Source organism: Crocodylus siamensis, chromosome 2, assembly GCF_052110815.1.
Source record: "Crocodylus siamensis isolate JL-2025a chromosome 2, ASM5211081v1, whole genome shotgun sequence".
Classification (NCBI taxonomy): domain Eukaryota; kingdom Metazoa; phylum Chordata; order Crocodylia; family Crocodylidae; genus Crocodylus; species Crocodylus siamensis.
The window spans coordinates 96,299,191-96,443,369 of NC_143396.1; the positions used below are offsets into that span (position 1 = coordinate 96,299,191).

Below are 144,179 nucleotides of genomic sequence, written 5' to 3' on the forward strand. Positions count from 1 at the left end.
GTGTATGTTTGTGTGTATATATACACACATCCATATATCTATAGTATACATACTCATATATATCTATATACACATCCATATACATATCTCCCTATATATATGTAGAAGCCGTCTATATATATGTCCATATATATTTGATGGATGTGCGTCTACATACATATAAGGAGATATCTATATAGCTATAGATATGTATATGCAGGGTTCAAATTACACTTTGACTCTTGGGGTCTGCAGCAGTGGCAGCCTGGAGGAGCCGCTGCCTGCGCTGCTTAGAACAGTGTGGGGCCAGCGGGGGTCTGACAGGCCTTCAAGGGGGTTCTCATCTCTTACCGGGGAGCTCAGCCTCCCCGAGCTCCCTATAATTTGAACCCTGTATATATGGATACATGTGTACTATATGTAGGGATATATTTATAAAAAGGAGGGATGGATAGATGTAGATGTAGATGTCTAGATGCAGGGGTGTCTGGTACCTCCTCCTGAGTCTGGGGGTGGCACAATTTGTGGGTGGGTCAAAAGCCCCATATCCAGTCCTATACTTCTGTGCTGCGGCTTAGTGTCCCCCCCTCCCCAAACAGGTCTCCAGCCTGTGCAGCAAAAAACCTGCCCTGTCCTGAGTGGTGCTGAGTGGGGGGCCAATGGGGGGGAGAGGGGGCACGTGCCCCCTGTACCAGTTGCCTGTGTCTACATATATCTAGATGTCTAGATATGGGTAGCTATGTATCTAGATATCTAGAGAATATACACATCCGATATCTAGATAAGGATATCCATCTGCATGTATACACACACTGGTTAGTCTGTGGTGCAAACGCACATTATACACACACAATTTGCACCACTCAGACTAAGTGTGTATCACGCGTGTGTATGAACACACACGCCCGTTTGTACCGCAGACTAAGCAGAGCGCGCGCGTGTGTGCGCACACGGGCGTGTACATGGCCGTGCGCAGGGCCGGCGTGCTGCGGGAGGCGCCCAGGCCGCGCTCGGGCGGGGGGAGCGGGGTGATCATTCATTCCCTCGGCCGCGGACAATGCCCGGCGCTGGCGGGGCCGCGGGCGGGCGCCCCGGGCCATGTGCAGCGCGGCGGGCGGAGCCGGGGGCGGCTGCTGCGTGCTCATTGTCGGCGCTCGCCACCCGCCCCGGCCCTGCCTCGCTTCGCCTCGCCCCGCTGTGCCGCACAGGCGCGCAGAGCGTCGCCCGCCCCAGCCCAGCCCAGCCGCCGCCGCCGCAGCAGCAGCATGGCGGGGCTGCGCTACCCGCAGGCAGCCAGCTACTGCCGCGCGGCTGCGGCCATGAACCTCCTGCTCGGCGTCTTCCAGGTCCTGCTCCCCTGCTTTCGGCCGGGGGAAGCGCAGGGCCAAGGTAAGCGCTGAGGCGGTCCCGCCCGCACAGCGGGCGCAGGCAGCGCTGCCCCAGCCCCGGGGCCCGCTCCCCCGGGCGGCGCGGCGGGTTGGCGATGGACGGCTCCCCGCTGCCGCCCCAGCTACGCGTCGCCTGTAATGGTTGCCCGCCGCCCGAGCCCGAGCAGGAGCGCGGCTTCCTGCAGCGGCAGCATTGTTCCTCCTACTCCAGCCCCCTCCTCCAGCAGCCAGAAGACCCCCACCCCCGCCTGGGCCATGCTGCCACTGCAGTGCCAGGGACCCCCGCGGGGCAGGCATTGGCCTCCCAGCCCTTTCTGAGCCAGAGCTTTCGCCACTGCTGGAAATTGGCTCCTGAAGGCACCTTCGCCTGCCAGGTTTACATGCCCGCTTTCAGATGTCACCCGCTTCCGCCGCTGCGTTTTTCCTATGGAAACTTTATGATCCGTCTGTTTTATTTTTGCCGTTGGGAGCACAGCGGCGGTGAAAAGGAAAGCCTCTTTATGTCAGGCCTCTTAAATCCTCAGGCTAATGCAGCCCCCCCCCCCCCCCCCCCCCCCCCCCCCCCCCCCCCCCCCCCCGTGATTCTCTGTAGAGCCGTTCCCCCCCCCTCCCCTGCCCGTTTCAATGTGCTTTGTTACTCCAGCCTGTGTGGTTTTTGTTTGTTTTTTGTAGCTATCGACCCCATCCCCAACGTGGTGGAGCTGTGGCAAGCTGAGGAAGGGGAACTTCTGCTGCCCACTCAGGTGAGGAGACAGGGTGACAGCACTGGTGGGGATGGTGGAGGTGGAGCACAGCCTCCTGGCCGGCTGGCAGTAGCACTCATGTCAGTTTGCCAAGCAAACAAACTGTGTCCACTGCACCTGGCAACAGTGCCCTTATTCTAAGTCCACCACGTGATACCTTGAGTCATGGTGGCTTCAAGTTCGTTGGGGGGGTGGGAAGGTTGTGTGTGTGTGACAGTGACTGGGACTGCACCTACACAAGGTTGCTGCAGATAGCAGTGTGCGCAGGCAAGATTAGGCTGCAACTCAGCAAGAAGCTGGAAGTGATATCGAGTGACATGTTGGGAAGGGGGCTCTTGGTGTTGCTCTACCTGATTTTCTCAACAAGGATCCAGCTAAGATTCTGCAGTGTGCGTGGAAGATTTAAGTGGGGGAGCTTGGTTTTACTGCTTTAAAAAAAAATCATGTGGCTTGATCTAGATTGATCTATCCAGCCACACACACAAGTATCTATCTATATCTATATAGATAGATATCTGTATATATAGGTCTATATGGATCTGTAGAGATATATAGATGTGTGTGTGTGTGTGTGTGTATTTTGCTAAATTGCCATTGCTGTTGCCATTTATTTGTATGTGGCTGACAATTACAGTTTTGCTGGTCTGTTTATTGTACTTGTTGTACCCTATGCAGTCTTTCTTGATGATGGTAAAACTTTAGGTTGATGTTCTACCCTTGAGATGATGGTAGAACAAAACTTGATGTTTTTGTAAGTGTTTCTATGTATGTACGTGTGTGTATGTATTGTGTGTTGTGCATGTATATGTATGTATGTTAAATATATATATGTATAGTTAAGCCTGTTCTCCTGAGAACAACCTTTTCTTTGTGATGCTGCCATTCACAATGCCATCCTTTTGGCACATTTTAGCTGGGTTAAGTGTTAACATGTAGCTGCTTTGAAGAGCAGCGCATTTTTTGTTAGATTTTGCAGGAGGAAGGAAAGAAGTGTCATATTGTAAAATATATGGCCGTTCTTACAAGTGCAGAAGAATGCTAGGAGCTGCACCATAGAATTTATGACATTTGAGGTAGTCTAGTGCCATAAAATTTGTTTTAATGGGTTATGCCCAGAGTGTAGAATTGTTGTGTTCTTCTAGACTTCAAGGCACCAGGCTTACAACTGGGAAGGATCAGTCCTTGGGGACATTGCTCTCTTCTGTAAGAGGCTAATAGAACAGCGTTCCTCTTGCAAGTCATATCATTATCATATCTATGTTATTGGATATTGATTCTGGAGTGGTAGTATAAGGAAGCTGATGAAACCAGTGCTGGGCTCAGAGACTTGACAATAGATGCTGTGGCTAGGCTACTTCTTAGGTTCTGGGTTGACAGCGTTTTGTGTTTGTATTAGAGTCTTACCTGTGCCTGCAAATATTTTTGTTTGTTCGTTATTTTCTTTAGAATTTGCTTGGTTTCATTTGGAAGATTAGGTAGGGAAGGTTTATGATCAAAGATGCATAGGCCAAAAAGAGCTTTATGGGTTTTTTTCCTGATCCTAGGCTAAGTTTGCTGGGCTGACTATTAAGGGGAAAAAAATCTCAATTGTAAAGTGAGCAATCTTAATGTCAAAACACATTACACATGAAACCACACAATGACAGTACCTGGTTACTTTTTACAGTAAAGCAGCAATTCAGATATGGTAAATGTAATGTTTACTTGTTGGGAAGAGTAAGACCACTTGGGAAGGACTCTATTTGGATGGAGCTTCCTTGTAAAAGAATGACTTAAAATTAGTCTTGAACTTCACCTGACATTTATTTATTTTGCTTACTTCTGTGGAAGCAATAGGTAAAGATCAGGAGAATTTCTCACAGATTCTGCATTGGATGTAGAAAAAGAAAGTGGCCTTCTAATTTCAACTGTGTCACAGTGACTAATATGTAAAACAGTTTTGCACTGGCTTTCTTTTCTCAGCTTGAAACACTTAATAGGCTTTTACTAGTCAGATGGTAATATAATGGAGTGTCCTGGACCCATCAGCCAAGTAACAGGACACAGTCCTCTTAAGAGCCATAACCTTCCTATGTAGCTGCTGGAATTCCTCCATCATGCAACTGCTGGTCTCAGCACCTTTTTTTTTTGAGCTTTTGGCTTGTAAATATGATCATTTATAAACCTGCTTCTCTAACTAGCAGGAAGGGGGAATGAGATTGTTGTGTTTTAACCATCTTAGTCACAGACCCTCTTGGAAGGATCAGAGAGGGGAAGGGAGAGTTATTCTTTTCTGCTCACTTCCCTAGTCTCTATTGCAGTTCTCCTTCATTGTGAACAGCCTTAGTGCCATGGTTGTTTTTCATATAGATTTTTCTAAGAAGTAGCAGAGAGAAATGACATAACATTGGCAGTTTTGCTATTTGCTACACAGTTCTGAAATTACAGTAGTAAAAGTAACCAGACTCCTGGCAGTCTATATTGTTATATATTGGGTGAACTAGGGGCAGGAGTAGGTAATGAACCAACTATTTGTAGGTACAGAAGAGCAGTGCCACCTCACTTTGCATCTTGGTATTGCTTTTTTTTTTTTATTTTTGGTAAATGGGAATGTAAACTCCACAGAAATCTGTTGTTCAGTGATCCCCACTCAGGGGAAATTATCTTTGCTTGCCAGTAGCGAAGCAGGTTTTTCATGGTTTTGTTATGTTTACGAGAACCCCATTTCGTAGGTCACAAAACTGAACAATACTGAGTAGGCAGAATCTAGTAAGATGAACATTTTCCTTATTTTCAAGTGCTATGGAATTCTTATTTGGAAGAAAATATTCAAATAGTGACCTTATTATGGGATGAAAAAAAATTACATTTTTCTAAAAATAAGTGCTAATGAAGACTTTAAAGACTGGAAACATCCTTGCTGCAATATGTAGTTCTTTCTGTCCTGAATACAGATACTCATCAAATGATAGCTTAAACATCTGCTACTGTGGATAGGGTTTGAGTTGGAGAGTTAGAGGTTAATATGATTAGTGTCCTTCTCAGCCATTAAAATCCTCCATTCATATCTTTGTTTTCAGAATTGAGAAACTGTAGGGTGGAGAAAAGAATTTGAATTGAAAAGAAACGAACTTTTGAGTAAAATTTCTATTTGCTTTATGGTCCCTCTCATAGCTCTTGTCTACTTGAGCTGTATCAAGTTCATGCTTTTTGCCTAACCTTCAAGGACCTGCCCACCTCCACCCCTCACATCTTTGCTTTCATTTCCCTTTACATTCTTCTTGTTTACGCACTTCAAAAGCCCCCTCCCAACTTCCCCCTTTATATGTAAAGTATGCTTTGGAAGTCATACTTTTTTTTCTGTCCTGCTCCCTTTTCTTAGAATCCCCCTTTTTTAGTTTCTGATTCCTCTGAAAATACCCACCAATCCAAAAACCATTCAGTGATGACTACCCTTTCTGGTCTATGTACATGCAGTCAGTAGAGTAACTAAGGGCAGGCAAGCAGGACACCAAAAAAAAAAAATCAGCCCTGGCTGCTGATTTAGAAGGGGTGCCAAAATGGTGGCAACAGCAGTAGTCTATGTGTGTGTGTGGGGGGCCCATGCTGCTACACCTGTAGCTGGGAGCTTTGAGTCTTTGGGGTCAGGTAAAACTCTCTTGTAGCTGGCACAATCCCACACCACTCTTTGACCTCCTTGTCCAGGGTGCCAAAATTTCTATTTACACCTCTGCACACAGTACGTTAGTTTAGATCAACAGTAGACTCAACAGTGCTTGATCTTTTTTTTCATGGCCTGGCTGGGTGGTGCTGGTCTGTCCATGGGTTGTATCTGGTGCGGGGGGAGGGGGGTGGGGGAAGGCCCCAGCTGCATGGGGGAGTAGGGAGCATGCCTGACCCTGATTTGACCTCCATTGGAAGGGGAACGGCCCAGCTATGATCTGGTCTTGTGGGGAAGTAGAAGTAGGCTGGCCGTAATCTGGCCTCATGCTGGGGAGGGGATGTGACCAGGCTCTTACCCAGCTGCACGAGGCTTGGGAATTTTGACTGTGGGGGAAGGGTAGTAGTATTAATTGCCATGGCTTGCCTGGTGCTAAATTTCCTGACTCATGGGGAGCCCTGCAGGCCAGATGACATGGCTCCGTAAGCTGGATTTGGCCCATGGGCCTGGGGTTGAGCACCCCGGTCTAGATCACAACCTGAGTACAGCATATGTTCATGTGCGAGCTTGTTAACATTTACTCCCATTTGTAGTTCGGTATTTAGCGCATCACTAGCATTCCATCTTCCGTCAATAATGATTTACAACCATCTCCATACCAATGTCTCTTTTTGCAGTTTATTTTGGTTTTTGGTTTTTGTAATTGCTCCCTTTCTGAATCTGACTTGGACTATGGCGTTATCATGATTCCTTTTGTTCCCTGCTGCTTCTTGAAGGTCGCTTGTAGAGAATGGAAGTAGGTGGGCTCGTACCTTGTTTTCAGGCCTCTCTTGCATACTAGAAGGAAGCAATTTTTAAAATCCTCTTTATTTATAACATTGAGAATTTAGGTTATCTTGAACAATTGCAAAAGAGTGGAAAACTGATGGGATTTTGATATCAAGGGGGGTGGCTTGATTACAGTTCTGTCGTTTTTATTCACACTCTTTATAAATCTGTGGTTTTGTTTTTAATTTTCTGACAGGTATTAACTAAAACACTAGGGAGGAAAAAATCTTTAAAGGACTCACCACCTAAAATCTCTGAGTCCTCCAACATGGAAAGAAACACTGTTACAATTTTTCTAAACACAGTTAAACAAGCAAAAGGATTGGGGAAAGGATAAGACTTTATATACTGCATTTACTCGAATAGACGATGACCCCGATTATAAGGTGACCCCTCAATATTTAGATTCCATATATGGAAAATTTATAAGTTTACTATCATTTTCCAGGCATAGAATCTAATTATTGGACATTTGCCTTGAATTTGTCCCCTTCCCACTGCTACAGCAGGGAAAATTAAATCTGAGGGATCAGGTAGCCTTGTGTCTGCTTCCCCCCAATGTTTTCCCTTGGGAGCCCCTTCCCCCTCCCATTACTGTCAGACCCTGCTGTCCTTGAGCATGTAGAAGTGAAAAGCAAAAAAACCCCCAGAACCATAGCCTTGAAATTAAACATGGTTGTAGCAATTTGCATATAGTACCCATAGATGTAACTCATTCGGAATTGATGCATGTTACTGTTTTTGAAACTGCTGCAAGTTTTAGCACTGGTGTTTCATAAATACAATTTTGAGTAGCACTAGTGTCGGGAGAATAATGGGACTATTCTGGCCTGACAAAATAACAGAAGAGTTATGGAAGAAATCTGAGGCATTACCAACCATTTTCAATTATTTTTAAAGTGAGTGGGCTTTTTATATGTGGTCACATTTGTACTAGCTGATTTGGCTAATTAGCCCCCACTCATGACTGGAACTGGGTGTTTTTGTCACGAATTCTGGGATCCTCCAAAAGTTTGTGCATATGAGGTGCAGGGCAACCTGGTTCAACTTCACTTTGTACAGGATGGGACCACACTAATCATATGTGCCAGGCTGAGAGAGGGCATGCAGTTTGCTCACTGTGGGCCATGTGTTTTACAGTCATGCTCAGTGTTGACTCCATTTAATCAATTTCATAGTTGGTTTTGATTGCAGTACTGAGCACATGCTGCTTTTGGCAGCAGTTTAATGACAGACAGTGGGTGCATCTACGTGTTCATTAATGCGCTGTAATTGGTGTTAACTGCGTAGTAGCGCAGGAACATTTTTTTTTTGTGATGCTAATACACAGCAGGCTAATTCTTCTGCACATTAGCACGTTTTTTTTCATGCTGTGCCAATGCACAGTAGAATCAGTCTACTGCTCATTAAGTGTCACATGTAGATGTGCCCGGTGTATTTAATCAGATTTCCTTGTATGCTATTATAAGATGAAGGGCTTTTTTCCTCATGCCTGGGGAGGGGGTTGGGTGGGAAGGGGAGGGGAAACCTCATCTTGTATTCAAGTAAATATGGTATGAGCACAAAAACCTGGAAGGGAGACACAAACATGACTTGTTTTCCTTGTCAGGTACCTTCTGAAAACAATGTTAGCAGATTATTAATGTAGTGCCTCCTTAAAGCTGTAGTATAGTCTGGTAATTACTTCCAGAATTCAAAAAATCAGTGGCATGCTAATTAACAGTTTGCAAGGAAATCCTAAGGAGGGAAATAATTCCTCTTTGCTACCTCAGATTTATAGGGGGAATGTGTTCTTTTCTAAAATGCTTTCAATTACAAGTAAATCCTGGGTATGGATATAAATATTGAAGGCCATGAATAAATTATCAAAGCTACCTTACACTGTGCTTTTTCTTTGGAATCTGAGACATTGCCAACCATCTGAAGTTATTTTGAGGTGAGTGGATTTTTAAAAATATTTTGTCACATTTGTACCTATGGGTATTAGAGCCCATTGAGATTATCTGTCAGATGTTACAAGTATGAATTTGACTTGATTTACAGGTGTTAGGAGATTTCTATAACTAGTGATTTCTCATTACACTTGGCATTTTCAGGCTTCTAGAATAAAAATGGAGGAAAATGGAAATGCAGTATTATTCATCCAATGTGATCATCAGCAGCTGGAATTCCAGCTATAACTCTGCCTATTTATTTCTTGTTCTGTTGTCCCTTTTCATGTGTCCTGAGTTTTTCTTTTCCTCTTTTTCCTTGGTGGGTTCTACTTTGGAACTGTATTTGGTAAGGCATCATTCTTCATTCCCTAATATTTTTCATCTTTTCTCTTTTCTTATTTTATCCATAGATCATATACTGGATTTCTTCTGTACCTCTTCTGTGACTTTTTCAGGCCAAAATAGTCTTATTATTCTCCTCAAACAGTTCGGACATGCTTCTAATTTATGCACACTTTTAGACAACAGCATTTGGGCCTGTAGAGTAACACATTTTTTATGTTTGTTTTTGTAATTTAACTTCCTTTGTTTTTTGGTTTTATGTGGAAGATGAAACAGATGTTTCAAAATGATTCAGAGACTTGGTTTGGTTTACTGATTCTGATGTCTTTTCTCACTGTCTCAGTTTGCTATTACTCTACTGTCCAAATCTGTAAACTCTTCAATGTCCTTTTTTCCATTGTTATTGAATAATGATTGGGGCTCTTATTTTCAGTGTTGAGACTCATTAATTCTATTTTATGTTACCTGTCTCTTAGGTCTGACTTTTATACCAGTTTCTATGAGGAACTGATTTTTGGCATGTTTTCCTTGTTCCTAGATATTTATTTTTATAATCAATTAGAATAAGCCATGAACCAAGGGTGAAAACCTGTCTTGGATACAGAGGAGTATTGGCCATTTGTTATTAATGCCCTGATTATTCTCAGATCTTTTCTTCAGTCTACAGAATGCCAGATGGTAAGGACCTGATTTGAGTTCACGTTGTTTAATGAAATGTCAGGAGTTAATAAAGTTAATCACCATCCCTGAAATTACATGTGTAACTGAAACGTGGCTCGATAGTACTGAAATTTATCTTTAGCTCAAACATATCCTGTTATTTAAATACAAGGAGTATATAAGGTTTTCCACTTTAAATCAGGATTCATCTGAGTGTATTTAGTTTTCATCAGAGTCTGAGACTGACTTAAGGAAGATACAACTTTGTGTTTCTCTCTGCAGGCTGCTCTACTGCATCTTAAAGTCCTTGTCTGAGCTTCAGGAGGTGTGTGTACATGAGACAAGTACTAGGAGTAGACTGATTAGCTCTTCAGTAAAGTCTTGCGTCTCCATGTGCAGGGCTATTAGGCTGGAGTAAACTAATAAACTTGTAAATACAAGTACTAGCCTAGTGTGGAGTTTTTTATTCTGCAGCACCTTATATAGACACTGATGTGGCTGACTAGGGCATGAGGGTGCTTCAGTACAGGTGCTGCCTGCTGGCTAGACCCACATTGGAGCACCCTCAAGCCCCAGCCAGCCACTCCACAGCACATTGAGCCAGGTCAGAGTGGTCCTGGGCTGGCAGGCTGACCTCCTGGGCCCCCTGCTAGCCAGGGCTACTCCGACCTGGCTCAACATGCTGCGCTTTTGGGTACCTGTGTAATCACAGCACCCGGGAGCAATAATATGCACATGTAGATGTTCCTAGGGAGTGTGTTAGGGTGATTGAGACTGGCTTGTGCAGGGAATACAGAGGCTGTGCTCTCTTAGCTAAAACCTGATAGCTACCATATGCCTGTGTGACTCTCCCAGGTGCTTTCTAGCTTAGCACACAACTATTTATGTACAGGATGCTGTTTGGGATCCTGTTAATGGGCACGCCAAATGCTGGTAACTAGTTATGCTGATGCTGAGGAGGTATCAGCTTAAATAAAGAATCCTGACAACTATCACAGCGTTTTCTGTTTTCCTTTCCAAGCAAAGTTTAGGGAAAGATTGTAGAATCCTCACACTATAACTGTTGTCAGTCTTGTTCTAGGCCTAGGTATGGAGTGAAGACTGCCCTGGATTCATTGCCTAATGGTTTGCTTCTGATCGTGGACAAAGATTGGATGTGCATCTTCTGCTTTTTAAAAATGACTAAAAGATGCTTTAAGTAATATTACCCGTGATTGACTTATCTACTGATGCTAGTAAAGATAGGTGGCATTGCTCTACAGTGGTTGTCTTTCCCTCTTTTTTGAAGATCTGGTTAACTGTTCTAAGCAACTGTTCCCATCACCTGAGGTTCTTTCCTGTCCTCTCAGCTTTCCTTGCTCAATGGTCTTGTGTGGTTGGGCAGACACGGGGTGCCTTCGAGTATGTATGTAGGTCATACACATCTAGTAAGCTCCCATTTCAGTGAGCCTGGATACTGTAGGTGATTGCCTTTTCTGTTGCCTAACCAAAATTGAAATGTGATTCAGAGGTAATTTTTTGGGATGACTTTTTAATAAAGGTAGCATGGGACAACAAAGGGAGGACATGATAGAAATAACCTTTTCTGTTGATTTTGGTGAGTTTTCCTACTTTTTGCCATTCAGGTTTACAACGTTTGTGTCTTTTGGAGCCTGCATCTACCTCTGTAATAGCTAAGGAAAACTAATCACTTGGCAGGATGATTGTGACCTTTTCTGAAAACAGTCTCATTAAAATTGTTCTTTTCTTTCATCAGTGCAAACTGAGTTGCTGTAATGCATTCTGTTTTGAATTGCACATTAAAGCCACTTGAACACTTCAGCTGGTAAAACAAGTAGGCAGCTATAGTCTAAAAAGGGTTTTCTTCAGGGACCTTACTCGCTTCTAGTCATGGTTCAAAGTGTCTGGGTTTGAACTGCAAACTGTCTCAGTTTGTTTCCTGTGTATCTCTTCATTCTGCTTCTCTTCTTGCATCTTATTCCAGCAGTTGAGAGCAGCTTTGGTGTTTGAACTTACAGTCCCTAAAAATATTTGTGTACTTCAGGGCCTGGTGGAAGGCCCTGTTATTAGGAAGCTGTTTCCTTGCCTTTAGTCTGTAAATGCGAGTTTGGTGAATTTCAAGGCATTCCACAGTTTGCTTCCTTATATGTTGGCCCGTGAATACATCGAGGGATGGCAAATAATTTGAGTAGCAATGATTTCAGTCTTTTTGTGTTTTGGGAATTTCTAATGTTAGTGTTGGCCTATCTTTAATTTTTTTAATGCTTTTAATAGATTGAATTTTGCGTGCTCTAGAGCTCCTGATAAGTTCATGTGTTTAAACTAAAATAAGTAAATTAGAACCAAACTTGGGAAAAAAAATAATAGTGGAATGGCAGAAAATCTGAAATCTTGGATACAGTTTGTTTATTTACTTAAGCGTGGAGGTTTTTTTAATGCCTAATGGAACCACTTAAATATCTTTATAATTTGTAACCTTTTAAAATAAGTTCTTAATATATTCACTTCAGTAAGATTAGGCACAAGGGCTCGGTATACACATTCAGAAGTCCCGAGGTAGAGTCAGAGTTATGCGGTTTCTGCAAGCAGCATAATTTAGATCGGTAGGGAACAGAACACACACTCACTCCTTGGTGAGGGTGGGGGTGCAAATCTTAGGCTGGGTTCCACCATTTTTAACTCGGTCTGTGTGCTGAACTTCTGTTCTGTTACAGATTTTGTGTGTTGAACCTCTGTTCTGTTTGGGTATAGACCAGTTTTCGATCACTTATACCAGTAAAAACGTAGTATCTGTACCTGGCCAAGATGTGCACAGTATTATAATTCTGATCACCTCTCTTGGTATTTTTTTCTGTTCATTAGGTTGACTCTGAGGAGGATGTGGAGGAATATCCACAAGAGCAAAGGTAAGCAAAGTCCAAACATGAACGTTATAGCTCATTCCGGTGTATAAAACCACTTTACAAAATATTGAAATGTTATTGAACAAAAATGTTCTGATTCATTGTTTAGATTTATTAATATACTTTTCCTGGTTCTTAGCATGGCAGTTACAGAAGGGGTTCTCAACTTTTTTCTTCCTGAGGCCCCCCCCTAGCAAAAAATGTCATGGCCCACCAGTGTCACAGCAACTGTTCTTCATATCCAGTATGCAGGGCAGGGTATAGGTGAGGTGTGGGGGTGGAATGGGGTATAGGTGATGTGTCTCTCCAAATTTGTGGGGTCCCACAGTGGGCACATAACTTCAGCCTGGCTGAAACAGCACAGATAGGAGCCATCTTTGCAGCCCATCAGGTAAGACCTGGCACAGGAGGGTAGAGTGGGGAGACGAGACTTGCTGCCGCTGCTACTGGGACCCCTGCACCAGCTGCACTGCTAGCAATGCAAGGAATAACAGACTGGGGGGTTCCAGGGGCATTCTGCTCTCGCATTCTCTTGCCTTCGGTCGCTTGCATGCCAGGCCGTGGCTCTGCCTTGCTGCCCTGGCCCAGCTGCTGCCACTCTTCTCCTCAGGCTGTGGCTCTATCCTCGAGGGGAAGTGAGGTGAGGGGTAATGCAGACCCCCTGAAACCTGCTCATGGTCCCCCCCACTGCTGGGGTTGCAGATCCCCAGCTGAGATCTGCTGAGTTACAGCATTAGGAGTTCAATACTAATATAAACTTAACTGTTATTATTGAAACTAGAAAATAAGATACAACCTGCATAAGACAGAGGTAAAAGTTTCTTTTCCTGCTTTCTTTTTTACCTTTTTTCTCTCAAACATATTTAATTATTTTTTTGCAAAAAATAGTAAAGATTTAGACATTTGTGAACTGGCTTTGTGTACTTTTCATGGGACTGGTTGAATTAGGAATCAGCCTTAAATCCCAATAGCAAATTATAATATTCTCAGTGTTAACATTATCCAAATGCTAACACGCAGATATTAGTGTTGGACAGAGTGAAAGAGTTATTATAGGGAGAAACCTTGTTGCTTTCTTACCATAGTATCATGAACTTCCAGTTTTTGAAAACAGATAAATGATAAAGTAATTAGAAAGTGCAGTCATCTGTAAGGGTATGGGATCCCTTATTCTGAAGGATTATATAATATCTGTAGTATTTATAGATTGACTAAAAAAATTGTTTCCTCTACTACTTGCATATCTACCAATAAAACAGTTCCTTCCTTTCATATAAGTGTGGGTTCAACTTCCTGTGACATCTAAGTCCTACAAATAATGCAGCTTAAAATAAACCTACTTTTTAAAACTTATTGTAACAGTGATACGATAGCTGTGGTTGACAAGAAACTTGCTTCCTCTAGCCCATTGCTAGTGAAACACAGAACTTGTTAATTATTTGTGGGGTGGCTTCACAAGACAATCTCTGTCTCGTAATTGAAAAGAGTGTCGTTTTTCTCTAATGTCTTACAGAATGACAAGAATGGTATTAGTAATATTATAACAGAAATATAGAGCACTACTTGCAGTTTCTACTGGTGTGCTGTGTGTTTCATAGTCTCAATGTGTAGCTGCTGTGCAAACTGCTTCATTTGGTAGGCAGAATTTCAGTCATGTTTCCTGGTAGAGAAGTAGGAGTCAAGTCTTCCCTTGTTATTCAGGCAAGTCTTTTATTGATGATAGTGTGTGTTTTGCCTGAAAATGACTAAAGTTGTTTTTCCGCCTATGGTTATACCTGAAGCTTACTAAGTTTTTTTTTCTGCACAAAGTTTTGAATGTATATCTAATCAAGTTGTCCTTGCTGAGATGTAATTGGGAGCAACAGTGCCAAATGACATAAAGAAGATGTTTTCTGTGCTTCTCATTAGTGGCCAGAAACATAAGCCTTAAAGGGAAAAAATTATTTCCTGTTTGTTTTCTTTTGAGGACAAGAGTGACTCTGGTCAGAGTGCAGTACTGGTTTTCCTTGCCAACCACGGTTTTGAGTATCTGCGCTTCAGAGAAGGGGGTGGTTCAGTTGGAAAATATACTCCCCACATCTCCCCTGGCCCTGCTCATGCCTCTCACTTGTCCCCACAGCCCCTGCTCCCCCAGCCCTGCCAGTTTTCCCAACCACAGGAACCTCTAACCCCTGTGGTTGGTGAGGGAAACCTGTAGTAATACAAACATTGTTGAAACTGCAAATCATTTGAGATTTGTGATACAATGCAAGGACTTCAGCCAGTTTAACCATTCATGTTGTTTAAAATATCTCAATGACCAGTCCATTTCACATATGGACTCCTGTTATGAAAATATAATTTGTCAACTTTACTGATACCTGATTGAAAACGGATGTCAGCGACTGTTGTGCTTTGGTGCTGCAGGAGGCTTATCTAAGTAGTTCTTGATTGGCTCTTGATGAGTCATTTAAACTTTTTTTTTGTATGTGCTACTGCATGTGAAAGTTATTTGGACATTATAAAGAAGGGCTAGAAAAGAGTTTGGAAAAATACTAATCAAGTAGAAGTCCCCATTTTACTTGTTTACTTTGTTTCCAGACAGACTTTCATTCGTTTGGATTATCCTGTTGTATGCTGAACTTCTGGGAACTTATTTGCTTTTCCTATAGCAGAGTGGACAAGAGCCTGAAAGCTGCAGTATGTCTTATTGATTTGCTGGTAGCATACTTTATCGTGCAGTCAGCAATATACTGTAATAAAGATACAGCAGGCAGTCATGAGGAAACTCCCAGAGCACTAGAAGCAAAATTAACTTCGTTCTAAAAGTAGCATGTAGAACAGAAATTAATGCTGAAGGTGAATATATAGCAGTCCCCATGGTTGAAGCAAGCAGAAGGGTTCAGCATCTTGGGACATATGCAAAAAAAAAAAAAAGCCTTATGTTATCTGTAATTTTGAATTCTACTTTAATGGGCTCTTTTGGGAGCTTGTTAATCTAATTTTAGAAAGAATGTCACTAAAGCATTAACAGTTTGTTAACTGACTTCCTGTACATGTTCATCTTGGTATCATCCATTTCAGATGTTGGTGTTTTTTTGTTTTGTTTTTGGGTGTTTTTTTCAAATGTCAGGAGCACAGAGGAATGGATTTATTATCCTTGTAATTAAGTTCCCACATTGGCTGAAGCGGAGACCATTGGGAAAACAAGAATATGGAGATGGTTGCCAAAAAACACTGTTTTGTCATAAATTTTGGAAAGAACCTTTAATGGATAAGTCAGAAATGGATTGTTTGTAACTCTGTAGGCTGGCAGTAGCTTCAGTGAGATGAGAAAGGAGATGGTGCTAGTTGCCTAGGTTACAACCTCAGATTGGAGACTTTGGTAACTTTCCTCTTTTTTGGCTACCTCAGTGGGAGTCAAGGGTAGGTAATGATGCCAGCAAGGAGTTAAATAGTTGGATATATTATTTTGGACCACACTTTTCAAAATGAAAAGCTTTGCTTCTTTGGAAAGGACCTGACATGCGATTTTGAGTTTCTTTAAAAAAAAAAAAAATCCTGCCTTTGGGGAGAGGGAGTGAAAGATGCTTTATAAAAGGAAGTTGTCGTAGGTTGTTATCAGCATATGAAAGTTGATGGCAAGAGTTGACAGGAAGCTGCTATTTCTGCAGTTTGGTGAGTCTTCAGTATAAACAGCTGAAAGTGGACATGCAAATACTACTTGTTTTAATTAAGCCAAGATAATGCCTGTAGCACATCTCAGCTTGCTAAACTAAACAGAGATGAATATAGTAAAATATGCTGAATCTTCCAGCCAGATGCAATTTATGCAAGATCAAAAAGTTAAGTTCAGACAACTGAAAGAGGTCAGAGGATGAGGCAAGCTTTGATGAAGGCTTTTCTTGATATATAGAAAACACTAACTCTTAGGGGCAGGAGCTTTCTAGAACTGGCGACTTTGGAGGATTTAGCTATATTTGTTTTTGTCATCCAGCTTTTTCACACTAGGGGATGCATATATCCAGAGAGATATGGTATAGGCAAGTGATAAACAGAGACCAAAACTATTGAAATAACCACATTTTGACTTTAAATAACTAGTCTTTGGAATAGACGGGAGAAAAGGACATTTTTATTGAGACTTGTTTTTAAACTTGTTTACAGTTTTAACACTTTCACAGAGAAAAGTCCTCTGACTCAGTTGGTGTTTTTAGGGAGAGAATTTGCACTAGAATTAGATTAACTTGTATAAAATGAGTGTTGCTATGTCTGTGCACCCTTATGTGATAGAAAGATGCAACAGTACTTAATGAGAGAAGGAAACTCTGAATAGATCTGTCTTGCTCTTCAGCTGTTTCATATATGTTACTAATGAATTGCCTGTCAAGAATGATGGGGAGGGCAGGGAATGGGGGGGTGGGGAGAGAACTTGATCACCTTAACCCTAGCCCCCACCTCCCTGCAACGCCACCACCCAGGGAAGGGGTGGGGATGGGGCGGGAAGCTTGCTTCACCATCCCCTCTTTCCCCCTCTACCAGCACCACATGCGGCTGCTGCCTTCAAGGAGCAGGGCCAAGGGGAGGGGGAACGAGGTCAGTGGTGCTGGCCTCACACTCCCTGCTCTGTCCCCACTGTTATGGCGGCACACCACCACCACCACTGCCTCCTGTCTAACGCTTTTGGAGCACTCTGTTTTTTTCAGTAACTAATCAGAGTGCTCCAAGAGTGTTACAGACAGACAGACAAACTCTTTTATTATATTAGAATATTACTAATAAATAGAATAGAAGATACTTTGCCCAGTAACTGAAACATATTAGCTCTGCTTTGTCTTGTGTAAATTAAAAAAAAAAAATCAGGTAACAGAAAAGTTATGAATGTGACTCCTCAGGTGGTTTTATTGTGATGAACTTGCTTCCTTTGTTTTATTTAAGAGGGCATTTGATCCAGTGGAGTGAAGATGTTTGCTGAACTGGAAGATATACATTTTATTCAAAACACCCAAAGAATTCAGTGGCTAAAATAAGCAGTGATGGAATTCCATTCTTCTTTTAGCTGTTAGGAAATTCCCTTTGATCTCTCTGGTCTTTGTTTCCTTTCCTTTTCCCGTTTTTTTTCTTCCCCTGTGAAATTCTAGGCAAGAAGTTTGAAGATGGATTGATTTATTTATTAGATTTATGGCCCATCCTATCCGGAAGGCTCACAGCCGCTTACAGTAAATAAAACATAATAGTGTTGTATGCTGTTGACATGGTATTTTTCATGAAGCTGGCCAGTGAAAGGGAGTTGACATTACCATAGTGTGATGTGAGCTGTGCTTGAAGCATTTATAATAAATTTTGAAAAGCACACAATTTACCAGGTGCCTGAAGGACAATAAAAAGAGTTTAAGTTCTCCGTAATTCACAAAAAGCAATTAAATGTTTGGCTCTTAATGTTCCAGAATGTACTAGTGCTCCTTGGTGGCAATTACTAATCATAAAATTAAAAATTGACCTGAAAGAATTGACACACTTCACATTGGACAGTGGAACTGCTGTAAATGAATTTGTTGTTAATGCCAAATTATTTGTTTTATAATTAGTTTGAGTGCCAGAAACCCATTTGTGCCTGTTGGTAAATATATCTTTAGAGTAACATGAATCTATGCAGTTTTTAAATAACAAAATAAAAAAGGCTGGCACACATCACCTTTATGTAGTAATTCCTCGCTGCTTGGTTATGGAGAGGCAGTAGTGTGGCAGACTTAAGTTTAAGGGAGTATACTTAATTTTTTTTTTGGTTTGTTTGCTTGGTGTCCCACCAAAAAATTGGTGGGAGATTCATTTGTGTCAACCTGAAATGAATTTTTCAAGTTTTCTTCTGGGAATTAAATATTGACAAAAATCATCGTGGGTCTTATGAAACATTCATCCAAAAATGTATTTATGTTGTGTTCCAGCTTATGCTTTCTCTTTAAAATCGAGTCAGATTGAAGTTTCCATTGAAGATTAATTTAAAATGAAAAATTGAAATAGAATGCTCTACTTTTAGAATATCAAAATAAAATATTGATACTTTTTTCTGAAATCTCCCTCCTATTGTTTTGAATAAAGCTATTTTTGAACTTTACAAATTGTCTACATCACACTGAAACTCCATTTTTATATAGATAGACTATTAGGAAAATTTTATGCAGCTTTATATAGGAGGTACCTTTTAATCACAGGTTAGAAATTGAGCAAGTATTTTTCATAATTGTCTAATAGAACTAGCACTCTCTCTATCTCCTTTTCTAAAAGAGTGTCTTTTTGTTAAAGGCTCTTTAGTCTTCCTTAATTGGAGTGTATATGCAGAGGCAACTGGGATGTTACATAGAATCAGTCCATATTTTGAGATATACGTATATATTCTCTTATCAGGTTCTTTTCCCTTTTTAAAATACTGTATCTTTACCACCGCACATTTCTTACAGCCCCAACACATTGTCAAGGAATGCTTAGTTCCAGTTTTACCACCATTTGAAAAAATGGGCTTTCTTTAAATTTACGTTTTGTTTTTCATGGTTGCTAAAGTAAGGCACTAAAAAAATGCATTTGCATATTTTATTCAGGCAAAAATAATGTAAGTAGATGCATGCAGGTAATGTGCAGGAAAACAGAATGATTAGAAAGGGGTTAGAAAAAAGTAAAAGTGTTCTGTGGGTGGGTGAAAAACTGGCTTTTGTTCCTTGCTATTCTCATAGTAGCTCCCAAAAGGATAGGATACCGTAGTTATGGAGAAACGGGTGATGTGAAGGGAAGTTTGGTTATGACAGCCACAACATTTTCCTAGAGTTTGCAAAGGGATGGTGAGCAAGCTGGCAGCTTTCAGCCTTTGTTTCTTTTAGAGAGGGATGCGAAAGATCTGGCCCTTTGAGGTAGTCCTGAGGGGCTTTTCTGGCCAGACAGCGCACTTTCAGATCTATTTTACAGCCAGCAGGCACAAAATTAATGCCACCCCCTCCCCCTCCTTACCCACTGCCAGATTTCTGGTTTTGGATTACCATTTGGCATGCAAATTGACAGCAGCATTAATCTCCACGTATTGGCTGCGCCAACACAGCAGCTCTGGCAGCTACAACAAAAAGCCTGGCGGGCTGCAGCTGGGTGTGAGTCATAAGACTCATGAGAAGCCCCTCAGGCTGGATCTAGCCTGCCAGTTCATTTGACACCCCTGTTTTAAAGCACCCTTTTCTTTCTCATGTACTGTAATTCATTCACTGTTTAATTCTGTCTTGGACTGCATGGTGTAGCAAGCACTACCCTTTATTTCGGTGATTCCCAAAGGTGTGCTGCGGCACACTAGTGTACTGCAAGAGCAGTAGAAGTGTTCTGCAAAAAATGATTCTTTGTCAGTATAGGATCTGACCAATAGAGCCACGTTATCCAGTCTGTGGAGCTCCTGGTGGGGAGGGGGGGTCCAGAGATTTGGTAGTTGGGCAGCAGTGGCAATTAACATGACGACTGTTCCCGTACCCCAAATTTCTAACCCTTCTGTGGTGGGTTATGGCCCATGGACTGTCGTGGCAACGCTCATCTGGCCCGTGAGGCCAAAAGGTTGAGCACTACTGTGTATGTCTTACTTTTACATGCGCATGCACACACACACTTCTTGGTTGTAAAACTTTGCTGTCACTTTTAATTCAGAAAAAAATGTGCCCCCCCAGAATTATTACTGTTTTTACAGTCCTTATTCCAGAATGTTTATTCTTTTACAACTGTATTGCAAGTCTGCTGACGCAGGGAGGAGAAGACTTGGTTAATCTGAAAATGCTGTATGAAAGCATGCCTGTGCTACATGCTAGCAAATGAATCATCTGGCAAGCCTACCTTTTAATCAAAATCTGAAATTACAACATTGGTTTAGACCAATTGATTATATTCTTTGCCATATCTTAGAGCTATATTCCATGCCTTTCGAAGAAATAACGTTGATGGAAGAAAATGAGTCCAGCCGCCCTCCTCTAAAAAGAGTTCTCAAATATTCTCTCCTTGCCTTAGATCCTACTTGACATGAGTTGAAACATTGTACAGGTGATAAGTCACCTAATTTAAGCCTTTTAATCCACATTATTTTTTGTCAGAGTGTGGGAAAATGCAGAATTGTTATTTGATTAGAAAACAAATAACTGTTGGTATGTACCTCTCTTGCCACTCTCTTCTGAATTTAATTACCAGGAAGATGCACATGTTTGCCCCAGGCGCATTTGGTCTGTAGAGTTTCTGTGTCATGCAGGCTTACAATGGACTGCCCACCTTATTTTAAGTCTGGAAGAGTGAGCACAGGATTTGGATTCACACTGCTAAATTTGAATCTTACTGTTGTCATTGGCTCAAGAAGTGGCCTCAAGCCACCCCACCTGTACAGTTCGGTTGGATTTTCTCTACCTGTACAATTGTGGGCAATAATGCTCATCTACCTGATAGCCACGTGGAGTGAATTCAGTATTTGTTATTGTTTGTCATGAGTGTAACATGTTAAGAGCTTTCTCTTGATGTGTACAATAAAATGTTTTAAATATATAAACAAATAACAGCTGTCGACTTTTTTTTTTTTTAAAATCTGGTGTTCTGTATTTCTCCGTTTTCTTCTTCTATTTTCTTTTCTTTCCTACTCTCTTTTCTTTCTTCCTTTTGTTGTCAGATCTTCCTTCCTTTTTGAGTCCACTTATCTTTCCAGTCCTTTACTTCCCAGTCCTGTTTCTCAGTCTGTCTGTCTGGGTCCATGCCAGTAGGTTGGCATCACTTCTCTCCTCTGGATATGGGTTCTTCTGGTAAGGGCTAGACTTCATAGTTTATGTTGTATTCTGGGGCCATACTTGAGCTTAATGTTTTTCATGGCCTAGGAACCTGTGAAACTCTAGTGCTGTGCCTTACATTTTATTAAATGGTGAAGCTTTCAGGAGGTAAAATGATGAGTCCTGTATCTTCACCTGTGTAATGATTTATCAGTCTGTGTGCACATCTGTATGCATGATCACATATTTGTCTTGCAAATGTGCTGAGAGTATGTCTCCAGTCAGAGTGGAACCCACCAGTGAAACCGATCCCTCTGTTGGAAAGTATGTCCTGCCAGTGGTTTGTAATTAAGCTTGAGTTGAGCACCCTGGGTTTATGTACTCACATACCTCATTGAGGAGCACAGTATATTGCTCTCTAGCTAACCCTATGGCTTTCTGTTTCTCCTGTGTCCTTTTTGGCCAACTGCCATGGAGGGTGGATTGGTGGTGTCTGAATTCACCTCTTGTCTTGTCCCAGGGCTCAGTCCCTGCTGTCTTATCTAGTGAGATGCAGAGGCAGTTGAGGTGGGGCCCTGACAGCAGCAGGGGAGGGCTTGGGGAGTAATAGTTGAATTATTAGCTCAGAGAAAAGTAGCTCAGAGGAGAGGCACCTATGTGTAAAGTTTGGGGGTGAGAAGGATAGAGAAAAGAATTCTGGGAAGAGAGCTTAAGGGGTCAGCAGGGACAAGAGGATGGAGGAGTGAATGAATGCTTTGATAGATTGTTGATTTGGGGAAGAGAGGTAATTGATGGATTTGGGGGAGGAGATGAGGGGAGATGAGTATTGAGCCAAAAAGTTGTCAGTAGGAATATATTCATATAGACTAATCTGTACACAGTTTTGCTCAAGCTTTGTTGCTGAGTCCTTGCAGGCTCATCTGGTTGTGTTCCAGGACCCCAGCTTTCCAGTGCATAGCTTCAGAGTGTGGAATGCACCTGGGACAGAGACATTCATCCTCTATTCCTGACTGCATTCCCTCTAATTTACACTCCAAGAGAGGCAAGAGCAATCCTTGAGGATTTACAGTTATCATTCTTAAGGCAAGAATAAGACAAACTGACAATGGACCAGCTCAGTATGCCGTGTAAGTGCATACTGTCTGAATTTGAGTGCTGTCTTGAGACGCATGTCAATGTCTGTGCTCCCAGGAGGAGCAAAATACATATCTTGTTAAACTAGACCCATCTTGTTTGGAACAATCCAGACAAAACTTTCCTTTTTTTTTTTTTTAAGTCATGGGGGAGCAGGAGCAGTGGGATACGTTGCATTTTAAAGAGAACATGCAGTGGGGAAAATGCCTCTCTAGGGCTTGTCTGTCATCATCAGGGATCCATGCTTTCTGCTTGCTGTGGAAAAACATAGATTTTTGTTATTTTAAGGAGAAAAACCCGGATTTTCTCCTTTAAAAGAGAAAAATGCAGTCCCTTTAGTAATTAGACATTTGCTTTGGTAATTTGGGTAGCAAATATAGGCAAGACAGCAAAGTAAAGTGCTTGTTTATTTACCACTTTCAATTTAGTTATTAATTCACACCTAAGTTTTTAAACAGCTAATTAAACTGAGATAAACATTAATTTATATCCACTTTGCTCAGTAGCAACTTAGGAAAGATTAATTTCTTAATGTCTTTTGGGTGATGACAGGTTACTTTTGAATGCCCATCCTTTCATTATTATGGCCAAAGTCAGCAGTAAAATGCTGTCAAGTACCATACTCTTTTAGTATTTTCCTTTCTTATTCAGTTAAATCTTTTTATTACCCCAGAAGTTCTTGAAGTGTGTCTTGACTTAGTTTTTACACTTTGACTATAGGTAGAATGGCTGCATTTTGTTGTGATTATTTTTAAGAAATGCCAGGAAAATATAATTAAAAAGAAAAAGATAAAAAGCCAGAACATTTCTTTATGTATAACATAACCTTTTAAAAATGTATTTATTTATTTATTTATTTTTGCAACAGTAAGAGTGAATATACTTTGGGGGGGGGGGTGCACAAACCAGAAATTTCCAGAGTATAAATAACACTGTCAGTATAACCTAGCTCTCAAAACTTAAAGGGGGAGAGAAACCCCATGTGGAGAAACTGAATGTTTGTTTTCTAGGAGGAAATGAGCATAGCCTCCTCTCTGGTCTTTTGTTTTGTAGAATTCCCTCCCATGGCCCAAGGATGCAGGGATTATCCTTCCTGATGAATCTTGTCCAGTCAATAGCAGTTTCATCCACCTGCATGCAGAAGTCCCCAAGTGTCAAAGTTTAAGAAATTTGGAAAACATACAAAGCAAAAAAATCACAATTTATGGCTGCCATGATGAAATCCATTCAGAGCTATGGAACATCTCACACATCAAGGATTTCTAATGACATAGAAACCATAAGAAGGTCAGAACAGGGAACTGGTTGTTTGTTTTTAGCAGACCCCTGAAATGGACTGGTTTTTATGTGGCTAGATTCATGGTTTTACTTTTTATTGGGAAACACGAGCCTTTTAACAGGACAAAAATTACTAAAACCTTACTAGTTTATTCATAACAACATGCTGCTTAAGGGAATGTAAGAAATCCAGAAAATTTCTTCAAGTCTAGATTGATTTAGCAATGTGACATTTGTGGAAACTTACCTAAATCTCATTTAAATGACCTAAGTTCATTTAGTCCTAAAATATAGAAGTGATATGGTCTTTTCGGAGCTAATATGTCACTATAATGGTAATTTGACATATTTTGAAATATCTAGAAAACTTTTGGAAACCTTTATTTTTTTCTTCTATGTGTACATCATTAAGTTAGTGCCCCCTCTCTCCAACCCCTTCCAAATAAAAGACTCTGACATATTCCTGGTATTTCTGTTATGCTTAGTTTTTCATTTTCTGTCATTCATCATCCTCTTTCATTTCCTCTGAGGCCTCATTTGAGTTGGTTGAAAGCCTGATGCACCCTCCCCCTCCTGCCGTCTTTTCCCCTCCCCTCTCCCTCCAAAGAAAATCTCATGCTAACTCTGAATTAAAATCAATAGGCAACCATTCTATAAACAATGCAAACTCTAGCAAGCAAGGAAAGAAATAAGCAGTTAAATCACTTAGCATACCACTGATAGTCTATTTATCAGTTCTTTTTCTCGGCTTTACTTGCTTTCTACCTGCAGAAGAATTCTTGAGAACTATGCAATGTGAATTTGTTAGCCTTTTTATTTTTATAACTGAATGAATTTTGGTAGTTGATCAAATTGATGATGAGCAACTTGGGTGTCTGCTTTTGTGTCTACTTTACTATATTGTCCTCTCCATGTTCCTTTGTAGAGCAACTTTTGCTCCAGTGTCTCCCTTGCCCCTGTAACCCTATTTTCCTCTCCTAGCTTCTTATGGAACTTCTTTCCTCTTGCATGTGTGCTTGAGTAGTCTTTGGTATGAGCCAGGAGAAGGTAATTTTATTTGCTGTAGGAAATTTTTTTTATGTATGGATCACCATACTTTTCAAACTAATAGGTATTGATCTTGAATAATTATGTCAGGCATTCTGACTTTGGCAGATCAGAGTATGCAATGTTGTTGAACACCTTCCACTTTCACAAATGTTGTTGGGAATTGAGGGTATACACCAGATTGCAGGACTCTTATATTATCCCTGTGTATTCAAGTCTTGACATTTGAGAGTGGGCCTATCATACTTGTCTTCAGAAATGTAATTGTAACAGCAAGCCTGCAACTGCCACCTGAAATTCTGTTTCTTATGGGCAGGTTTTGCTTCTTCTGTTGACATCAGTGAAGACTTCTTATTTAGGTTGCTTGCTCATATGGAAAGATGAGGTTGACTGAGTATTTTACTTTCCTACTTCCTGTGTGAGGTTCAGCGTGCTTGTTAATGGGAACTAGTTCTAGCTTCATGTCAAACTGAAACTAAACCCCATATTATGCTGAGTCGGACACCTACTCTAGCACTTGGGACTTTGGCTTGGCAGGAGTAGGATGTTTCATTTCCACTGGGAGTAAGCCTGGAGTCGAGGGATTCTGAGACTCCTGTGACCTTGAGTCAGCAGTTGTAATGTTGTGTGTTCAGCTCTGCATATGAATGTATTATGAGTTTGAGATTTGTTCCTTGTAAGTAGAATCCTTCAAATCCCTTCCAAAATCTTGAGGGTTCCTTAAAAGCTTTGCATTTGCTCACTGATGTTTGTACTGGCAATTATTACTAGCAATGGACTGCTTTGAAAATGAAAGCATCATAAACAAAATTTAAGGTACATATTGTATAACAATGTTTCATGCTGTTTTAAAAGTATCAAACTTGCCTGTGGCCCTGATCCAGATTGAGACTGTGGGACTCCTTGTGGGCTAGATCCAGCTCAGGCATAGAGGCTGCCTTAGTGGCCATTGTGATGGTGGTAAGGGGTCTGGTGGTGGCGGCAGGACCAGGGATGGGGGCCTGCCAGCCGCTGGAGGTGTCCACCAGTGGTAGGGAGTCTGGGGGAGGGAGTGGCCCCAGATTCTGCGGCAGGCCACAGCCTCCAATTTTGGGTGGTCTGCTAGTAGCCCGTTGGGCAAGATAGGTTCTGTAGACCATGTGTTTGACATCCCTGGGCTAACTTAACCAGAATTTATAGGTATGATGCAGGAATTACTAGGTGAAATTGTGTGGCCTGTGTTATACAATAGATCAGATTAGAAACCAGTGGCCTCTAATACCTTTTGAGGGGCAGGCAAAACAGGGGGCAGACAAAACACGGCCTGAATTTATTCAGCCTCCACAAGAGAAGACATGGGGGATCTGGTGGCCATCTATAAACCCATGGGGGGCGGAGGGGACCAGCGGAAAATAGGTGAGGCTCTGTTCCCCCGGGCATCACCTGGGATAATAAGGAATAACGACCACAAATTGATTGAGAGCAGGTTCAGGCTTGATATCAGGAGGCATTACTTTACAGTTAGGGCTGCCAGGCTCTGGAATGGGCTCCCAAGGGAGGTGCTGCTCTTCCCTACCTTGGGGGTCTTCAAGACGAGGTTTTATAGATATCTGGCTGGGGTGTTATAATCCCAGCATTTGTTCCTGCCCAGGGCAAGGGGTCAGACTTGATGATCTATTCAGGTCCCTTCCAACCCTAGAAACTATGAACAGGTGTGTGTAGCATGCTGTGATTCTGGGAGGTCAGATGTAGCTGCTGTGTCCTTGCTTGAACAGCTGGGTTCCGAGATGGCAACCCCCCACTCTCTCCCTCCCCCACAAAAGGAGTACTTCTAGAGGCAAGTGCTGGGGGGTGACTCCAGTGGCAAAGGTCAAGGATTAGAGGTGGGACTTTGAGTCCTAAGATGGCTATCACCTGTAAAGGGGTGGGACTACCTTTGCGGCCCTCAATAGCTCACCAAAAGTCATGAAGCGACCTTCCAGCCGAAATAATATCAAGCTTGTCTGGGCCCACAGGCCAGTGGGGTGCATTGCATCCAGTGCATAGGGCCAGTCCAGTATGGACGCTGCATGCAGTGCATACCCTGCACCAGCCTGTGCTGCAGACATCATTTGCATTATCTCCAGTGCTACATGCAGTGCCTGCCAGATGGGCTCCATGTGCTGCCTTCAGTGTGTGGATCCAGGGCCAGCACATGCTGCATGCAGTGTGTAGGGCTGTTTTGAGAGCCCATAGATAGTGGTGTGGCCCAGAACATACAGCTCTGTGGGCTGGATCTGGCCTGTGGGCCTTATCTTTGACACCTCTGACATCTGTCTTTGGGCTGTTCATAGATTCAAAATTCTTTGGAAAAAATCCTGGTTCTGCAGAAGTCTGTAGCAGAATTCCCAATGACTTTGAGTAAGGTTAGGTGTCTACCCCTTAAGCCCAGTCCAAGCTTCATTTATTAGGCTGGACAGATCTTACAATACTTTCAGGCCGAAATGCAAGCCACCATCTTGCTTAGTTATTGTGTGGTTTGAAGGTGCAGAACAACGTAGTGTGTGCATTGATTGTGAAAACATTATACTAAAATAAATCAGTAAAAGCTTTATATAACTGACATGTAAGATGTGTATAAGCTTGAGAAATTATGTTACCTTGTTAATAACATTTTTCTTTCCTGTCCCAGTTTCAACTGTTTCATCCATTTAAGACCTCCTTTACTGCTATTGTACCTGAATTTTAAGTCCTAAAAATTTGTTTAAGGCAGATTCTTGTACCCAGCTGAACAAGTTGTAGGAATGGGGCCTAGTATTGGATGTAAAGCTCTACAGAATAGGGAATGCTTTGTTGTTTTCTTCCAACAAGAGGTTAATGGACTTTGGAGTACTCCTACATAATAAATGAGCTTATGTAGCAACAGATAAATGTTTTGAGCTCCATATGTTAAACCACATAGTGACTAATAATGCAAAATCAAATCAAATTTAGTATCTTTTTGAAGATGAATTTATCCCATGCATGAATCTAAGATCTGTTAAAGGATAACATATATATTTATTTTCATCTTACTTTGTAGATTTAATCTTAGAGAAAAATGTTGCCAGGATCACTAATGAACATTTCCAGGGCTATGAATGAACTTGTATGATGACATTAAAAAATATATATATATAGTTAACAGCAGAGAAAATGCATAATAAAATCTGATTTTGTTTTCATGAACTTAAAAAGAGTATGTTACATAAAAATCAAGAGTGGACTTGTATATCAATTACAGAGGGGGGGTGTTGTGGATTGAAAGTTTACAAGCTCTACTGCATGTTTCAAACTCATTTGGTCCTGCAGGCCAGGTGAATGGGGTGGGGCTGGTTAGTAGACTAGATTGGACCAACAGACTGGTCCCACATGTCAGATCTAGCCAGCCCAGGGCGGGTACTACATGCAGTACATGCCCTGAACTGGCTCTGCATGATGCTTGCAGTTCACATGCTGGCTCCAGCCCTCCTTATTGTATGCAGCACATGCTAGCCCTGTCTGGTGTATGCAGTGGGTCTGGGGTTTCATAGTTTCATAGTAGCTAGAGTCGGAAGGGACCTAGGTAGATCATCTAGTCCGACCCCCTGCCTTGGCAGGAAAGAGCACCGGGGTCAGATGACCCCGGCAAGGTGCTCATCTAACTTCCTTTTAAAACTCCCCAGGCTAGGAGCCTGCACCACTTCCCCTGGAAGCTGGTTCCAGGCCCTAGCCGCCCTGACTGTGAAGTAGCGCCTCCTAATATCTAATCTAAACTTACCCTCCGCCAGCTTGTGACCGTTATTCCTGGTCACTCCTGGCAGCGCACGGGGGAACAGGGACTCCCCCAATACCTGCTGATCCCCCCTGACCAGTTTGTAGCAGGCCACAAGGTCCCCCCTTAACCTTCTCTTGTGGAGGCTAAACAGGTTCAGGTCCCGTAGCCTCTCCTCATAAGGCCTGCCCTGCTGACCCTTGATCATACGAGTGGCCCTCTTCTGAACTCTTTCCATATCGTCCACGTCCCTCTTGAAGTGTGGCGCCCAGAACTGGACGCAGTACTCCAGCTGCGGCCTGACCAGTGCCACATAGAGGGGGAGGATCACCTCCCTGGACCTGCTCGAGATGCATCTGTGGATGCATGACAGGGTACGGTTGGCCTTCTTGACTGCCTCCCCACACTGCCGGCCCATGTTCATCGTGGAGTCAATGACGACTCCAAGATCCTTTTCCGTCTCCGTGCTGGCAAGAGGGGAGTTCCCCAACCTGTAAGTGTGGTGCCGGTTCTTCCTCCCCATGTGCAACACCTTGCACTTATCAGTGTTAAACCCCATCCTATTCTCATCCGCCCACCGTTGCAACCTGTCAAGGTCAGCTTGTAGCCTATTGCACCCTTCTAGTGCACCCACATCCCCCCACATCTTAGTGTCATCAGCAAACTTGAACAGGGTACATGCTTACGTGCTGTGTGCTGGACTGGTCCAGAGCATGTGCTGCATGTGGCACCTAGGCTGGACCAACCTAGTGCAGTAGATCTGGCATGTGGGGCTAGTCAGTGGGCTCAGTCTGCATCAGCCCTGGATCCAGTGTGTAGGGTTCTCCTGGTGCTCTGAGCTAGGCCTCTGCTCTGAGCACAGCCTGTGCCAGACCAGCCCTGCTCTGTCACACATGTCTACTGTATAAGCCCAGTCTGGACTGGCCTTGGATCCAGTGTGCAGGGTCAGTCCGTTGTGGGTGTCGCATTGAGTGTGCAACCTGAATTAATGTTGTGTGCTGTGTAGCACATGTCTGGTCTGGTCCTGCATATTGCCTGTAGCACACATGCTGGCTCCAGTCCCTACACTCTGTACAGTCCACACCAGATGACTTCCGGGCACCTCTTGCAGTGCATGGGGCTGAAGCCAGTGCAGACTGTATGCGGTGTGCAAGGCCAGTCCAGGGCACACAGGAAGCACTGCGGGCTGGATGATAGGGCTTTGCAGGCTGGATCTGCCCAATGAGCTATATCTTTGACATCCCTGCTCTATTGTAAATATTGGGAGTGGAAGATTTGTCGCCCCTTCCCCAGCCTCTTTTTAACTCTGCCCCCCGCCTTCAGATGAGCCACTGACTCTGTCCTGCACCCTGCCCCACTCTGGCTGGCCAGCACCTGCCCTTGTCTCAGCCCCACTCTCTCCCTCGCTGCTGGGGCCTCAACCTTCCCCCTGCCATGCTCCTTCCCTCTCCTATGCCCCTTCCCCCCAACAGACTTACCAGCTGTCAGACTGCATACCATCAATTAGATCAGTATTGCCCAATATGGCTAGTCAATAATTGGCTCAAAAAATCTTTATCGGTGCACTCCTACTTGTTATAGACACATAATAGCGTCTTATTCTCTTTTCTATCATAAATAACACCTCTCCACCCCCCCCCACCCCCAAATATTCCATCCAAGAAGTTTGAAAAGGAGGGTGGTGAGAAAGGAAGGAATATTACTGTATTATATACAAGGTTAAACCAAGCTACTCTGAGGCTTTAGTTTAAAGCTTTTAAGGCCTTAAGATCTTTTTTTGCCAGTAGGCTGGATAGATAGTATCTGGTCCATCTGTGGGCCAGATCCAGCTGGTGACCCTGATTCAGCTCCCAGGGCAGACGCAGGGGGGCCCTGTGTGGATGGGGGTGCAGGGCAGCCTGGCTCTGATTCAGCCATGTGGAAAGGGGGAGGTGTGGCCTGGCCACAACTTGGCCCCAACTCAGCTGCTTTGGGGGGAAGGGAGCATGGTCTGGCCCCCAGCTTAGCTCCATGGGGGAGAGAAAGTATGGCCCAGCTATTGGAAGAGTTTGCAATGGCAGTGCAGTATCCTTTCATTGCAGGTGCACGTTCTCAGTCGGTTAGTTCAGGAGTGCTGCTGGATTTCTCATTTGACACTATCTTCTTATGTAGTGTAGGATGAGTAATGCATTCTACTTTCTCCAGTTGTCTATGGGACTCTGTCCATTTTTTGTGAGCAACTTCTTAGCCTTGGTAATGCATGTCTTTTCACATTCCTTTGGACTGGAACTATGCACTGTACCTTGTGCATGAGGCTTGCAGGCCTAAGAAGGAAATTCCATCCAGTAAAGGACATTGCAGGGTACCTCCTCCGCACCGTAAGCTTGTGTATTAAATGTGTCCTCCATTCTGGTATAGAGTATTAAATCACCAGTGGAAGGACTCAACTTTAATCATCAAAACTTTCAGTAGCTTGGGCCCAGCATGTCTGTGGGGCAAAGATTGTGCTTAATAATTTCCAGTCTTTAGGTATAACAGGACTTTCTACTATCAGTGTAAAAGTGTATCTATGTAGAAGACAGATCTTTCTCAGAGACTGGTCTGAGTCTGTAGGGCACTGGCACATGTTCATTTAAAGGCACTATGGGTTTTGATCTGACCATGAGTTGGGAAATTTGGTGGTGGGGGAGTAGTGGCAATTAATATTGCCACTCCTCCCTCCCCTGCTGCCGAAGTCCCAAGCCCTGTGGCTGGATCAGAGCATTCCCTCTGTGCAGCTCAGTGGGGACCAAGCCACACAGCCCTTCTCCTCGTGGGGCCAGACCATGCTTCCTCTGCCCTCCCCCTGCAGAGCTGCATTGGGGCCAGGCCATGCTGCCCCCATGAGGCTTGTTTGGGGTTTGGTCATGCCCCCATTTCCCCATAACAGAACCAGGTTGCAGCCTGGCAAAGTTCCCTTTCCAGCACAGCTGGATCGCCTCTCATTCCTGTCTGCCTGGCTGGATAGGGCCCTGTTGCATCCCCTGGGTGCTGGATCAGGATCACCAACTGGATCCATTTTATGGACAGAACAGATGCTGCCCATCCAGTCGGCTAGCCAAAGAAGTTGAACACCCCCTGTACTAGACAATTGAAGGAAAGAGGCACAAAAGTAAAAATAGAGTCAAGTCGGAAGAAAAGTCTGAACTGCCTATACTGTGTGATGTATCCTCTTAAATCTAGGCAAATTGAATGTGAAATGCTACAGAAGTGGAAATGTTTTACACCTACTTTATTCTCTTGTGTTGCATCAGCACTGCCTGAAGTATCAACCAGTCAGTGAAAAAACGAGGCTGATAGATTTGGTTCTGATTAGAGTATCCCTTATATGTTTACTGACATTAAAAATATTTATCTACTTATATATTTTATAACCTTGTGTCTGTACTGAATAACAGCACAAGTTATATTTTGGCACTGTATTTTGCAGTCATTTAACATTAAACTCACCTTAAAAAACAGAAAGTTATGTTTGACTATAGTACAGCCAGAAATCTGACTAAATTGTAAAGTTAAAGTTGTTGTCTTTTATTTGGCACTATTATCAACATTGTATGGTGCTTGGACAGAGACTGATTATGTGATGTTTCGATGTGATGTGATGTTTCAATGTTTTTTGGTCCCCTGCATCAAATTTGCAGAATGCACCTCTGTGTTTTGTGCAGCTTGGTTTGGTACTGGTAAGTCCAAGTTCTTGGCAATTAGAGAAGGAACAGGGGGAGTTGAAGGGCCTACTTGACCACCATTAACTGCTTTTCTTCAACAACTATTGTTTGGTTTCTGTCTTGGTGTGTTTTTCTTTTAAGTCCCTTGCCTCTGAGCCTGTTGTGCAAAATTCATGCTTAGGTATTTCTGTAGCCTGTTGATGATATCTCAGTTTCTGTAGCATTGAAGCTTTCTTTAAAATAAAAGTTAAAAACAGAAGAGAAAAGATATTTTTAGCTTTTTAAAACTGTGAACTTTTCTAATGTGATATAGACTATATGACGAGTTTTGCAAATGCAGTTAACATTAGCAAAGAAAAGGAAAAAAATAGCTTCTCAGATGACCTTTTGTCTGGATATGATCAGAGCTCCTTAATTTCCTGAGCAAAATAAAATTGATAGTAATAGAAAGCCAATATAACACTTGGGAAGTGAAATTGCTTCCTGCGTCATCAGTGGAACCGTAACTAAGTATTGGTGACAAAACACCGGCCAGAAAAGAGAGCATATGTTTCCAATTTTATGATGAGTTTGCAAGGGAATTTAAGGGGAAAAAGATCCCTTATTTTACTAAACTGAGCACATTTGTTAAGAAAATTGCTGTGAGAAAATAAACCTGCTGCTTCATGGTATAGAAGACAAACCACAATTTTCAGTCTGCAGTCATGTTCTGTGCATCTAAGAGGTGTATCGCATCTCTCGGGCCAGGGAGAGTGCATATGGTGGAACAGTGCTAACGTAATATTAAGCCACTGTTATGTCTTTCAGACTCTGAGCTATGCCAGGGATTGGTTGTGATTATAGTGGAAGTTTAATAACTCTCGGGGCCTGTGTAAATTATGGCAGACACTGCACTGCCCAGAACATCAGCATTAATTTGGGCTGCAGCCCCCATCCCTGGTGTTTCCGCAACATTAGGGTTCATTCTGAGATTTTTGAGTGCTGCTGCACTGGTGTTATTGACTGACTTCTGTTTTGAAAACTCTCTTGTCTAGATTTTGCAAACAGTGAAAAGTTATGACTTGATCCATTTTTTTTTGCTGCTGTTGTGAGAAATGGCTCTTGCTTGGAAACAGAAGGGGATGTAAAAGTAGTTTCACTATAATTATAATACTGAAAGGGATTGTTCAGTGCTAGTGGCACTGAAAAACTTCGAAAGTAAAAGTAAACTTGCTCTTTTTAATTTAATTTTTAAAAATGTGAACTGGAAGGATGTGCACTTGCCACAAGTGAATCTGCTTGAATGGCTAGTTGCACTGGTTAAATATACCCCATCGTTTCCCCAGGAATGCCATTGTCCAATAGCTGTGGTTATCATTCTAAACTTCGGATAGAAAACTATTGTGATACTGAAGCTACTGTGAAGTAACAGTTGGAGGTGCACCGATACATCAGTCCACACTGTAGCAGCAGCAATAAAAGGAAAATTGACATTATTGGCAATTCACCTCTTTTTGGCTGATGTGGCCAATAATGTCTTGGATAAATGCCACATGCATGGGTGCAGCTGCAGCATGCACACAACCAGGTGTGCAGCCCAGCAGCTTGGAGAGCAGCGTCCAGCTGCTGGGGGCTGAGGAGCATGGTAGGGGGGTAGGTTGAGGCCCCCATAGTGCGGCGCTGCCCAGCTGGGTTGGGGGGTGGGGCATTGAATGGAGTTGCTCATGGGAGGCCAGCTCCCACCACTGCGCACACCCACAGGGGAGGCATGTACCCCCCAGATTTGTACACGGGGCGAGGGCAGGCTGGGGCCAGGGGCGGTGCTGGGTTCTTCCCAGTGGGGGGTTGAGCTGGGGCTGTGTTACAGGCAGGTGGAGGGGGGCTATGGGGTGGGCTACAGACACCCCAGAATTTGCTGTAGCCCCCCACAACCTCCCTCCTCCAGCACTGCCATGCCTGCCCCAAGCGCAGTCCTGGCCTAACACCACGCCCCCCCCCCCCCCCAGGACAAGGGGCTTATGGCTCTGTCCCTCTCCCTGCCCCTCCCCACCCCAGCTGGGCAGCCCCGGCCCTCTCACCGCAGGGGCCTGAATTGGCTCTCCCTTCGCCCCCTGCCCCCAACAGACTTACCAGCTGGGTGCTGCTCTCCAAGCTGCATATCAGCAGGCAGATGGGTATTGGCTGATATGGCTTGTTAATAATCGGCCATTGGTATAAGCCCAAAAAATGTTTATTGGTGCGCCCCTAGTAACAGTCTTTACCTTGCATATGTTTGGAATCTCTCTAATCTTCAACACTGTTCTGTCAACTTGCAACTAAGGGTTTATTGTCCTTAAGTAATTTAGAAGGAAGGCAGCAACTCTCAAAACGAGGAAGGCAAAATTCAGAATTCTTGATGTTTCTCATAAAAAATAAAATGACAAAAACTGAGGTGAGGTGGGGGGAAGCAGCATATTTTCAAACATCCTAGAGAGGCACAGAGACTATTCCAGGGTGGCTGCAAGTTCATGAATTCTGGTGCTGATCATTGCTGGAGACAGGATCACAGTTCAGGTTGACACCTGTGTTTCTGTGTTCCCTGTTGCCTCTTGCAACAGTCCTCTACTTTGTGCTAAATCCTGATTAATCTCACCGTCCTACCACACTGAACCACCATTCTTCTATTTCAAGGTAACTAATGAAGCTTCCTTAATAATGCTGCCCCAGTGTTGTCTTAATTGGCTCTAAGATTGCTTTTAGATGGCATAAGCATATCCCTTTATAGGTTGAATAAATTGCCAGCTCTTGTCAAAATAATTTACAAGGATTAGAGGTCATACCCATGGCTGTGTACCAGAAACGTTTTTATGTCCTTCATAATAATTGTTAATACTTTAAGCTTCAGTTCTGAATTGTGATTCATCAGCATGAACTCCTTTATTCATGAAGAATCATTTTGACTTCAGGAAGAATTTGTTGAAAAGTAAATGCTAGTCTATTCTGATTGCTGCTCCTGTTTGGATGTTGATGTTGCACAGAAGAGCATCCATCTATTATGTAGAAAGTTTTTTCTAATAGGACCAGTTGAATTTTCTGGAACAGTGGTAATTTAAAAGCACAAATCTGCAATGGATAAATTTTTATCCATTTGCATTTTATCCATTTCATCCATTGTGCAAAAGTGAAATGCAACTTTTCTTATTCCAGAAATAAGCTACTAGTTTAAGAGCACACAAAGAAACAAGAGTTTTACCACCTGTAGGATATTAGTTTCAGTAGTGAAGGCAGTTTTGTACTTGCTTGAGGTACTTTCCCTTTTTTTGGTAATGTTTATAGTAGTCAGAGGATTTACTATATCCCAATCTTGTGAGATGTCGAGAATATGTTGGGAACTATCCTTTTCCTAGGATTTTCTGAGCGTGTAGTAGCCAAGTGGCAAGTCTTCCCTTATGGCATGTTGTAGGTCAGGTGTTCTTGGGTGTCAGGTATTGTGTGTTTTTTTGGGGATTGCTTGGGTTGTCTGCAGCTGCAGATGACAGAAGGCCCCTTTCAATCCTATGTTCCTATACTCAACTTTCACAGAAGTCTGTCAATATCCTTTTCTATTGGCGGGACCATACTGAAGGCAATGAAATTGAAAATTTTAAAATAGCTAACTATGATTAGCTTCTTATTTTGAAATAAATTATTTAAAATTAAAATCAAAGGAGCTAAGGACATTTAAATCCAGTACCTTCATTGTGGTATTATAAAAACAAAACAAAAACCCACTTAAAAAGTTTCCAGAACTTATGGGGGAAAGTTTAAAAAAAAAAAATAGCCGGAAGCTGTTCTGTTTAGGGAAACAAATGTGAGGGCATCTGTAGCCGGAAGATAAACTCTAGGGGGTTAACATGCCAGCCATAAAATCCTTGAGTTTTTCAATGGTAGGCATTTTTGTTAATAAACCTATGAAACTGTGTTTTACATATGGTTCTGTTTTATTTAATAGTAAAAGATTGCAATATTCTGCTGCTTAGAAGATTTGGCTCTGTGGGCTGTTACCCAAAAAGCATTGATTTCAACAGATACCAGATGTTTTGCAAAGGTTCAGCACTATGTATGCTTGTGTGTCATTTTATTTTTTGCTCTGATCATTATTACTTTATCTGGCAATCATCATGTATTTTTTTGCAAGCTTTTCAGATTTGCTCTCTTTTTCATACTTGACATTTTTATTCCTTACCAGTAGAATTTCATGAAGTGTATAACTTGTTCCTTACTATTGAATTGGTCACAAATCTGAAAAGGTTTGGTCTTTTATTAATAACATTAAACATTGTATTTTCATTTTACATACCATGACCATGAGTGCTGAGTGATAAGAAACAGGCTTGCATGCTACGTCTTTCAAAAGACACAATTAGATAAATTCTCCTGGGCCTTATCTGTTGTGTCCTGGTATATTAAAGTGGTTACTTGCATTGGGTCAGGATGTGGAAATGTAGCCTTCAGGATTTCCTCTTTTTGTGGACAGAAAAAGAAAGGGTTGTATTTGAGAAGGGTATTTGGAGTGTAACTTAGTTATATGTGTAGTGGTAAGAATAAAACCTAAAGTTCGTAGGTAGATTTATGTGATTTACATTAGCAAGTTATTTGAACCAACAGTAGATGGTAGACTACAGCTGTTAAGACCAGAGTTAATAAAGATCTAATAAGGACGTAATCCTGTGTTTTGCAGAGACTCAAGGCAACATAGTATGACTAATATAATTGGTTCTTAGCATTATGGTTAATACTATAATACTTTTTGAAAGGGTACTCAAGAAAGCTTTTTGTATTTCTAGAGAAAATCACACTTGTGGCATAATTTACTACTCTTATAATTTTGATAGGATAGTAGTCCACTCCTAAATTTTGAGCGAGTGTAGAGCGGTTAGAAGTCCAAATGAAAAAAACTAAGGCAGCAAAGGGGGAGGAAGGAGTTGATTTGAACCATAGCTACTTTTTGACATTTTTTGGCTTTATTTCCCTTGGTTTGTGTCTTTAAGATTTCATACTGACAGTTGCAGAGGAAAAGTACCATTGTCCTCATGCATACTAGTTCTTATCCCATGACTCCTACTGCAGTTGAAATTTAGTAGGATTATGTGATTGTAATCAATTTCATTCTGCAGCACCATGCTACAGGTAAAGTACATTTAGACAAAAGTATAGCGCACCTTTTTTTTCCTACAGGTTTTTGTGCTACTTGAAGTTGTGCGGAATTGTTTTTTCTTTCATATAGTATAACCAAATCTATTGCAACTGTGAAAATGCAATTTAATTATATGAAAGATTGAGGGATGTTAGACAGCTAATTTATGTAATTTAAATTCTGATTAGTCTGTTCATGCTTTACAGATGTATTGCATGTAGTTTCCTTTATTCCTTTACCAAATGTTTTATGAAATGATTTTGAAGAAGAATCATATTTTCTGTTTAAGTTTTCAAGAGAATCTGTGCTTCCACACTTCTAGACCTGTGAAATGTTTCACTGCGTTGTTTTCTTATATAGGTTTCATAGCATTGGGTCCTATTTGTAGTAAGTAGTATAGTGTAGAACTGTAGGTAGTTTTCCAGACATGGGTACCTATGTTATTATTTTAGTTTTATGTTGCTGTTTAAATAAAGCATTATTAGTACATTAATAATCAGTTAACAGATAAACATAATTTGTGGTTGTTGGTGGTAGCCGTGTTGGTCTAAGGACATAGGCAGGCAAGGTTCTTTGGGTAGATGTGATATCTTTTATTAGACCAACGAAATAGTTGGAAAAAAGTTCTTTGCAAGCTTTCAGGCATAAACATAATTTAAATACTGATTTTTAAAGATCTGACAGAAAGGCACAACAGCTATAACATGCAACATCCAGGCTGGATCTCACTACTTCTGTGTCAACATAAAACCACAGATGGGTATTGCAGTTTCCGTGGTATGTGAAATACTCACTGCTCTGGAGCCCTGGCCGGGCAAGTGATGTCAAATGCATGCAATGCCTAGGCCCAAGGGAATAAATTAAGATGAGAGTTTTCTTTTCTGTCATTTGTTTAGCTTCCTTTTTAGTTAGCATTCCTTTTTTCTTTGGTTTCAGAGGGAAGGAGGTGGGGGGGAGGGGACTTCTCATGAAAGTTTTAGTATTTACCAGATGCATCAAAAAGACTTTTTATGAGCCATTAAGGTCGACAGTGCAAATCTGTTTTTAGGTGGGTCTGTACTCTTACATTTTAAAAAAGAAACTGAAAGCCATAGATTATTGAAGCAAGATGAAAAAGCAACACATGCAGGAAGATTAAAGTGTTAATAATTAAACAGGCCAGGATTATGATTAGTTACAGAATTTTTTAATTCTGTTTGCTAAACTGTCCTGGTACAACTAAAAATGGTTTCTGTGCAGATGGAAATTTTTTGGTTGTAGATGTAGACAGAAAAAGGAAATGGCTAGGTGCAATGATATTTAAAAAGAATGTAACTTCCTATTACCCTTGAGTATTGCAGCCTTAATTAGGTTTCCTGTCAATAACCTCCCCCATTCTGTCAAGACTGGAGGTAGCTCTTATGGGCAAAATGAGTATTAAAATGCACTTACTTACACATGAAAGTAAAAAATTTAAAGGAGGGCTGCTATTGGAATTGGCAGAAATGGACTGCTCTGGACTCACCCTGAGGAATGATTTAAGCAAACCGTGGTGTTGATACATTTAAGGTTAGCTCTTCTTTCCTACCCCTTTCTCCCCAATATATTTGTATAAAACCCTATTGTAAGTAACACATAAGGATGAGATGAATTTCAGCATATCTGCCATCTCTTCCCATATGTCACTATTTACTCTAACTTTTGCTACCTTTCTTGCAGATGTGTGTTCATTGAATGTTTAAGGGGATTGTAACAAAGCAGCCAAGATTAAATCAGTGATCTGTTGTTACCCTCTGGCTTCTTCACTGGAGTTCAAATCATGTTATCCAGATGCATATTTAATACGAGCTCTTGCTTCAGATTTGCTCTGTGAGAGCTTGCATGGGTAGTGCCAAGAGGCTGAACAGTGTTAAATTGTGTTAGAATCTGGTTTGCCAAAATACGTGTAGATATAGTTTAGGTCAGGGCTTCTATCTTTTTAGTCTTTTCCTGCCTGTTTCAGAAACCTATTAATCACTGTTGTCAAGTTGGAGTGTATAGCACTTTAAGAACTTTGGATAAAGCATTGTTGTAGAAGGGTACAGTATTACGAAGACCAACAAGCAGGGTTCCTTTTTAAAGAATTTTTATCCTAAGTACGTAAAGTGGATGCTGACCTTGTTGAAACCAGTTTTACCATGGACAATAAAAATCTCACAATTCAATAACTGTCTTTCTCTAAGAAACATATTAATAGTGATTCATTCTGCAGCACTAACCCAGCATTTTCAAAGCTCACTGACTAAAGTTGCGAATTTAAGTAGTCTTATTGCCAGAAGTATGGAGCTTGGTAGCTCCGATGAGATCAATAGGAATTGTGAGTGCTCAACTGTTTTTCTGAAATCGTTCCACTTTGGCATATACAAACACATTTAGGTGCATCTAGGGTTGTATGCTTCCTCAGGAAGTCTTGAGTGTTCAATCACAGGTGTCAGAAATCACAAATTGATGCTCCCCCTCCGACCAGAATAATGGGATTAAGTATAAGATATATACACACACCACATTTTATCACCTACAGCAGGCCCCAGAATCTAATGAACACCTTGTTTTTGAAAAGCCATATGAACAAAAAAAAGCCAAGTCTGTCCATTGTTCTGCTCCCTGTGGATCAGGGAGATGCTGAGCTGCGCACAGGCATGGTAAGGTGCCACACAAGACCTTCTGCTGTGCCGGGCACCTGGTGCTTTTGCAGAAGTGGCTTCTCTCCAACGGCCGTGGGAACTCAGCTGTACTGGGCCCACTGGCGCTGAGGCAGTGGTGTGCTCTGGGGCCAAATGTGCCTGGTGCTGCTGTCTGCATGAGGGTCCACCCAGCCTGCCTGGGACAACAGCATGGGCTGTGTGGGGAGCAGGGCTGTGGGTAGGAGCTGTGGGTGAGGGGGCAACATGCAAGGGAATAAGGTGGTTACTGCGTTCCTCATCGAGGGCCAGAGCAGGCAGGAGGAATGTGCATGCATTATAAATGCAAAACAAAATAAGGTTTATTTATGTCAGTAGTTTAAAATGCCTTGCACTTTACCAGCTCGGCATGGGTCAATATGGTTGGTTAATTTCATAGATTTCATAGACATTAGGGCTGGAAGGGACCTCGGGAGATCATCAAGTCCAGCCCCCTGCCCAAAGGGCAGGAAGTCAGCTGGGGTCATAGGATCCCATCCCCTATGAGTATTGGCCAAGAGTGTCTTTATTGGTGCACCTGTAGTAATTGCCTTCTGGATTTTGGGCCTTTAAGATTCACAGTTTTTAGCACATATGTGGTATAGATACAATTAAAGTAAAAAAGAAAGTAAGTTGAGGTTTTCAGGTAATCAGCAGCAGTGTCTGGGGTTGTAGACAAGGTGCTGTATGTGGCAAAACCCCTGATAAAATTGCAAATGTTTGCTACATGGACTTAGTGAGAATAGATTTATGTTAAGGTTATTAGAATATAGTAAACAATGACAGAATATGTGCTTTTTCCTTGGCAGGATTTGAAAATTATCAGACAACTGATTTATTAGAAACAATATAAAAATAAACAAACAGGAAATACGTGCAAAACAAAACAAAAAACCCCAAACCTGTGACCTTAGAATACTTCAACCTTAATAGGCACTTGTCATAAAAGTCTTTTCTTCTTCCTCTCCCCCCTCCCCACCATCTCTTCCTCATATTATGGAATGTGTAAACAAGCTGTGTAATTAATACAAAAATGACCATAGACCACCAGCATTAAGATTTGTTGGCAGTAGAAGTGAGAAGTCCCAAATTAAATTATGTTGTATGCGTGTTGTAGACTAATGGTTGACGATCCTGTATCCAAAATAAATAAATTTGGTGTTTCTCAGCCTCAGCTTAGCAAGAGATTTCATTGTGGTCATAAACCATTGCAGGTTCCATTTGGCCACATGGTACCTGGTTTGCAAGCATAATTACCTGGTTAGGTATCTAAAATGGTCTACATTGTGTTCATGGTAATTTGTGACCCATAAATTGTCTAGATGTTGAAGATCTGTTGAAATAATCTGAATAGGGTAATTGGACCCTTCTGGAAGTTCAAGTACTAACTTCTTTACCCCAGCCAGCCTGTCAATCCAGATACCTAAAATTACACATTTCCATGGTATTGGTTATGCATTGAGGGAGAGAGAGCTGTTAGGAACCTGTGTGGCAAAGTATTGTTATAAATAGATTTCCGAATGCCACACATTTCAGTTATTTCAAGTGGTGAAAGATGATTTATGTAATCCCATTACTTTAATTAAGCCCATTTTATTGCAGATGAATATATACACTAAACAGAGAGATTTCTTGTAGCAGGTGATATTCGTTACAGACATTCACACCTAACGCTTGGTCTTAGATTTTTTTTTTTGTAAATGTTGTTTTTTTTAATCAAACCAGCTTTCAAATAAAAATGTAATATTTAAAGATACATTCCACTCTCCTAAAATATACATAAAGACAGATGTCTGCCTTCTATCAACAGTGTTCCCTTTATGCAAGTTAGCGTCCACAGAGGAGTATTATGTTATTTTCTTCCCTTCTTTAATTCTGACAGTTCCTTTAAGCTTTGGTCACTGTTAAAGCTTTTGTGTTTCTTCATCTCTGTATGTAACCTGTTCAATAATTCACCCTCTCTTTTTTTTTTTTCCTCAGTACTCTGCATAATGTAAAGATCCCTGTCTTCTATTCCTCTCTACTTTTAGATTTTGATTTTTTCCCCAAATTTGTTCTTAACCATTAGCTGTTAAAACTTGCACTTCCATTCAGTAGTTAGAAAAGCTTCCCAAACTTTCTAGTTTGGAGACATAAGATGATTATTTTTCAGCAGATTCCAAGAATTACCACCCTGGTCTTTGAGTCTAATTGTCTTCATTTTTGTTAGGCTTAGCATTTAATAGTTTTGGCCATTTTCCCTAGAGTCTCTTTTTTTTCAGTGTGCAAGAGGGAAGAGTATCCATCTCATTTTTAACCTTGTCCTGTACTGACTGAGAAACCATGTTGCTTTTTTTTAAATCATAGTTTCTACTACAATAACTGCAGTTTTGATTATTACAAAACTGGTTTAATTAGAAACAGCATCAGTGGCTGCCTTTTAATGGCTTAGGCACCAAATTTGCAAAACACTTGTATCAGTGGTATTGCAAGGTTGAATGCAAGCTGAAGTATGTTTGTTAACATCCAAGCCTAAGTCGTCAAAAGAAAGCAGTGTTTTCTCTCCTTACCGAATACAGATTTTTTTACAGAGAGTTTGACACACCAGCATAAATTTTTACATCTTTTGGTGGAAGGGGAAATTAAAGAACAGAGGTGACAGGAAGTCTTACGGGAAGTTAGTAGTAGAACTGAGGTTAAAAGCTTGATAGGCCTGTTTTTGTGAACAAAATTGGACATGTGCTGAAGAGCTGAGATGGGTTTCTTTATACAAAACTCCCTCCTTTCTGTTAGTCTCCTTACTTAAAAATCATGAGACTGGAAATCAGTATCTAGAGTTGATGACACAGGTGCCATGGAAATGGCTGTTTGTGATGTTGGTCAGCCTCTGGAGAGAGAGAGAGAGAGAACCTACTTTGTGAGTTATGCAGCTGTTAGACAACAGTGCCATGTAGGCCATCAGGATTCCTAGGGCCTTTGGGAATAGAGTGGACTAGTGGTTACAGGAATTATAGCCAAATGTAAAAATGCCTCGCCATCCTTGGGCCTGTGGATGTAAAAGCCTCTGTCACTTGAGCCAAGGAACTAGTTCTGCTAGCATGTAAATAATAGGGCGTGTTCCAATAAGCACATACCTGCGGCTTGCGGCATCTCAAACCAGTTTGAGGCACCGCAAGCCACGTGCAGTGCTTGTGCTCCCGTTTGCCATGCTGCTAAGTTGCAGTCTAGCAGGGTTTTTTTGACACCTGGATCTTCCTACAAAAGCTGCTGCTAAAAATCACAGTATGGTATAAGCAGCGTGCACCACCAGAAAGGGACCCTGGCTGGTCTGAGCCACACTGGCTGCTGGCCAGGCTCTGAGCAGCTGGCTTGGCACCACTACTACCCCGGGAGGTCCCCAGGATCCCAGGTAGGCTCCCTTACCACATCCAGGTCATTTTGCCATGTGCTGGAGTACGCGTGCAGGGAAGTGCCTGGGGGCAAATAGGAGCGGGACAAATATGTGCTGCTGCTACTTGTCCCATGGGGAAATGTGTATCCCTGCACTTGCATGCTCATCTGGATGCGTCCATAATGTTTATAAACTTCTATATGTGCATAATCACTAGAGGGTGTATTGGGCCACATTATTGGGGTGGGCTACCTGCATGGTGTGCATTTTTTTCCAGAAGGCAGGGCAGGTGAGAGTTGGGTCATTTTCTGAGCTCTGTTCAGTTATCTTATTTGCATAAAAAATGAATTTTAGTTGGCTCCCTTTAGTTGGAAGTATGAGGTTATGGTCAACACAGTAATGATTGTAAAGGGCAGAGAAATATTTACAGCAGTCAACAAATGACCTGGTTTGTACTTTAGTGTATTTTTTTTCCCAAACTACAGAAATAATTCTGCCTCTTTCATTGTCCCTTTAAAATTGATGGCTGTTAGGGACTTACTCAGGAGAACTCTCATACTGTAAATAAAAACCATGTCTGTGATAAATTTGGAAGTTTTTTATACTGCACAAGTTACAGTTAACCAGTTTTAATACAAAATATGCCAAATGCAACACCCATTATTGAATAACAGTCTGAATGGATTAGCCTTAAATTGATATGTTCCTGTCAAATAAACCTTAGAATTAAAAATCTCTCAACGGTCATCTTTTCAGTCATTAAATAAGTTATTCAGGGTTTATATCAGAGGGTTTCGGTGTTATGGAAAGCTTCCTTGTAGCACACCTTCTTGTATGTAATAGAGTTAACTAGGATTCTGATGATTAAGTGACTGTAGAAGATAAGATCAGTTTAGAGCTGGCTGGGATAGGCTGCAGAATAAGAACTACAAAATTGAAATGCCCAGTGTTGCTTCAGACTTTTAAGTTGCATTTTCAAACCTCTGTACATTAAACTTCTCAACAACCCTGAAGTGGTTTATTAGGTTTATTACTACCATACAGATGAAGGAACTGAGGAATAGAGATAGATATTAAAGGACTTGCCCAAAATCTTTCATAAAATTTGTAGCAGACACAGAAATAGATTTCAGTGATTCCTGCCTGTTCTTAAGTTCATTCCACTTGAGCATCAGTTTTCTGATTTCATTTATCAGAATAACCTGTTTGTATTTAAGTATAATAAAGAGCAAATAAAATATTCAGACTCCAGTATCTGCTTTATCCAACATTGCTTTTATTCATCCAATTTAGTATAGAGCAAGACTGCTCAGCCTCTGGCCTGTGGGCCAAATGCAACCCATGAAGTCATGGTATTCAGCCCATGGGGCTTCACAAGGATTGTGAAATATGGCAGGGGGGGTGGAGTGGTGGCTATTAATAGGGCCACCCACCCCCACTATAACATTCCCACACACCAAGCCCATGGTGGGTTGGAGCAGGCCAAGCCCCCTCCCCTTCACAGGACCTGGTTGGTGCTGTCAAACCACCTCCCCCCCTCCCCCCATGGGGCTGGGTTGGGGCCATTTGAAGCCCCCTTCCCCTCATGGGGCCAGGCTGCTCCCCACCCTCCTCTGCACAGCTGAATGGGGCCCTGCTGTGCCCACCCCAGGTGCTGAATTGGGAGACCCAGCTAGATCCAGCCCACAGACAGGGCAGTGCCCATTTGGTCCGCTGGGCAAAAAGGTTGAGTACCACTGGTGGATAGGAATGAGCTTAAATTCTACCAGTACCATTTCACTGGGTAAATTTCGTTTCACTGCTTCCATTTCCCAGCTTCTGAAATGATGCAGAAGGAAGAGTGGTATGGCACTTTTCAAACTAACTTGTTCAGAGAGGCATGTGCTTGGGGTAGGCTACAGGTTACTGTGCTAGCATTTGGTAGAGTAGCCTGTAGCCTAATTAAAGCTCATGCCTCTCTAAACGAGGTAATCTGTCAGGGGTCCCACTGCCCTACTTTCTGCCTAACTTAAGACTAACGTGGCTAATGATCTCTTTCTAAAATGATGGTAATAGTAAGAGAATTAACAGGCTCATGTTTGTACAGACTTTGAATGTGCCACTGTAGTTATTAAATTCTTATTTCCGTTGCAGTGCCAGCATATTGAAAAAAAGAAAAGAAAAAGAAAAGAAAAGATCCTTTTCATATGAAGCAGGTCCAAAGAAATGAAACAAATCTTCCCTCCCACCCCTCCCCCTTGTTCTGGTACAAGTAAAGTGCAGTAAAAAGGAGGATGAGGATAGGTCCCCAAATAGCAAGTGAACTTCCTTTAAAGGAACTGATAATTTAATTGATACTCATATGATGATCCACTAAAAGATACTTTATCAATAAATGGATGTGGATTTAACGTTGTTTGGCTGTTTAGAAAAAAGCTTTTATTGTTCTGGTTTAACTGCTCTGTTTATGATGAGTGAAATATGAAAATTTTTCTTTTAAGATATTGTTGGTTTTTCAGTGAAAGGGGAACATCTTTGTTCACTTAGAACAATAGCTTGTGTACAGTATGCACAGAAGTATGTTGTTACAGATAGCACCTGTGAGCCTAATACAAGTGGAAACAGGGAGATGTAGTTAGTCGTGTTAGTCTGAAGTTGTGCAGAAGGTAGGGTAGATTTGCACCTTCAAGATTAACCAAAGTGTGTGTATATACGTGCATACCACAAGCTTTCATGGGCTGAAGCTCACTTCCTCAGATACTGTGACCTTTGTATACTTAGGTTAGTCTATGAAGTATAAATCTTCTTCAAGTGAAAGAAGGCAGGGCAGGTTGGCATCTCAAAAACTAACTCATTCAGAAAGGAATAAGATTTCATAGCCTCTGGCATATTGGCTGTCACCTACAAAAGCTTATGTTTTTTTGAAATAAGTTAGTCTTTTAGGTGTCACCCTGCCCTACTTTCTTCCTGACTTCAGGCTACCATGGCTAACTACCTCTCACTGAAAGAAGAAAAGAGAAATCTTTCCCTGGGTGTTTAGTTTGTGCATTTGATAGTACCTTGCATGTGCAGTCAGTTTCACAATAATAACTCTTTTATTTGGCCTACTGCAGCAGTGGTCATCACAAAACACCGAGTAAAAAACAGAAATGCCACTGTAAATCCACAGAACCGAATGGGTGTTTTTTATGCCATTTTTCTTTTCCCAAAGATGCAGCACATGATAAGGTTAGCCAGTTTCCAGGTCAAGCCGTTTTTATTTTTAAAAAAATGTTACTCTTAGTTCCTTCTGGAGGCCAAGCTTGTTGGATGCTCCAGGGACTGCTTGTAGCCCTTTTTCTGTCCCATGAGTTGCCTGTGTGCCACCTTCCCATTTCCCTCAATTTCAGAAAATATCCCTTTCCCTGGACCTCTCCTTCTGTGTCAGGTCTTTATGTACTCCCCATTCACTGCTTGTCCCCAGGGGGCATGCCAGAGGTTCTCCCTCATCATTTCAAGCCTTCTACATGCCAAGGGCTGTATCTTTCTTACCCTCTTCTTCTAATATTGTTCTTTCTTTCTCCTTTTCCATGCTGGCTACCTGTTGTGTACTTCCCCTCACAATTATCATTTCTTTTCTTTCTGTCTGGAAATAGTCACGTAGGGGGTATCAGCATATTAAAATGTATGGAGGTGATGGCACAGCTGAAATGGAGGGTGCTGGGTCTCCTAACTTAGTGGCGGTGGGGGCAACCTTTTTGGCAGGCATGCCACAAATTAGCTCTGTGCCTTCCCCAAGTGTCACTCCAGTCTCCTTCCCCTGCCTGATGTGTTGCTCTGCTTTCTGCTCCCTGCCCTGTACCCCCTGCATGATATGCTGCTTTGCTTTCTGCTCCCTAGCTTATTTGCCCCTGTGCTGCTTTTTCCCTTTCCGGTCTGCTACATGCCACGTAGAGGCTGCCTGTGCCACTTGTGCCATCCATGCCCTAGGTTGACCACCTCTGTGCTAACAGTTCCCAGGGGTTCTGCATGTCTTCTGATTGCCCCCGTTTCCACTTTTTTGCTTCCCCTCTTACCCCCCCCAGAACAGTAGGATTCTCTTGGCTAATACCTAGAATGTGCTCTAACACTTTAGAATTAAGTTTAAAGTTGCTTCCAAATTAACTGATAGCACTTCCCTATCATCTGTTAAGTATAGGGCCTTGTCTGTTCAGCCCGTTATTTAATGAAGTAATATTCATTAGTTCTAAAAATGAAATAACTGGGATTAGGTGAAACCCAATCTGTTTTTAGTGGAAGAAGACTGTTTATTCTAGTTGGTTTTTCAACACTGCCATTATTAGGCTGCTGTTTGTGCATTTGTTTTAACCCTGCAACATTCTTATGAAAGGTCTTGTGAGCTTTTTTGAGTATGTTCTGTAGAAGCTCTTTAAAAGAAAGAGAGAAAATCTGTAATTCTGAATGTCAAATTTAATTTTTTAAAATTGCATCTCAAAATGGATTGAGACGACATGTACTTCCATGTCAAAGCCCTTGCTGAGATCAGAAGGTATGTATTGGCATATATTTGAAGACCTGGGATACATATGCCATCTCAAAAATAGACATGAGAAGAGGCTTTGCTAGCTTCCAACAGACTTTGAAAAAGAAAATGGACTGAATAGTAGTGGAGAATAACATTTCAAACACTTTCATAGATTTCATAGACATTAGGGCTGGAAGGGACCTCGGGAGATCATCGAGTCCAGCCCCCTGCCCAAAGGGCAGGAAGTCAGCTGGGGTCATAGGATCCCAGCAAGATAAGCATCCAATTTACTGTTGAAGGTGTTCAATGTAGGTGCTTGAACCACCTCCGCTGGCAGACTGTTCCAGACCTTGGGGGCTCGGACAGTAAAGAAATTCTTCCTTATGTCCAGCCTGAAATGGTCTTGCAGGAGTTTGTGACCGTTCCACCTCGTCATCCCTTAGAAATACTCTTTCCCTTTTCATTGTAGGTAGGCCTCATAGTATTGCTAGAATAGTTTTGTCATGATAATTCCCTTTCAAAAAACAAAAACAAAACAAAAGCCCCAATGAATTTTCTTCCCCCTCCTTCAGTCTTTCTCAGGTGCTATACTCTTGGCCGTTGCCTTCTTTAGATAACTGACTAAGTGATAGCTTAGCATATCTGTATGAATTAATAGTTCAGTGTGATGCAAATTGTATTCTTTCAGTTACAGTTTGCCCTGTGTCCATCTTTCAGCAGCTGCATGGTGGTGCTTTGCATCCAGGTATCCCACAAGGAAAATTTTCTCCCAAGGAATTCTCCCCAGAATTCTTTAGGTGAAAATCAGGAAGTTACCTAAACCTGGTGCTATCTTCTAGTCCATTCCCTTAGAAAATAGGGGCCAAGAATGCCTAGCGCCTTTTCCTTGTTTATCAAAAAAAATCTGCTGGAGCTTTTAAACATCCACGAGGGAGGGGATGGTGACTCTACAACAGCTGCAGAAATGTAGGAACTGAATAGAGCCATGTATGGGGTTCAAGATATGACAGCCGTACACCCACCACTGCCTGAGTGGATAAGATGCAGACTTTTGTTTTGCTGTATTTGTATGATAATCAAAAATGGACTTAAAAAAGTAAGGGGTGGGAAGGGTTATAGTACAAAGCTATCTTTCATTGAAGTGTGTTGTATATGTTGTGAGTTCTCATAACAGTTTTGTTGGTAGTCCTCCATATAGGTATGGAGTCTTGTTTGTTGCCGAAAGGAATAACAGCATTTTAAGACATACAAGGTATTGAATAACATTATAAAAATGCATTATTATTAAATAGGGAGCCAGTGTTTTTTCAGCTATGCACCATGGAATCCCACCTCAGAGCTGATTTAGGACAATATCTTTGCTTCAAGGGCACTCTGCCTGAACAGCACCTGAGCAGAGCTGTGTTTCTTTTAAAACAAATATCAAACTTTGCAAACCATGAAAGTGTAGACCTAACACACCTATACAACACTATCATCTTATTACCAGGAAACTCTTCCTTCCATCTGCTTGTTTGACCCCAGTTGTAAGTGTTTTGCATCTAACCAGTCTGGTGGTAAAAAATAAGATTTGGACTTCAGAGCTGTGTTTGTAATCTGTATAGACCCAGTGCTATGTTTTTTAAAACAGCCTTGATGTAGATATAGCTTTTATATCACACAGTTAGAGAACCAGCTCTGAGATGCAAAGCACAGGGGAGATGCTTGTTGCTGTGAAAACAGTTAATACAGTGAGTTCCTGATTCTGAATGGTAACTTTGTGTTTACTGGGGCACGCAAAATAAATATTGATGGTGGTGACAAAGATATCACCTCCACATTCCTGTCTTTAATTCTATTCTCTTTCAAAACTTCCACAAGTGGAAATGCATGTTTCCCAGTGCCTGTTCAGGTTTTTTTTTCCTTAGCTTTCATCAAAGGTTTTGCTTCTACACTTCTTCAAGAGCGTTCTGTGGCAAGCATCGCTTGCCTTGTACCTCTAGAACTGGTCTTCAGTTACCTGAGACAAAGGTTGTGTCTACACAGAAGATGTTTTCAAAAGTCATAGTTAGCACTGGACGTATACAGGACTATGGAGTCCATACCTTATTTTGCCACCATATTTGTAAGATGAAAAGCAGTTTTAATTAATAGAATAGTAGCAGTGGGATTTTTGTCTGCCATGGAATTCCAGCTTGCATAGAGACAAGTTAGATCTGCTTTAAAAGGGCAAGATCCCATAAGAATATTTTTGTAAGTTTTTTGGGGGACCAAGAAAGGCAAAATGACAACTGAAACATGTTACACCTTTATTTTGCGGCCATCTGTTGGAAAAGGGCTAATACAGCAATATCTGTAAGCCTAGGATTTACTACTGGAAATAACTGGACAATACAAAAGATGTGGTGCAGTTTCTGTGATGACATTGTCTAAATTCTCTTGTGCGTGTAAGGACATTTTAGCTTGAATAATAATTGCACTTTTAATGATTTCTGGCATAGTCTACCATATTTTATTCTTATGAAATGATGGGGAGCATGGCTGAATAGAAATATCGGATGACAGCATGATTGGGATGCACAATTGGGAGACCCCAGAAACAAGGCAGGCTCATGTAAGCTAGACAGCTGACTTAGCTTCATCATATCCTATTTGCAAAGTATTCATCATGTCTGTTCTCTTTTTCAGCTTCTCAGCAAAGATGCCACCTAATGGGAAGGCCTTGCATTTCCACCCATCAGTTTTGCATTTTGGAATGCAGTGAGTATCTTGTTCTTTTAATAAATAATTAATGTTGGGTTGCCGTACTGAGGCACATTTTGGGATAAAAGAATATGGCTCAGATCATTCATTTCCAGGGAAAACCTATAAGAGGGGTCTAAAGGAAGAAAACCATCATAATGACTCCCCCCTCCTTCTGCCCCCACACACATCCATTTGGGATCATCTGTGTCCAGTCTCTGACTTCTGTGTAGTCACCATCCTCATCCACCATCCTTGAGCCACAGCTCCCTAGCAGGATGACTCTGAGTAAGTCTGCATAACATGGTGGCCAATTCCAATAACATTAGTATTCCCATGATTGCCATTGCACCCACATGCCGATGCTGTTGCTAACAAAGGTAAACCTTCTCAGAAAAGAGCTTGGTATAGACAAGGATGTGTTGGTATTTTGCTTGTACAGCTTCTAAATCTTTGTCACCAGAAATATGACTTACCATTGGGACTGCAGCAAGTTTCCTGGTTTAAAGAAATATTGATTGGTGGGAGTCAAGTGAAAATGCTTAGAAGTCAGTATGGGGGAAATATATTACAAAGGATTGGGTGACCATATGTGGGAAACAGATGATCATGGGTTAACAGCGAGTAAACATCTTTTATGGATGACCCTGTAGCTATACCAAATTGGTTCCTACCACTCAATGGTTGCTTTATGGTAAATTGCCTCTGTATATCTAGGAGTGGGATTTTTATGAGAATAGACTGAATACTTTAAAAAAATCACTGTCAGAAATAATGTTTATCTACTTCTGGACCCCATAGTTAAGGGTTTCTGTGCTTCTCAAGTTTTGTCTTGGGGAAAGCCTTTTAAAAATGAGTAGCTCCCTTTATCCCATCAGTTAAAAAACAAAACAAAACAAAACCCAAAAAACATAAACCTCTTATGAATTAAAGGAATGTTCCAAAAGAGGCACAGAAAGTCTGCATAGTAAGCAGTTTTTAAAACTTATTGTAAAAAATAAAGCCACAGGAGAATTGTTTCATATGACCAACCAAAGTTTTGCGTATTTAAATTTAATTTATAATTTATACAAAAATACATACCCTGTATTTTTTTTAAAGTTACCAAGTTCTGTGTGTTTTTTACAAACTTTTATTAATCTAAGCAGTTTTGAAATGTGTAATATGTATATATATATATATCAATGATGTCTATTTTACTTAATATTTTAAAGCAGAAAAATTAATGGGCTGGATTAGCTTTAGTGGTAATTGTTGCATCAAAGTGGTTTTAACAGCATGTAGTTTCTTTGTTTTTTGCAAGCTACCAGTGTTTATAAAATCAATAATGCTTTCTCTGTCCTTTTTTAATTTTTTTCCATAGGTTACTGGGGCTGCCCAGAGCTAAAATGCTATACGCTTACAACCCTAGTAGGGATAGAGAAATTGTAGTGAATTCAGTGTTTACAGCTACTAGACAGTTTCACGTGTCTCCTGTTCATAGCAGGGTGAGTGTTGATGTACTTTTGGAAACTATGTAGTGGCAGAGCGCCAAAGTTTCATGCTTTTCTTGGGCTCAAGTTTTCATTTTGTGCTTCTTCATGCTTTTACTTGCTACCCGTAACTCATTTTTTTCTGTTTGCTAGCCTGTGTTTTTGTTTCATTCATACCAAGAAAGGGAAGGGGAAAAGTTTAAACCTTACATTGAGAGACTAATTTTATGGTGGCTCGGGAGGGTAAGAATTCTGTAATGTAAAGTTGGATTATTAAATCCCACTACACTGTGTTTGCCACAGAATTCAAAGATTTGTTAGTGTTTATAGTCTCTTTAATTCTTGGCCTCCTGAGTATAGTTTTGCATATTCCTCATGAAGGAAAATTACAGTAAAATATTTTTATATTATCTAAATTCTTTTTTGTTAAATTTAACTGCATCTAAAGTGTATTAAACATGCACCACATTACACAGTATTTGACAAGACTCAGATGCAATCCTATTCTAATGGAGTTTTTTTCAATTGCTTTTAAGACTTTTTGAGTAGGCATGAAAAAGTGCTTCAACAAGCAAATTTGAGTTTGGCCCCTAGCAAAATGGAAGAATTAGTATTTTCCAGCCATTAACATGTATTTTCAGCTTAGGCTCATACTTGGTTGTAGAAATGTTTGCCCAATCTTAATATTTGATTATCTCATATATTGGTTCACTTCATAGTATGTACGTAAATGTAGATAATTTATTGCTAGGCCAGAGACATACTAAGTGTGTGGACAAGCTTTTAGAATATTCTGTGAACAGGTTTATTTGGTTCTAGCCTAGTCTGGAAACTTCAGGCTTAATACTGAAAGGTTCATATTTAGAAATGCCTAATAATAGATGGTAAGAGAAAGAAAGGGTTACAGTTGGCTCCATTGAGCAGTGGGCTTCTTTGTTGTCTCTTTAGGTGATTCCAGCAATGGGAAAAATTTCTTTCAAAGTCCTCTTTCTGCCAACAGAAGAAGGCAGTATTGAAAGTTCATTATTTATTAATACCTCGTCTCATGGAGTACTTTCATATCAGGTACATTTTTTAGATTGACTGCATTTACTGTTGGACCACAATTGAAACATAATCTAAAACCAGGTTCGATAGAGGCATAGTGAGCTCATGGATCTCCTGAGGCAGAAGGAGGTGATGCATGGGGGTCTGCCAACCACTTTGGCTTTAGAGAGGGCATAAGTAAGTGCAAGGGTAGGCTTACCTTTCCGGGCTGCTGCTGCCTCTGCATCAGTTCTGCTTAGGTGGCAGCAGCCCTGTAGCTGAGCTCTCTGGGAGCTGACCCTGGTGCCACTATTTTCTCCCCCCTCTTCCCTCCCGATTTATATACATACAGGTTTCCCTCCCTTTATTCGCCCCATGGAACACTTACCTAAATAAAAAAGCATTGCAGCACACCAGAAGCGGAGCGAGGGGGAGGGTGAGCGTGCAGCCAGCCAGACACCAACAGGGAGGGGTGGTGTGTGGCCAGCTGGATGGTATTTGGGGCTGGAGCCATGCTCCCTGTATGTCTGTGTCCCCAGCAGCAGCAGCAGTGGGGGGGGAGGCGTGGCTCCAGCTGAAAATGCTATGGCACACCTGGATGTGCCTGACAGCACACGAGTGTGCTGTGGCAAACTGGCTGGGAAACGCTGCTGTACATGCATTCCTGGAAAATGACGCATAATTTGAATTTTCATAAAGGGGAACCCACTTTACAACATAACAAATAGGGATGTTCCAAGACCTTGACTATACCCATGCCCAGGCCCATTTCTACCACTTTTACAGGACAATTTTGGTACTCACCAACAGCTGACAGTACACGTAAGCACAGGGCACTATCATAATGGGGATGGCAATTACAGAAGCACATGTCGCAGACAATGAGCAAGGAGTACAGATCCATACAGGAGAGTATAGTTTGGCGTGTGTCACTCCCACAGTGGACCACACAAAGCAACTGACTGCGGGCTTTCACCACACCAAGTGCATAAGGGTGAATTTACCTCACATATAATGAATTGTTGGTATAAAAAGGGTCCTCACATAAATTGAATTTGCACATACAGAACCTGCATAAAGCAAGGGAAACCTGTACTGGTTGCAGGGCTTTGCCTACTCTAGAAAAGACTCCCAGGTCATGGGGCACCATTCAGTTTGCTCCACTCAACCCTCTTCTTGCCCTGCCATGCCCCAGATGCACTGCTTGGCGCAGCACTGTCCTAACTGGCTCCTGTGACCAAGCAGGGCTGCTACGGGGTTGGGGGGGGGAGGGAGAAGGAGGATTCTGGGACCCCCTCCTAGTTGGTGCCTGGGGCTAGTGCCCCACTGCTCTTCCTGATTACACCACTGAGCTTAGATAATGTGTTTAATTCCTGATGTACATCAGGTAAGGGATAAAACTGTCCTGTTTTCCATTTATGAGACCCCCTAAGGCCTTGGCCTTGCAAATACACATATACTTAATGAAACCACTCATGACAGTAAAATTACGCAGGAGCATAAGTGTTTACAGGATTGTGGTCTGTATTCTTGGCCTACCACTAATAGTTGGTTCCATGCTATGGGATGCAACCACAGTTGAGTTGGGGGGGACATGTATGAAAAGTATTTAGGAAACAGCCTTCTGGAACAAGATGAATATATTTCAAGTTGCACTGAGGTTTTTGATGTATAAGTTCTGTGGTGTCACACAGGATGGGAGATGGTAAGACTTGGCAATTTTGGGGTTCTTTTAAAGCTAAAGAGAAAGTCGTAGTTCATGAACTGAAGCCTCTTGATACTCTGGTTACTTGGGGAACTCCCCACATCTTTAGTAAGGTGTTTTATTTTAAACAGGTTACATGCCTGAAGTTTTTTCCTTTACATCTATTAATTTGTATCATTTTAAAATTAAGTTTCTTCCTGATTTAAAAATAACCCCAGTTTAAATCTTGTCTTTGCTATGCCACTTCCTTACTATGACACTGCTTTAGGGGGAGAAAATAGTTTAAAAATTAGATGTAGGTCAATTACAACCTTGTCACATATGAAGCTAGTGTTCTGGCAGCTATTGGAGCCTGATCCCATGTATGGTGAAGACCAATATCGTAGGGAAGCAAGGAGCAAGCTGTTCTCTAAGGTGACTTATTTTCCTGCTTTTTGGGTCAGGTCCTTCTCATTTATTCATTGCTAGCACCTTTTGTGGACACGTGGAAAGAAAAATGTTCTGTATAATCACTACCTATTTGAATTGCCAGTGCAGCCAAACTTATTAAACCATCTGTGGTTGCATCTCCACCGAAGTTAGTACCTTTACTAGTATCAGGAGGAGTTCATCAGTTCGAATCTTTTTTTTATGACCTCCATCTTGAAATCAAATAAAGTAAGTACTTTATTTTTACCATCAGAGTCAGTTTCTAGACTAGGCTTAACCCCTGTGTATCAAGAGGAATTATGAAGCTCTGAGACAACATAAAAGACATTAAACGTACAATAATTTTGTCTTGCATATGCATACATTTCAATGCGTATATACAGTTAATTTGGCTTGTCTCGGAGAGGGGGTGTAGTGTAGATTTGTGGTAGCTAAATTTAACTTTTAAGAAAGAGAGAGAAAATATGTCCCTTTCGAACTGAAACTTCTTCTTTAATATCAGCTATGAGGAGAACACAGAACTTTTTGTAAAATCCATTGTGGTTTTCCATTTACAGGAGAGTAAGTACATTTTTTTTAACTTAAAAAATAATTAAGATTTCTCAGTGCATCAGTTAACCCAAATAAAACAGAAAACAAAATAGTGGAAGGAAAGAAATATAAGCCACTCAAAATTCTTTTCTGAACTTGATTTTACAAGAGACTAATGACCCTCCTGACTTTGCTGAAAGGTGTAGATATTTTTGTTTCTCCACTTGCTTAGGTAGTGTTGGAGTTACTGTCCTTTTCTGTCTCTGCCAATGTAAAAGTTGAATGAATGCAGGGGACTAAAATATCTCATGCAGGTCCAAACAGTAAAATCATCTTTAAAAAACCCCCCTGCCTTAATGGTAGTGGATTTTCATTAAGCGTGGAAAAAATTCAGATCTTACCATTGTAACATCTCTTCATGTTTTAGTTTCATCCTGCAGTTATCTGAGGTTAAAAAAAATGCATTTTACTGTACTGTGAAGCTACAACCATCACATCCAGCGCGCTTCTCCTTACTAACTTAACGTTACAGAAAACTGTGCTCAACATAAAGTGGTGGTAAAAGCATGACATTGCTCATTCTCCACCCCAAGCTTTTTAATGACCTGGGAACAGCGAAGCTTACAAAAATGTATTTAAGTCGCTTGCTTTTTTAAAAGTTTTATTTTCATGTTATGCTGCTTAATTGTAAAGGATGTCTGAAATGTGTTGTCTTCCCAAGCCTTCTTTTTGACAGAAAAGTTGGGTAGAGATGTCTGATAGTGTGATTACATTTTGCAAGAATCATTACCAGCTTCCCATGTCCAACTGTCTCATAACTGGCTCAAAAACGAGGATAGAGCTTGGTATTCAGTTTTTTAACCTATGAGGATGTTCACATGCTATTTTAATGGTTGCCCTTCTATTATAGACACAGTGTTTGAGTGAGTAACTACAGAAAAGTACCTTTTATGTATAGAGTTAGAGTTACTTTCTAATGTGGGGAACTCTTATTTTTACTACAGCTTTTTCACATAATTGTCAAAAGCTAGTTGGTTTCTTGAAGTACTGTTAATAAATCAGAGTTTTATGCCTGAAATAATTACCTATCAGCTCTTGGTACAATGGACTGTTTTACAACAGGTGTGTGGAATGGGAGCCTTGAAAACTTCTCCAGAAGAATCTAGAGGACAGCTATCAAATGCTTTTTTACTGATTCCACATATCCAGAATATCCAGATTTCACAAACCCTGGTACAGTATGAATTTAAAAAAAAAAACATGATCAAACTTAGAAATAAAGGGATTAACTTTTTTTAGTTTTCAGATAATTGAGGTATAGAGGTATATGAGGTATCTGAGCAGCAGCAACTTGTAGGAGATAAATTGCAAACTGCAGTAATTGGAACTGGTCTAGTAGTAGGTTACATACAGAGTTTACCAGATAGATACATGAATCGTCAAGCCATTTGCTTTGAAAAGCCACTATACAAGTAAATGCAATGCATTCAAAAGTCTTCTGTTACAAACAACGAAATATTTTCTTCAAAAATTAACTTCAGTTGGCACATTTTAAGTGTTTGTTTAAAATTCTGTATTTTGCTTTGAACAAGGATAAATTTTACGAGTGAATAGTACTTATTTCTGCTTAATAGTTATTCTTATTGTCCATTTTAATACCGTTATCATAGAAATCACAATGAAGAGGTGTTATGCTTAAAATTAGGGTTTTTTTATACTATTGTACCCATTTGTTTATAGTTTGAATAAACTGTTTTTACCTTGGGGCCCAGCTTTAGGTTATATATAAGCTTCCTAGAATTATTATTTAAAGCTTTGGGCTACAAAGCTCAAAATATGTATTTATGTCTTTTTCTTTTGTTTCTGGTATGTAAAAGAGGCCCTGGCAGATTTAACGTTATTGTACCAATTTGCAAGTGCAATGGACCTATCCAAGATGGGGGTGTAATGGTGCTGTCTCATAGTAACATTTTGCATCCAGTGTACCTTTGCTTTGCATAGGTGTAAGGTTCAAGGCACGGTAAGGTCAGGATCATTGTATTTCACCATATCGTTTTATCTATATGTGAAGGTTGTTATGCAATAGGTAGAAGGTGAATTGAAAGTGGAACAGCTCTTATGGAAGAGATCCAAATGTGTGAACACTTTGATCTTGAAGTATAAGTACAACCTCCTTCTGGTTAGTATTATCCTTTTCTTGTCGACCAGAAGAGAGAGCAGGGAAAGGCAGTGGAGACTAGGAGTTCGTGGAGTGTTAAGAGATGCAGGAAGAAGAAACGTGGCAGTTGAAATTATGTATAAAAGTTTCTCCCCTGTTTTAAACTATCAAAGTGTTGTGTGCTGAGTGGAGAGGGGGAATCTCATTTGGTTTATTTTTGTTTCTCTTTTTTGGTAAGAAAACACGACAAAACAAAAAATCCAAAATCTGTCTTTTGTTTAAAAATGTGAACTTCTCTGAATTTTCCTTGTGCCTATTACTTTTTCTTCCAGGCTTTCAAATATTGTGATGTTGGGTAGGAGCACTCCAGCTGTGGAGAGTCCTTCTACCTCCTCCAACTTCCAGTTTAATTAGTGGGTATGATTCTAGGGGTATGGGGCCGTAACTGTGGGACTCAACATAGTTCAGGTACACTTATTGAGGTGCTCTGCTTTAGTGAGGGAGCACAGGCCACTGTGCTTCCTATCTCGAGTCTGCCATTTTATTGTACCTTGCTCCCTTGTCCTTGTTTGGCCTCCATAGTGTGTGTATGTATTTTTGAGAGTCTGAAACTCAAAAAACCATCTAAAGGCTTAAAGGCAGAGACGGCAGCTTAAACCGTTCTATCAAAGTCCAAGATCAGTTTAATGTTTTTAGGTCTGTTTGAAGTAGGGGAAGAATTTAAGGTTTGGGAGGTGCTCATGTTTTCCCTAAGAATCCTTTAAAAATGTATGGATGCATGGATCTGGAAATGCAGCACATGCTTTGAGTGAATGATCAAGCAAACAAATGTGGAATTCACTAATGATAAACCCAGTTAAAGAGACCTGGTTGGGGAGCAGGAAATGGTGTGAGGGCACCTTCTTGTTTAGGATTAAATAAGCAGCTTTGTTTTTCCTTGCAGTCTAAGCAGTGTTGGGAGGCGTGTTTGTTTTCATGAACATCTGCAGTAAGTGAGGAAATTTGTTCCCCTGTCATGGTGGTGTATTAATTGTAAATTGCATATGCAGAAGGTAATTTGCTTCAAATAATTTCCTCTGCTGCTGTAGTTTATATAAATAGGAGAGTTTTAAAGGTGATCTGAAGAATATTACTTAAAAGGAGAAAAGGGCATCATGCCTCTTTTTAATTTTTGTGTCTTTTTTCCTGCTTATTTCCTTGAGCAACAAACAGGGTAAGATTGGGACCAAAAAGTGGGATCAAATAGCACTGGTACACTTGCTAACAAAGGAGTGTTTAGCATTCAGTTGTCCTGATTTTGTCTGTTCAAACTAAGCAGGACATAACTTGGAACACACAAGGGGGCAGCAACCCTACTTTCCAACAAGTAGTGTGGGATGTCTGTCAAAGTGCTGTGTGGGAATTTTGGAGGAGGGCACCTGGCAACCTTGTTTTTGATTCTAACTTCAGTCACTTAAAATTCCCAAGAATCACTTGGCAATGAAGATGACACTATTTTTAAACTGTATAGAACAGCAGCATGGATATCTCCCATCCAGAATTCCTTGATGTGCTGTACACCCAACAGTGCCAGACCTTGGGAGGTGTATATGGCTTTATGCTGTTGAGTCCACAAGCACTTCGCAGTCCTCATCCACATGCATTAATATTTGTGAGTTATGATCCGACACAATTGGGACTAAAGGGCCAGGTTGAACAATTGTCTCGCACAACTTGTAATGGATCCATGTGCTTGATGCATTGGAGCTATCAGAAGGAAAGAAAGTCCTGCCCATAAACAAGGATAGTTTCCTCTTGCAGTAGCTGCACTGTTCTGGATACAGGGAACGACGCTTGGACTGGTGGGGAGTGCTGCAGATGTTGAACAACCAACAGTACCAGAAGAACTTAGTAGAAAGGACTTTGTAAATACTCAACTCATCTGGATGCACCTAACTCCTGCAGTGCCCATATAAAATGGTTCTTCTCACTGTCAGCATTTTTTTTTGCTGAGCAGATGGAACCAAGCATTATTAGTATCCTGAAGCCAGAAAAATGAAGAATGTGAATTCTAGTTTTTCTTAGTTTTCCTGTAGGACCTTTTGGGAGACCCCACCTTATTTGAGGAATTGGGGCATAGAGGAACCTGGATTCCTTTCTCCAATTGTTAACTGGCCATTGAAGCCAAGTAAATGTTTAAAACAAAACAAAAAAACCCAATCCAGAAGGCTGCTCATACCCAAAAGAAAAAAAGTGCACCAAGAGTTTTAAGCAGTTTGAACTAGGGAATATTATAAACTTCCTGTCCATAGGATAGTATGCTTAAGCACACTCTGTTGCCCTGGGCAGATGCTAAGAGGCATCTGAGGAGGAGAGTGGTTGTGTGGTTGAGCTAATTAGCAGTGCTGAGTGGCCTTGCCAGTTGAGACTGCTTGATCCATTGGTCTGCACAGAGACAGCAGCACTGCTTGTGCTAGCGTGATGGATCCTTAGTTTACCATGTGGAAATAACCACAACACAAGTTCCATTTTCCCATGCTCCACTTTCTCTATTAGTATTTTGTTACTTTGCTATTTATTTTTGTAATAGTCTTGAAGACTGAGAGGAAATCTCAGTTTCTGAGGTTCATAATAGGAAGGGAAAACATGAACTTCAATTTTTTTAAAAAGTTTTTTTCCCCTCATCATAAAATCTTTTAAAAAAAGGGTGTGGGGAAGAGGGTCAAGGGTAGTTTTTGGTGGGGGGGGTTATGGTTTAAGATTTCAGTGCTGTACCTTTTGTTTTTGCTTTTATAAAGGAAAACCTTTAAAATACTCTAAATTGTATGGCATTTAACCTGGCATTTAAACTTTATCTACATAGGAGGTCCACATATTATCTCATTTTGACTCTTTCCTGCACTTGGGGGTGGAGGAAACATGCTCTTTCCTTTTTCAGGTCTAATTTTTTGGTGGTGTTTGTTTGTGTATATTGTTTGGGTTTTTTTACTCCTGAAATAGTTTGCAATTTCCGTTTTGCTTTCTGTAGCTTTTTTTTCTCTCTGAACCTTGGAAAGAGAAAGTATCTTTAATATCAACAATTTGTTATGAGGGATGTAGGGTTCTGGTGGATGCTTTGTATGACATTTTATTACTGTTGAGCTTCTATTCGTGCTAATTGACTGGTGTCACATACTGTCTCAAGTTCAGAGGCAGATTTTGTTCTTTACCTCTGCCACTGCCTCCTTTTCATTATTGTCAGTGCTCCTTTGTAGAGGCATTTTGACATCTTTCTTACTTTATAATCGGGAATATTTTCCTCTGCTGTACTTTCCTAGAGAATAGGAGCTTGAGATTACTGTGCAAGAGATTTAACTTCAGTACCAGTGGAGAATGGTGCTTTTATCTCTGTAAGCCATTATAAAGTCAGTCTGATCTCCATATGTGGTTATGGTTACCCCAGGAAGGGGCATAGTTTTCTAAAATGTTGGAGATCTTGCAAAGTTTATTGATGCCGCATTGTATTAAGGTGTCTCCCTGCTTCTAGTTTAGAAGATAGAATGTGTGGAGTGAGCCCGGTGGGAGTGCTGGCCTGCAACACTTGTACCATAATTTTGCCGGGTAGTCTGATTGGCAAGTCCAGTTCATTTCAGTGAAGCTGTATTGGCCAGGTAGAAGGACAGAAAGGTAAAGACCCCTCACATGTCTGTTGAAGGTAGGCAAGATCTGCTCTTGATAGGGATGCTCACATTTTGGCATTTGATTTGGCTTTGTAGATAGGTCTGGTCTCCAGAGGAGCCCTTTGAAATCACATAATTTTAAAAGCCAGATCAAGAGGTGGTAGAAGTCAGTAGAAGTCTCTTCAACTGCCACAAGACTAGTGGAAAAGAAGTCTCAGAAATTAGCGATCTGATGCTTGCAGTGTGGGGAATAGAAATTGTGAAAGTAGGTGTCATTGATTAAAGTATGCAGATTTTGTGTATGCAGTTATACGTGTGTGTGTGTGTGTGTATCTATATCTATATAAACAGGCATAGGTATACATTCACTGCATTACTTGAAACATAAGTATGGGCAAATTATAGTATTTCTAAACAAAAACACTTAAAACCTAGTACATTTGGTCAAGAATTGACAAGTAGTTTGGAGATTGTGAAGTTAGAAGGGGAGATAATTTCCAATATTATGGACCGAGGTTATGTCCATGTAGCTGAGTATAGTCAAATTAAGCTGGTACAGGTGGCACATCTCATTTGGATCATCTGTTTATGCAACTTTTGGATGTATCCTTTGCTCCAATCCCCAATACTTTATTATTGTTTAATATTTATACTGCACTTAGAGACTACCTACATCAAATCCATGAGGTGCTGCACAAACGCGCTGAAAACGCCAGTGAGCTGGTTGGTGCAAGAGTGAACAGCAGGGAGGAATGCCTTGTCCATCACTTTTGCCATATGCCTTGGGTAGAAATTAGTGCCGTTTTCTTTGCTTCCTGGATGCTGTCCTCAGTGAGTAATGGACCAATGGCAAAAATAATATGGCAGAGAACAAGTACTAACAGAACATGAGACTTCTGAAGTTATGTACTGAGTGTTTGAGCAGGTGATAACAAAAACAAGTGGGCCCTGGGCATGTTGGTTGTGAAGTTAGAAGGGGAGATAATTTCCAATATTATGGACCGAAGTTATGTCCATGTAGTTGAGTATAGTCAAATTAAGCTGGTACAGGTGGCATGTTGCCTGGGCATTTTGGTTGCTAAAAACCAAGTTTTTAGGTTAGCTTTTGCTCCTTGCAGTAAGCTGGTGACATTCTTCTGAGTCACTGTAACAGGTACATGTTGTTAGTGCTACTCTTGGATAACAGATTGGAGAACATCTCTTTAGGGACAGGCACCTAAGGACTTAGGACAGTGGTAATATTGGGGAGAAACCCTAGGAGCAGCCAAGCTCAGGGATGAAACTGAGTTTATTATATTGTATGTCACTGTGTTTGTTTGACTCGCAGGAGTGTCCAACTTCAGAAAGGGGGGTGGGGAGCAGGGTGCAGACATGTGTGAATGTGACTCCAGAATTAGGACCTGACTTGACACCATGGCAAAAGCAATCTTTCATCTTTTCAAGAGGGACTCCCAAGCTCCCTACAACAAAATTTGTTGTTGTTGAACAATACATTGAAAATAGGCTTCGTGAAAATAATCTACTGATCTGTCATGGTATCTTAGTACTAACTAGTAAACCAGACTTTTTAATGGAAGGATCTGCTAGTGCATCAGGTCTAATTTCATGCTTTCTGTCAAGGAGTCTGTCCCTTTATATCTGTCATTGGTGCTTGGGAAAGCTCAACTTAAACATTTGTAATGGATCTGACTCTTTGGCTCAGTTTGTCCTTCCTTTGGAGAGTAGTTCTTACCTTCAGCCCTGCCTCTCCCTTCTTTTTCTCATTTTTCTTTCTATTAAAATATTTTTGAGGGTAAATTGAGAGTCTTGAATTTATTTGAAATGATTGTTATTGTCTAACAAGCCCATTTCTTGCTTTAAAGGGCAGTTTTTATCTTCTCTTGCTATAGTATGCCTATATGTTCAGCATCCTGTTCAGAATTGGAGAGAAGACATTTGTTTGAGCTATCACTTTCTAAATGAATAAGAAGCTTAAACTGTCCAGAGGATGTAAATGTGTAGTAGCCCTGTAGTATTAAAAACTGTGCTGGGTGCGTGGATGTGCATTAAAGATGTAAGAAGATTCTAATCCATTTTGAAGAAGATTTCTAGATTTCAATATTTTTTCTTTAGGATTTGAAATGAAAATGAAAAATTCCAGAAATTCTGCCCCAGGGGAGTTTAGCTGTTCTCAGCCACCTATGTAGGCATTGGAGAAGCTTGAGGTATTATGTTGTCAAACTGTGGATGTCCTGAGAGTTTGTAAAGTAGGAATTCAAGGCTCCAAGCAGGCTAGAAAGGAACTGGGAGCCTGGAAGTCCAGCCTCCCCAGTGGCCTGCCAGATGAGCTGCTGAGCAGGAACTAAGTGGGTTTGATGATGGGAGTCAGGCAAATGAAAACCAGCCTGGTTTCCAGCAGAATTTTATCAAAAGAAGAGAACTCCACCTCCCCACAAACATAATTATCAATACATTGACAGATTTAAATAAAAAATGTTTCCTCGGTTTTTCTGACCAGCTCCTGTGTGTGTATGCATACAAGCATGTGTTGGTGCACAGATGTATGTACATATGTGCGGTGTGTATGTGTGTGTATACATGTACATACAAATAGAATCTAGAAAGAACACCGCAGCTTTGCTAATAGGTGAAGTAAGTTACAGGGCTTACATTTATTTCTATTATGTAATGCTCATTCTAACTTTTTCCTTTATATTCTGGTTTTGCCTTTTTCCTATTGCTTCATAAGCAAACAATTCACTTTATATTTCCACATTCTGCTGTGAATCATATTCAGTAGCAGTTTACATTGTCACAGAGCAAAATACTTACACAATCAGAAAAGATGACAGTTTGCTCTCTGAACAGCAGTTCTGCTGATATAATATTACTTGTTTTTCTCCCATGTTGTGGTGTGTGAACCCAACTGATTATATAAGGCATGAGACTTCATAACCTGTGTTCCTGTTGTCTGCCTTAGATGAGAAGGAATGAAAACACTTCCTTCTCTGAACTTGCCTTTGTAAACAAAAAATAAAAAAATCACTGTGAACAGTGGGTTAACATAAGACATAATTGTATTTGGATACTTTTCATTCTTCTTTTTTTTTATGTAGCATCTGTCTAAAAAAACCCAAGCAAACTCCCTATGTGGAACAATGTATTCAAGAATTTGTATCCATACAGAAAGTGTTGCCAGAGTAGCTATAGCATTTTAAAATCATGCCCCAGCCTTATTTTGGAATAGCTTCCCATGTGGATGCAATTCCAAATCAAGCAAGGGAAGAAGTTCCCTGGAATTTCAGGAATTTTTGCCTTTTTGTAGGTAGAGCTTTCCATGTAGTTGACTTCTTTATCTCAGAAGAAGTGAAGGAGTCTTAAGCTGATTAAAGCAAGTATAACTAAGCAAAGGAAAAAAATGCATAAACTAGATGGGAGGAAAACATAGCTGTCTTAAGAAGTGATCAGAAGGGAAACCTAATTTTTAACAAGTTTTTTTTTTAGAGCAAACTTCTTCCCTGTAACTGTGTACATATCAGCCCTCTGGTCTCAACACACCACTGTAAGTTAGAAGTATGGATGGTTTTGTTAAGGATGCATGTCTTGGAGCCAAGTGTTTCCTTTCAAAATGTAATTGGGATAAACGAACAAAAAGTAGGTGATGCTCAAAAAACAACAACAGCAAAACTTATCCAAAAACAAACAACCCCCCAAGTAAATTGGTTGAGAGTCACATCTTTCAAGAGAACTGTGCCATAAAAGGAGGCCTTTATAATAATGTGATTAGTAACCTTTGGAGGTGTTACAACACCCCCTTGTGGTATTCTGCAGTAATTTTTGCATAGTGTATCGTTGAAATTGAGCAAGTATGAAAAAATAGTTGACTTTTTCTTTCTTTTGGTGAGTTTCCATCATGAGAGCCCCTTTATAAAAACAATGGATCTGCGCTAAACTTATTTTGTGTTAAAATAAGCATATCTTTCTTTCCCAAATTGTTTGAGGATTCTAAATAATGCATTGGCTTTTCTCAGAGCAAAGAATGGAATAGAGTGTATTTGAGATTTCTGAAGCAAAAATGATCAGGAATTAAACTATGTAATCTGATGTATCACTTCTTAACATTTCCTTCAGAGTTCTGTATCTTTCTGTTTCAAAATATGTCAGTTTCTTGAAATGCATTAATTTACACTTCTGCTTTGGTTCATATTTCATTAGGTTAAAAATTGAATCTTGTGCCAAATATGGCCCTAAAATCAGGTAGCTTTGTGTAATTGACAGTCACTGATAAGGAGAAGCTCAGAACTACCTGTTAGGGATGTTTCCATTGAGAATTAAGATATGATAGCATAAACAATTTGTTTGATAAACTTTGAAAGCAAAACTTGTTCTGTTACTTACGTGAACATTTCACAAGCTGGCAAAATCATTTCTCTCTCTCTCTCTCTCTTTTTTTTTTTTTTAAACAATTCATTTGAAAGCAAAAAAAAAAAAAGTGAAACAACAGAAAACAATGTCAGTAGTATTTTGTTACTTTGTTTTGGCCTGAGGCTTGCATCCATGAAATGTTACTGCAATCTTGATTTAAAGTACAAATAGAAAAGAAAAATGTGCAGGAAAATAGGGCTAGATGATGTATTCTAATATAAAAAGGACTCTTGTAGGAGATAGTTGAGTAGAAGAGGCAAATTTATAAGGGATACTTGCTTAGCAGCTGTTTAAATGAATATGTTTAATAACATACTAGCATAATATGCAAAATATAAGTAGTAAAACGATATAGTTTCTTGCTGAGCAAGATGTTATTTTACTCTAAAAATAATAAAAGATTTTTAAAAAAAAAAAAATATTTTCTGATGTTGTTACAGTGGATTTACATTGAATTGGAATGGAAAGAATTTTGAAAAAATGGTACTGGTTTTTCAGTGTCTTGGTAGCCTTTTACATTTCCCCCAGCAGGAACAATAAAAATCAATGAAGTCAGTTTCGTGTTAATTTATAACCATTTTTCACTTTGAAGACTTACAGTACTGCAGTGTTTGATGTATGTGCTGCACAAGAATTAGATAATGCCAACAATGAGATTTGTGGCTTTTAAAAATGAATGAAAAAAGTATTAGGATTTTTTTAAAATAAAAGTTTGGCTTTGAAAAGCCTAAATTGAGTGGGGTGGAGCGGGGGGATGTGTGGAATTTAGCTAGGAATGTGGTGGAAACCGTTTTATTGACCTAATGAAAGATACACTATGGTTGTACCCATTGAAGCAAATTTCTGAAGATTTTTTTTTCAATTTTTGTCATCTTATAATAGGCGGAAACCACAAATGCCAGCCTCTTACAAGTTCATCTTGAATGCAGATTGCCTACCAGTGTGTACCAACAGCTAAAGGTATGTTTCAACCTTTAGTTTTAGTCCTATTTTAAAGAAACTGTCCAGAGTTTTTATGCAAAAAAAATCATCTATTTTGGCACAAATGCCATCTGAAATCCTTGCTTAACAGTAAAAGAACCAGTGTGATGCAAAATATGATTAGTACATTTAAATAAGATGAAGGTAAAATAGGATAAAACAGGTTTTGAACATCTTGAATATAATGAGCAGGTTGTCAAAATATTTTGAATGAATTAAATTTTCCCTGCAATTTTTTCCCCACCAGTTTTTTGACCACCTCTAGTAACTAAAGAATAGTTATAAGAAGTTGCTATCTAGAAAGCCTATGCTATGTCTTCGGTGGGTTTTGGATCAGGCCTTTCATGCTATACTATGACTAAAGAGGCAAGTTATTTGTTCAAGAACCCCAAAAGTTCCAACATTTGGGTCTTGGTCTTATACTAGGAGATATCACTAAAGTCGTACCTTCCACTGAGATGCCTTTTAACTGCTTATTTCAGTAATTTTCAACCATGGTGCCAGAGAGATTTCAAATAGCAATCTATAGCATTAAAAACATTCTGAGTATTTTCGTTTTTTTGGTTCTTTGCAACAGAAAAATTGTGATGTTATTTTTCTGTAGTAAAAATATAGTGGAAACCAAAAGCTGACATTTTCTGAAGGGTGCCTTGAATCTAAAAAGGTTGAGAACCACTGCCTTAAGATTAGGGAAAGTCTCAAGTATTTTTAAAATCTGTTACTGAATTCTGTTTTGTATCTAATCTGATTCAGGAAGTAAGTTCAGTGACTTCCTTTCGAAGATTTGGTCCCTTACAGACTGCGCTTATTTTTTGTTAGTGCAGACATTGCAATAGTTATTGACTCCTTTCTCACCTCTCTGTCTTAATTGTCATAATGTATTCTGTTTGGGCTACCCTCAAAGTGCACCTGGAAGTTATATAGGATGTCCAACGTAGCTACTAACTGCTTGAGTTGTGTGGTGTGGACTGCTAAGAGCACATAAACCCCATGTTTGAATGTCTGCACTCACTTCCTGTTTGCTATAGCTTGCAATTTCCATTGATGATCTCTGAAGTGGTAAATGAGTAGCCTGGAATCCAGTTCTCTGAGCACTGCCTTTCTCACCTTATACCTTACCGTGACGGTTAAGATCACCTGGGGGTCTCTTGCTGTCACTCTGAGTCTGAACACTCTTTGTTGCATGGCTGAGAGACCGTCCATCTTTGGAATTCACTCCTCTAGGCACCTTGTCAGTGCCCAGGAATCACCTTCATAGTGTGATGCAAGATGCATTTGGTTTAGCACTAGTTGGCTTTCATAAATTGTGAGGCTGGAAGGGACCTTGGGGGATCATTGGGTCCAGCCCCCGGCACAAGGCAGGAAATGCAACTGGGAGTCAGGTGACCCCAGCAAGGTGACCGTCCAGTCTCCTTTTATTCATTGCTGGGTTCTGTTTCTGAAAATAACATCTTGTCTGTCTTTGTAGTTGCAATGCCTGGCTATGCTAGCAGTGGCCACTAGATAAATTAGCGAATAAAGTTTGAGCCGGAGCCGTCTCTAGGGTATGGTGAATTGGGGTGACCGTCCCAGTTCCCGTGCTTTGGGAGGCCCTGTGGAGCCGGGCGGAGCAGCCGCAGCCCGTCCTGCGGGGCCCGCCTGGAGCTGGTGGCTCAGTCCTGTGCGATGGAAGAAGCACAGGGATTTCCCACCCCCCTTTGCGGGGATACCACGGCCCTGCGCAGTATTAAGGGAGCTCCCCGCAGGCTGATTTGCCCCGGCCCCTGCACCCACTTAGGATCATCTGGTTTGAGCAGTATTTGTGTGAAATGTGTAAATAGTGCATATCCAAACAGTAGTGCTTTCCGTTAAGAGCTGTACACTTTTCATTTTGTTCAAATAACCCCAGTTAGTGATAAATAGAGAAGAGAAGCACAGACCTTGAAAACATTAACTCTAAAACTAACTCTAAACAGACTTAGCATTAACACGCTCACACTTTATTTAAACTGGAGGATTTTCACTTATGAAAATGGTTTTATGGTCCCTGTGGTGAGACCTTCCAGTTGAGGCTGCTGTTTAATTTGCATTTGGCACAGACTTTATAACCCTAAAATTCTCTAAGTATCATTTTAATATTTCTTTACTTTGTGAACTGAGAACTTGCACTGGAGTCTGAAGTCTTCTGTTTGTACAGTGGCAGTGACACAGAGAGCTTTCCCATTTTGCCCCCTGCAATGTGCCCATTTCAGAGCCATTTACTGCCTCGGAGAGATGAGTTCTCAGGGCACTGCAGCTTTCAACAAAGTTTTTAATTACTGCCATTTGAGTGGCATCTTTGTGATGGGGACACTTGTCCACTAGGCACTGGTTGAGGCCACCAGTTAAATGTATTTCTTTTCTAATCAAATTGTTTTATGAAACTTCCCCTTCTTTCCCCTTCCTCTGTCCTACTCCTTTGTCTCATTCCAGAGTTGCTGTTTTGTGTCTGATGATCCAATGCTGCTAGAAATGAGCTTAAGAGTAAGAATAGAAACTGCCCAACAAAGACTTGTGGACCACAGACAGTACTTGCTGGAGAATGTTTTTGTAGTTTATGTAGCAATGGGCAAAACTGAAACCTCAGGTAAGTTAACATGACTGTTAATTTCAATAGAAATTGTTTTTATACATACACCTAAATCATTCATGGCCATTTCATTGAAGCCCCTTAATTTTGCTATTTAATGAATAGGCCGTTTAGTACAGTGAAAATACTTGACATTTTATTTAGTACAGAATTATTTGGTGGCATTTCTTAGCACTTGAGGTATTTCATCCTTTCTGTTTGCCTTAAGATTAGGGTAGGAATCAAATGCAATAAAATACATTTTTATTCGCATTAGTATAATTGGGGTATGAAACAGGAACCAACACCCTTTTTATGGCTATGTTATATATAAATATTTATATGAAATGGGGTTATGTTTCCTTTTTATAGCAAAAGTGCAATTAATAAAAATTTAAGCTTTCCTAGTTTCCAGTTAATTAGATCAATCAAATTATATCTGCAGAGAAGGAATGGGTTACAAAACCATGGCGAGACCTGTACTAAAATGGCTCTTTGTAGCTTCCTTTCTGAAGCTAAAATATCACAGACCATGTCTTTGCATTGGTTTGGCAAACAGATATTCTCTCTAATTCCATGGGATAAGAGCTCCTTTATTTTTAATGATTTGTGGAGCGTCATAGATATATGTTTAGCTTTCTTAGCATATTAGAACAAAAGCAGGTTTTTCTGCCGTTTGGTTTCTCTTCTTTGATTAGTAAGTGCAGCTTATGAAAACATATTAAATTATTAAATTATCATTTTTAAGCCACATGAAATTCATGCTAATAAAAAAATCTTTGTGATCTTTCTTTTGAGAACTCCAGTTCAAAATCTGGAGGCATAACAAATAATACTATTTTTCCAGAGCCTGCAATGTGGTTGGGTAGTGTGATATATTTACATATGTCTTATGGAGCTGAAATGTTTTCAGTACATCCATTTTCACTCGCATGCAAGATGGCAGTATTTTTTATATTGAGTTGTGAAAGTATATTTATTCTTACACTAGTGGATAAATGTTCACATCTGTCATGTCATAGGGCCTGGTGGTAACCTCCATCTGACGACTCAAGAAATAGAAGCCCATTTTAATGTCACACACGTTCACTAAATTTAATGCAAATCATAAATCGTTGTGTACTGGGAAGAAGCTTGTCATACTTCCTTTGTGAGGTTGCTAGTGGGAGGTTATAGATCTTTTGCTGTGATGAAACTGTGGATGATTTAGCAGCTCCAGACAGTAACATTTTCTAGTTTTCTTTCTGTGCTTGTATATAAATGATAGAGACTTTGTAATCAGAGGCTTGTATCAAAAAAAAGAAAAAAGTCTTAGAGCCACAGCCCCTAGGTTTTAGGTAACTGAACCCTTCCCTTCCCCCTCAAGCCCCAGGTCAGATTTTCTACATTACATTATAACCCCTTACAGGTTTCCAGAGCTTGCTTGAGCTTGCTGAACCAGAGACTAGCCAAGAGTGAATCTTAATAGGAAATTCTGAGGACAGAAGTATGTTCATAATTTCACTTCTTGTCAGGGCTTGAGCACGTCAACAAGGACTACGAGGAAGTACTGTTGTCCACTTGAGTCACAGCCTGGAACCCTCTCAAGTGTATTTTACATTAAATAGTTATTGGATAAGGTACAAAATGGTCCTGGGGCAGAGTGCTCTAATAATTTCATCCTGTTGGTCTATTAAGCATGATCTGAAAATGTCTACCCTCTTAAATCCCCTGGGGACTAAGACAAAGAGGTTCCCAGTTGGGTTGTGGGATTAAACTATTCATTGTTATTCAGCCTTGCCAAGATGGGACAGTCCTGGACATGAAGGGCATTTACACACATGTGGAAAGTCTGTCATGTCATAGGGCCTGGAAATCCAGTGCATTGAAGCAGATTTGATTAATCGAGTCTGCTCGAGCACATAAATTGACATGCTCTGGGAGCCTCACATGTTACATGCATCAGTGGCGCAGTGTGCCTCTTCGCTGAGGAAATGGCAGAGAGGCTCTTTTGAAGTAAAACACATTTGATGTGTTTTAGTTCGAAGTGTACTGCCGCCATTTTCTCAGTGTGGAGGTACTCTTGTGTTGCTGATGCACGTGACATGTGGGCACTTTTAATTAGTGCAGCTCGCTAATTAAAAGTGCCCAGCACTGTGTCAGGAACACATGTTAAAATGCCCTAGGAGACTCAAGTCTGAGTACCTAGGGAACTTGAAGGTCAAGGATTAGAAAACCTATAGGATTTAGGTGCCTATGGGACTAAATAGCAGCTGCATAGACAATTTTAGCATCATCTTCTAGATATAGGTACCGACATTGCACATAAGTGCTGTTTTAGGCAAATAAGGCTTTTCTGATTTGGCCTTGAGTCTTTTCTCACTGTAGTGCAAACTGAAGTAACTCCGTTGATGTCCATAAATCAGGTTTTCGGCTGCATCAATTCTGCATTCAGCAAAGTTAGGAGGGAAGTAAGGCAAGGTTGTATGGAGGAGGCTATAAAGTACATTTGGGGCTTGGGATCAGTTTGGCCTCTAGAGCGGTGGTTCTCAACCCAGGTGCCACAGCACCCTGGGGTAATGCAGGAGGCTTTCAGGGGTGCTGTGGTGGGTCACTGTGGCCGCTGCAACCAGGTGGAACTGCTGCATTCCATGCCTTGTGTGGAGCCAGACTAGGAAGGGCTATGGAAAGAGTGTATACTTATACCTGGTTTAGGGCAGGGGAGGAATATATATATGGTCCTGCCACAGTCCTTCCTGGTTGGCTCTACATGAAGCACCTGGGGCAGTTTCACCTAGTCACAGAGGTGGCAGCTACACCCCAGCTGAGAGAGTGGTTCTCAAACAGGTTGGCCCCAAAATACAACAAATATGTTATGGAGGAATGGTATGAATCTAAAAGGCTTGAGAAACATTACTCTAGAGTAAATTTAGAGCAGTGTTAGCTGCACCCCTTTCCCTTAGCCATGGTCCCTAACACTGTGGCCAGGGGAAAAAGGCAACTGTGTCATCTGGGTGGATAGACTTGTACTATCTTAGTTTTAGGAAACAATGATGGTAGCTTTCTAATTTTTCTGTGCTGCCAGAATTAGGGACAAAGGTTTGATCCCCTGGATTTACACATCTGTGAAATGGTGAGAAAGGAGAGTAAGGCCTGATGTGTGGCTTAAGAGGCATATTGTCACAGAATGATTTTCGTTTAAATAATCTAATTATTATTTCTCACATGAATGTGTGACACAGCAGGGGTGCCTTGATTCTGTGTGTATTTATCAGGGTGTTCTTTTTTTTTCTTTTTTGGATAGATGATTCCACAGTAAAAGTATACGTAATGCATTCAGGGAACAGCCTTTTACATATACAGGTAATGTATATTCTTAATGCAATCATTTATTTTGAGGCACTGAAGTTAGTAGAGCTACTAACTTGATGGCTTATTATTTTGTAAGTTAACTTTACTAGTGGCAAAGTAATGCTTTTCTGTTACCTTAAGAAGCATTTAACATATTCCTATTTGACTGAATATCCAACAGAATTTGGAGATGGTAAGCTGTTAACTTACAGGGTGATTTTTCATATTCTGAAGGAACTATTAATTTGATTAGAAACTGCATGTCAGCTTAGCACATGTGATATACTGCAGTTATTTGCTTCCAAAATGTCAGGAAGGTGAACTAACTAAACACTAAAATTATCAAACTGTAGTAATTGTGTCCTAGTGTTATATGGGCTACTGATGTATCATTTTAATGTAGGATGTACAGCATTTCTCACCAAAAGATGCATCATACGTGCAGTTTGAGCCTGTACTGCTGCTTACTTCTATCACCGATTTTACAGAAGTTGCTTCTGTTGTTTGTAAAGGTACAGTATGAATTTTTTTGTCTATAACATGATTATATGAGCTTTGATAATGCCACTCTTCTTATCAACTCTTATGCCTCCTTAGGCACTCTTAGGTACTTAATACCAGTTTGTACAAGTTTACTGTCTTACAATGATGGAGTTAGAAGCAGAATTCCTTGTGCTAATTTTATTTCCATTGTATTTCATATGCACATTTGCACTCTCACATGTTTATGCATATCAGAGCATCTGAATTTAACCCAATGCTGGTCATATTCGGAGGAAGGGATATAGGTTAACTGTTAAAATTGTTAGTTGCTTGGAAATGTTTGCTTATTGGATGTCCTTTTCAGCAGCCTTTTATCACTTTCAGGTGATTTGATTTTAAATCTACTTTATAGTAAACTTCTGTGCTTGAGTGGAATTTTTTTGTGATGGTTTTTTGGAAAAACAGTTTATGAGATTTGTCCAAGGCAACAAAGTACATCTATAGATGAGCTAGCATTAAAATCAGAGTTTTGAGTCCTGCTCGGGCCACTAGATTTCATGGCAAACGTTTATCATTAGACTTTGTGAGGTCTTTAGTATAGAGGTCAGCAACATTTTTTCCATTGAGGAGGGCAGAATGACTCGGATCAGGTCTGAGGTGAGCATGCAGTGAGTCCCACCCATCTCTGCCGTTTCTCTCTGCTACTTGGCTGCAGCACAGTACAGGGAGAGTTCCCCCTCTGTTGAAGCCTAGGGCCTGGACTGCAGTGTAAGGAGTTTCCTGCCACCAAATGCTGCTGAAATCCTGGCTCTTCACGGACCGTAGATTGCCAACCCCATCTCTAATACATTACTACTAAAACGTTTAAGTCAATGCTTAGCATCAGTGAAAATCAGGACATTAACATTTTAGTGCCATGATTTCCACTTCTGTAAACTGGAGTTATCAATACTCTTTTTCTTGTAGTGGCTTGATATCATCATATGAAAAGTATTATACGAATTAAGTATTATAATTACATATGGTTTGCTTAGTTTTTATATCTGTTCTTTACACAGCTATGTCATGTGACAATGGAAGTCACTATGCTGGTGATGTGAACACGAGTCCATTGGAAGGCACAACACTAAAAGCATGCCTTTCCCATCCTGTAGTTGAAGGGTATGTTTATGGTGGAATTTGTTAAACATTCATAAACATTGTAAAACTAAAATATGCTCAAATATGTGCTATTTCAATACCAAAGGCAGGCTTAAGGTACTAAGTGCCCCTATATAGGCATCTGTATCTCTTCTGTATTATTCTCCCTAAAGAAGACATGATATTTCAGATAGGGGTGCACCAATAGAAATTTCTGGAGCCAATACTGAGAGCTGATATTTAAGGAGGTATATTGGACAATACGGATCTGATTTTCGGTACTGCTGCCTCCAGCTAGTAAGTCCAGCATGGTGGAAGGGGAGGGAGGAGGGAAGGAGTGTGGGGGGTGGGGGGCAGATCAACACCCCACTCAGTGAAGGAGGAGGCAGGGGCAGGTGCTGCCTGGGTATGGGGGGGCCAGAGCCACAGCTTGGGGTGGGGGAGGGCAGCTCCCATTGCTGCTTATACCCTGGGAGGGCACCGGGGGGGGTGCCCCCTAGATGTGCTCAGAGCTCTTCTCTGTGGGGGCTGGGCTCAGAGTGGCACTGGTGGTGCTGGGAGGATGCTATATCCACCCCATATTTCACCGCCACTCCGCTTCCAGAGCTACCACTGCCAGCCATCTGCTGCAGCCCTGGCTCAATGCCCCAGCTCCACCCAACTGCTGGGAAGAGCTGGGGCTGAGCTGGGCAGCTGGTGGTGGCAGCGCTGGGAGCAGAGCAGCGAGGACATTTGGGGTGGATATAGCATGATATCTTCCTAGCACCACCAATGCCCGTTCTGAGCCCAGCCCCCACCGAGAAGAGCCCCACGCAGCCCTGGCTGCAGCCTGCTCCACCCTACGCGGATTTGCGGGGCACATGCTCCCCACATTGCCCTCCCAGAGTATAAGCAGCAGTAGGACCTGTCCCCACCCCCCGCCCCAGCTGTGGCTCTGCCCCACCCCATCCACCCTGCTTGGGGACCGCCTGCCCCCTCCCTCACTGTGGGGGACATTGAGCTGCCCCCCCACCATGCCTCTTCCACCACACCAGACTTACCACCTGGAGGCAGCTGTCCAAGCTGCCGGCTCTACTCCTTGCCGCATGCATGCTGCGCTGCAGCTGTGTGCAACGTGAGCACTTATTGGTCCCATTAGGCTGATATCCGATACAGCCAGATTTCTTTACATTGGTACCAATGTGATAACGGACCGATATATTTCAGATAAGAGGTCTGTATATAATATGGGGATTCATTCAGTAAGAAGAGCCCTAAAGTGGTTAAGATCATATAGGTCTCTCAGAATTTGAGTAAAATTTTCTTGAGTAAAGTTCTTGTTCTTCCATGATAGGAAGATTTTTTTTTTTTTGTTACAGAACACTGGAAACTTTTTCTAGTTTTGACCCAATAAAGTATATTCAGGACTTGCACATAACGGAGTGAATGTACTGGGCCAAGTTGTATTCTGAAGCAGCTAGAGAAAAGTGTGAATTTCTAGCCAGTTGTTTTCCAGTTGCACTTGAATTTTTTCTAATACTAACTTCTAAGTATTTTTAATAAAATAAATTATTCTTCTTTCAGAAGACTTAAAAATACTCACCCCCTATAACAGCAGTATCTCTTGTTCTCGATTGTATCGACTGCTTTGTGTTTAAAGGCCATTTTGTATGTCTGTTTTAATCTGTGTACCTACAGGTATTTTGACATTGACCCTTCTGCAGCATTATTTCACATAGAGCCACATCATAATACTTCAGGAGTTTGGTCAATATGGTTTACAAACAATTTTGACTTCAGCATTGAAGTAAATGATGTCTTTGTAGCCAGAGAAACTAAGAACATTTTAAAGGTAGGTTTTATTTTACATTTATACAATTCCCCACCCCACTTAATTCAGCGTTCAGTCCTTCAGCATGCTGAGGACGTTTTTTTGAGGGCAGGTCGGCTCTGCCTCCATTTTGTCCTGCCGTGAAGTACGTCTCATCTACTTGCTTCCACACTACACCTACTAGCTCCTAAGAAAAGAAACAGTGTTTGTTACAGCACTATTTAGCCTGCATCCAACACTACTCATAGGACATGACCAGGGATCTGGGGTTTCTGTTTTCCATGGAAAAATGTGAATTTCCCCTTTACCTGAGAAGAATGTGGATTTTTCATTTGAACAGAAACATGCACATTTTGCATTTTCGCAAAGAGCTCTCTGCAGCCTGGCAGAGTTCCAGCCTTCATGGGGCTGGGGGGAGCAGGAGGAGGATGGTCAGGTAGGGGGTGCCTATGCATGTACATGCACATGGCATGCAGGTGTCTGGGTGGTGGGGAGAGAGGGGGGATTGAGGCCCCCATAGGAAGGGAGAGAGTGTGTTGGGCAGGGCTGGGGCTGCTGTCCAGCCCGGTGGTGCTTGGGGCTGGGGCAGGCCCTGGCAGTGAGCAGGATGAGACTGTGGGCAGCTCATGGTGGGAGGGGATCCGGGCTTCATGCTACTCTTCGCTGCATCATCTGCCACCTCCCGCAGGCAGCAGCCAGGGCTTGGGTGCTGCTGCAGGGGGGCCAGGGGCTGTGTAAGCTTGGCAGCTCAGGGCCCCCTCTGGCAGGGGTGGAGGCAGCAGGGAGTGTGGGTTGGGGTAAGGGACACCAGGAGGACAGGTGGCTGGGAGTGGGTGGGGAATGAGAGGCAGCAGTAGGGCTGGGGGTGCTGTGACTTAGGAGTAAGGGGCCTGCACCTGCATTCTGTGAGCTAAGAAAGCAGGGGTTCCTCTGATTTTTTCCAAGATAAACCCGAAATCAAATACCAAAAGGTATAGGTATTTAGAATTTATAGTGATTGAGGCAGTGGTAGGCTTCCAAATTGCTTTAAAATTGTAAATATATCAATAAAATATTGTGTTCAATTTATATATATATATAGTGGTGTTTCATTTTCATTGTGGATTTTGGGGTTTTTCAGTCAGAGAATTTGCAATTTTTATCAGAGAATTTGCATATTTTTAATCAGAGAAAACCGGGATCCCTAGACACGATCAGACATACGTTTGCAGCATTCTCAAAAAGGCAGGGGAGCACCTGTTACATTCTCATTGCAACTGTGCACAGGGTTAAAATTGGAGCAGTTTTGCTACATTTGTAGCACTACAGGCTCCTGCATAGGTTGCAGCTGGGGGTAAGAGCTGCTGCTGGGTTCTGAGCAGCAGCAGCTCGCTCTTCTGTTTTGAAACCGGTTCGAGTGAATCCTTGTCCATATCCTTCGGTTCTTTGTCTTAGATATACTTTTCTCCTGAAACTCTTTGCTGCTCTATGAAGGCTAGACTGTTTTTTATTTTTGAGATTTGGTACAAACAGAGGATGAAAGAAGGTAGCGATCCCAGGAACAAAGTAGTCGTATAGCGATGAATGTTCTCAACTTCCGGTAAAATAGATGAGGGTTAAAGGCACACAGTACCTTGTGCTAGAAGAGCCCAGAAGGCTAAACTCTCGATGTGTATTATATGCTTGTTTTCATATTGTTGTGTTAGTAGCCACTTTGTGGTGCTAGTGGTAGCTATTGCTTCACATTCCAGTATTTCACCATATTGCATTATGTGTTTTCAGCATCATAGCCTATGTCATTGGTGTGATTTAGGATTCAACACCTCGTTGCTGAAAACCATTATTACACAGATGAGCATTGATTAATGTTGTTAAGCATTTTAGAAAAGCTCAGGACTTCAGAAGTTTATGCAAACCATTTTCTTAGAGTTGCTTTAGTAGAACAAGCTAATTAAGTGAGAACATGCTCATGCGACCCATTCAGACAGCTAGTTGGCCCTATGAATGCTTGGACACTAAATTCCTACACACAGGTGCAAGTTGGTCACATGGTTCATCCAAGCGTACAAATACATGTGCCTAAAATACGCAATTTTATTTTTTAAAGGTACATTATAGTGTTTTGGTAGGTTTGTCTTTTTTGGCTACTTTTTATTTATATATTTAGAAAGAGAGAACACATACACGTACAGTTAATTATTGTATGATAGTGTAAATAGAGCAACCAGAAATAAGTGGCATGTTCAAAGCATAATTTATACCTCAAAATACACTTTAGAGTATTTTAATAATTGTTATCCAGACTAGACTTATCTGATTTGTTTCCTTTTAGATTCTGAACTTCGCAGAACCCTCCACTCTACCTCCAGGCTGTTGGAATGTATTTTCTTTGAAACTCAGTGTGAAAGATAGTGTCATAAATATATCTTCCAGTGTAATTTTGACCACAAATATAGGACTGATGTTTGCAATACCTCTACAGATTTACTCAACTCTTTTCAAGGTGGTATATGTGCATTACGTACAATCCCACTACTTCTGTGATGCTCCTGCACTCTTAACTCCCCCCCCCCCCCCGAAAACCAGTATTTAGTTTGCAAAGTCAAACACTCAGAAGTTAGGAGTGACAGATTTAAGGTTACCTGTGCAACCTTAATTATTTCTCTGTGCATTGAATGAGTCTGGGGACCAGTAGAGAGAGAATATGTGATTATGTAATTAAAATGTATTATAATGAAGCCACCGGGGCAGAATTAAAATTCTGTTTCTTAAATGTTACTATTCATAGAGTCTATCAGTTATCCGCAGGTGTTAAACTTTTTGGAATAGCAAATTGTAGACTAAGAAATGGGAAAGTTCTGTGGGGCCACAATCAGACCTCAATCTGTGTGTTCCCTTCATGTGAAATATAAAGCAGTGCATCATCTAACGAGGAACAAGTGCTATAGCTCTTTAGGCTTACTATTCTTAACAGTGACTCTTAATAGAATCCACTTGACTGATAAAATATGTAATGGTCTTTGGCTATGTGAATTTAGATTCCCTGTGGTGTTGCCTTGTCTGATATTCAGTTATTGTTTTTCAGCAGGGTGATTTTCATTTTGAAGCCATAGCACATTGTGACGTACATTATTACCTGGGAAAGTCTGATACAGGTAGGTTTTGCTTATTTTTAGGCATCTGATAGTAGTTTAATGTTATAGAAAAATGTTGCAGCTATATTTGTAGTATAAATATAGAAATTGTTAACAGGTAGCCATTAAAAATATCCCACTTTCTAAAACTCGTTGTTTTTCTGAACAGCCTTTAGTAACTTTATGCTGAATTTAGTATATTGAGCATATCATTTTCCTGCGTCGGTATTTTGATTTTGCAGGGCTGATTGATTTATTGCCCGTGTAAATAGCTGGTAATGATACAAGAATCAATTAATATACCCATGCTTCCCTTTTTTGTTTACCAAGAGAGTCTGTTAATATCAGTTATTGAAGTGCTGGGGTAGAGTAATAGAGCAAATGTTATCACAGTAAAACATGATACTCTCATTTTAGCAAATCTACATTGGCAGAGGAGTCTGTCTCTGGACCATTCCACATGGAATGTGGATTCTGAGCTTGCAAGTGAAGTGTATGAAAGATGGAAGAAAATGAAACATGGAGAAACGTGCAGGTCTGTACAAAAGAGCTAATATTCCTAATGCCAGAAACCTACTACTGGGCTTCATAGTGTATAAGAAACAAATCTTACTGTGCTGTAGTGTACTTAAAAGTAAGAATTAAAGTTTTCAGCTTTACTGCCTAAAGTAATCTCCCATTTCAAGTCAATGTCAGTGATAATTAATTGTTTTAAATGCCTGAGTTTTTAATGTTATGTGATTTCACTACTGCTACTCACTGTGAAAGAGGTCATGGCATATTTTGCTGAATCAGTTATGGTAGATGGACAAATCCTCTGTCTCAACAGGTTGCACAGTAGTTTTTTCAGGGTCAGGGGCTTTGAATAGATTTTAATCTCTTTATTCCCATGCCTAATGGATGCGACATATTGGGGACATAAGGAAGGGAAGAATCTTTGAATGAGTAGTCCTTGCCAAGACAGCGAAGCTGTGACGTTGACCTCTTGCTGATATTAGGAAATGGAGCTCTATAAAAAAGATTCATAAACTTATCGGTAGAAATGCAGATATTGAAGGGTCAAAGATAAGATTAAATCAATTGTTGATGTAGGGGTATAGTGAAAAGGCCATTGCTTTATAAAGATTTTTCCAAAAAGAGGATCAGCTGTGACAAAACTTCTGGGAAATTCATGTTCAGGATAAATACAGTTTCTCTTGTTTTAAACAAAGCTTTTTGTTTTTATCAATTAAACAGGAGGAATTTTTGGGGCATGACTCACTTTGCCCACCAGAAGAAACCTGATGAAGAGTCATTTTCTTTCTTCTTGCCACGTTTGATGGCAGAGCCTGGCCTTACTTTGAATTTCAGTGCCACTGCACTTAAGAATAGTATGGTGAGGAAAACTAATCTTGAACTTTATCTAAGCTTGTATACTTTTAGTGTGTTGAAAATATTAGGACCGCAGTTAAAATGGTTAATGCTCTATTTTTGTCATATTCGTGCTAATTTTAAAAAAGGCTTTTGAAAAAATGTCATACAAGTACAGCACAAAGCTTCTGATACAGGTAATATGTTTGGCTCCAGGACGATTGAAATTAGATACGTGAAAAATTTAATACTTTATGCTAGAAGATTAAAGTTTTGCACTTAAAAACTTCTCTAGTAAATATTTGCTGTTAAAACTTTTACTGGATCCTAGAGAAGGTTGTACTTAGTGTAAAAATACTGATAGTGCTGTATGTTTGGAAATGCTGTAATGAGCTTTACTTTTAGTGTTGCTTATAATTTCCTATTGATCTTCATCACATCACATCACATCCCATTTTTTAAAAGTGAGTATAGCACTTGCCAGAGATCCAGCCAGACATGTGACTGCATGCCTTTCAGTGTGGGAACAGGACTGATCCCATAAATTCTCACATGACAGTTTTTTACCATAATTAACCTGCCTTTTGCTAGAACTAGTCACACTCAGAAGACGAGCTTGTGTGGATACTATCATCTGTCTTAATAACCAATTTATCATAGCCATATTAACAGTCAGTACAGTGAGACATGCGATCTACCAACAGTCACCATATCTTTCAGCCAGGAGGAAGCATATTATACACTATACCTGTTTCTGTGGGAAAACTTTATTCATAACTACTGGTGTAACCCAGTATTAAATCCAAATAAAAGGACCAGATTTTAAGAAGGTAGGACTGGAAAGGCCCTCCTGGGCCACTGAGTCAAGTCCTTCATGTTCACAGGAAGCCATTTAACTATGGCAGGTCATTTACTAGTTAATAGAGGACCGTGCCCCACATTACAGAAGTGGGTAAAGCCGTATGATCCTTGACAATCTGATCTAGTAAAAAATTCCTTCTGGTGATTGTTTTGCCTTGAGTACACAAGGAAAACCCACCAGCCAGAGACCTGAAAGATTTCTAAGCATGGTACGAAGGATCCTCAGCAAATCTCTGTCTAGTTTGGGGTTTGGCTTCCAGGGCTTTAGAGGAAGGTGAAAAAAAACCCAGAAGCCAAATCTGTCTTAAAAGCATAATCTCTCTTTTTGCATGTAGAATTATTCACGTACACTCACTTGCTTTTGCAAATGACACATGCTCAGCTTTTACCTGTAGTTTTAGTGCATATAAAATTTTAGTGTATGGAAATAGAGATGAGATTTAAGTGCCTTGGAAAATGAAGCCAGTATTGCAAATGCTGAATTATTTTACCTTGTTATAGAATTCTAGCACACAAGTATGTAGTCTTAACTTATTTTTCTCAAACTGTTTAGGTAAAATATTTTATGCTAAGAAACCCCTCGTCCTTCCCAGTTATGTTGCAGCTTCTGCCTCTCTCTTACTATCCTGATCCCCAAGCTTCACTGAGTCTGCTCAGCAAATGGTAATGACTATAACTACATACCAAACTGTTATTCCTTTTAAATGCACTATGTCTGTGTCTTAACGTTATTACTTATACTTAAGTATACTTTAAGATTTTTTTCAAGCCTTACGTTTGTAGGAGCTTGCCTTCAATGTTGTCTTATTTTTGATAGTGTACAATAATTAAGATCGGTTCACTTTGTATGTTACATTTTGTTGTACATGATTAATGTATCCCAGCTAAGTTTATAGCTTTAGCAACACATGCACCTGTCACAGGCAGAGCTGAGTTGAGGCTTAGCCCCACCTACATTAACTGTAGCCTCCCTCCCAGGTCAAAGTAGAATGTCTTGGGGTCGCATTGTGGGTCGTCGGACTTTGAAACAAGTCTGCCAGGAGTTATAAAGGGCAGCCTGAACTCAGGAGAGTGGGAGGGCTGTCTGCACAGAAAGACTGTTCGCTCTCAGGGACATGGCCTATGGAACACAGCTGCAAAAGTAGGAATCATCTAGGATAGTCTGGAGGAAAACTTCAGTAAAGAAAGGGCTTATTAACTATGTCCAGAGTGTCTTGTGAGCTAATTTGTAAAGCTGACAGAAATGTTTGTGCTTCTTGTACTTTATGTAAGAAACAAAACCCCAAGAAAGAGTGTTATTTGATGCTTAGGTAAAGTTCCTGGTGGGAGTCCATAGGAGAAAAATGAGGTAGTGGATAACTGAAGACAAACCAAGTATGTCCCTGCTATAATACCCAACTTTTAAAGAATGTGTTATTCTCTAATCGTACTCCTGTAGACAACACATTTATGTACTTTATAGCCTGTAGAACTACTTGCGTACTTCAAATTGGATGCGTGTGTAAATGCCTTGGTGACTTTGAACACATTTTTTAAAAGTTTCAATATCACAATTTTTAAAATGTACTCCTTCTAGTAACTATATTTATTGGAATGCCAAGAAGTTAAATGGCCAGAAATGTCCTTTCCAGTTTTTTTAATAATTTTTCTTTGCATGTGCATACATCTTTGATTACTATAGTTCTTCTAGTATTTACTGAAAGATAATTAGTTTTAAACAAATTTGCAAACCTTTATGGAAAGGGAGCTTTGAATTCATGTTTATGAATACTTAACCGTAGAAGCTGCATACTAAAGCAGTACTAATTTTTAAAGAACAGAAATTTATCTAGTGACTTACAAATAGCAAAAATGCCAAATATCAAATATTTGCTGTGGAATTTCTCCCAAGATTTTGTTGCAGTAAATTAGGTCAAATTACAAAATAATTTAGACAGAACCATAGTTACTGGACATGAACAGAAAGAGCAACAGTGTTTATTGAACAAATAATGCAAATTATATTGGCTCCAACATTTACATGGGGAGTCAAAAGGTGTTCTGCTTTCCTGTTTCATCTTGCTTAGAAAGTACAGTTGATTGTCTTACAATCATTTGCTGTCTTGTATATTGAAGGGAAAAAATAATCTAAACATCAACCTATTCTTCAAATGCACAGTACTCCCATGAAATGTATTTATTATAGTATATTCCTCTTAATACATAGATCCACCAAAACATAATTAAAAGTATTCTTTTTCAGTGAGTAAGTCCCAACATGTTAAAATATGTTCTTTTCTCAGAACGTATATGCAATGTTGTTTTGACAAGCTGGGTTTAAATGGCCAATATCTCATCTCCTTTTATTTAGGTTTGGTATAAGTATGCAAGCTATTAATTACACAACCACTGAATTCAGGCTCTTGGATGAATGTCCACACAGGGTGAGATGCCTAATTTTTAAAGAAAAAATATCTGATAAGCTGATAATATAAACATGTTTCTACAATGTTATGTTTAAACTGTTGCTGGGTACTTGCGCAAAAGCGCAAGTTTAAAATAATACGATTTTTTTCCCCCCATTCTTCATTATATGCAGTATTTTTCATTCAATATCTTTTCAGATTGCTGGTCAGTCTTTTAGTTTTTAAGTGGAAAATGCGGGCATGTGAAATAGCCTTAGGTTGACATTACCTATCAAGATTTTGTGTGTGCACTCCATGCTTATCATGCAGTTTAGTTTTTGAGGGCAGGGTTGTATTACATTTCCTGATATCTGTTAGTCTGCCTGATGACATATTTTCTTCAGTAAAAGATAACTGAATTGGCTTAGTATTTATGTGGAGACATCGTCTCTGCTCTGTCCCAGCTTTTTGAATGATCTCAGAAAGATTTGTTTAATTCTCTCCCTCAATTTCCTTATTTTACTTTATCACACATATGTTGTAGGTTTAGATATGGTTACACAGCAAAATTCAGGGGCCATTTATTTCAGAAGTAGTATTTGGAGTGGAGGGGCAATTCTTATATCCTTACCTTTAAGAACATTTTGAAAGAGAAGGGTTGGGGTGGTGTTGTAGCCATGATGGTCCAGGAAATGTATGAGGCAAGAGGGTTTTTTGTGATATGTTTTATTGGACCAGCAGTTTAATTGGGAGATGTGTTTGGATAAACTTTTGGGCATTTGGTGGCAGGAGTTGGGATGCGGATGGGGACGAATCCTTGTTTTGGATATCAGTAAATGCAGCAATATGTTAAGGAGTTTGTGTTTCCAGTGGTTCAGATGATCTTGCTAACTGCCAGCAGTTTTTGCATCAGTTAAATCAAGTTTAATGTCTAATGCTGTATGTGTAACAGTTGTCACATTTTCTTATACCATACTGCTTCAGGATTTCTAGAATATGAGCGTTGTATAAAAATAATTACTTTTTCCATCTGAGCAGTGCTACTGCTAAAAATGAAGTAATCTTCGTAACAAAAGAAATGTTATAATGTTAACTTTTGATTAATGCACAACTTTAGGCAGTGCTTTATTTTGAAATTGGTTTGTTTGAATAATTTCTATAAAACCAGTTGATTTGCAGTAATTGCACTTTACCATCAGATTTTACTTTAAACAGTACTAATAAGTTATGTATTGTTTTCTTCATTGGGGTGGTTTTAATATTGTGCCAATAAATAAATGCATGCATGTTTGTTTAGGATATACATCAGGAGGAGGTTGCCAACAAGAAATCCAGTTCTGAGGTGCTTCATTTACATTTGCAACCGCTGGAAACTAAAAGGGTTGGTGTGGTTTTTACACCAGTTGATTATAAAAGAGTAGCTTCTCTTATACTCATCAGGTATGTGAGCTTTTCAGATTTCACCTAGTTTATGAGCAATAATCAAACATAGACTTGAAAAAATTACTTTGCCAACTATTATGGCAGAGACGCATGTTGCAGATATGCAATCTAAAACACTTTCTTTCCAATATGAAAATATTAAACAAATCTGGGATCTACCTTTTGCTCTTGTATCTATTTAAAGGGACACTGGCATAAATAGTGTTCTAATTGGAATTACTTTTGTGTGTGATAAGTGTTTTCAAAGACTCCAATAAATATACATTTCCAGTGACTGTTATTGTGGATTAATTCTCTCCATTTCTCATCAGCTTCATTTCTGTGTAGACAGAGGATGATTGTTACTAATTTGACTCTCTCTCTTCAATGTGATTCTCAGTTTAGTCCTTGATGTTACAAGTTAGGAATCCAGTCAGTGCAGCATGATGTGTTAGAGTACGTTGGTTCTTGGAGAACCAAATCCAGGGGTCTGGGGCTCAACAGGAGTACCAGGATTTATTGGATATGTCTGCAGAAAGAGAGATCTTGGGGCAGAAGGTGAAGGGAGGAGAGAAGGAACTCCTTATTTTACACTGGCTGAGGCCACTGCCATCCATTAGCAGGACTTCTGGTCCTTTGCTGTTCTTTACTCACTGTCTTGTAGAGGGCTTCCCAAGGAACTTGGCTCACTAGTCCCTGAGATAATAGTGGGGGATTTCTCCTCTGTTCATAAATGCAACTTTAGTAGTACATATCCTGACCTGTACAAAGTGAATTTCATCTAGGATGTGCACAGTGATTCATCTGCTGGGGGTGCTGGGATGGCACCTGTGCCAAGGTGCTGATTAAAGAGGAGTAGTTTAGTTAAGTTTTCTCTCTCATTCAAAATGTGGTTTTCTGTTTTTCTTTTGGCAGAAATAACTTAACTGTCCTGGATGTGGTCAGTGTAGAAGGCTTTGGAGCCAGAGAATTACTGAAAGTAGGTGGGAGGCTGCCTGGTGCAGGAGGATCACTCCGATTTAAGGTACCAGAAGCTACACTTATGGACTGCAGACGACGTGAGTAAGAAAAAGCAGGCTCTAATTTTGTAGCAAGTCAATTATTTTATAGCCACAGCTGGCAATGTTTTCTAGTGGCAGACCAGAATGACCCAGTGCAAGTCTGAGGTGGGTTGGCACCAAGATCCAGTCACCCTTTAGCTGCTGCTGCTTTTCCCCATGGCCACTCCTCTCTGCCTTCTAGCTGTAACGCAGCCTGGGAAACCTACCTGCCACCTGTCTGTGGCATGGTGAGGCATAGGGATAGCCCATGCTGGCAAATCCCTAGCTAGGTCTGCCCACAAGCCGTAGGTTACCATCTCCATTCTTCAGCTATTTTGGCGTAACGTCAAAATAGCATAAAAGACTAAAAAATATTTTTTGATCAAAAGTAGTCAATGAAAAGGAATTCTATTTTTTGTATTGTTATCACCAAAATTCCCAACTCATCAAGAAATTCATGTCTGCTCCTGAAATTCAGAAGTTTGCTCTTGATAAGTAAGTGCAGCAGAAATAGAAATTGCACTATATGTGGTAGATAAAAAAAAACCCCAAAAAACAAAAAGCAAACTATTTTGTACATGTCGACATTATTAATATTACTAGCAAGATAATGAAGTACCATAGAAATATACTTGATTTTATTTACTTTTTCCATAATATTACTAAAGCATTAAATAAAGTAATTGTCAAAGTAAAATCTAGACTGTACAGTAAGAAATACATATTCTGTTTTGTCAGAACACAAGATTTCTGATTTCACACATTATTTGGGCTGCCCATAAAAGTACTGTTTATCAAATGAAAAAGTCAATGCTTGCTTCTGTAATTTTTTTTTTGTAAATTTTAAAATTGTATGCAATAACCTCTGAAAAAAGTATGAAAAGTTACATTGCTGGAAGCCAGTGATTCTCAACCAAGATGCCACAGTACTCTGGGGTGCCTTGACATCTTTTCCAGGGTATTACATCATGTTAGCACTCTTTGGTGTGCAAACACAGTTCACAAGATAAACCCAGAGATTTCAAATAGGAATCTGTAGTATTAAAGCCATTCGGATCTGTTATGGGCTTTCTGAGTTCTTTGCAATAGAAAAATTTCTTATTAATTTTCTGTAGTAAAAAAAATTAGTGAAAACTAAGAGCTAGCATTTTCCAATGGGTGCCTAGAGCCCTAAGGAGGTTGAGAACCACTGCTGGTAACCACTGTGTTGTAACTACATGCTAATTTTGTTTCTTTCAGAACTAAAAGAAAGCAAGCAAATTTTATCCATTACAAAGAACTTCAAAGTAGAGAATATTGGGCCTCTTCCCATAACTATATCATCTATGAAGATAAATGGATACAGTTGCCAAGGGTATGGGTTCGAAGTGTTAGATTGCCAAGAATTTTTCCTAGCCCAAAACTCTTCCCGGGAGATCAGCATTGTGTAAGAATTGATTTTTTTTTCCTGATAAATTAATTTTAGTGGAATCTGAAATGACAGAAGAACCTCACTAGTAAGCACTTCATTAATAACCACAAAACCTCCCCTCTGTTTGGTATGTTACAACACTGAAAGTAGTATAATGAGGTCTTAGTACTAACGTTTCCTTATATTAGTACAAAATATACTACATTACATTTATTACTACATATTTACTAATTATGAAGCTCTATCAAATTATGTAATTGTATTACAGTAATTTTGCTTCAGTGTTCAGTGAATATTACTGTCTTCTGACTGAAAAAGTGAGTTGCACTTCAACACTGTACACATTATTTCAGTCAAATTACCTGAATCTAGAAGGTCATGCCAAGATAATTATAGTTTTAAAAAGGCAGATACACAAACCCTCTCCTATGCAGATGCTAATATCTGTGTACAAATAGGCAGTTTTCATTCATAGTCTTTTTTCATATTACTAAAATTAGAATTTGTTTAACATAAATCTGTGATCATATTGGAACTAAATCTTACCATAGAAAAATTAACATTGGCCTGTTTTATATTCCTGACAGGTTTACCCCTGATTTTACGTCTTCATGGGTAATTCGGGAATTTACTCTGGTGACTACTGCTGGTATAGAGTTCCACTTCACACTCAATGTGACCCTTCCTCACCATTTGTTACCCTTGTGTGCAGACGTGGTGCCAGGACCCAGTTGGGAAGAATCTTTCTGGAGACTCACAGTTCTCTTTGTTAGGTAATACACTTGCTACTCAAATCCTGATTATCAAGGCTTAGTAAAAGATTTGTAATTGTTTTTGGTTTGCATACACTTCCAGCAGCTGGTACCAGTCTTTGCAGAATTTTGAGAAATTCCAGTCCATAAAGAGGGGCCATTTTTTCAAGACGCTAAGTGCTGGGCAAAGAGTGATTAAACTATGTTGATAGTAAGTTCTTTAGGAGAGAGACCTGTCCCCTGTGTCCTCAGGCCAGTGATTTCCAAAGGATGTGCTGTGGCATCTGGTATCCCACAGAAAATGGTCTGGATCGGGTTTCAGCTAGGCTAGCCCTGTCCAGAAAGGTCAGGCCCATGGGCTCATGAGTAAAGTGGGCCCTCAATTTTAATCTTGGGAAAAAAACATGCCCCAAGTATCAAAAGTTTGGGAAAACACTGCCCTAAGGTGTCATACGCTTCTGTGACAGTGCTTTAATAAGTAATAAACTAATTTTCTACTGTATCTTAATTCTAGAAGCTATTCTAAAGCTTGCCAACAGGCTATATAATCTGTCTGGGACTCCATGTTGGGTAAGAATAATTAGAACAAGCGACCGACTAGGTGTTTCCACATGCTAAGAAGAAAGGCGGTGGTGTCGGCTATGTCCACTGAGCACTCTCCCATAACTAGTGAAATCCCCAGCAGTAGACACACGTGTGGTTTCTGTGGCTGACTGTCGCAAATGGAGCTGCATTTCTAGATCAGCTTTTAGTTGCATAATTTAAGACAACCACATATGTTTAACATTTCCCCTATATTTTTAACACTGTAATGCAGATTTTTGAGAAACAAGTCTGTGGTTAGACGGTGATTCAGTATATGCAATTGAGCTGATTTGAGTAAATATTAGATATTTAGGTAGAGTTACTTGTACTATTTCCATTGAAATTAAAGAGCCTAAAGTATGGTACAGCTGCTAAGGCACTAACCTCATAATTTTTTTACTACTCTGTGTATTCGGTAACATTCCGTGTCATGTAATATAATTTGAATACTGTACCCAGTGCTTCTGGTAGCCTTTTCATACTACCTTTGAAATCCTATTACATTTTGTCACCCTTTAGAATTGATTGGATGTGAAGGGTAATGTCATATTGATACTGTTGCATGCCAGTACAAGTTTATTCTGACATCTGAATATGCATTGTGTTTCTGTTTGTATCATATCAAAACCAGAAGTATTTGAGTTGAAAAGCAAGGAAATTCATGGGTCAGGCTACCGTATGTGATTAATGGATGCTGCATGAATATTAAATAGAGCTATTTTCCATTAGTCAGGTATTTTGTCTCCTAGCCCACTGTTTTAGAAGGTGGCAAAAATACCTACAGCTCACCTAACTAGTTGTACAAAATATACCATGGGCGGTGGGGGGAATCCCTTATGATTTCAACCTTGACCCAGGAAGCATGATGGCATTCCTAGTAAGTTTTAAGTCAGTATCTTCTCCAGAAAGGTATGAGAGATGGAAATTATGATATCAGAGAAAGACAGAGCAAGCAACCTGACAGACCAGTCATTCTCCCTTTCTGCAAATACATATGCATGGCCAAATCAAGTGACATATATATTGTTGTGTGCTGTACAGGACTTGGATTGTTTTGAGACTCCTGTTGCATATCATTGCAATATAACACTTGTCTGTCTCTAGTTTAGCTTCAAACTACAATTTATCTTTTCTTTTTTATGAATGAATAATTATGAACTTTTTATGTTGTAAAACTAATAGTTTAGGCTTCCCATCCTCCCCCTCCCTGAAAATGATCGTAACTTGCAAGAAACAGAAGGCAAAAATTACTTCCAGAAAAGTTGTTAATTTTTATTGTATTTTTTAAAACCATACCCTTCTTCTAGCTTAGTGTCAGAATTTATCAACAAAAAGTTCAGAAAACAAATCCTGGTTATGAGCCTGATCTCTTTGGTTGACTTATGAGGGCACTAATATGCATTGTTTTCTTTTTCAGTTTGTCGCTGCTGGGTGTGATTCTAATAGCCTTCCAACAAGCACAGTATATTCTTGCAGAGTTCATGAAATCAAGACAGAGACCTAACCCCAGTCCTTTGGCACAGCAGAACAGCAATCCTGTTGACATAATCAGCTCTGATTCCTACAAGTAAAAATATTCTTCTTTTTGTTCTTCTGAAGTGCTCTAATTGGCACTCTGTTTTACAGGGAACAATTTCATATACTCTGGTATTATCATCAAACTTGTTTTTTGGGAACCACATGAGTGATAAGTCAGAAAGGGTAGAAGCACTTCATCTTTGCTGTGTTCGATTACTATGTGTTTGGAGTATACTTTCACCTAAGATAGGAATGGAGAGCAGTTTGCAGGGAATCAAGTGTTACCTTCTGTACTTAGGTGATGATTCACCCCAGCATTTAAGCACATACTCAAATCAGTTTGTGAAGTTAAGTTCACAATGGACTCCCAGTGAAAACAGAATATACTTAGAAGGTTGAATGAATCAGTCCTAGTTCAGGGTTATCACCTAGATAAATATTAACTGTACATCTTGATTAATCTCTATGAATATCTTGATGGATGATGCTTCAGTTAGATTGTATTTCTTGTAAGTTTTTGATTGCTTATATTTTAAATAAGGCTTATTTGAGAGGGTTGAAGTCTAAAGTAAAGCTAAATGTCCTTAACAGGATCAGTTATCTGAAATCCAAGTGCATACCAAATGGGAAATTCTGCCTTTGGCATATAAGCAATCCTAGGTTGTTGAGGGCCATATAGAAAATACTAGAATGTATTAGAATATTAGGAAAATAAGGATTATTAGGACTATATAAAATGTTGGCATATTAAAAAATAAATAGAAAAATTAGGAACTTAGTGGGGATCTGGATGTCTGTTGCTAGGTGATTGGTCTGTAGGGTGGTCATTATAGAAGACATTCTGGTTTTGTGCTACTCTGTCCTCTACTGATATGAAACCCGACACCTTTATGTCTTCTGTTTTTCTCTTCAAGAGAAAAATAGAGGATGTAAAGGCAGCAGGTTTTGTATCAGTAGAGTACCGAGTAGCAGAAAACCAGAATGTCCTCTCTGATGACCACCTTACAGGTCTGAGACTGAGAGAGAGGAGGCCAGAAGCATGTAGGAAGTATGTTGGGGTGCTTCTCTTTCTGGAAACATGGAGGGTTGGTGCCTCAAATCCACCTTTCAGTGTAGAAGGGTGAGAAAATATCAGTGTGCAAGGAAGGGAAGAGAAGAACTACCACTGACGTGAGCAGAGGCACTGATGTTGGATCTTCATTGCTATAAAAAGGAGAGGGCTGCTGATGGTGTTTTTCTGTACATGCTTTAAGACCCTGGAACTTGCTTTGTCAGGATTCAGAATCAGTGGCATAACTAGGATGGGTGACTGGGACAGCCACTCTGGGAATAACCATAGGGACAGAAAAAAATGTCTACAGTCACACAATCATGCCAGTAGTGTGCTGACAACTGGAAGTTGCCGTTGCCATTGCCCTTGTATATGGCAGCTGTCTGAGTGTCTGGCCACTTCATTATGCCTCTGTTCAAAATATATTAGGGACCATTTGAATCAGCTGTGGGCGCTGTTGAGTTGAATAGTGCTTTGAGAGAGGATTGAGAGTGCAATCCTTGGATAACAGGATTTTTGTAGGAGGTTGGCTGAGTTATTTGTCCCTATCCAGATGTTTTCTTTTTAAAATTTTGAATGCTTCTAGGGTAATTTTGTTGTAAGGTTTAATTGTTATGGTGCCCAGAGCCCAGGATCACTTTTATTGTTTAAATCTATGTAAGTAAAAATCCAGAGCCCTGGGCAGCCACGTGCATCTAGGGCTGAGGCTACTTGGAAACATAGGCTGTTACAAAAAACAAAACAAAACCTCACTTTACTAGAAGAAACAGTGCGTTCATTGCACCTGGTTCCACAGCCTCAGTGGGGCTTTTCGATGGCCCGCAGGGGGGCACTGCTGCTCTTGGCCCCCCTAGTCTGTTCCTAGGAGGCAGTGGCACAAGGTGGTGGGTGGTGGTGCTCCATCCTTGCACATCCATATGTACCCCCTAGGGCCTTTCCAAGTACCCTGGGGGTACACGTACCCCTGGTTAACAACCGCTGTAATACCTGATTCAATCAGCTATTAGAGAAGAATGCCGAAAAAGCCCCACTAAAGTGCCGGATGTATACAGATGTTGGGCAAGCGGGGTCCAATTAACACAATGCAGATGCCTCTTCTGGTCATGTGCTGAGTTTGAAGTAAAGCGGTGGTTTTTAGAGTCTGTAAGCAGTCATAATTGTGGCTGTCCTTGAAGTTGGGAGAACCCATACATGCAACTTGGATGGGAATTTGGGCCGTAGCCTTTAAATGAAACATTTATATGATGGTGCACTCTTTATGAGTCCTACATTCAGACAATTGAAAAGGTGAAATCTGTTTTTTAAGTTTTCAGTATTTTTCATCTTGTCTCATTGAATTCTTCTGTTTGCAAAAAGAAAGTAGTTTAATGGTAGCTGCGCATACGGGGGGGGTGTGTGTGTGTGCATGTGTGCGTGTGTGTGCAAAGCATTCTAAAATTCTTTATTTTTTATCCAGGGGCAGCTGCAAAACATTTCTAGACTCGTATAACTCCTCTGATAAAGGCAAAGGGAAGGGTTTCCTGTCTGTGAGCACTCCATCCAACCGAAGTCAGAATGCTGCGAAGAGGAGTCCAGCAACGTACAGCCACTCTCAGAAAAAACACAAATGTTCAGTTTACTATAGTAAACAAAAAAGCACAACAGCTGGCAGTGCCATCACAACTACTGATGAAAAACAGAATCAGACTGTAGAGAACCAGATCTCACTACCAAAAGAGAACATTTGTACTGATATTGTTGGTGAGAACTGGGTAACCCTAAAATATGCAAATGGCATAAATATAAACATGCAAAAAAATTTAACTATTTCAGGAAACTTTCTAGATAAAGAAGAAAGTGCATTGAAAAATAAAGTTCTCATGAAAAATACTTCTTCAGAGTGTGATTTGAAGGAGCATCTTGAAACATGTATGTTTCCTAAGGAAACTAACCTTAAAATTTCAGAAAAAATTACTGAGCTCAAAGAACAGGAGTTCTGTCCTGTGAAAACATCTAAGAAGCTACCTGAAAGTCACTTGTCAAGAAATTCACCTCAGCAGCAACCAGAATTGCAAGAAGTTTCCAGGAAAAATAATGGTAATCTTTCCATTTTACATTTTTGGAAACTATTTGACCTAGGCAAAATCCTGGATCCAATGAAATTTGTTCTCCATATGACTCTTGTTTTTGATAGCTTTGATAGCATGTTCGCAAGCAACAAGTTCTCTAAAGAAAAAATATTTTTTTGTCATAAATAAAAGGGAACAATGATTTTTTTCCTGAAGAAATTTGCAGTTGAAAGCAAACTTTGTGGATCTGTGTGATTTGTTTCAGGGCTTCACACAAAATCTGGGCATAAACTAATGCACTTATAAGAATTGAAATAATGCTTAGAGGTAAAAGTGTTGTGATCATAGTTGTGATGATAAATACAATTTGCCTTTGGTTAGGTATTTGGGTGGTTAGGCCTGGTGAAAATCTGGAGGCATGATTTTTTTTTATTTAAGGCTGTTGAGCAAAAAGGGTTCTCATTATTTGACTTTATTTGAAATTACGGTTACTTAGCACTCTTCAAAAGAAAGGCACCTTGTTTCTGCAGTTTTGTAACATAGACCAAAAGCTCTTGTCAACATATATTTGAGAACTCTCATCTTTTTAGGAATTTACCAGTTGCCGTTTCTATCTCTGAATACAGATATACATAGTTTATGGTTTTCTGATTATATGTCTAGCTTCCCTGGGCAATCTTACACCTTTTTGAGGAGGAATTTAGGAAGTCGGAGGAATGCTTTTTGTGCAAGGTTTCACTTGAGAATTGGCAAAAGCAAATGTACTAAGTGAGAGCCAAGAATTGCCAGCTCTGTCTTGTTGAGGTCATGCTAACTCTATTCTATCTGTTGCAGGGGTGATTTTAGTGGTTGAACATGAGGCTAGATGTAAAACTTCGTTACTGAATAACTTTTATCAGGGAGTTACTCACTTCTCTGTTTCCCTATATGATATGTTAAATGGAGATTGTAACCTGCCGTGCCTCTGCCCTCCAAGCATTGTGTGTCTGGGTTTCTTTCAAACCTCACTGTCACCTCCTGGGTTGCATGGCCAGGCTACTGGGAGCGGCCTTGGGTCAGCTCCCCAGGGGTCTCACCTGCCACGTCTTTGGTAATTGGTTTTCTAGCAGAAGGATGGTGTCTGATCCCATCTCCCCTGGCATTCTCCCTTGGTTGTCCTCATGGCTATTGCTTCTTGGGGCTCCACCTCCCCTACACCCTGCCTAACGCCAGCCGTGATGTTGTCCATTGAGGCCAGTGTTCTGGCCCTCACTGATGCTTGGTTTCTTAGGGGCTGTGGCCTTGGGCTTGCACCGAGCATCTGCTGCCGCCCTTCTGTGCTTCCCAGCTCACACAGTGCCTGATTCCGCCCGGGCCTCAGGCCCCTTTGTTGCGTTGTTCCCTCCCCGGGTTTGGTACCTGTTATCTGGTGTCCATGTCTAGGTTCCAGCTCTGCCTGTGTCTCAGTCACTGCTGTTGCTGGCCTCCACCCATGCCGGCCTTGTAAGCGACTCCTTGGGCCCTTGCTGGCCCGACTTGCTTTCCGTGCTCCCCCCTCTGGGGCGCCACCACACTTCCTCCTCCTTAGGATCCCCTGAGTTCTCCGGGCTGGTTGGGGACGTTGCTTCCGGTCCCTCTGGCTTCGTTCCTGCCAAGCCTTTTATCCTGGCCCTGGGTGGCCACCCAGCCAATGGCCCCCGGCATGCTTTTACAAAGTGTGCCCAAAGAGATGCAGGAGCCTTTCTCAACTCCTCCTGGCTCCACTGTGGGTTTTCCTTTTGATCTTTGTCCGCAGCAGCCACCACGGTTTCACTTTTGCTGCTACCGGCTGCCAGCATGGCGTCCTGCCGCCTCTCTCCCGCCTCCAGTAAGTTTCCTCCACAGAGATAATACTATTTATGTGTCTCTGAGATGTTAGCAAATTTCATCATGTTTGTAAAGTGTTTTTAATTTCTTTAGATGCTGTAGAGCAGGGCTATCCAGTCAGTGGCCTGTGTGCTGCATCTGACCCTCAAGGGGTAAACCTGAGGCCCCTGGGCTCCTGGTCCAAGTGCTGTTCCCTCTCCTGCTGCCCTTTGCTCCTCCAGCTTCTGCTGCTCCCCACTGCTTGCAGCCTATGGGGTGAGGGAGCTTGTGGCCATGGGCTCAGGGGAACCAAATTTTGGTGTGGGGGCACCAATGCAGTGCAGCAGGGGTGGCCCACTACATGGTGGGGTCCAGGAAGGTACATGGCATAGCACAACTGGAGCATGTGGCCTGCATGCTGGTTTCAAAGTTCAAGTGTTGTTGTTGTTAGTCCTCGAATATTTTGAAAACAGCACAAAACAGATTAAAATCATTTACTTGAATCAGATTACTTTAATTATTTATAATGAATAACTGAGAGAATTAACTCTAGCTATAGTCTCCAGATAACACGTTCTGTACATAAATCAGGTGTGAGATGGCATCGTCTTCCTTTAACTGTCATTATATGAGTAACAGAAGTAAATAATTACTGCAGCAATTATGTGCTGGGTTTTTTATTATCACAGCATATAACTTTAACAAAGTATTTCCAGACTTCTGGATTAAATGCTGTTCTCAGCCTGATTGAGTTCAAACCCATGTCCCCTAGGAAAGTGCGTGATTACTTGACTAGAGGCAAAGCTGGAATAGGGGCACCTATTACCTGACCTGTTAAAACTTATCTGCTGTGCAGCCAAGAATGCAGGATTCATGGTTCAGAGAAAAAGAAGGCAAAAAGGAAGATGAATGTATGTGCCGGTAGCCCAGTAATGGGGGCACTCCTTTGGGTCCCAGTCATTGCTCTCAATACTGTTTGCCCCATGACTCTCCTACCGAATGCATTTGTAGTCCTTGAAGCAGGCTCCAGAACTCAGGATTCCCCCCTCCCAAGGAAATTCCGTCATTGTGAAGCTACAAAATCATGCCAGCTTGGGCTGACCTGTGGTTCTGTGGATCTTGTATTTCCTGTTCATTGACCTGGCTTTAAGAAGAGGGGAGAGAATGCTCTTATTCTAGACTTGACTGTAGCCTAGGGGTTAGAGTATTATCTTGGAATATGGACGCTGTTGGCTTTGAGCCCCTTCAGTCTGAGAAGGGCCTTTAACCAAGGCTTCCCACTGCCTGGGTGGATGCTGTCACTGTTAGGCAAACACCACCATTACCCTCCTGCATTTTAAAAGAAAAAAGTGAGCCATAGTCACTTAGCCACACATAGCCAAGTGATTTAGGCACCTAACTCCAGGAAGTGTCTTCACCTGAGATTACCAGTCTCAGGTAAGTGCCTAACTAAAGGTGTAAATCAAGGAAAAAGTGAAGCATCCAATATCTCTTCTTTCTTCGATATTTCCTTTGACTGGTGTAGGAGCCCGCCTATCTCTCGTTCTGTGCATTGCTTGGTTGTGAATCCTGTTCTTAGGCACCTCACTCAGATTTGTTAATTTAATTTCCAAAGCTGATCGCTGCCACTCCCCAGTCCTTTTGTAGATCCCGGTCCCTATTATTGAATGTTAAAGAACTAAATGAACTGTTTATTTCACTCCTGGATCTGTTGGGGTTTCCTGGCTATCCAAGATTTTGTGGTTTACTTTTTAAGTGGTTTGGTACTGTAGAATAAATTTGTCATGTCAGTGGGGAAAAGGCATGGTTATTAATTACAGAGGCACCAAGAAGTCTTTAGGAAACAATTTACTCCATGTGTTACAGCCTGGGGATGTGACATTTGTTTTTAAAAGATTAGCAATATGTCTTTTGATTCAAAGCTGAGACCTTCCTCACTGCTTTATTATGTGATAGCCCAGATAAAAGCCCATCTCCATCCTCTCTAATCACTGTTCATGTATTTGAAGACTATCAAACAGCACCCCCCTGCTTCTGCTGACTAAATAACCTAGCTCTAGATCTTTTTAGCCATTCCTTATAAGTCTAGCTTCCCAAGCCCTTCATCATTTTTGTTGCGCTGCACTGAACTCTTTCCAAACTGTCCACATAGTTCTTGAAGTATGGGGCCCAAAATTGGACACAGCATTATTCCAGGTGAGGTCTCACATTCTTCCTTACCAGGAATAATGACTTCCCTTGGGCTGTTAGTAACACTTCTGCTAATACAGCCCAGGATGTTGTTGGCTTCTTTTGCAACAAGAGTACGCTGTTGGATCGTATTCAGCTTGGGGCCCGCTGTAACCCCTTGGTCCTTCTCTGTGCAGTATTGCAGCTTAGTCGGCCATTCGCTAGTCTGTATTTGTGCATGCGGTTATTCCATCCCAAGTGCAAGGCTTTGCACTTGGTCTTGCTGAAGGACATCTGATTGATTGCAGACAATTTCTCCAGTCTAGTCAGGTCATTCTGGATCTAGCCCCTACCCTCCAGTGTCTCCAATTCCACCCAACTTGGTGTTATCCACAAGTTTTCACTCAATCCCATCATTCAAATTAATAATAAAGACATTGTACAATACCAGACCCAAGGCAGAGCCCTGAGGAACCCCATTTGATACCTCCTCCCTAGTAGTCATTGATGACTGCTGGTTGACTTGATGATCTAACCAGTTATGCAGCAGTGTTACAGTAATTTGTATCTAGCCTGTATTTCCATAGCTTGCTAATGAGAAAGTCATGAGAGCTGGTGTCAAAAGCCTTGCTAAAGTCAATATCCCATCCATTGCTCTTCCCCACAGAGCCTGTCACCCTATCATAAAGGAGGTCAGGATGGTCAGGCATGACTTGCTATTGGTGAATCCATGCTGGCTGTTCCTGATCACCTTATTCTCCTCTGTGTTTCACAGTTGATTCCCTGAGGACCAATACCATGATCTTTCCAGTTATTGAAGTCAGACTGGCTGGTCTATAGTTCCCCAGATCCTTTTTCTTCCCTTTCTTAAACAAGGACTCTGTATTAGCCCTTTTCCAATCATCTCAAACCTCTGCCCAATTTCTACAGATTCTCAGAGAGGATAGCTTATGGCTCTGGAATTACCTCAGCCAAGTCCTTTAGTACCCTAGGGTGCATCCTTGTTGACTTGAAAGCATGTCGCTTTTCTAAGTCATCCCTAACTTGTCTGCTGTTACTCTAGGCTGTTTGTCTCCTTCCCTATTTTGCTGCCATCTGAGCTTGTCATCTAACAGCTACCCTTTTTTATGAAGACTGAAGTAAAAATGCATTAAATACTTCAGCCTTCTTTGTATCTTCTGTAACTAGATTGCCTTCTGCATTTTTGATAAGGGACCTGTCCTGATCACTTTTCACCCCTGTGAGGTAGATCAGTATTAAACCTGGAAAAACCACGAGGGGATATAAAGTACAGAGTAATTTTGTATACTGGTTTCAACTAGATTATAATATTATTTTACAAGTAAACATCCTTTATCAAGTAATTTCTGTTCCAGTTTGGTACTGACTAGTGCCCACCTGACTGAGCATGATTGTAGCTGACGCACAGGGGAAGCATACATTAGTATCGTTAGATATGAAGTTACCTCTTGATGCTGGTTTTAGGATGTTTATGCAGCAGTGTTAGCTTTTGGATTTTTTTTAGTATCATCAGCAAAACAAAAACTGATTTAATATGTAGGAGTTTTGGAAAGCATCAACAGTTGAAAATGTTAGTCTAGAGGGAAGGGGGATTACAGGAAAAGTGCATGGAAGGCTCGTGATCCTTCTGTTTCTGTTGTTCCATTCCAGGAAACAACCAGCAAGTGCCTCTCAGGAATGAAATAGAAAACTGTGAGACTTTGAAAAAACAGATTAACACAAAGCCTTCCACTGAGAAAAAGATCAGTAAAGGACCCAAGGAAGAGATTCCCTGCTGTGGAAAACAGGAACTTGCATCAGTTGAGGTTTGTGTGACTTGGATTTTTTTTATTGTCGTATTTAAAATGCTTTTAAAAAGTGAGAGAGATTCAGCAAAGTTACAGATTACATCCCTAAACCAGCTTACTGAAAATGTGATGAATGAGCAAAATCCTGGGTTGTGCTATTCCATGAAATATCCTTGTTGTACTTAATGCACTAATACTGCCTATACCACAGAAAATGTCCCCTGCTTTTAATAGCGGGGCATACTATTTTAATGCGCGCATGCACACACATATACCCTGTGATGTGAATCTGACTCCAGATATCAGCTAACCTAGTGAGGAGAGCTTTAAAACTAGGTTTGCTGGGGGATAGAGACCAAAGCCATGAGATAAGTGGGAAAGCAGGACACCTGGAGGAAGAGCAAGCAAGAGTGGGCAACAGGAGGTGCTTTCACGCTTCCTGAGAAATCAGGGCAATCAACTAGTTAGCTTAGGTGCCTGTACACGTATGCGTGGAGCCTGGGAAACGAGCAGGATGAATTGGAAGTCCTTGCACAGTCCTGGAACTATGACACGATTGGAATAACAGAGACATGATGGGAACTGGCACGACTGGAGCACTGTTATGTATGGGTGCAAACTGCTCGGGAAGGACCGGCAAGGGGAGGAGGAAGAGTTGCATTTTATGTAAAAGAGCCATATGATTGCTTGGAGCTCCAGTACAAAATTGGAGATAGGCATGTTGAGAGTGTGTTATGGTCAGATGGGAGACAGCAAGGGTGATGTTGTGGTGGGCTTCTGCTATAGACCACCAGACTAGGAAGAAGTGGTGGATGAGGCTTTCTTCAAACAGCTAGTGAATGTTTTCATATCACAGGCCCTGGTTCTCATGGGGAACTTCAGTCATCCTGACACCTGCTGGGAGGGCAGTATAGCAATGCACAGGCAATTCAGAAAGTTCTTGGAGACTACTGTGGACAACTTCCTGGTGCGAGTGCTGGAGCAGCCAACTAGAGGCCATGCTCTTCTTGATTTGCTGCTCACAAATAGGGATGAATTGGTGGGGAGTGTAGTATAGTGGATGGCAGTGTGGGCAGCAGTGACCACAAAATGATTGAGTTTAGGATCCTGAGGAAAAGAAGGATGGGGAGCAACAGAGTTAGGACCCTGAACTTCAAAAAAGCAGGCTTTGTCTCGCTCAGAGAACTCATGGGCAGGATCCCCTGGGAAGCCAGTTTTAGTGGGAGAGGAATCCAGGAGAGCTGGTTGTACCTTAAAGAAGCATTACTGAGAGTGCAGGAACAAACCGCCCTGATGATCAGGAAGACTAGCAAGTATGGCAGAAGACCAGCTTGGCTTAACAGGGAACTCTTCAGTAAACTAAATCACAAAAAGGAAGCTTATAAGAAGTGGAAACTTGAACAGATAACTTGGGAAGAATATAAGCATTGCTTGGGCATGCAGGGATGAAATCAGGCAGGCCAAAGTGCAATTGGAGTTGCAGCTAGCAAGGGGTGTGAAGGGTTTCTACAAGTATGTCGGGGAAGTCATGCTTGACCAACCTGATTGCCTTCTATGACAAGGTGACTGGATGTGGGGAGACAGGTGGATGTGGTATACCTTGATTTTTAGCAAGGTTTTTTTTATATGGTCTCCCACAGCATTCTCGCAGGCAAGCTAAGGATGAATGGATTGTAAGGTAGATAGAAAACTGGCTGAAGCATTGGTCTCGGAGAGTTGTAGTCAATGGCTTGATGTCTAGTTTGCAGCTGGTATCAAGTGAAGTGTCCCAGGGGCTGGTCCTGGGGCCGGTTTTGTTCCAGGTCTTCATTAACAACCTGGAAGATGGCATAGAGTGCGCCCTCAGCAAGTTTGCAGATGATACCAAGCTGGGGGGAGTAGTAGATATGCTTAAGGGGTAGGAATAGGATTTGGAGTGACTTGGACAAATTGGAGGATTGGGCCAAAAGAAATCTCATGAGGTTCAACAAGGACAAGTGCAAAGTCCTGCACTTAGGACACAACAATGCCATGTACCAATACAGTCTGGGGGCTGACTGACTGGACAGCAGCTCTGCAGAAAAGGACCTGGGGGTTGCAGTGGACAGTAAGTTGAATATGAGCCAGTAGTGTGCCCTTGTTGCCCAGCAGGTTAACAGCATATTGGGCTTCATTGGTAAGTGTGTTTCCGGTAGGTCAGGGAATGCGATTTTTTCCCCCTCTATTCAGCACTGGTGAGGCCACATCTGGAGTACTGTGTTCAGTTTTGGGCACCCAACTACAGAAAGGATGTGGACAAATTGGAGAGAGTCCAGCAGACTGCAACAAAAATGGTGAGGGGGTGTGGGGACATGACTTATAAGGAAAGACTGAAGGAACTGGGCTTATTTCCTCTAGAGAAGAGGAGACAGAGGGGACTTAATAGCAGCCTTCAACTATCTGAAGCAGGGTTTGAAAATGGATAAAGCTAGGTTGTCTCAGTGGTGGCTGATGAACAAGAAGCGACGGCCTGAAGTTGCAGCAAGGGAAGTTCAGGTTAGATATTAGGAAGGAAGTTCTCGCTAGGAGAGTAGTAAAACACTGGAACAGGTTACCTGGAGAGGTGGTGGAAGCTCCATCTTCGGATGTTTTCAAAACTTGGCTAGACAAACCTTTGGCTGAGATGATCTAGTTGGGGCTGGTCCTGTTTTGAGTAGGGGGTTGGACTAGATGACCTGAGGTCCCTTCCGACCCTAACTTTCTATGATATCAACTTCGAAATCTGCTCCCCACCCCCTTTATTTTATTATATTTTTTTTTTTACAAGATGAATCTCCATACGTGGATCTCTGTTAGAAACTGAATTTGAAAGTGGAGAAAACTAAATTCACATACAGAAAACCCTATATAATAAGAATGAGACAACTGTAAAAGGTAACCATTCATCCATAGATTTACAGAGCATTTTGCAGAAACTAAGGCCCCTGGCACATGTTCTTGCAAAGGTGTCATAGGGTGCAATCCCCTATTCCAGTGATGCGATCCCCTATTGCAAAAAGTGCAGTTTTGGGATCACAGATCAGATTCCAGTTGCATCCTTTCTGAAAGCTAGGTGCCGATAGCCCTATGTGACCTAGGGCTGTTGAGGGGCTGATAATGATTTGATTTGGTGCAATTTATTTTGCAGTTATCAAGTTAATCACAGCCTAAATGTAACATGTACAGGAACCCAAAATATTATAACTCCCATGGTTTAAATAGCACCTTCAAGTCACTGGCAGATGCCTGGAGTTCAGATTCAGTCTGTGCTTGGTCGGTCTGTTAGCTTTCTGTTTATGGATGTCTGTCATGATGAATTGAATGCCATATTTGAGAAGCACAGAAAGAACATGTCTTGCTTGGTTCCCTTTTTCCTTTCTCTCTCCCCTCCCCGCCCCGGCCCCCCCCCCCCCGCAAAAAAAAAAAAAAAAAAAAAAGGAAGTTACTTACAGCTTTTGGGCATGATCTACTGCTTTTTATTATTAGTGGTGGTGATCAGTTTTGTGTTTAATTCCAGTATAAATTAGATCTTAAATTAATGCATCTGTTACTTAATTTATCCCCATTATTTCTTCAGTATAGTAATTCAAATGAGCAGATGGGCACCACCACAAGTAATAGAAGAGAGGATTTATTGCTGCTGAATTTGTTCACAAGCTCATCATAAGTCTGGCAGATTTTGGGGGTGGGGTTTTGCACATTGAAGCATTTTATAGACCATTTTCCTCCCCCAAAATTCTACTTCCTGAAAGAAATAGGGAAGGAAAGATGCTGAAGAGAAACTGTTGATATAGGTATTCAGAAATTTGATATTCTGCTTTCATCAGCTCTTTAAAAAAAGCCGGTGGTGGGGAGGGGGCAATGGGACTGACTCTAGAGCAGACAGATGAATTTGATGATCTGGGAAAGTGAAGTGCTAGGACAGCCACCAAATCCTGCAGCAGCTATGAAACTGAGCCATTTTGTCCAGAGTACTTTACATTAGTAGTTTTATCTAGGTAAATTTATATGGTAACTTTGGTTCTAAGTTATGTGTTGTCTCACTAATTCATATTTTTACATTTCAGCAAGAAGATGCTTATAGAAAGAAGAAATCTCAGGAGAAAAAAGAAGGAAGTTTGACAAATATGAATTGGAATAGAAATAGAACATCTAGAAGAAACAAGAAGAAGATTGTCAGTTTATCTACAAGGTGTGTATTACAGCCTCAAATGGTATCATAGAATCATAGAAAATGATGGTTGGAAGGGACCTCAAGAGGTCATCTAGGCCAACCCCTGGTCACAGCAGTACCATCTCCACCTAAATCATTCCAGCCAGGGTTTTGTCAAGCTAGAGCTTAAAACCCCCCAAGGATAGGGATTCTACTACCTCTAGGTAATCTGTTCCAGTACTTTACCACTTTTCTAGTGATAACACTTTTCCTGATATGGAACTTAAGCCTTCCTTGCTGCAACTTGAGACCATTGCTCCTTGTTCTGTCATCTGCCACCACTGAGAACAGTCTAGCTCCATCCTCTTTGGAAACCCCCTTCAGGTAGTCAAAGGCTGCTATCATATATCCCCCCCCCAGTCTTCTGCAGACTAAATAAACCCAGTTCCCCCAGCCTCTCCTCAGAAGTCACGTGCCCCAACCCCCTAAACAATTTTTAGTGCTCTCTGCTGGATTCTCTCCAACTTGACCACATCCTTTCTATAGTGGGAGATCCAAAACTGGATACAGTACTCCAGTTGTGGCCTCACCAGTGCAGAATAGAGGGGAATAATTACTCCCCTCGGTCTGTTTTCAGCACTCCTACTAATGCAGCCCACTATGATGACTGTAAGCAATAGAGAAACCAAAGATATTTTCATTCCTGGATTAATGGTTTCTGTTTAGTATTAGTATAATACCTAATGCAGATTATTTGACGATACATTTAAGTTAAACAGTAATCCAGGTCTAAAATTTTTCTATTAAAACATATTGCTAAAAGTCGCAGGAAAAATATGCATGCATGCATGCATACATATATGCATGAGTGTATTGTGGGAAGTAATCTCTCTGAAGTTCTCATAGTTTCAGTGGGAGCCTGTATTGTTGTAAAGTGCAGCTGGGATAGATTTCTTCATAGGTTCAAGACAGTATTTAGGATTTGAAAGAACTTTGGTCCTTCACCACTATTTGTGCCTTTGAAACCTCAGCTTGAGTTCCTCAATCTGTTCTTGGGCTTTAGACTAAAGGAAGACAAACATCCAGAAACCTGCATGACTAAAAAGAAATAACATAATAATATTAATTTAAAATTGCAAAGCACAGTTTATCTTTCCTTTTGTGAATCCACACATGTCTTGTAGACAGATTTTCGATTTAAAGGTAATTGAGAAATTTGAGCATTTACATTTATGCCCTATTTGATATTAATTAGTTCTCATTAGAGACTGGAAATGTGCCTATTTTAGACTCATAAGGTTAGTTTCCTTCCCATTATGCTGTCAGTGGATAAAATCCAATACATGTTCCCTGTAGGAAAGAGAAAGTCCATTAAAGTGATTCCAGGTTTTTGCAACAGATCATCTTCTAACATACTTTAAGGAATTTTATTTTTTTGCTTGAGAGAGTTGTTTCCTTAAAACAAAACAAAAAAAATCAGCATTTTCCTTACCAAATACAGTGATTAAAATTAACTTTTAAAAGAGGAAGTTTGGTATACCACATAGAAGCTGACTAAACTTCATTGCGGTTTGTAGACAAATATGACAAGAAGTTAAAGTTATGTTAGGCTGACAGGAATAGTAGGAGATCCTGGGAAATATTTGTGTAAGGGTTTCTTTTATGTTTACTTGAATAAAGGTTTTAAAGTTGTGATTTTTTTTTCCTTATTTTTTGTTGACAGTATTAAAATTATTCATGTTGTTCGTGTTGGAGTAACCTCTAGAGATGCCAACTGGAATGTGGTCCCCAGTATTCTATGCAGTGCTCACACAAAAACCTAACAACCTTAGAAATAAGGCAAAGTCCTTCAAAGATATATCAGTTACTAAATTTATGTACTGAGAGTAGTCCTTTTGAAGTCAATGGGGAGAGAGGAAGAGACTGGAAAATCAGGAGGGACCATTGTTTCAGGGTCTGCATTGTTTCAGACTGCGTTCAGGGTAATGCAGTTTGCTCTTGGTATGTAAAGTTAAGCACATATGAAAATATCTGCAGGACCTAAGCTTATATAGATAGGCTGGGCAAGGGTAGAAAAGGCAGTGTTTATGGTGCCTTCACTTCTTAAGTGCGAACTTAGTTTTCACTCTTTTTGGCCTACAGAAAAATAATTGAGCAGTTCTTCTGTTGTCAAGAACTCAGAAAGACCACACCTGTCAATTCCTGTATGAAATGTCTGCGTTTACGGTGTGATTCATGTTTGTTAACCCCGTGGTACCCTAGAAAGGCTCTCAAGGCACCTAGGGTGCCGTGGCATGCTTTAGGGCATATATTACTTCTGTTATACTCGCAGTCTGTTTTGATCCTTGTGTACTTTTCCACCATGTTTGTCACCATAGGGTCTGAGGACCTTTTGAGTAGTTCATTAGGGGAAAGTGATTGCTCATCTCTTTGTTCTTATATATTAAATATAGTACAAATGTAAACTATAAACGCATCATTTTTTGTTTTAGGGTTCCTGAACAGAGTGAAATGAAACATATGTGCAGTGAATTTGAAAGGCCTGAACTAAGAACTAACATTGGCGTAAGAAACTGCTGTGCTCAGGACAATGGGGAAATGTTTAAAGCCGACCAGAAAGGTGGAAGTTTGTCTACACAGGGAGAAACAGGTATGTAACTGTGATTAGTGTTGCACTGGGAAGAGAGAATACTTTGTCTCTGACCTTGAAACACAGTGGGGGCTTTTATTCACCTTTTTCTCAAGCTATGATCAGTTGAAGCAAATAAATTGACAGCACCCAGGACTGCTACAGGAAACTTAGACAGGTTATAATATTCAAGCTGGAAACATATTCCTGCCTGTTCAGTTTTCTTTGATGTCCAGCTCTTTTTCCCAAGCTTGTGAGAAAGGGGAGGTTTAGGAAGGCATATGGCAAGTTGATGATATTTGATAAAATTGATAATTGATAAAAGATCCATAATTAGTCAATAGAGGGCATGTATAGACAAAACAGGAGCCCTAAATTGAAGCTGTGAGTTTTTAAAAACGCTGCTTCAGTGTAGGCAAAGTAAACCCCTGTGTCATGTACACCCACATCTTACCTGCCTCTCCGGTGGCAGGGAGTGGAGAGTGAACTGATGGCGGGCGGAGCGGTCTCTGAGCTGTGGTGGGACTGGGGCTTCCCTCTGTGGCAGTGCCCGCCCCTGCCTGCAGACACCCGGCTTGGGCAGTCCGGCAGCCATGAAGGGAAGGACCGGGTCCCCACGCAGCTCATGCAGGCTCCAGGGGAGAGGGAAAAAAAGATCAGGCTCACCGCTTTTCTTTTTCTCTTTGGTGGAGCCTGCCTTCCCTAGCAGCTGCTAGGCTGCCTACACAGGCTGCCTGCACAGTCCCTGGGCTGCACAGAGACCAGTGCTTTGCTCCATGGCTGTAGGGCAGCAAACTAAAACTCCTCAAAAGTGTTTTAATTTGCTGCACCCCAAAGTAATTTAATATGCATTACTCCACCAAATGTGCTACAGCAGCTGGAATTAATGTGCAAAATACCACCAACACATGCAAACACAAACACCATTAAAGCGGTGCAAAAGCATTTAAAAGTGGGTTAAGTGTTGTGCACACATGCCCCTTGTTTCACACCATGGTTTGAGAGAATTTTTCATGGTGCCGAAATTCAGATGTTAGATCAGGGCTTGTGATATTTTTAGTGCGTTGTATGTATGTCTGCAGTGCTATCAGTAAATGTGTTTTTCCCTGCTGAGTAGGTAGATTTAAAGGGCTAAGCACACATTTCAGATACATTTTTCATTTCAAGTTTAAATGTAAACATTTTCTTCAATGCTTTTCAACTTCTTCAGAAAATATTTATCAACGATCAAAGAAGTGTTTGGAAAAGTTTTGTTCCGATTCAAGTTCTGACTGTGGCAGTTCCTCAGGAAGCGTACGTGCCAGTCGCGGGAGCTGGGGCAGCTGGAGTAGCACCAGCAGCTCCGATGGAGATAAAAAGCCTGTAATGACACCCAGGCATTTTCTTCCATCAAGTAAGTTCTGGAAAAATACCATATACAAAAGTATATGGAAAACGTTAATATATTGTTTTGGATAGTGAGAGGGACTGAAACTATGGGGGTACGTTTGTTGCTCCTCCACAGAGCTGTTGCAAAGTACGCACCAGTCAGTGCACCCCTGCTTTGCACACATCTGCCTCTGCAAATGAGGCAGTGTAGTTGCCACAGAATAATGCTGAGCACACCCACAGAGCTACCCTTGGGTTCTGTCTTGGACCTACTTATTGACACACGCTCTGGCTCACTTGAAGGTATCTCTATTGCCTCATTTCCAAGAGTCGGTGTGCATGGAGTGAGAATGAATGGGTGGGGCGTAGTTCTTAGGTCAGCACAGGGATGGTATAGAAAAGCTGTTAGAGGTTGCCTGCCTGTCATGGGTTAATAGATTCCAGTATTCATGGTGGCATTCATATGAGAAGGAATGCTTGGCTTTGAGCTTAGAAGTCTCTACTGTTGAAAAGGTTTCAGTCAGCAAATTTGCTTTCTTCCAGCTTGCTTTCTTTTTCCAGTCGAATCAGTATTTTTTAGTTTGGAGTGTTGCAGAGAGACAATAGATGTTGTTATTAGACAGCAAACAGAGTTAGCACTCCTGTGTTGTATTTCTAGCTCTGCCACTACTTAGCTGTCCGATACCAGACAGTTCCACTTAATTTACAGTTGTCTGTATGTTTTCCAGGCTTGTTTCGTGTTTGAGATTATTTGCATTTGGGTATATTTTGTTAATCTATAGCATGCACATCTACCCTGCCTTCTAGTAGTTGCATTTGCAGAGCATTTGGAGAAACATTAAAGTTAATGTTTAATATAATGGATGAACTATAATATTTTGTTCCTTTTTAATCCAATCATTGCAACTCCCAAGTCAGTAGTGAGATGGGATCCACTCCTAAAAACTGGCAGACATAATACAGCATCCAAAGGGGAACTGATGCACACAAAGTAAGCTGCCTGAAAAATGATAGGAGAATATGAAGAGCCATAGGTAGTAAATGTAAAAGGTCAAAGAGAAATTGTGGATAAACACGTGAACTGAGTCTCCCACAAGACACTGAGGAAGCTATAGAATTAGTCACTCTTGGGAAGACTACAGAATTGATATCTGCTAACTCTACTCAGATGTTAATGTAGCTCTGACCTTTAGATTATTGTTACTTTTGCAACTGTGTTTATGACTTACCATGCTCCTTTTACTGTATATAGATGTTATCTGGATTTCAAAGAAGTGGGTAGACAGACAAGTCTTTCAAAAAATTACTGGAAGTGTCTCAAAATTATGAGGATATGGATGGCCTTATCCCAGATACATGGCAGAAGAACCCTAAACCACTTTGTACATGCCAGAAGCCACAGTTATGTTTAGTTCTTGTGGCATATTACTAGGAATGGTGAAGAGCTTTAGTGTCATTCACTGACATTGAGAGAGCACGCTACAGCATGCAGAATGAACCAAATTTAAAGTTTTAAAAATAGTTTTCTAGGGACTGTTCTCTAGTGACAGAGAAAAATTGTTTGCACATGTCTAGATGCTGTTTTGAATAATGTGAACTTAATTTACTGTCTGAGGAAAAAAATATACCCAAAGCAGCTTCGCGATTAGAATAGAACACATTTAATCTCAGTCTGAGCCTCTGACCTAATTGAATGAATTGTGCCTGGATTTAATTTTTTGGGTTTTTTATATTTGTTGAAACTTTTTAAAAATAAACTTCTTTCAAATAATAATGCATAGATGGATATTGTACATGACAGCAGTAATAATTTATAAATTGATCATTTAACTAAAAAAAAAATTCAACAGTGTGGTTTTTCATAACACCACTCCATGCAAACACTTTTCTAATAGTTAGAATAATGCTTCTCAACTCTTTTTAATCCTTGGTCCCATAGTTTAACCAAAAAAAAAAATCAAGTCCCTTATTTCCCTATTCAAGTTGCCATAAAGATAGAAAAAAGGGTCTACTAAATCTGCATAGATATAAGAGATAAACAAGCATAACATTAACTGAGGGAGACTTTCTGAAATGCAAAATTCTTTTTGTAGTATTTTATACTGAAAATAAGTTTATATATGCTGTTTTCAAAATCTTTTGATTTCACAATCTTTGTTTTACTTAGGGGAGACTATTTCACAAAATGATTTCCCAACTGAAACTCCCATCACTTTAAATCTGTCTCATAACATCTGCAATACCAGGTACGTTTTTAAGTTTACCCTTACAATATACTAAAGGAATGTAATATGTTCATGTAATTAATCCTTTTTCTGTAGAAAAGGACCTGGGGGTTTCAGTGGACAATAACCTGAATATGAGCCAGCACTGTGCCCTTGTTGGCAAGCAGGCTAACATCATAGTGCACTGCCTTGGTTGGAGTGTTGCTAGCAGATCGAGAGACGTGATTATTCCCCTGTATTTGGAACTGGTGAGGCCACATCTGGAGTACTATGTCCAGTTTTTGGTCCCCCCACCACAGAAAGGATTTGGACAAATTGGAGAGAGTCCAGCAGAGGGCAGTGAAAATGGTTAGGAGGCTGGGAAACATGATTTATGAGGTGAGGCTGAGGGAACTGGGCTTATTTAGTCTGGAGGAGAGAAAAGACTGAGAGGGGGCTTACTAGCAGCCTTCCAGTACACACCTGAAGGGTGGTTCCAAAGAGACTGTACTCAGTGGTGGCAGATGACAGAACAAGGAGCAATGTTCACAAGTTGCAGCAAAGGCAATTTAGGTTAGATATGAGGAAAAACTTTCTCACTATGAGGATAGTAAAGGACTGGAACAGGCTACCTAGAGATGTTGTGGAATCTCCATCCTTGGAGTGTTTTTAAGATCAGGGTAGAAAAAGCCTTGGCTGGGATGATATGGTTGGAGCTGGTCTTACTTTGAGCAGGGGGTTGGATTAGATGACCTTCCTGAGGTCCCTTCGAAGCCTAATTTTCTGTGATTCTATGAATATACTAAGGGAACACCATACTCTTGGGAGTCTAACTAGCCAGTTTTGGTAAAAGCAGTTGTGTGCGCTATACCTGCCTGTTACTCTTGATGCCATTTTGAAATCACACATCTCTAGTATTTAAAAAGCTTTACTGGTTTTGGAGCTTGGACATGGACTTTCCAGCCCCTTTGAGTATTTTTTTTCTACCATGAGCATAAACCTATCAAGTAATAACTGTTTTCAAAGCTGTATTAAAACCCGATATGAAGGTATAAGGCCTGGAGCTACCATGACCCATTGCAAAATAACCCTGATATTTGCAGGAATTGCCACCCTGAGGGAGAGATCAGATGCAGAAAAGAAAGGTGTAGTCTCAGTGAGCAAAGCCTTTTTTCTTCATTTTTGCTGCTGACTTTATTCCAATAAGTACATTTTAACAGTACAGCATATTGACAGCTCGCCTCTTTGACCTCTTATGCTTAGCCATCATTAACATATAATGCTCATTCCAAATTCATTTAATCTGTCTGAGCCCATACTCTCCTTTAGTCTCCACACTGTATAGTCCAATATTATTAGATAAATATGACTAGTAAGGGTTGAGATAATCAGTACTTCCTTTTTTTCCTCTTGTAATAATAACTGTGGGTAGCTCTGCTCTGTACGGTTTTTTTGTATTGAAATGCTGACGTTTTGTAGTTCTACCATGGCTCAGAATAAGGAGAATAGGCAAAGGTAAAGCCTAATTCATGTTAGCTATTATTTGGGGTTCTACCACCTGCCCTGTTTAACACCATAAAACTTCCTGAATTTGCTTTTCCTAGAAAAGAATCACGTAGGTATTTTAAATGTTTCACGATCTGATTTTCTTTTTGAAAAAAAAATCCTTTTTCTTAATTCAGCAGAGACATAAATACCATCCCCCAGTATCCAGAAACCCTGTGTCCCAACTTCACTGACATGACTGCAGATCCCGACAAGAATAAAGGTCGGTTGCTTTATATCAGCAGGTTTTACATTACTCATCATACACTAGTATGAGTGCTACACATGTTGTTACTTTAATGTGTGCACACACAAGCTTTACTGCAACAGAGTGCTATGTTTGAGCCATGTATCTGAGTACTTTACTTTTTATTATTTTTCAAACAAATGAACTTCCCTAGCCTTTAATATAATCTTGATTTGTTTTATTGTATTCTTGCTGAGTGAAAGTAGCATCTAGCTTTCATTTTACACTTCAGCATTTGCTAACATTTCCTTCGCTTTGCCACAGCCTAATGTTTAATTGCACTAAAATCACTTCTATGGGAAATGAAGTTCACAGTCCAATTAGCATCATCAAAGCTCTCCTCATTTCCACACTAATGGCTGAGGAAAGACCTCACCTCTTTTCTGCCTTCCTTTTTTGCAAACGAACGATGCATGATGGGCTTCAGCTTCGGCTTTCAAATCCCAGGCAGTTTTTCATTTGCGTGTATCTCAAAGGGAAACAATATGAATTTGCTGAGTGAAATTAATAAATTGTGAAGTTTGTGTATGGAGCGACCTCAGTTTCCAAGGAGAAAAGGTCCAGTGGCTTGTCATCACACATGTAACTTTCCAACACTTTAAGTCTTTTCTGTTGGAAAATTTGTTCTTTCTATAATGAATCAAGCAAATGACTTTAATACTTGTAAAAATGGAAAAAGGCTATTTTTTTTTCTATTCTACTTTTATGACAACTTTTATCCAACATAACTATTTGTCAAATGATTCACTAAAAATGTTTTATTTGCCGAATCACTCCTGGGCTGGGTCTGTATCTGATATATAATGACCTAGCTGCACTGAGTCAGGATTTAGTGCCAGTGGCTTGTTTTGTTTCCATAGTGCCAAACTTTCTATTTTGGGTTCAAAAACTAAGGAAAGGAGGGGCCTAGATACTTTCCATTGCGAAGAGTACAATGCAAGGTCATCTAGATTCTGTGTCATGTGTTAACGTCATTGCAGGGCTAAGATTTGGGCACTTTTTGGTTCCTGTTCTGTTGTATTTCATAAATTGTGCAATTGATCACTTTTCTTCTTTAGGTCTGTATCCAACAGGAGACTTGTGGCCTGCTCAACCAGTCTGTCTGACAAATAGCTTAAATTATAACCTTGAAAACAACATACCATGCATGATCCAGGAATCCCCTTCTGTTCACAACAGGCAAGTTGTTTTTTCTTTAAATATTTTAGGTAACATTTGTCCATCTATTAACTAGGGGAGTATTATTACTGTATTTATTTGCAACATACACACCCTTTCCCAAAAAATTATCCCTCCAAAGTTGGGATTGTTGAGCAGGGAAGCATGGGGACACTGTAATGGCTACTGCTTCTCTCTGTTTTCTCCCCATTGGCAACATGGAGAGAGGGGCTGAAGTCTGGTCTTTAGCGTGGTAGCTATAGTTTTAACTTGTTCAGAGCTACTGCTATTCGGTCAAAAGCTGCTACCAGTTTGACAGCAACAGTGATTGGGTTAAAGCTTGAGCTGCACAGTTTGCAAGGACAGACTGAGTAATTCTGAAGAATTGGCTCTTCAGACACAACTCTGGAAAAAATCTTACTTTCTTTATACTGCCTTCTCAAAACAAGGTCTGTCGCTAACTTGGGAGTGTGTGGTATGTGAGAAAATATGGTGCATCTGAACTCATCCTGCAATATTTCTTAAGCATTTGCAGTTCAGGTTCCTTGCCATTGTTTCCTGTTAAAATATTATAAGCAAAACTCTTACTATAGACACATTTTTTTTACTGATTTTTTTTTTTTCACTTTTCGCCCGCCACATGGTATTGATATCGTCAATTTAAGTGGACCAGCTCCTGTACTCATAATTAGAAAGTTCAAAATTTAAGAATTCTTCCTGGTTTTAAATAAATCTTGCGAGCTTTAAGGTATGGTGCCAGGCAGCGCTGTCCAGGAATACCTGTTCTGCACACACTAAGTTCAGAATTGGAAACAGTATAATCATGTTAATGTGGCATGCATCCAGGCTAATTAGCTGTGCTGGGAAACAGGTTTATTAAACCCAGGCACACTGCTGTACTAATATGGCTATATTGCTTCTGGTTCAAATTTCATGCAACAGTGCTTTGTCCCATATCCCTGCTCTGTTTCTCATTTTTCTCTTTGAGGGGGATTGAGTGTCTCCCTTTCAAACTTGCTTTCCTTTGCTATAACCAGGAATCCTTCACCAGGTGGGTGAACTACAACATGTTCTAGGGTCTGTATAAGATACAAATACCCTGGATGAAGGTAATAAACACATGTTTTATGTGGACTTCTTTGGACATTTCCTAGACTTGAGGATTGAGCTTTCTGCAGTGGTAAACTTCAGACGGGAAGAATCACATTCCCTGCAGTCTTACCTCTGTGCTGTAAACTGAAGGAAAGAAAAGCTTGCAGTTTGCATTGCGGCTGTCCTATGAGCTAGGAACTGTATCTTAGTGTACCAAGACCATGCAGCAAAATACTGGTTTTTTTCCTTTACAAACTATGGTTTAAGTAATGTTAAGGTTATGACTCAGGTGTTCTTAAGCAAAGAACTCTTCCTAAATTATTTCAATTATTTTATTCTTAAATTAATACAGTAACAGATACACATTTGTGATAGGGTGTCTCATTTGGCAGGAGTCTGATGTTATTTGAAGTGGTAACACTGACAATTGAGAGTTTTATTTGACATTCTTATTTTTTAAATAAGTGTTTATATTAATATTTTAAAATTAAAGACAATTTTTATTAATCTAAGCACCTTACTAATCAAATATTTATTTCACTTTATACATAACATTTCCATGGCATGTTATATTAAATTACTTTGCATTGTATTTCATAAAAAATAATTAAGCCTAATGTCTCCTATGGGGTAGGAATATATTGTAATTCCATTTTTTCAGGTAGGAAAGCTGAGGCCTTGAAGTGAAGTGTGTGACTTTAAAGTGATCCAGGAAGATTGGAGGAGAGTCAGAATCAGCCCAGACAGTCCAACTACTGGCTCTGTATTTTAGTCACAAATGTATTTTCTCTCTCCTGGGGAAAACCGTAAAACAGTGCTCGTTATTAGCTTTGTTATGATTTTGTTAGATTTGTTATTTGTTATGTACAATACAATTCCGATTAGTAGCTGTTTTCTGCTATTATTTAGTTGATGTGTATGAAGCACAACTGCTCGTCGCAAGCAGTTGTCATCTAAAAGGTATACAGTGTATTCAAGCTTTACTTTCATAAAGCTCTGCGTGGAATTTCTGATTTTTCTTTTTGTTGTAATAGCTTCATTGATTGGAATGCAGCTTGTGATGGCCAGTTTCCCAACATGTATTGTCCAGTAGAGATGAACGAGTACAATGCTTTCCCAGAAGGTAAGAATGCTGTAAGATTTCCAAAATATGGATAAGATTCTTCTTTTCTCTCTCCCTCAGCAAAGCAATGATGATTCATTCAGGTAGATAGATGGCTGAACAACAGACTATTAGAGACCTATCTTGTTAATGTGCTTAATTAGGGTAAAATAGACCAGGAGAGATTTTTTTTTTTTTTTTTTTTTTTAATATTTTCATAAACTCTGTATGGAATTTCTGAAACTAAATTTTTCTTTTTGTTATAATAGCTTCATTGATTACAAGACAGCTTGTGGTAGCCAGTTCCCCAACATGTAGCAATGAATGAGAGAAATGGTCACAGACCCATGCTGCTATTTCAGGTCACATTGTTTTAGGTCCTGCACTACTAAAAAAGAGGGACTTACTATCCAGAAGAGCCTCTGTTTCTCAATATACAAGACAGAAGCTGTGAAAGAGAAGGTGATGCTCATCCCTTGGGAATTGGGGCCTAGGGAGAGTAAGTGTCTTAACATGTGGCAGACTCAGGAGCTAGTGTTTGTCTTGTGATTCTCATTCCAGTGTCTGTCACCTTTCCTCCCTTGCATGCAATGTTTCCAGTACCCTCAGTTAACTTCCTAATTTGGGACAGCACATGAAGTTTTGACTTGCTTGTCTAAAACCTGGAGTGCAGAATTTGCTTAAAGGCCTGACTCTGGTCCCATTTATGCCAGTTTTCCAGTTCATGTAACTCACTGTCTTTCACAGAATTAGGCTCGACTTAGAACAGTATAATCTGGTGTATACTGTTCTTTATCTGCAGTCCTCTCACAAGGCCCTACTCCCTTTAAACGAATATCCAGCCTAAAACTGCAGCAATACTTTGATTATCAGTGATGGAGTTAAAATAGCTGTCAGAATAGAGAGTCTAATGTGTCTTTTCCAGACAGGCATGGTATTATACAGTAGTAAGTGGTGTATGCATGATGGAGAGAGCAAGATAACCTACGGAGTCTCAAGCAAAAATTGGACTCCTACCACCAGTACCTGTCAGAGGAGGAACAAAGAGCAGAATCAGAGTGGTGATGAAAATGATGATGGATTGGGCATCCTCTTTTTGTTCCTGCTCTGTTACTGCTCACGTGACCTTCAGAATTTCTCTGACTAGCTTCTTTCCCTTGATACAAGTTATTTGTAAAGTTTCCCAGAGGCGTTACCAAATAGATAACTGAAAGTTGACCTATCCAGGATTTCATGCAACAGTGATGTCTTGGGAGGTGAAAACTGAAGTACTTTGACAAGGAAGCATGAAGAAATTTTGCCTCTTCTGTTCCATAGGCACACAAATAAGTTACTGCATGGTAAACAAGGGCAGGGATTTGTAGTGTATCACCTGCTCCATAGAAGCTGTCCCTGTGGAGACTCTTAACCCAGAGAAAGCAGAGGCTCTTTCTTTGCGGGGCAGTCTACTACACGCTCTTTCTCTTTTACGATGGGGTAAAGGGGATAAGCATGAGCTGTTATCACAGAGGAGTTAACATGCTGCAAATTCTCACCCTCAGGTTCACTGCAGTTATTTGTTCAGGGATCCATGTCTTACTCTGACTGAAAAATGCAGTCTTCAGCAGCCTGGGGTAAAAAAAATCACACAGCCGTTACCCAGTCCTCTATGCTAGTGAGTTAACTGTGCCCTCAATAGTGTCTCATAAAAATGATATTCCTGTTGGCAGAAATATGCAAGTATTACATGCATATGATTTGCTCTTTTTCCATTAAATTATCTATGATGGTGAAAGCCTACCTGTAATTCTAGCACTTCTCATAATAGGGCAGTTTAGCTTCATACGCAGAAAGTTGAGCCATGTATACAATGCACAGATTTTACTTTGTTCCCTATGTTTCTTACTGTAGAAAACATGAATTATGCCAGTGGCTTCCCATGTACTGCCGAAGTACAAAATACAGCCTTCCTTGATCACAGCTGTCAGTCTACCTGGAGTGCCCCACCCAACATGCCTCCTACCTGGGAGCCAGCCAGTTATGTCAACTCCTCAGTGAGTATTCCTGTTACAAGATGTTACCCTATTTGTGCCTCACTGAAATATTCTTTGTATACTATTTGCATTTCCATCTTTGTCTCGCTTGCCTGCTCTTTCTTCACACTTCTTTATAGTAGAGGCCAAGGTATTTGATGTAGCTTGTGTTGGCATTATCCATGGCATGCCCTCAGTTTCATTAGGGCAGGTCATGTCAGACCAACCTGATTGCCTTTTATGATCCGGTCACAAAGGCAATGGATGCAGGTGTTGCCGAGGACGTAGTCTTTCTAGACTTCAGCAAGGCCTTTGACACCGTCTCCCACCCCATCCTCATTAAAAAAACTAGGCGAGTGTGGTATTGATGCCTACACAGTCAGATGGATTGCAGATTGGCTCAAGGGTCGTACTCAGAGGGTGGTGGTGAATGGGTCACATTCAACCTGGGGGGAAGTGGGCAGCGGAGTCCCCCAGGGCTCAGTCCTTGGGCCTGTGCTGTTCAATTTCTTCATCGGCGATCTGGACGACGGGGTGAAAAGCAACCTGTTTAAATTCGCTGATGATACCAAAATGTGGGGTGAGGTGAACACGGTAGTAGGGAGGGAAAGATTGCAACAAGACCTGGATAGGTAACAGGAGTGGGCTAACATAAACAGGAATGCATTTCAATACTGGCAAGTGCAGGGTGCTGCACTTAGGCAGTAGAAACCAGCAGCACACTTATAAGATGGGAAACTCCCTTCTTGAGAGCACGGAGGCAGAAAGGGATCTTGGAGTCATTATTGACTCCAAGATGAACATGGGCCGACAATGCGAGGTCATGGTTGGCAGGGCTAACCGGACCTTGTCATGCGTCCACGGGTGCATCTCAAGTAGGGCCAAGGAGGTGATCCTCCCCCTCTATGCGATGCTGGTCAGGCCACAGCTGGAGTACTGCATCCAGTTCTGTGCGCCCCATTTCAGGAGGGATGTGGACAACATTGAAAAGGTCCAGAAGAGGCCACCCACATGATCTGGGGACAACAGGGAAGACCCTACAATGAAAGACTGCGGGACCTAAACCTGTTCAGCCTTCACAAGAGAAGGCTGAGGGGGGACCTGGTGTCTGTCTGTAAACTCACTAGGGGGTACCAGAAGAGTGTGGGGGAGATGCTGCTTCCCTGAGCGCCCCCTGGCATAACAAGGAATAATGGACACAAGTTATTGGAGAGTAGGTTTAGATTAGACATCCTCAAGAACTACTTCACAGTTAGGGCGGCTAGGAGCTGGAACCAACTTCCAAGGGAAGTGGTGCTGGCTCCTACCCTGGAGATATTTAAGAAGAGGCTTGATGCCTACCTGGCTGGACTCATTTGAGTCCAGTTTTTTCTCCCGCCCAGGCGGGGGGTCGGACTTGAAGATCTACGGGGTCCCTTCTGACCCTACTTCTATGATTCTTTTTCGTTTTCTTTTTCTCAGATTTCAGACCCTCATGTTTTGGGTTTGAGTTTCGACATTGTTCTTTAATTTACCTTAATTTATATCTTTGTCTCATTAACTTGACTTGTCTTGAATACAGCATACCAGTTGTGGTCTTGTCTGAGCCATAGAGCACTAATATTGAAACAGTGCTGTGCATGAAACCCCAAGCAATACTAGCTCCCCCCCCCAACCCTAAGCATATCATTTTGTAAGCTTGTCCCTGATTTGCCACCTATGTGATCCTTTGGCTTTCTCTCAGCATTGCTGCCTTCCCTCCCATTTACATCTGATTGTTTCCCCAAATGGAGCAATGTGCAGCTTTCCACAATGCTTTTATCTTTCCTTCTAGCCCTACCTCTCAAGCACCAGAAGCTTGTCCCCAATGTCTGGACTTTTTGGTTCCATCTGGGCACCTCAGAGTGATGTCTATGAAAACTGCTGCCCACTTAGTGCCACCACCCAACACTCAACCCATGTTGAGAACCAGGCAGTTATGTGTAAGCAGGAATATTATCCGAGATTTAACCCATTCCGTGCCTATATGAACTTGGACATATGGACTACAGCAGCCAATCGGAATGCAAATTTTCCACTTTCTAGGGACTCGGGTTACTGTGGAAATGTGTGAAAGGAATTTGACAAAATGTGAGTAAAGTTGCTTGCAATTTTGATTACTAGAGTAAGCTGGTTGTTGGAATAGATTACAATGTTGGTGGATATTTTGGCACTTTTATATGGAAAATAAATTTTTTTTACAGAAATCTGGGTACTCGGTGTTTTTTAAGAAGCAATAAATATTGACTACAAAACACTTTGGTAAGATCATGCAAAGGTTATACATTTATAACAGCATTGTCAAAAAATGGAAGAGGTTCTCATAATGGCATATACCCACATTACACACGGTTTACATTTTGACACCATTACTGCCCTAAGTGTAGGTGTAAAATTGAAGTTGCCAATCATTGCATTCATATCCAATGGTAGAACAGCTCATTGCCTGCTTGCACTTAGAAGTCTCTTATTTGTTGTCCAAGTACAGCTGGTATAGGCACAATTATTTGTGGGTGCAAATTTGAGCCCATAAATTTGGGGGGTGGGCTGTGGCTTGGTTCTATATCTAGCCTTACATCCAAACTTGTTATTTGACAGTAACAGCTATGTGTATGATGGGGGAGTTCACTTGAGAAACTTTCCTTTTTGTATCTCCTGATATTACAAATTTATTTTTTAATTTTCTTGTTGCATTGGCATTTTGGGTACACTTAATTATAATGCCCTTTGTTTACTAGTTCTAGCATTTGCATTCAGGCATACCTTGCATTGAGAGATGAGTTTACAACTTTCTGTAAAACTGAATAGTAGCACGTTGGCTTTTGTTACAAATAGTAAATCTTTGCCAAGGAAAAAAGTTATGGAGAAAGTGCCTGGTTACAATATACTCCTGAGTCTATCCTCAATGCAAACTGTTTTAGCAGATTATCTCTGTAGAGCCTTGTTCTCAGACATGGAGAATTTATAGTTGCCCCTTCCCCCCCTAATGTCCCTTGAAATGTCACATAATGGACAGGACTTCTTTAGCTTGTGTTAAACAACACCATCACTGGGTCTACTTAGCAGCACTTTTGTTTTCAAGTATTCTTCCCCAAAGGTGATGGGAGACAGTTTGCTTGCAACCAGTAAGTCACAGCTAACATAAGCAAATTGATTATTTTTGTTAGTTCAACAATTTTCCTTTTGTTTTTTAGCTAAGGCTGGCCAGAAGCAAGAATTTCACATACAGAAAAAGAATTTGAAACTTTCAAAGTTGTTTTCCCTCTAAAATGAGCATTAGAGAGAAACATGCCCTGGACATTCATTAGCCAGATGGTTAGGAAACCTTGTGGGATTATGGGTGACCCAGGTTCCAAACTCTGCTCTGCTTGTTACAGGAGCATAAACCTTAGTCTCCCAAATTTCAGGCACAAATCCTACCAGCACCACACAAAGAGCATCTGTTTCACAGTCTGTCACTGGTTTTGACCAGAAATTCCACCCGAAACCCAAGAAACTTTCCTGGCAAAAGTTTAATCAAACTTGAATACACTTCCACACACATCTTCAGTTTTGACAAATCAGCCTTTTCTGATGAAAAATGTTCCACTGAAGAATTCCTTACCCAATCAACTTTTAGCATTTATTTTAATTAAGTAGGGAGAGAAGATGTTTGTTGGGATTTTCCAAAGTGATGTTCACTGGCTTAAGTACCTCCACTGAAAGCAGTGTTAAACTGGGAGCAAAGTTGAATCAACGCCAAACACTTTTGAAAATCATACTATCTGTATTTTAATGCTTTTATTAGACTGTCAGCTGGCATTTAGACTCTCTGCTAATCTTTACATTATTTTTCTCTCTCACATTGACCAGAAATTCTATCCTGGACCCGGCGGTCTGGGCTCGCGGTAGAGATGATATCTTTTATTAGACCAACAAGATTTTTGCAAACAAAATTCTTTAATTGCAAGCTTAGTAATTTTTTTCAAAAATCTTGGTTTAATAAAAGGTATCACCTCTGCCATGAGCCCAGGTTGTTTTTTCCTCTAGACCAATACAGCTATAACCTGGATACCTATCCTGGACCTGAGAACTTCCTGGAAAAGTCCATTAAAACTGTTTCTATTTTGACACGCATAAAAATGTAAAAAAATGCCCACCCAGTTCTATTGCTAATACATGTAGTTGCTGTACTGCTAATATACATACGTAGTTGTTAGAGTCAAGTTCCATCTTGAACTCAAGATGGCATTGCTTGAATCTAAATGGTATTTTGTTCAGCCTCGCCTACAGCTGTGATGCCACAGTAAAAAACCAGACTATATTGTAGGTTTTCAGTTAGTGCCAGATAATTTATTATTTCCAAAGGGAAGTGTGTAAGCCAAGTGTGTTGGCAGGTCTTTATATGCTGTGGCTGTGGGCCATATTCTCCCCTCAGATGTATCCAGCTACTTTAGCCAGAGTTTCGTGTGTTTGGAGAGTACAACTCGGCCTAAAAAGAACACCACTTCCATTGGTTTCTGCCCTCCGATTCTTTTTCACTTCATGGAAGGAGTATAAAAATCCGGGTGAAGAAGGGGTTTCTAATCCACAACTCTTTGAAAAAGTGTCCAAAGAACATTTCCCATTATACTGTATGACTAATGAGCAAATACAATATAGAGTACTGATGCTTGCATACATTTCCTTCTCCTTGGTAAGTTAATTAGACCAGTCAGCTGACCTCTGGCCAGCCAGAGAATGCTCAACAGAAAGCAAAAGCACCTCTGGAAGTCCCCTGTACAGTGTCTTGAACTCTCGTGACTTTATTGCAAGTCTTGTGGGATTTCCTAATTTTCTTCAACTCCAACTCCTGGAACATGAATACTTTGGCTATCGGCATTAAAAAAACACAGTTCTTTCCTTCCTGGTTGTGTTGCGGGGAGGGAAGCATGAAAATGACTTTGCATGTGCCTTGAAGACTCATCAACTGGAAGGCAAATAACAAGCAACTAAAATGTTTCATTAAAAAGAAATCTTGTGAATGTCTTAAAAATATGATTTGGAAAGTTCTGCTCTTGATATTTTTTTTTTTTTAACGCTTGGGGCTGGCAGTACTGCAGTTGGTTGGATTGGGAGAGGAACCTGTGGGCAGGAGCCCCACCTTGGGGGCAGCATCTTCTCAGGAATAATCCAGGCTTTGCGGAGGCTTTGTTGGAAGTTCTTATAAGCTGTGGGCCAAATTCTCCCTTCAGATGAGCATTGGCTGAACTAGGCTTTGTGGAGTCAGGGTCTTCCTAGCAATGACCTCCACAAAGCCTGGATCAGCCAATTCTGACCCCTACACTAAGCTGTTGGCATCTTTTATTCTGTTGAATGGGCATTTACTTGTCCTGTCTCCTAGCCCTCTCTCTTTGCATATTCTTCTTTTTCTTCTTCTTTAATCTATTTAACATTTTTTCTTTTTACTTTTGTTTTTCTTACCATACCCCATTCTGCAGGTCTTCTCACTCACTTTTGCTTCATTTATTTTCAAAAAATAAAACAGCTCAAACAAGATGTTGCTCACCATAAGCTGTCCACTCTTATCTTTTTAAGTCTCTCTCCACTCCTTCCAGTGGGCAGACTGTGTTTGGTTTGAGGGCAGGGGGTGTTAGGTAGTCAGTTCAGGGCAGAGATTGCACCATTCTGTATGCCTGTTACTGTAATAGAGACTCATGGTACTATTAGTGCATTGAGACACTAAGGAAAAGAAAGAGTAACTCAAAGCATCACATGTATCCTGTATTTCAATAGATACTATGACTGTATCAAGGGAGGAAACAGGCTGCATAAATTTGGCCCATTAAATGATCTATGTGCTTCATCAGCTTCGTGGGTATCTGTCTGCTTGCCTCTCACCTCCTTCCCATCAGACAGGATAATATCACTTTTGTTGACCCCATGCCAATCCTTAATATTGGCTTCAACTGAAACAGAAATAGTATATAGCCATAAGGAATCCTTAGCCAAGGATGAATTTCACTCAAATGCCCAGGAAATGGAATATTTCTCTACTAGGTACCAAGTTCTACAGCTGAGTGGAAGTATTTGTATGAAAACCAGAAAATTTCCCCATTTCAGGTAGGTAAGGGATTGTTAAACCATAGGAATCACTGGGTTATTGTTGTGTTACTATAAAGTGATATTACAGTTATAAAGCAGAATTATGACAGTTTTGGAGATCTTATGCTTCCCTTCTTGTCTAGACATTGAGCCACCACAGCAGCAACAGTCCTGCTGAAGTAGACTTGCCCTTCCTTCTCCCTGATTTATGAAGTGTGATTCCTTTTAAAGTCTCCCCCACTATCTCGATTGACAAAAATGTCCCTTTTGCTGAATCTAATTCTGGGGGGTAAAACTTTCTCCCCTGAGACATGTCTTGGATCCCTCCTTTCAAAAAAAAACCAAACCCCCCCAAGAAAAACAGAATATCCTAACATCTTTTGATTTCACAGGTGTTTCAGTGTGACCACACCTTCTATTTTTTGCATTGCAATCACTCTTCAGCTTGGTTTGATTGTGAACAGATTTGCTAAAATGTGTTTAATGGTTTGTGTTTCAGCGATACTGCATAGTAGCTCAGGTGCCTTCCTGGAATTCTTTGCAAGGCTGAGCTGTTGGTTGCAGATTACCAGTTTCACCATCAGAGATAAAGCTGGCAAGGACTTGATATTGAAACGAGGGGCCATCTTTACACAGAAACTGGTACTGGTTTAGTTTAATAAGTACAAACTCCTGTGTGGGTTTGAAAATGGTCTGTTTTAGGCTAGCACAAACCTGTTCCTAATTGGCTTACACTAACTTGCAAAAAGCCACTCTTAAGCCAGAATTAAAATGTCCACACAGGGGTTTGCGCTGCTCTACTTCAGTAGGTTTTAATTTATACCTTGAGTTAATCAGATTCAGTGATCCGTATAGACAGATCCTTACTCAAATGATTTTCCTCCATCTTACACCACCATTTTGATGCATGATGGCCACTGTCCATATTTTTGAGAAGAAATTGTCCTGTTTCTCTTGGTTTCATCCATGTTTTCTGGACTGGGAGAGGAACCCATGGACGATGGGATCATTAACCTGGGAGCAGGGATGCCTCAGTTTGCAGCTGTAATTTCACTGGTAGACAGTGAGTGCTGAAGCTGAAGGGAAGCATTGCATGTCTTGGCACATCTCAGCTATTTATTACAGTTAACTAGTTGTGTAAGCTTGGTTTCTCAAACAGGGTTGTGCCAATAACAGGATTTTTTTTTTAATTCTTTTTACTGAAATAGTGATATCTGAAGGGAAGTATATGTTTTCTTGCTTCTCTGTGAGCACAGATGCACCGGAAGATTGCTTATGAACTCATTTGACTTCCAGAAATCACTAGTACAGAGCAGTAGATGTTCACCAAGTGGCCTGCAGGCTTCTTGTTTTTTGGTTCCCTCCTTCCTCCGTGCATGAAAAATACATTGCTCTTCCCTGAACGTAACAGTTCAGGTGCAGCTGATAAAACATTTCATGGTTAACATTATACACAAACCTGTTATGATTTCTAGCTATAGCTTGTTGAAAGTAATTGTTTCACATAATTGATTTGGTTTGTCCTTGTTAAAATGAAGGTGGCTTTTTTTTCTGTGTAATGTAGGAAATTCTAAAGACTAAAAACAGATGTTGAAACTTATGAGGAAAACTTTCAGGAATTAGGTAAAAGCATAATATAAAGAAAATGATTATATCCTTCAAAGCAGTCTATGATTTGTAAGTGATGACATGGTCTTTTAGACTGTTTTTTTTTTTCTTTTCAGTTTTGCTCAAATAACAAATGAAGTTCTTCCTACCAGCCCTTTTTATGGTGTATTCTTCTTTAAGTTTGGCTCGTATCTGCCAATGTACATTTTGGGAGGAACAAATTGGGACAGGTGAAAAATATCTAATTGCTGTACTGCTTCTCTTGTGTCATGGTTAAGTTATTCCTGGTTCTATTATTTAGTTTTCCAATCAATGTATTCAGTCATTTGCTATTTAAACAACTTTGAGGTTGTAGTCAGTAAAACAGTAGGCACAGATGGCCATTATGTGTGAGGACTGGCAAATGGGCATTCACCAGATTACACAGCAGCCCTTTAGCATGAGTGTCCAGTCCCTTACTAAACAGATGATCTGCTGTTGGCTAGAAGGCTCCTAAACCCAGTACTTCATAAAATGATGTTTGGTCTTGAAATAACTGATTGTGGTTGCCTTTTTCTGTTCCTTTCCAGCTGCATCTAGAATCCTAACAATCCTTAAATCAGTTATACAGCCCTTCAGAGACCCTTCAGCTATATGGGTGAGCTGAACCTTTTATTTCGCCTCACTTTCTTCTCAAGTACCTAGGCCTCTAGACGCAGAACCTATAAACATGCTCCTTAGTCCTGAGACTAGCCCTTACAAGACTTAAAAAGTCAGCTGAGAAAAGCCTTTATTAGGAAATATCCTCTTCCTATCACCAGGACTCTTCAGAGTGGCCTTCCTCCTTACTGTTGTTGAGGGCAAACCAGTCAGTGTGGCCCACTATTATTCAATTTCTGTGTGTTCAGCCTTATGGTCCGACACCCTGGTCTTTAGTTTCTCTTTTGGTTTTGTCCACCAGAGCTCCTTTCATATCACTGTTCAGGTAAGTCTTATTATTTGGACCCTTTGGTGATTAGCAATGTGACCAAGCTAAGAAAAAATGCTACTGTGGCCTCAAGTTCTGGGTGCATGTGATGGTGTATCCCTGATCTTTCATAGCTGGTCCAAATTTTCCTTTGACCTTACTTCTGGCCCAGGGATCCCTGATCTCAAGCATCAACTTTGAACATGAAATGTAAGTGAAGAATTATTTGGAGAGCTCTAAGTAGTCCTAACAAAAATTCTGAACCATCAGCAAGACACAGCTGAGGGGAAGCTTGGAAGGGTGAGCCAACATGCTTTTGCCATCCACAACTATTTTATAACTGACTGCAGCAGTTTAACCTGACTACCTGATAAGGCATGTTGCTTCTATCTTAGGCAGCCATAGGGGTTTCATGGCTTCAATGGGAATGCTCTATCAGGAGGTAGGTAGGTAGGTAAGTAAAGGAAGGCACTTTAAAACTACAGAGGAAGGCACTTAAAGTGAACATATGTGGCTGAGATTTGTGAGCTTCAAGGAGAAAATGTTCTGTTTACTTTAAGATGCATTGGTCTCACCAGGATTTTGAGGTTCCAATGATAATTGATAAAAATGTTTTATGCATCTTGACAGCAATGTGCTAGGTATCAATGTCTTTTTTTTTCATGTTAGGTAACTGTGGGCCAGGGAAATGTGTGATGAAAATAATCCTTCTCCACCGTGTAGCATGAGTGTTACACGGAACCTAATTCTTTTTCATAACAAAGTCCTTTTATACTGCAAAAATGGTCCGTAACCCCCTCCAAAAATGTATGTCCTTGTGTGTGAATTAATGAAATGGAGATATCCTTTACCTGCAACAAAGTCTGAAACAAAACTTTGCTTTGCTAGAAAACCAAATGAAGGGGGAAGTGGTGGAGCCTTAAAGTATCTGTTTGCAGTTTTCCTTCCTGTTTTTCCTCCTATCTCCTCCAGTAGTCTGTCCTTCCTCAGTATCTTCTTTTATTTCTATCCTCTCAGAACATTTCTCTGGTGCCTGTTTCAGTCAATGCCGTGTTGATAGCCAGGTGCAGGAGGGCTTGTTCATTAGTGAAATCCTCAGAGATTAAGCAACATTTCTGTTAGTTCTGTAAATAGAAATAGGAAACAGGTGCCCATTTGTCTTATAAAATTAAGCAGCGTTAGCCAGCACAGTACGTAGTGCTCTTGCATGTCAGATAGCTACACAGTTTTACAGAGCTATCTTCATAAAGACCGAAAGAGTAACTTGGAGGCACTCACCGCAGGCAGACAGTAATGCATAGTTATGCATGACAACCCAAATTTATCATTTCAGTAAACCTGTTTGATATACCCAATAATGCAAGTAATAAATTGGGACTAATCACAGTCCCCACAAATATACCTTGGGTATTAGGCAATCAGGAAAAATCTTCTACTAGCCTCAAATCATGTCAGGGGATCTTAATAGCAAAACCTCAACTCAAATGGGCCCGAGCGTTGTATACTCACAGAAAAGCAGGAAATATTTCTGCATCTTAACACTGTGAGAAAAGAGGGAGAGGGGGTTCTGTGTTCTGGTCTATGAAGAGGTGCTTGCCTCAGTTTAGTTAGCAGCCAGGTTCCATTTTATATTTCTATGTTTTGTCCTCACTGAACTTTACCCCCTCCACCCCTGCAAAAAAAAGTGTGGCAATTAAGTTTATTCCAAAGGCAAAGGATAATGTTCTGTACAGTTTATAGTTTATTAAACATTACCACAATCTAAACACATGTCAGCATAGAACATTTCTTTCCTAGTTCAAATAGTTATGACTCCTTCAAACATTTCTTTCCTAGTTCAAATAGTTATGACTCCTTCAAACTTCCCATAAATATTTATCATTCTCTTACAGGCACCTCACCGCTCCCACTCGCTATGTTTGCAAGGATTATACTAACCCTTGTTGCCATGGTATTGTTCCAAGAACAAGAGTTGTTCATGAGCTGTTAATAATTCAGTTTTGTCCACTGTGATCCTTAAATCCTTGTCAGAGTCACTGCTTCCCAGGACATTGAACCCCATTCTGCAAAATGCAGCTTATGTTCCTTGTTCTTAGATTTATTGCACTTGGCTGTATTAAAATGCTTTTTGTTCAAAGGAGGAAGTGTATGACAGAGTTTGAAAACTTCTGGATTTAGTAACATTACTTTCTCTTGCCCTGCCTACCAAGATGACCTAAAAGGAAACATATACATCTTTGCTATCCAGAAAAGGTAAGTGAGGAATAATGGATTTCAAGTGACTTGTCAAAACTTATACGGAAAAGCTGGGACAAAGTTGAGGAGAATTTTTGCTTTTAGTGAGTAGACCCCAAACTGTCCACCGAATTAATTGTTCCCAAACTTTTGGACCTATAGTTCATTGTCAACCCTCAGCATTTCTTGCAGATGCTTATCATCTAACTTTTAATTGGAAAATGGAAGGAGGCAGCATGATTCACAGACCCTGGCTCAGGAATCACTGCGGTGTCTCATTGAGCTCTTGCCTTAATTCAATTGTAAAGAAAAAAAACACTAATGTTTACCCACATTAACAATGTGGTTCATGGGCTTCAAATAACAAATAACAGATTTACTGGAAAGCCTTGAAAATAGCGGCTAGATGCACAAATAGACTTGGGCTCCTAACTGCTATTTCAGGAACGCACCTCATAAATGTACAGACTCAAACCCCTATTCAAGCCCCTGTAGGGCTAAGTACAGCCACTCAAAAAGCTGGAGGCTGAATTGATTCAATCTTTGCAGGTTAATTTAAGCTGTGTAGATTGAACTGATAGCCAAGTAAACAGACGTTTACTTTTGATTCTGGAAATGGAGCCTCATGCCTGCAGTGGCCCATGCCAAAAGCTGGGAGCACTAGAACATGCCTCCCTGCTCTGCTGGAGCAGACAGCTTGGGCCAAGGCTATCCTTCCCTCCCTGCAAGTGGGGGCTCTGCAGCAAAGGTGCAAAGCATCCTGGGATGCTGGGAGACTGAGTTGGCTTGAATCTGGAGGGGATCTGGGGTAGAAGTTGAATAAACTGATTGAACCTAAATCAGTTAAGTCTGATACTGCATCCACCCAGGTTTGTCTTAAACCAGTTTCGGCCATTTTGGAAGTTTATGTGCGCTGAACTTCTGTTGCATCACAGATTTGAATTGGTTTCCAATAACTTATACCGGTTTATGTGTAATTTCTGTCCCTAGCTAGGTGTCTAAAATTTTGTCTCCTTGGTGAAGTTCGTGTGTGCTAGGCAACAGTGCACTCAAACAGACTGTTCTCTGTGCAAGCTACCTCCAAAAGCCAGAAGGCTTCTCAGAAGGAGAAGCAGCTTGGCTATGTCAGTATGGTGCTGACATAACCATGCTATGGAGATGAGCTAACTGGCCTTGTATTTCAGTTGTTTTTAATTAGCCTGGTTGAAGCACAATGTAGAGGCAGCCTTTTAGGAGTAGCACTGCATGCTTAAGGATGTCACTGCCTGTCATGGTAAATTTACCATGTATGTGTGGCATAAGTTTCTAATGTTTAGGTTCTGTAAGTGTCTATCATTTCTGATTCTGGGGGTACCCAGAAATGCCTGCCTCAAGCAGCTGAGTCTGTATCGGTTTAAGTTCCCCTGGGATTGACAAAAGAAGTGCTCCTCAGCCAGTATGTGTTGTCAGATAATGCCCGAGCAATCAGCTCTGCACTCAGCTCCTCTTTAGCAATTTCAGTCATTTTGGCATGGCACCAGGATGTGGGAATCTTCAACTTTCCAAGAGTATCCCAGAGGGAAAAAGGAGGAAGCCTTGAAGTTCTGGCTCAGGCTTTCTAGACTAATATTGTCTGAAAAGAAAAAACTAACTCATTCTTTTGAAACATAAGCTAAAGTAGGTATTTTATTTTTATGGGGGCCAACCCTACCCTGTGACTGTACAAGATCAGACCCAAGGTGAAAGCTCCCTGAGTTAGTCCATTCCATGGCGATTTACATAATTGCCCTAGGACTAGGGTTGACTCCTGGCATATGGTTCATTTTGTCCTGTTCCTTTCCTTGCCACAGAAAAGGGAGCACAGCAATGGGGTTTGTGACTAACCTGTCTGAGGGGAGGGTTTCTTCCAGTAGAGCAGTGAGGGCTCTGCATCCTCCCTTAGGGCTGCTCCAGTCTTCTTCCCTTGCATGATCTACTGCTTTTCTATGTCCTGTTGCATTTGCCACTGTGCAGCCTGTTCCTGCTCTGAGCTGCCCTGTGGCATGTGCAGAAGCTTCCTTTGTCACTTGTGGCACCTGTGCAGCAGGTTGGCCACCCCTGCCGTAGAGCATGAAGTTGATTACCTAGGCTGGGTTCTGAGTTAAGGATTTTAAAGTCTTCTAAGGTCTGTACAAGCCTTATCAAGCAAAGCAAATACGTTGGAAAGTAAACACATTGTTGAGCCTGGGTACAAAATACAGGGTTGCTATCGCCATTTGCCACAGCACAGAGGATCTTTTATGCACAATGTGTTATAGCTGACAATAAATATCAGACTTGCTGCAAAATTCCCTAAACTGAATTCTAAAATTGGAATGAAAATGCAATTAAGAAAAGAAGTAGTAAACCACAAGCCTATCATCTCCTCATGAGTTGCAGGCATTTATGCAATGTCTTCATTAAATATGCTGCTTCCAACTGTTTAAGCAGTAAGGTGTGTCAGTGACTGGAAGTCATGCAATCTGAGCTGTAGTAACGCACAAATAACTTGGGTAGGACAATGAAGGTACCATTGTAAGTTATGAGACAATCCTTTGATCAATAGCTGTGACTCCTGGCTTTGTTGACAGATGGGTTTTATTGCTTAAAGGGCCCCATAGGAGTTTTACTTGTTTAAAGACTAAGATTTGGCTTAACTGAGACAGTACTTCTCAAAAGGAACAACAAAGAATCATTTGGAAACGTCTCACTCTCTCTGTGTTTCCTGGTCTCAGCGATTGTGATGTTCCCGGTAGCCAAAATGAAATGAATCTATGGGACATGCCAAACTTAAAACCAGACTAAAATAAACTAAAAGTTCAGTTGCTTGGAGAGTCTGACAGGAGTATTGCTACGGGAGCCTCTCTCTTGGTGGCTCCGCCCTCCTGTTATGGGCCAACTGCCTGCTTACTCGCTTGCCATGCCTTGATCTTGATCAATTGTTATTAGCGGGAGGCTGCCCACTTTACATGCCCCGGTGCCAGGTGGCACTGTCTGCAGCTCCTTTTCCTCCCCTACACCGCAGCCCAAGCCTCGCAGATGGTAGTAACATGGTATTTGATCTGGGCCCTGCTGTGATTTGGCCCTGTCCTTGCCTTCTCTCTGGGGCTTCTTGCTCCTTGCGGCCCTTGCTCTGGGGCTGGGATTAATGCACCCCAAATGCTGCACCCTCTCTGGTGCCAGGGTTCCCACGCTACTGTGGAGCCCCTGTGAGGCCTCCTTCAACCCCTAATAGCCTTACCCGGTCTTCCGGTCAAACAGCGAACACAAAAACAAAGCCCCCGGGCTATAACATAAAAAGCTAAACCATCCAGCCAAAACAACATTCAATCCCTACCGGGAAATACTCCAACCCATAGCAGCAATCAGGGGATGCTCTTGTAGTCAGGCCTTCTCCCGTCTGTCTGCACTGGCTGAGCTCCCCCTCCCTTGGCTGCCAGAGGGGAACTGCCCTCCTGGCCTCATGCCTGGGCTTAAGAAGAGCCAAGCCCTGCCCCTTCCTGTCAGCTGGCTCCCTACTGCTTGCCCTAGCAACCAGCAACTGTGACTCTGGCTGCCCTGGTGCCTGGCAGCTGAGCCTCCCTCTTCTTGCCACTCGGGGCCTCTCCCGAGCTGTTCCGGCTCTCAGGCACAGGGCACCTGAGTGCTCTGCAACAGGGAAAAACAGTCCTTTACCTCTGAAAATGTTAGTTATGGGAAGTAGTAACTTCAGAAGTAGGTTATTTCCACCACTTTCCCACTTACATAGTTGCAAAGAAAGTGGGCATGCTCTTGTGCATGCGGACATCTCTGTATATGAACAGCACAGGAAATCTGAAACTGACTGGACAGGCTCTGTAGTGGGAGACTAAATATGTGATGGTGTACTAGCTTTGGCATGATGTGCATGTGTTGTGCTGCAGTCTGTACTGTTGCCTCCTTTGTGTCAGTTCCTGAGAGGAGCAGAAGACGCAGAACACAAGTGGGAATAGAGGCTATATGGGACTTGTGAATCTACATAGTAAGAATACCCAAGCATTCAAATGATTGGAAGATAAAATGCACTGGTAGTAAGGGTAAATAAAATCTCATAAAAATCTAAACATGTACAAGAAATCATGTAATTCCTAGCAAGAAGATTGCAAATCTTGTCATCTTAAAGAGCTGTATAAGAATCCCCTGGGTACAGAGCTGGTATGCTGGTTCCACCAAGCTATGAATAATAGGTATTTAGTTTGAAGGTTAACCAGGACTTGCCACAAAGTGGAGTTAGGATCATTGTTACAATGTCTAATTCTTAGAGTACCAGGGAAATCTGCAGTCCTCAGTTAGTTGTTTAAAATCCCTATGAAATTCACCAAGAGAGTCAGGTGCCTAAGAAGGGGAGCCACAATGGCCAGCATAGCTGAATAAGGAGCTCAGTTAGTAAATAGGAAATGATGAAATCAAGGGTATGCCTCACTTCCAGCTTTCTCTGAGATACAGGCATCTTTTCCCAACAAACCCTTTCTTGCAGAACTCAAGCGGGGGTAGTGCTGGTACTTCCCTTTCAGTCAGTAGCTCAGTGGTTAGAGCATTCATCCAGGATATGGGGAATCCATGTTCCATTTTCTTACTTTAAGAGAATTTGCACTCATTCATCCAGGATATAGGCGATCCATGTTAATTGCCCTACTTTGACTGAGAGAATTTGCACCTATACATCCTGCCTCCTAGAGACCCCTAGCCTAAGGCTATTAAGTGTGGGAAGTGGATTCACTCAGTTCCTCCTATCAAAGCTGTTCTACTGTGCATGGAATAATTACATCAGGTCAGAGAAAGTGAATGAGTGAACACAAGCCTGTAGGCCACACACCTGAAAGGGGGGAGATGTGAGTTCTCTACTCCCTGCTCCGATGATTATTTAAAGAACATAAACATCCATTGGCACAGGGAATGGAAACAAGATCTGCCCCATCACAGCTGTGTGGCCTACCTACTAAGCCAGAGACTAATGGGGTGAAGGGACTCTCAATACTCATCAGGCCAGAGAAAGTGAGTGAGCCCTCCCCACCCAAAAATAGCCTATAATCTCATGGTTAGGGTCCTCTTTTGGGAAATGTGAGTGCATATCCCATCAGGTAGTAGAGGGAACTAAACCCAAGTCTTTCACATCCTCCCATATCTGAGATATTAGATAGAAGGGGGTTGACAATTCCACTGGCTGTCTTGTACAGGGCGTGGTCCAGTAGATGTACTCTACCATGTTGGGCTCTGCAGGTGAAATAGGCGAAGGAGCACATAGGTAATGGATCCTCATGGGGTACTTTCAAGTCTTAGGTGCCTGTGTGCAATCAAATCAACCCCATTTTTTCCTCCAAAAGGACTGTGCAAAGTTTCAGTCACTGATTCGGTTCGGTGGAAGTTCGGCCCAATTTGGTGGCCAAATCTCCGAAACCAAATCTAATCAGGAGACCCATTCATCTCTCTGAATTGAATTGGAACCCTCCAAATTGATTCAAAGAAATTTGGAAAGATTTGAGGATTTGGCCATAGACAGAGCTTTAAATGTTTTTAAAGGTAGCAGGGGGCTTGTGAATGCTGAGATGGTGGGGTGGGTGAAGCGTCCCACAAGAGCATGGTGGGGTCCCCAGCGCAATTGGCAGCAGGCCCGGAAGTGGACCAGAAGCACTTCTGGGTCTGCTGGGGAGTGTGCAGGGGGGCTCCCCCAGCTTCATGACTGGTGCCTCCTGGGTCTGGGGTGGCGGATTGCTACGCTGATTGCTGAGCCAGGGAGGGTTGGGGGGGCTCAAGTACCTCTGGTCTACTTCCAGGTTTGCCATCGAGCACGAGGGTGCCCCCCTACACTCCTGTGGGGCATTCCATCTGCCCCAGTATCACAGCGTTCACGAGCCACACCTGGTACCTTGGGGTATATAGAAAAAACATCTAAAGCTGTGTCTATGGCCGAATCGCTGATTTTCTGACTCAGCATTGAATCTTCAGATTCAGATTTGGCCAAATTGAATCGGGGACAGTGATCCGAATCAGTGAATCAAATCACCGAACCTGATTCAGGCCAAATCTGAATCCAATACAGCCCATTTCACACATCCCTAGAAAGTACCTCCCAAGACAGGTTTGCTGCCAAGTTCAGATTCTCCAAATGCATCAGATTTCCAAGTCTGTTTAAAAAAAAAAAAAAAAAAAAGAGAGAGAGAGACCCACACCTTTTTTGATGGTTTGGCTAAAGAAAGGAAAGTGTCCTGACTTTCACTGCACTCCTGTGGGTGATCAAAAATTCTTTTGGGGATCGTTGGTTTGATCACTAGTTTTACCCTCCTACTTTTTTGCTTCCCTAATGACAGGACCCCCCTGTCACCCTGGTGGGGTGACTCGTTTTTTCTGGAACATCTCCATTATGGGGACAAAACCCTCCATGTATAGGTTTTACTGATTGCCCAAGGACAGGGTTGGGAAGGCTTGGAGGTTTGCTACATCACTGTATCAGGGACTCAGCCGAGCCCTGTACTTACTGGGATGGCAGCCACCAACACATTCCACGGTCAGCAGATCCCTGGCCAGACTTGTGGGGAAACAGCAAGCCTGCACTCCCAAGGCAAGCCCCACAACACTTCTGGAGAGGCAGCTGGTGCACAGCAGGCATTTCCTAAGCCCTGCACCCAGATCTGGGTGGGGATCAGAATCCCAGTCCCACGTCAGCTCAGGCTGCAGCCCCGAGGCAGCTGGCACACAGAGCACTGCCTGGGGCCTGGAGGCAGCAGCTACAGGGGATAATGAGCACCTCAGGGGCTCCTAACATCCGCTGGCAGCAGTAGGGCATGTGAGGGCACACGAGGCCAGATACCCTTATAAATGCTTGCAACGATGCCAGGAGAGGTGGAATGTACAGTCAGATGGAGGGCTCTCATCACTTCCCCCCCGGAGGCAGGAGCCTAGGACTTCACACATCTGAATTCTCCAGACCAATGCCAGACATCCATGTTGCCGGGAGGAGCCAGGTACCTCTGGGGGCTGAGCCAGGGTTCATGATGTTGCTGGCCTCACATTACTCCATGGGTTTGCTAGGACAGGCAAGCCTGCCCATAAAGACCAAGCCTGTACAGGGCTGTGCCTGCCAGACTGAGATTGCGTGACGAAAGGTGACTAAAGCACCCATAGGGCCAGAGAAAGTCCTAGGGCATGATCATTTGAGTTAAGTTTATTTGCTTCTTTACATGGGTGATCCCAGAACTTGCAGCAAACCTCAACAATCATACCCAAAATCTGCAGACTTCAGACAACTCAGCTGCTTCCTTCTGTGTCTGAGCTGCAGGGCAATTGCTCAGGCTGGCTGAACATGTGTATCCACAAACTGCACCCCTGAGTGGAAAGGGTGGGGTATAGGGGAGGAGGAGCCCCACAGAAAACCTTGACATCAACCCATGCTAACCTGAGCATATTCTCTCCAAGCGTGTACTACCTCCTTATATCTCTTTTCAACTACATCCAGTTGTGGCAGGTGAGATTTGAAAGCAAGAGAGCAAGACACCTGCTGAATGTGCAGCATGCAGACCTCATCCCTGTGCAGCCACTCAGCCCTGATCCCTTCTACAATAAAAAAACAGTAGAAGGGCTTAAATTGAGGCAGGAATGAGAATGAAATATGTAGTTAAATGTGGTTAGCACACCGGTGGCAGCCAAGCTGCTTTACCAGAGGCATAGTAGAGTAAGTATGCATCTGGAGCAGCCACTGATGCAGGGAATGGTGCCAGCTCCTGCTGTGCCGATTGCAGGAGCACAGTCAGCTGCCACTGCAGCTTTTGTGCCTCTCCTCCCACCCTTCAATGGTGGTAACTCGGGCTCGGTTAACTGGGGTACTGCCTCAGTTGCCTCTCCTACCCTGCTCTGGGTTTAGCTACTAGATTTTAATGTTTCTCCCAGATTTCCCACATACATATATTGAAGAGAAGTAGGGCTAATGTGGGTCCTTTTGGGTGCCTGCACATGAGCTTGGAGGCTGCTCCGGAGTGCTGTAATTACATGATTGAGTCTGCCGAATCGTAATTACCGTGCTTTAGCCAGCCCCTGCGTCTCATGCATCAGTGTCCCCGCACTTCAAAATGGTAGAGTGCTTTAACTAAAGCTTGTTCAAGCTTGCCCCAGCCACCATTTTGGAGCATGGTGACACTGATGCATAAGATGCTCTGAGCACTTTAATTAGAGTGGCTCTCAGAACTGCTGTCATTAAGCACCTTTCTGCCACCCCAGAGCACATGTAAAAATGCCCTTTGAGAGCATGCTACTGAGGGCCTTTGGAGCAGTTACTCATTGCTACATACTGGGCTACATATTCCTGCTATGTCATGTCAGCATTCCAGGAACTTCCTATGGGTCCACTGTAGCATGAACTTAACTAATGTAGCTGATGTTAACATAGAGTGTAATAATAGTGAAATATAACCATGTTAGTCTTGTTCTGTAAGCAGCTTGAAAACTCCATTTTGTATCCTTCCACTCGACATAAGTGAATAAACTCTGCATAGCCTTTATGTATGAGTGTGTGTGAAAGGGTGAATGGTGAGAGAATGGCATAGAGATGGGATAAGAAGATTAACTGTTTATGTAAGCAACAAGGCGCAAATTGTAAGTTACCAGCCAGTAACTAACTAATAAATGGCTGAAGAATCCCTTTGAAGCTCAAGGGCACAAAGGAGATAACAGAAGAAGAAATTCTGCCAGATGGGCAACAAGAACACTCCAAGGCTAAGATAAGCTAAAGACAAAAAAAACAACCACAAAAACAGAAGCTGGGTGTGATAAAACCCCAAAGCACTGAAACAAAGGATGCCAATCCTTATAAAAGAACACTTTGAAAGTGCCAAGTGAGGTGAGTCTCTTTCTCTACTGCTGTTTCATCAGAGCACAAATGCATCTGTTCACCCTGCTCCAGCTGTTATCTTCAAATCTGCTATCTTTAAATCATCATCATTTACTCAATAAGCCCGGGTTGGCCACCCTGGGCTGATACTGAGCAACTATTGCTGATAACTAAATCTGGTGTATGTGGATGAAATGGTTGTTTTGTGGGGAATGTGTATGCCTATGTGTAATAATATGTATGATGGTTTGCGTGTGTTTGTACAAATGGTGTGTCTGAACCTCTATGTCTAATTCATGTAATCAATAAACACGGCACCTTGCCTTATCCCCCTTTATAAAGTCTCACTCGTAATTTGAGCAATTGGCAATTTGTGTAACACCACTTTTTGGGCGACTGCAGAGAGACTGCTGGGAAATAGTAACAGGAATATATGAATATTTCACATCTGTCCATGATTGGAAGTTGCCTAGAGAGATTCCTGTGTTTGTACCCTGATCTGTCCTATTTGTAAGATATCAAGGAAGTTGGCTGATGTTGCAGCTTGGTAGTTGAGACTTTCTCCATTTTTTTGCCCAGCTCTTCCCCTGTTTTTTCACTGGGTCTAAGCGATCAATGAATGCAGGTAAAATAAATTGATCAGTCATCCCTGAGGAGTGCCCTGATCTCAGCTCAAAGGAAGCTATGGTTACTAAACCATGAAAACAGTGCATCAAGACCCTTTCAGAAACAGTGTTCAGTTAAATGGGTTGGTGTTTTGTATTATTACTTGCAGCCGACTAGAAAATGCTTCAATTGCACTTATGCAAAAACATGGTTGTGCCTTTGCCCATGCTATGCAGCCAGTTGCTGCAACACCCCTTCTGCACGGCTGACTTGAGTCCAGTGCTGTCATTGTCCGTGTGGCAATGTGGCTACGAGCTGTGACTTGGTTACAAATTGATGGTTTATCTGTATGCATTTGCTATGCTACACTTGAAAAGAAGTAGCAAGTTCAGCTACGGATTTTAATTTTAGGAAATCTCACTTGATCCCTTTAAAATGAAGCTGGACTTGTTTTTGATTGGAGTCCTTTAGTTCCTGTTTTTCACAGGTTAACTGTTCTTTGGGACTTCAACTGAAAACTTTCACTTCTGGGCAATAAGCATTTTTTCTGTTTTGAATTACACTGAGAGGCAATACTGAAGAATTAAGTGCTTTCCTATCCCAAACGATTAATGGCAGTACATGAAACTCCCATACGCTCTTCTGTGTAAAGTCAACTGCTGCACTTATTTCTAAATGAATGCTTTTAAAACATAGGAGGGAAAGAAACCTGATTCTTGGTACAGATGGAGAAAATAGCCAACTGCGTAGTGCATTGCTCAATGTACTACTGTTTACTAGTTTTTGTTTTATTCCGTGACAGAAGGGGCAGGACCAGGAAGTTCAGGAAGAGAAATAAGTGAAACTTGCTCTTCTGTTTTTCAAATCACAGTCTTGCATACCAAAGACTGTGGAAAGTTTAGCTGATCACAAACTAGTCCCGAGTTGGGGAGGGTAAGAAAATGTGAAACAGAAATAACTTGAAAATAGATAATTTTGTTTCTGTTGAGACAGCTGAGCAGATCAGATTAAAATTTAGGCAAGCTAAGATGCAGGCTGAGGACCCAGCTCCATGACTCAGGAAATGTCAGGCTTTCTGTCTTCAGTTAAAAAAAATTTTTGTTCCTGTCTCTAATGATTGTGAGGAAAAGTTGTGGAGCCTGGCAGAAGAGACAAGTGCAACAGTCTGCCTCACCTGGCGTGCCTCTCCGAGCCTGTGCATGCAAGCTCTCAAGCAGATGCATTCCAGCCTCTAGGGTAAGTACTGAGCCATGGGGCTCCATTGTCTACACCGCTTGCTTCATGGGAATGGGGGACTTTCCTGCTCCAGTTTGTCTAGGAGTTGAGGAGAGTTCTATCATTTCTATTATTTCTCTCTTTGCAAAGAGAAGGCTACTGCAGCCATCGCTCAACAGCTCATTTTCATTCTTTTGCTCCTTTCCTTGCTCTCCAGAATAAAAGGCGAAGGTGAGTGGTGAAGTGGGAGCAATCATGAATGTGGAGTCTAAAAAGGAGGAGGAAGAAAATAGAAAAGTAAAGGAAGGGGTTCCTGAGCAGAACTCCCCCCTACCTAATGGGGCGTTGTCAGATAGAATTGCATTAAAAACTATGAAGCACTCAGATACTGTGGGGATGGGAACTGTTGTAGTAATTAAGTTAGACTGAGGGGAGGGAAGTTGTGTGTTTGCTCACTTGGTGTCTAAGTGCTTTGCAAGAGGTCTGATTTATGCTGTTCCTGATTCCACCTGGCTGCACACAACCTTTACAGTGCCCTGGCTAGCCTCTGCTGGGGCAGTTGGCCCTTTAAGGACACGCTTCCCAGTACTATAGCATCCCTTCCAAGTCAAAAGTTAGTGACAACACTGCAAAAGCTAATGTGGATCTAATGTTTTTAATAATCCTAATCGCTCCTCTGGTTAGATCAGTGTTCGGTCAGTCTTTGAGGTGCCCTCTGCTATCACTTGGGGGTGCCATGTACCCCTAGAGCAGCAGCACCACTGCTGTCAGGGAAAGGCAAGTCAACTTCTGGTTGAGCCCCACATCCTGCAGCTCTGTAGCACAGATTGTTACAACTTGCGTGTCTGAGAGATTCTCAGGTGATACCTCTGAGCTTTGAAGAAAGCGTCCTCTGTAGTATGCGCGTAGCTGGGCTGAGAACCTCCCGTGACCATGGAACAACCTCAAGTGATATCACTCCTGTTGGCAACTATCGTTTTTTATCGTAATGATGCTCAGTGTCATTTTCATTAAGTGGTAGCAGCTCCCCAAGATTCATATATTTGTATGCCTTTTGTATGTCGGTACCTCCCCAATAACTCTGACAGTAGTCTCTGATAATGTGGGCGCCCTTCTTTTCTCATTTCTGCTGAACAAAATGTCAACAAGTGATAACACAGTGCTATTGTAACTTAGTAGAGCTAATTACCAGGGATCCTGGTTTTCCATTCCCCACAGAAAAATGTGGATTTTCCCTCTTTAAAGTGTTGTCCTGTGGGGTCAGGTCAACTCTCAGGATCTCAATATTGTGCTGTTACACAATTGCACATATACAAACACAAGTCAATTAGGTATGGGTACACACGTGCGCGTGCGGTCTCTCTCTCTCTCTCTCTACCCGCTCAGGCACATACACATCCAAACCAGCCTAGATACCTATCACCAATTCAAGCACATACACACTAAAAATTAGACAAAAATCAATTGTCAATACCCACACACTCAGTACACATACACAGATCACTAATTTGTATATCATGAACACGATATATAGATACAGATATATACACACACTCACCAGTTCACACACATACAACCCACCTACACATAGGTAAGTTCCTAACTTACATGGTATGGTATGTATGTGTGTGCTTGGGGTACCTGTGATACTTGGGGGAAGGTTAAGGTGAGAGAGTTAAAGTGTAGGGAGTGAAGGTTGCCAGAACTGAGATTAGAACTGATGGACTACAGAGAAGCTGGCTAAGGAACTGAGGCTTGGGTTTACTTAAGGTAGACTGGGGCTGGAAACTAAGGCAGACAGCAGAGATATTGGGGGCGGGGGGGGCAGGCAGATAAGTGGTGGCAAGGAGGAGATGGCCAGGAAAGAAACTAAGGAAGAAACCTGGTTGCTCAGGGGAAAAAGAAAAGGCAGTAGGGATAAGACAGTGGCAAAGAAAAAGAGGGTTTGGAGGCAGAGAGGAGCTCAGGACAGGTGTTGGAGGTGGCAGTGAGCCAGAAGCAGGAGAGGGAGAAATGAGACAGAAGTTAGAGGAGTGAGGAGCAGAGATTGGAGCAGGGCCAAACCATAGTAAAGCAGAACCCAACTTAGGGGTCCAAATAACAGTTTTATTAAACAGACAACACACTACACAGCTCCATGAAGTTATTGGTACGCACGCATAATGGCAGCAGGAGAAAGAGACTCAGTGGAAGGGTTGGGGTCCAGGTAGGGAAAAGAAGCAGAGTCCAAGTCCTTGGTTGAAGAGGCGGTGGGGGGTGATAGCTACCTATTCAGGCTGGAAAGGGGTCTTTGTCCAGTAGGCGTTGTCCAGAGTGGGGTCGCCAGCAGGGCCTCTGTGTGGATAGATGGTGTGGCATGGTGCTGGTCCAGATGGAGAGGGTGTCCCAAAGAGTCAGTCTTCACTACATCTTTCTATAGGGGCAGACCTTGTGTGACCCTAGTGACAGGAGGCATGACCAGGCAAGGGTCAGCCCCTGGTGTACTGAGCATGTGTGCTCCATGCAGGGATGTGCAGTTTCGGGTGTCTATAATGGTGGGGTACAATGGTAGAGTTGCTGGTTCTGCAGGGTCTTCTGTCTTTCAAATGCTGGGTTCTTGTCTCTGTTCCTGGGTGAGGTCTGTGGTTCCTGGATGAATCAATACAAGGTGATGGCCTGGTTGTTATAGGCCATTCAGTAGAGGCCTGCTACCATTGTATTTCAATCATTCCTAATCACTCTTATTCATCCAGGAACCAATTTACATGGGAGGGGTACATGAATAATACAGTTGCAACACAGGGGATGCCCGGGCAGAGGACATAAGATAGAGGCTTGACATACAAAATGGAAACTTGACATGACTTATGCTAACTTACATATATAGGCCTAAAACAGTAATCACACAATATAAAAGCAGTACAAACATAATTATCACTTATAAAACTGGGTATCGATATCAAAATAGCAAGGAACTTATTTGCAGAAGAGGGGAGAGAAAAATAAAACTTACTACCTAAAATAAAATGTTAAAGCTTATCCTACATCTTAGCTTACTTATACTTATCTATAGGGAATAGAGAGGGAGAGAAAAAGTCAGAAATGGTTGGGGAAGGGGAGGTAATGCATTTTAAAATAAATAAAAGAAGAAAAACGGGGTGTTTTGCTACAAAAGGAGAAAAATGCAGATTTTCCTCTTAGAAGTGGAAAAACACAGGTTTCCCCTTTTGCAAACAGTTCTCTGCAGGCTGGCAAAATTCCAGCCTGTAAGAGCTACTTGCAGAAGGGTGGGAAACCCTAAGTCATGTCTGGAAGGGGCCAGGGGCAGGGCCTGAGACTGAGACAGCCAGGGCTGGCTCAGACTCACTGTCCCTCCTGCAGCCTTTGGGGTAAGTACAGTGTTTGGGGGCCTGGGAGGCATTGGGGTGGCGGGGGGAAGTGCGTCAGGTGAGAGTCATGCTGCCAGAGGGCTGGGGCCTATGGGGAGAGCTGGCAGGACAGGCAGGGTTTTGTGGGTGGCAATCACCCTACAATCACTCCGGCCTGCACCACGGGCTGAAGTTGTAGCAGGTGTGGGCTGCCTTGTCCTGCTGTGGCTCATCCCAGTTGGGCTGGGGCTGGAGGCACTGCCCAGCAGGGGGACAGCAGCAGAAGTTTGGTGTGGGAGGGAGGAAGTGCACACTGCGCCCATGTGTGCCAGGCCAGGTGCCTCAAGGTAGGGTTGGGAGCTGGGGCTGGGGGTGCTGCCCAGCCAGAGCAGTGCCCAGGGGCAGGGTTGGGGCACCGGGGGCGGGCATGACTCATCTGCTGCACTGGTGGCTGCTGCCCAGATGCTCACCACATTGCCGCAGTACATCCTGCCTGCCTGTGGCTGTGGTGGCCGCTGGCATGTCTGGGTGGGCTAGCACTGGAGGTGGAAGCTAGGGATCCACTGTATGGCAGGGCACAGGGAGGGGAGGGCAGGAGAGGAGTAGCATGGCTAACTCACATACTGCCCTGCCTGGCCCGGGGCCTTGCCAGCCCCCAGCTTCTGGTCCTGGGAATCACTCGGGGGTTGTAATAGGCCAAGGGGGAGGGGTGGAGATGGCAGCAGGGTCTGTGTGATGGGCTGGGGGTGGAAGAATGTGGGGTGGGATGTGTGTAAAAGAGAGATGGTGGGGGGGCATTCTGGGTAGAAGCAGTCCCCAGAGCTGGACCTAGAACCCCCCTGGTCCCCTGAAGCAGCCTGTGCAGGGGGAGGCTGGCCTGGAAGGGAAGGGGCTTGCCCAGCCAGAGGAAGGCCCAGCCCAGTCCCTGAGCCCCAGTCAAGGGTTTCCCAGGAAGGGCATGGGGATTGCTGGGGCCTGGGCACAGGTGCGGGGAGCAGAACAGCAGGGGCCAGCACTGCTCAGAGCTGCAACGCAGCAGGCGGGACAGCTGCAGCTGGATCCATGGCCTGGTGGGGGGAGCTGGGAGGGACCAAGTAGGGGGCAGCCAGGGACTGTGAGTTGGGAGTGAGGGGCAGGGCTGGGGGTTGGGAGTGAGGGGCACCAGCATATCAGTGCATATCAAAGTAGCTGTGGGAACAGCCACAGCTGGATCCGTGTCCTGGTGAGCAAAGGGGGCAGGGAGAGCTCTGATTTTCTATGATAAAAAAACCAAAACCAAACACCAAAATATATAGGTATTTAGGATGTATTTTATTATAATGATTGAGTCACTGGCTTCCAGATTGCTTTAAAATTGTAAATATATCAATAAAACATTGTGTTCATCTGATGCCTCTCTCTCTCTCATATGTATGTGTATGTATGTATATGTATTTGTGTGTGTGTGTATACGTATGTGTATGTGTATATATATGGACTTCTATTTTAATCCAAGCAAAAGACAGATTTGGGGGCTTTTTAAGCTGAGAATTTTGGATTTTTTTTTATCAGAATTTTGGATTTTTACACAGAAACCCAGGATCCCTGCTAATTACAGATTCTCTGGAGAACTTTTTCATTCTTCCACCACCTAATTGGATTGGGGAAAATGAAAATATCAGTTACACATACATCACTGCAAAATGCGTATACTGAACCCACTACAATGTGGGCCATTGCCAGCCATTATTTTGTTAGGTATATGATGTATAGCAGAATAGATCTGATGCGCATAATCATCTGTTCAAGCTATATCAGGAAAGTAAAAATTGTAGTCTAGGGCAGTGTTTCTCAACCCCGTGGGTTGTGACCCAAAAGTGGGTTGCAAGAATATTTCAAAGGGTTGTAAACGAGTTCAAGAAAAATGTGTAAAAGTGTGGGTTTCCCCTTGCAGGCTGGCAGCATTCCAGCCTGCAAGGGGCTGCTTGGGGCACGGCCAGCATGCAGCCAGTCAGGGTTGTGGGAGCCCCAGTAGCCGGATGCAGGTGAGTCTATGTTGAGTGGGGTTGGAGGGCCAGGGCTTTGGGGTCTGTTGGAGGGGGAGGGGGCAGTGTGTGTGTGTGTGGGTGTGGGTGTGCATGTGTGTGTGCAAGAGATGGGGGAGAGGGTGCCTGCTGGCACTAGGGGAAGGTGCCTGGGTACCAAGGCTGTTGCAGGTCAGGTGAGGCGGGGGAAGGCACCTGTCTCTTCAATGAGGGAAGGAGCAGGGGGGGAGCTGCATGGCCGGGCTGGCAATATCAGAGTCAGTGCCTGTGCTTGCGGGGTCGAAGCTGCCAGGAGATGCTGCTTGGG

At 41.4% G+C, this 144,179-nt stretch overlaps 2 protein-coding genes across 5 annotated transcripts in view; both read left to right on the forward strand.

Annotated features, from left to right (window-relative positions):
* Positions 1-1,028: 1,028 nt before the first annotated feature.
* Positions 1,029-119,199, forward strand: TMEM131L (transmembrane 131 like). Of its 4 annotated transcripts, none has more exons than XM_090036436.1 (35): positions 1,029-1,368; positions 2,040-2,110; positions 12,377-12,420; positions 50,384-50,455; positions 51,801-51,924; positions 52,858-52,974; positions 56,723-56,833; positions 66,683-66,760; positions 69,233-69,386; positions 72,652-72,710; positions 73,102-73,210; positions 74,240-74,342; positions 75,999-76,152; positions 78,443-78,613; positions 79,196-79,265; positions 79,662-79,779; positions 80,481-80,619; positions 82,009-82,118; positions 83,806-83,878; positions 85,137-85,279; positions 86,177-86,319; positions 87,541-87,655; positions 88,300-88,485; positions 90,467-90,616; positions 93,075-93,694; positions 99,331-99,485; positions 103,532-103,656; positions 106,110-106,267; positions 107,457-107,639; positions 109,782-109,860; positions 111,501-111,586; positions 112,669-112,789; positions 114,895-114,983; positions 116,853-116,995; positions 118,788-119,199. In XM_090036436.1, exons 1-35 carry the CDS (start codon positions 1,245-1,247, stop codon positions 119,064-119,066), a joined length of 4,776 nt encoding a protein of 1,591 aa, XP_089892562.1. In that variant the 5' UTR covers positions 1,029-1,244; the 3' UTR covers positions 119,067-119,199. The 4 variants fall into 4 exon arrangements, with proteins under 4 accessions (XP_089892562.1, XP_089892561.1, XP_089892563.1 ...); XM_090036435.1 differs by having other exon boundaries at positions 1,030-1,368; positions 79,199-79,265; positions 87,541-87,727; XM_090036434.1 differs by having other exon boundaries at positions 1,031-1,368; positions 87,541-87,727.
* Positions 119,200-138,059: 18,860 nt separating this feature from the next.
* Positions 138,060-144,179, forward strand: part of LOC149870529 (toll-like receptor 2 type-2) — a 22,305-nt gene continuing 16,185 nt past the window's right edge. Inside the window, exon 1 of the mRNA XM_090036438.1 lies at positions 138,060-138,522. The gene's annotated coding sequence lies outside the window, so the exon portion shown is untranslated. The remainder of the gene's footprint in view (positions 138,523-144,179) is intronic.

Excerpts from the sequence above, each read along its gene's own strand:
- TMEM131L (XM_090036434.1), top strand. The coding sequence starts at position 1,245 with ATGGCGGGGCTGCGCTACCCGCAGGCAGCCAGCTACTGCCGCGCGGCT. Across the intron at positions 73,211-74,239 it reads TGCTTCTGTTGTTTGTAAAG|CTATGTCATGTGACAATGGA; the intron begins GTACAGTATGAA and ends TTCTTTACACAG. Across the intron at positions 111,587-112,668 it reads AGATCCCGACAAGAATAAAG|GTCTGTATCCAACAGGAGAC; the intron begins GTCGGTTGCTTT and ends TTTCTTCTTTAG.